Source organism: Pogona vitticeps, chromosome 1 (genome assembly GCF_051106095.1).
Source record: "Pogona vitticeps strain Pit_001003342236 chromosome 1, PviZW2.1, whole genome shotgun sequence".
NCBI classification, from domain to species: domain Eukaryota; kingdom Metazoa; phylum Chordata; class Lepidosauria; order Squamata; family Agamidae; genus Pogona; species Pogona vitticeps.
In genome coordinates, this window is record NC_135783.1 from 74733520 (window position 1) to 74877698 (window position 144179).

General features: G+C 40.1%; 1 protein-coding gene, 1 long non-coding RNA gene and 1 pseudogene across 4 annotated transcripts; 1 reads left to right on the top strand and 2 right to left on the bottom strand.

Annotated features, from left to right (window-relative positions):
- Nucleotides 1–8756: 8756 nt before the first annotated feature.
- TAB2 (TGF-beta activated kinase 1 (MAP3K7) binding protein 2) lies at nt 8757–86406 on the bottom strand. 3 transcript variants are annotated; one of them, XM_072995529.2, is made up of 7 exons: nt 86265–86406; nt 27100–27290; nt 22658–24158; nt 13004–13164; nt 12602–12695; nt 11312–11392; nt 8757–10855 (listed from the first exon to the last, which is right to left on the bottom strand). In XM_072995529.2, exons 2-7 carry the CDS (start codon nt 27199–27201, stop codon nt 10710–10712), a joined length of 2085 nt encoding a protein of 694 aa, XP_072851630.1. In that variant the 5' UTR covers nt 27202–27290; nt 86265–86406; the 3' UTR covers nt 8757–10709. The 3 variants fall into 3 exon arrangements, with proteins under 3 accessions (XP_072851630.1, XP_072851620.1, XP_072851624.1); XM_072995519.2 differs by having other exon boundaries at nt 8757–10858; XM_072995523.2 differs by lacking the exon at nt 86265–86406 and adding an exon at nt 27729–27749 and having other exon boundaries at nt 8757–10858.
- LOC140703456 (U1 spliceosomal RNA) lies at nt 62353–62503 on the top strand (annotated as a pseudogene).
- A 41337-nt stretch (nt 86407–127743) lies between the features above and the next one.
- On the bottom strand, nt 127744–143401 carry LOC140705966 (uncharacterized). Its single transcript, XR_012085621.2, has 3 exons — nt 133358–143401; nt 132311–132451; nt 127744–131224 (listed from the first exon to the last, which is right to left on the bottom strand). It is a non-coding gene; the product is annotated as an uncharacterized LOC140705966 (long non-coding RNA).
- Between the last annotated feature and the right edge of the window lie 778 nt (nt 143402–144179).

Below are 144179 nucleotides of genomic sequence, written 5' to 3' on the forward strand. Positions count from 1 at the left end.
CTAGGATAATAAAAAGGACTGAGATATTTTATCTAATCGTGTCAAGAATATAAAAAGAATTTGTCTGTTGCCAAAGAGGCAATAAAGACAAATAATCTGGAGAAAACTGCGGTCAAGGAGGCCAGGCCTCTGTTGTGGCTGGGTGAGAGCAATTGTCCACTAGTTGCACTTGAAACCAGGCCTACATCTCTCCCCCTGCCACCCTGAGGGTGTTTAGTCTGGCTTCTCTGCCCTGTGGATCATTGAAACATCATCATCCATCCTCTCTATCCTTTATCAGGGCCAGCAGGATTAATTCCCACAGGGGTCAACGGCCATGGCTATAGATTCAGATGTTTTTCCTCTTCACACACAGATAACTAAAAGTTATGCACAAAGTGACTTCTCAGACCTCTCCACCCTCTTTTGAGGCACTGAATCTAGGGGAATTGTATCTCTCTCTCTCTCTCTCTCTCTCTCTCTCACACACACACACACACACACACACACAGAGAGAGAGAGAGAGAGAGAGAGAGAGAGAGAGAGAGAGAGAAGTTCCCCAATGCTTTCCCAGAAATGGAGCTCACTATTAGCAGTTGTATCACTGCTTCCCCCCCCCCCCCAATTCTTTCTTGTTTGTTTTTCTCCTCCTCTGTGAGTGGTAGCAGCAGAGATTATTGACAACCTGCTTACAATTTTGAGTCCACCACAATGCCTCCTTTCCTAGCTTTATTTCAAACACTGGAGAGTGGTGGACAACACAAAAAGGTGGAGAAATTTATGGAAAATGACCTTCTATTTCTAAAAATGCAATCTCTTTATAGACCACTAAAAAAAAATCCTGCATGCTTTCACAGATCAGGACCACCCACTTCATTCTAGGGAGTGTAAGAAAAAGAAAAATGTCAGGAAATTTCATAAAAAAATGTCTTCTGAGCAGAAATTTGAGTGGCAACATTGCTTCTATTTGTTTCACTTTCAGCTTCTTTCGGGGGGGGGTGCTCCTTTCATTTTGATATTTTTCATACACTAGTTCTTTCATTTCATGGGGAAAGGCTTTTTTAGGTAATTTGCTTTTGTTTCCCCATTTCTGTTTTCTGTCACTCCAAAAGCCCTAAAGAACTCTTAAAAACTACTCCAAAAAGCAGAGGCAAGACAACAGAGAATCATTCTACTCCAAAAATAGGCAACAATATAACCTCCAACAGCCACCCAGTTATTGTATATTTTGATGGATCCTGGGGAGCGTTTTGTTTACATCTGCGGGGTTGTGTGGGCCAGAGGCATGGACGTTGAGTATGCCACATAACTTTTGGTATGCACACTGGAATAAACTCCATTCCCTGAATGACATAACCTAACAGAAGCAGACAAAACATACATTTTTAACAGAATAAGTACACAGTAAATGAACCAAATGACATTAAAATAAAAACTATTTAAACAAGGGAAGCATTCCATACACATAATGAGAAAACATTAGCAAAATTTAAAAGAAACCCACAACCTCACAGCCCTGTCTCCTAACTTCCAAGAAAAGCAAGCAAACAAAGACCAAAGATACAGTAGTACCTCTGTTTACAAAATTAATGCGTTCTACAGGACATTGTGTAAAGTGACAAACTTGTAAACCGAAATGCAGATTACCATAGGAACGGGGGCAGCGCTATAAACCTCCAGGCACAATGCATCCTGGGAAAACTTTCTTTATGAACTGAAAAAAACAAAGAAAAGTAAACAGAGGCATTATTTTCAATTGATTTCCATTTGTAAACTGAAAATTATGTTAACTGAGGCATTTGTAAACCAAGGAAATACTGTACAGTCAAAACCCTTGAACCAAAACTGCTAGAATATGGGGAGATTTCTCTCTCTGTACCACTTGGTCTCTTCTCTTCTCTTCCAACAGTAGACACCAGCAGGCAGGCCATGCTCAGGCAGCAAAAACAATCTAAGAAAGGAAAGGGCCACAAAAATCCCCAAAGAAATCAACGGTGGGGAAAACAAAACAAACAAAAAGAAAAATAATCCCAAGCAGGCATTCTGGTACAGGCTAACTGCGTGGCAGCACCCAAAATTATCCAATGAAATTGGGGTAAATCCCCTCCAAAAATAAAGGCAAAAAAGGCAAAAAAGGCAAAAAAGAAAGGAAGGAAGGAAGGAAGGAAGGAAGGAAGGAAGGAAGGAAGGAAGGAAGGAAGGAAGGAAGGAAGGAAGGAAGGAAGGAAGGATCCGAGATGGAGGGAACCAAGAGCAGGAGATAGCAATCCCAAGGAACAATTGCAGCAAAGAGCACTCACCATTGTGTTCTGACCAATCCAGGCTCTTTTAAAAATTCAGAATTCCTGCTCTTCCTTTTCGGGATGTTCTGACTGGCTGCTGACAACAGCCCTCATGATGCTCGTTTAGGCATCCTTCAGTCTCAAAAGACTATGGCAACGTGCTCTGTATGGAGGACTTGGAACAGCGTCTAGTGTGGCTGACAAGGCCAATTCGAGAGTGACAATCCCTTCCACACTGAAGACAAATTCAATCTGTACCCTGCCCAGCTCCCTGATTTTGCTGCTTTCGTGACTGCCTCTTTGCCTCAGCCTACTGGATAAGGGTCTCTTCAAATTGGGAGAGGCCGTGATGCACCACCTGCCTCCAGGCTAAACACTCAGATGTCAGGGTTTCTGTTGAGATCCATTCCTAAGGCCTTCAGATCCCGCTTGCAGATGTCCTTGTATCGCAGCTGTGGTCTCCCTCTGGGGCAATTTCCCTGCACTAATTCTCCATACGGGAGATCTTTTGGAATCCGACCATCAGCCATTCTCACAATATGCCCAAGCCAACGTAGACGTCGCTATTTCAGTAATGTATACATGCTAGAAATTCCAGCTCGTTCTAGAACTACTCTATTTTGAATTTTGTCCTGCCGGGTGATACCAAAAATGCATCGGAAACAATCCATATGGAACGTGTTCAGCTTCCTCTCCTGCTGTGCACAAAGGGTCCAGGACTCACTGCAGTACAGGAGTGTGCTCAGGACACAGGCTCTATAGACCTGGATCCTGGTATATGCCATCAGCTTCTTATTATGCCGTGCTCTTTTTGTGAGTCTAGAGAACATGGTAGCTGCTTTCCCAATGCGTTTATCCAGCTCGACATCTAGGGAAAGAGTGTCAGAGATTGTTGAGCCAAGGTACACAAAGTCATGAACAACCTCCAATTCTTGTGTGGAGATGGTAATAGAGGGAGGCGAGTCCACGGTAATAGAGGGTCCATGGTAATAGATGGTAATAGAGGGAGGTGAGTCTGCGCATGATGCTATTGGATGAAAAAATTATCAGTTGATTTGAGGCAATTCTCACCCACCCCCACACAACTATCATGAGGCTCTCTTGGGATTTTCATTGTTGGGAAGTTGCCAGGGGCTGCAGGAGAGGGAGGGGAGTTTTTAATTTCTGTAAACTGTCACCACCAATAAAATTATTCTTCTGGGAGCAAGTTTTAAAAATTAAAAGTGTCTCCTCCCCCATACTGCAACCATCAATGGCTTCCACACAATAAAAAGGATCTTAAGGGATTGTCAGAACCTTCAATGACGGTTGCAAGAAATGGCTGATAATGTCATCAGCCTTACACAGCGTGCTGGATTTCAGCCATTGTGTCTGAGGATGCCAAAGTGCACAAAGCACGACATCTATGGCATGCAATATAAAATCCTTTTCTTTTTAATGTGCTCATAATATAGGTCCTTTCCTGAATGCCCTGTACCAGGTGTGAGGAGAAGTAGGGTTATATCTGACTCTGAGAAAGAGGTGTAGGCTGCCACATCAAATGCATGTGACAAGCATCCAGAGCTTCCCAATTTTATTTATTGATTTATTTTTGGTGCCAATTCACAGAATCCAACCAGCCACCATGGTTAGAGTTCTGGTGGTTATGGTACAAAATGCAGTTCTCCTAAGCTATGCATGTCAGCTCTTGTTGTTGTTTAGTCGTGTCCGACTCTTTGTGACCCCATGGACCAGAGCACACCAGGCCCTCCTGTCTTCCATTGCCTCCCGGAGTTGCCTTCACACTTTCCCAACATCAGCGTCTTTTCCAGGGAGTCTTCTCTTCTCATGAGATGGCCAAAGTATTGGAGCCTCAGCTTCAGGATCTGTCCTTCCAGTGAGCACTCAGGCTTGATTTCCTTTAGAATGGATAGATTTGTTCTCCTTGCAGTCCAGGGGACTCTCAAGAGCCTCCTCCAGCACCACAATTCAAAAGCATCAATTCTTCGGTGGTCAGCTTTCTTTATGGTCCAGCTCTCACTTCCATACATCATGACAGGAAAAACCATAGCTTTGACTATTCGGACTTTTGTTGGCAAGGTGATGTCTCTGCTTTTTAAGATGCTGTCAAGGTTTGTCATCGCTTTCCTCCCAAGAAGCAGGCGTCTTTTAATTTTGTGGCTGCTGTCCCCATCTGCAGTGATCATGGAGCCCAAGAAAGTGAAATGTGTCACTGCCTCCATATCTTCCCCTTCTATTTGCCAGGAGTTGATGGGACCAGTGGCCATGATCTTAGTTTTTTTGATGTTGAGTTTCAGACCATTTTGCACTCTCCTCTTTCACCCTCATTACAAGGTTCCTTAATTCCTCCTCACTTTCTGCCATCAAAGTGGTATCATCTGCATATCAGAGGTTGTTGATATTTCTTCTGGCAATCTTAATTCCGCCTTGGGATTCCTCCAATCTGGTCTTTCACATGATGTATTCTGCATATAAGTTAAATAATCAAGGAGACAATATAAAGCCTTGTCATACTCCTTTCCCAATTTTGAACAAATCAGTGTTTCCATATCCAGTTCTAACTGTTGCTTTCTGTCCCACATATAGGTTTCTCAGGAGGTAGATAAGGTGATTAGGCACTCCCATTTCTTTAAGGACTTGCCATAGTTTGCTGTGGTCCACACAGTCAAAGGCTTTTGCATAGTCAATGAAGCAGATGTTTTTCTGGAACTCTCTGGCTTTCTCCGTAATCCAGCACATATTAGCAATTTGGTCCCTAGTTCCTCTGCCCCTTCAAAATCCAGCTTGTACTTCTGGCAGTTCTTGGTCCACATACTGCTGAAGCTCTAGCCCAACTCTAAAGGAGGTTATTGTTATGTATAGGTAAGCAGCCCAAACAGAAAATGGCTCTTGTGAGAATACCAGATTAACCACTAAGCAACGTGCAAAACACTTCTTAGTTGGTTTGTCTAATGTAAAAGTAGCAAGTCCTTACATAAGAGACTGCCTTCTACTGAGTCAAGACAGCTAGCCCATAGAGCCAAACGCTAGGCCTCATAGTGCAGTGGTTAAACTGCAGTACTGCAGCCAAAACCCTGCTCATAACCCAGGTTCAATCCCAAATTGCTGGATCAAGGTCCAGCTTGCTGGGGAGTCAATGTGTAGCCTGCAGAATTAAATTGTAAACTGCCCAGAGAGTGCTTAAACTCTATGAGACAGCATACAAGCAGCATGCTTTGCTTTATGAACCTAACTGGCAGCAGCTTTCCAGGATTTCAGTCAGAATTCTTTCTGTGGTATTCCCTGGTGGTCCCCCATCCATATACTAGTTAGGCAAGCCTGCTTAACTTCTGAAATCAGACAAGATCAATATTCTTGCAGTGGTTTGATTCTCTTCTCTCTAATCCACTCAATAACCTGACACTGATATATGAAAATACGAGTGTTGGATCTCTTAGGTTGTCTCGTTTCAGCATAGAACAATTTATATCAATACAGGCAGGGTGCAAAGGAGAAACATAGAGGATGCTTTGGGTTTTTTTGGGGGGGGGGTAATTGCACCCAACAAACATAACCTTACAACTTCTGCGACTCACCATTGTATTTTTGCACAGATGCTACCAAGGCCATAACCAAATATAGGGGCGCTCAAGTCTTAAAACTGCATTTCACATTCTGGATAATGATCAGAAGTAACACTGAGTGAGTGAAGACTGCATTTCTATAACACACTTAAGACTGCATTACTATAACACACTTAAACTGAAGCAAAATTCAAAGAATCCACTAAAAATTACTAATCAAAGTGAATATATGCAGCAGAACTGTATTACAAATCAACATCAAATAAAATTCTGATTCCAAATTCCAGAAATTCAACAACCTTTAAGATGTGAATAATCACATTCTGCAAATAAATATTGCAAAGCTCTGCCACAAATAGCCCAGCTAAATACATTTTGCATTCATAGAAACATAATTTGACATGAGATAAAGTGGTGTTACAGTATTTCCTGCCCAACTATGTCACGATACTTAGTATATGGCACAGCTATGGAATGCAAGGACGTCATTTTCTAGAGATTTTAATCTCAGCGCAGGAAAATCAAACAAAATTAACATTCCTCTAGCAACCATGACAAATGGGGATCCCTACATTGCTTGTGGAATGCCACTAGCCTGAAACCTCTCTAACATCTCTTACCTACAGTTCTCAGGTATCCATTGGCAGATATACATTTTATAAGTAGGCCGAGAACAACGTCTTTACGAAATAAACAGCCTCCCTTGTTGAGGCCCAATTGATGTGACCATTGGCTTCATGTCCACATCAAACTGGCACTTCACCTCAGCTTAGTATCCAGTTGACAAGACTGTAGAATTCAGTTATTTCTCTATAGTTATTTTTAAAAATTAAATCATGCTGGATATTTCAGTGAGTTAGGTATCTCTCTATAGAGAGTTGAAGAGTTCGTGAAGAGAGACAGCCTGTGTAGCCCCGGGCAAGCTGTACAGTCCCAGGTGCATCCAGAAGAAGGGAATGATAAACCACTTCCAAGTATTCTGTACTGGGAAAACCCTGAAAAGGGTCGCTGTAAGTCAGAATTGACGTGATGGCACACTATTATTATTATTATTATTATTATTATTATTATTATTATTATTATTATTATTATTATTATTATTATTATTATTATTATTATTATTATTATTATTATTATTATTATTATTATACATTCTGAACTGTTTGAAAAGGTTTTAAATTGCTTATTGTAACTTTTTCCAAGATCTTTCGAGACTGGGCAGGTTAGAAATATTCTAAGTAGAATAAATTCATATTCTGATGCCTGATTATAAAACCAGCCATTTGCCTCATTATCCGATACTGACAACCCCACAAGTGATTGATAGTTTGTTGCCACCAAGCTCATTTGTTCTGTATGCAACATCCATAGTATCCAATAATTTTGAAGGCTTGTAATTTGTTTAGGCTAACTTTATTAAACTTCATTTTTTTCCAAACCACTTCAGGTCTGAAAGGCCATTTTAATGGAAGTTCAGATTATTGTGTTATAGGCTACCAAGTCACTTCAGACTGAATACAAACCTATGAATTTGTGACATCCAAAAATCCTGTCATTAACAGCTCTGCTCAGGTATGGCAAATTAAATGTTCTGGATTCATTTATTTAGCCAAGCCATATACTACTACGTGTACTTATTTTTCTGCCTTTAACATTTCTCAGCATTACTGTATTTTCCGGTGTGTGGTTGTCTTCTCATGATGTGGCCTTGTAAGACTAAAACCCTGTGCTTTGGACAATCTTTGGAGTTTCTCCCAACTTAGATTTCATTATATAAAGAATAAAGCCAGCCACTATTCTTTGCATTTGGAGGTAGCAATGTTGTCTATTGATGGCTCTCATTCTAGAAAATAGTCATGTTACTATCGCACCAATGGCCGTACTAAAATATGTGTATGTAGAATAAGCTGCAACAGCAACACCAATGAAATCCTATTGATCCTTGACATCTGAAATAATGAAGCCATCAAGCTTTGTTAGAAGGTTGTTACTTCATTGTGGCAGAAGAAACAATTAGAGTTACAGAATGCTCCCCAAAGTCATCAATAATGACTGACTTCTCATAAGAACCAATGTATCAGGCAAGGAAAAGGGAGAGCCCAATAACCCCAATATTGTTTAGCGATTCTTTCTCAAATCTGCCTAAAGTGAGCATAGAGGTATTTTCCATCTGGGTCACAAACAATTTATATAATGATGGGAATTCAAGCTCCTATGTATAAATGATAAGAATGTATGATGCATTTATATTCTGCATGAAGGGCCACATGTGAACTCAACTCCTTTCATTATATCCTCAGACAGTGCTATTTCTAATAATTTGACAACCAAAGGAAGTGGCTCATTTATATTTTCACATCAATTTCAGCTAAGACAAAACTCAAATTGCTTGTTCCTCTGGACATACTGGATTGGGGCCAGAAACAAGCACATGTTGTCCTTATACCTAAGTATCAGGACACCTTGATATTACTAGCTTAAAAAGCAGCCAAGATTCACTAACAATGAAATTCGAAGAAGTATCTATTCATTTATTATGTTTAACCTGTAGTCTATAGATTCTAGCTGCTTGCCACGGAAGTAGCTCACCTGCAATTTTCACATCAGTCTTAGATAATATTAAAAAATCACATATTTTGTTCCCTCTTAAACAGGTGTTGCACACTGTAGAGAGCTACAATAGGAGGGGGAGGAGAAGGAAATCCCAATTCTGTTTATGCTGGATGTGGAAAAAAGCCATTGGATATAGAACCACATCATTTAATTTTGGCCCAGAATTATATATGCATGTCTCCTCTTACAAGCAAGTCTAAAGTCTACTTCAGAACTCACTATATTTACAAAATGCTGCAGCACAGACAATATCAGACATTTTATGTACCTCAATTAATATTTTGTTTGCATTTATAAGTTAAAAAGACACAAAACCAAATTTTACAATATTTTTTTAATTTTTATAAATAACTTATCTGTTACAAAGACAGTTTACCCAGCTAAATCACAAAACCATCAACTCAAGATATCCAAATTAGGTTTTATTAATAAAACAGGTAAAAATTGATTTGTCAATCTTCACATAGAACTGCAGATGAAGCTGAAAACAAAGCTTCTTTTTATTTTTATAAACACAATGCATTCAATGCAAGTACTTTGGATCTACTGACTTAATACTTGGGATGGTCCTTTACCTCCCATATTCTAAAAAGAATGTGAAACCTTTGAAAACAAAGGCCTTTGTGTATTCACATAGATCACTTGTAAAACTCCTGTTAAAAGTGTCCACTGGTAAGTATTTACAGTGGGTGACAGTTTACTTTGTCTCTTGCTACATTTTGCATGCAACCCTATACCCGCTCTCCTGGAAATGAGCCCCACTGAATGCATTGGGACTTACTTCTGAGTCAACATGTACAGGATTAGGTTGTTAATCCTGCTTTTCCCTCAGAGATACCTCATGATTTTTGTAGCACACAAGAGAACATATATATTCTAAAAATTACTAATGTTCTTGGTTTCTGTTAAATGTGTTCCTGATCATCTGAATGTTTTTCCTTAAAACAAACAAGGCCATGAAAATAAAGAGATGCTTGGTATTGCTTCAGTGTTCAAGTCTGCTTGGTTTCTCTCTTTCAGCCTGCACTTCAACTTGTCCTCATTATTGCTATTCTCCACCAAATCAAGTTTAGAACTTGGCTGCCAAAAATATTAAGTAGTATGGATGTTATTGCTACTGCTGCTGTTTTGTATATAGTATGTACTTCCCCAGTAATTACCTCTTAAAGAGTTTGCAAGATATCCAGCAAATGAAGCAAGCATATTCAGATGCTGATCTGCTGGTGGGTTGAACTTTTTAAAACTTCTCTTTCTTGTGCCAGACAAAATATTGCATCGTGTCACCCACAGTAAAAATCAGTGTACAGAGTGAACTATATGCATAAACTCCCAACATCTGCATTTTTACCATGCTGCATCTGCAGGTCTTCACAGATTATCAGCATTTATAAGAGCAATGTATAGAATAGGCAGTAGAGAGCTGTTTGATGCAATGTTTATCATTAATTATCTTCTTTTAAGGCACTGCTTTTCTCAGATCAAAAGCTTTTTTAAAGGGTCACAATCGTGCGTAATCACTTAAACAGAAAAAGAAAGTTAACAAAGACTATTACGCTATACATTAAGAAGTACAAGAAATAATAAAAGGTGAAGAAAAGTAAGTAATTTAAAGCAGGCTCTAGAGCTATGTACAGTAGGAAAAGCTTTGGGGCTATTTCACTGTGAATATTGTACAGACAAAGCATGCACTTTTCATTTTCAGACAGATGTACTGATTTGTATCTTCACAGAGAAGAGCTGTTTTCTGGGAAGACAAAGTGAAGAGTACCACTAATTTCTGAGGCTCTACTACAATCCACGGGACCTACATGGCAGCAAAGAGTTCTAACACACATTCAGGTTGTTCCTTTCCTTTTCCTCGGTGAATGTAGTGTTTCACTGAGACCTTTACAAATAACAATAAAAGCTATAATCAATCCAATTCCTTCCCCTGCCAAAATTCAGTAGTGACGTCTGTGGACAAAGGTGATTGGGGAACAGTCAAACATTGAACATGATGAGAGTTATTCTTACTGGGGTTCTAGTAATACTGTACATTATTCAGGCAGCTGGCAACCAAGTCTTTCAGGAGATTACCTTCCAGCTGAAGAATTTCAGCTGCCTGCAGCACAACACTGAGGTATTATCTCTGTAGCATGACATTTAACTTTAGTAATAAACCTTGTCACATGTTCAATTTTACAAAATCCTATGCATAAATGATTATTTATCCCAAGAAAATGACTCAATAGTCAAAAGCTGGATTTACAGAAGATAAGTGAGCCTCCCTGGCTCAGAAATGCCTGGGCATTTCACACTGTTCACAACGATTTAAGGCTGGGTGATTTAAAAAAGTACAAGCAGTACAACTCCATGGAGCTCCCTCATCTTCCTCTATATCTGGTACAGTCTTTGGTGTTTTGACAATGGACCTTTGATCTGCTGGGATGAAGAAAAACAATTATTAAAAATGAATCGCAGAAGACAGGGCATTCTGTAAATTCTCTCTTCTCTTTCCCTATAGCAAAATGAAAGTACTAAAGGCTGGAACTATGTTACAATTTGATTCTTTCCACCACTATATTTTTAAATATTTAATCCATCATTAAATAGCCAGAAAACAGCATTCTTCCTTATACATAAGCCTACATAATACCCTGTTATCTATACGTTAAAAATGGCTGGAAATTTAGTGATCCAGCACATGCAAAGGACAGTTTCCATAAATCTGTTTATGTAAACAATAGAAAGAAAATACAGTAAACAGATACAGTTTACATGCTACAGACTTGCACTAACTTTATGAATAACTGACAGTATGTACTACAGTAAATGGATTCAATGTTTTGATTCCAGATCCAAATGAATTTTGATAGAAAGTTATACTATTATTACCTTTGGGCTTTGGTGGCACAGGACCTAGAAATCCAATATTGTCATAAAAATTGTGAATGGCACTGGGATTAAAATGTGGTCCTGGGGGGGAAGGAAACACACAGCACAATAAAATGAAAAGTAAGTACAAAAAGGCAAATAAAGCTTAAGCACTGAAGGATCATATGATCTTCACTGAGAAACAATTCCTAGAGCCTTCTATTTTAAGGGAAAGGTCACCTAATGAGATCTGTTACAATCCAGCAAAAAGGTAAGCAAGCAATTTTTACATTTTTCACTAAACCTCAGATAAGTATAAAGAAATGCAGTGGTTTTCAAACCTCTCCCCAAAACATGGAACAAAATGAACTAAGCTTGTCATGTGCAACATTACAGATTCTGCTATAGTGCTGTAAAATAATAACAAGGCAAGGTTAGAACTGCTCAGAACACAGATTATGGACATAGCAACTAGTACCTATGATCCTGTCCAATTACATTTTCCCCCAAATCATGAGAGGTGACTAGTCAGTCATATTTAGTACTACACATGGCTTCGTATAGTATTAATCAATTCATGTCCCAGATGCTAAAATAATTTTTAAAAGTCTGTTTTTCCAATTACTTTATCATAAAGTCCCCATAAACCAATTAGTTTCTAGATTATGAGAAAAAGGAAACATTACAAAAGTCTTTCTGAGCTTCTAAGTTGCATTTAGAATATGGAAAGAACTGTATGTACCATACCTATACTGAATTCATGTCTTGCCCTCTGGAATGTGTACAGGACAGTAAAACTAAAAGACACACTCCTCATTTTGAAGCTGCTTCAATAGAAAGGGCGCGCAACACAAATTCCTTTTTGGTGGTCATCAAGCCACCTAGTATGAGGCAGTGAGCAAATATAACAGTCTCTAAGCATAGGTATTTTATCAAGCTATCTCTGTAAACATATTCCTAACATATGTGCTGATTTGGTGGTTAGTGTCACAGCACAGTTATAAACTATCACTATTTTTCTTAAAAGTTCTCTGCTTATTTGCTCCTTACGCGTAAGTAGACTAAATTACAAAACAACAGGCACAATGAAAATGAGGGAATGGACGGGCACTTTGTTTTTATTGTAATAGTTGTGTATGCTGCGAATGATAGAGATCACTTGCTGCCCAATGTACTCTGCACATGACCTAATGATGATGTGAATAACATGTTAAGAAATTAACCACTGCACACTAAATTCATAATTCCTAAACACCCTCAATGTTGTTTAGCTGAATGGTCAAAATATTATTCATACTAATAAAACTGTACCTCTTGCTTGAAAAAGATCAATCTCTTTTGTTAAGCAATCTATGTCTATCTGAAGTTGTCTGTTGCAACTTCTTAACTGTTGCATTTCTTCAAGCTGAAAAATATGGAAATGGTGTAATCAGGTTAACTGACTTCATATATGCAGAAACAAAACTTAGTAGTCCTATGGGGAAACAAAAGCTTTGGAGACAAATATTATCTTTTTTTAAATGTAATAAGAGAATATTAGCTGTATGACATAAGAACAAGTCAAATGAAATATGTTTGACAATATGAAAGATAAAATTTGGTCTTCCCTTCCAAACTGTGCAAGGCATATTCTATTTCATCATAACAAGTCTTTTCTGAAGTGAAGGTCTGGGTTTAATGACATATTTAAAGCCTCCAGAAATTTTGACTTACTGAAGGAATTTGGGAAGCAGAATTTGATCTTTTCAGCCGCCTTCGTGTTAGATTATTCTCCATTTCATTGACTTCTGTTTTTAGTTTATCCAGCTTTTTCTTTTGAATCTCAAGTTCTCGCTGAAGTCGTTCCATCCTAGCCTTCTGGTGTAATAGTAAAGCTGAAGAACATTAAGATACCACTTTAACTAGTTAGTTGTTCTCTTCCCAGTATATTCAACTAGAACAGTCTTCAGACAAACAATTCCATCAGAATTTCCCACTTTGCCCAATATGAAGATATTCAAAGAGTGCCCCTTGTGGCTTTAGTACACGTGTATAGTAATCAAGGTAACAGCCTCTAATTTCAAATGCTCATTGAAATCATCCCATCCTAGAATAACAGCAGCCAATTAATCAATTCCAAAGGTACAATGATTCACCCACATGCTTAAAATCCGCACGAAATTAGGACAGTTTCCACATTTGTCTCCTTTTCCTAGCACATAATCCTCATACCTCCCTAGTTCTCTTGACTATCTTCTCACAAATAGCTCACTTAATCCTTTTTCTCTAAGGCTTTCCCTCATCTCCCATCATCCCCTTTAAATTTTCACCCACCACTTCCCTATGCATTATGTGCAGATTTTCTCACTTGGCCTCCTACCCCTTAGCTGTAGTTATGATTCTCATCTTACTATTCCCGTCCAATTCCACCTGAGCTGCTATATCTGCCTCAAGGCTTGTGCAAAGCTTCCCTAGTCAAAGAGGCCTATGAAATCCTTACAAAGAGATACTGATTTGCAACATGGTTCCTCACTCTTTCCTGTCAACAATGAGACTGTTTGCCACAGCTGCATGTAACACTCTTGGTGCAACTGCAGGCAATAATGTGGCTTCCAACCTTCTATACACAGAAAACATTTTATTCTGTGATTCGTATCCTCTGGCAATATGGTCAGTAAGCTCCTTCAGGTGACAGAAACAAAACAATTCTTTTAAATAATAATTTAAACCAGTATTTGTTCAAAAATAACGTAAATAGCAATGAATTCTAAAACCTATCAATAGAAACTTTTGACCCACCGATATAGAAAAAACAAAATGCAATTATCTCAAATAAAAAATGATTACAAAAATATCACTTTTCAAGCATCTAAAATGAATTAGATTTTGAACTAATTTTTATTAGTATCTGTATGTGAGTTATCTTTTTTATACTTTGGTTTTTTTCAAGTTAACCAAGTTCTCACATCTACTATACTTTCTATGTTCAAATAGCAAGTATAATTAATATGGAAATGCCAAAAATTAAAATAAAATAGGCCATATATATCGACCAGAAGAAAAATGAGCATGCTTTCAATCTCTGTAATATGCAAACTGTTAATTGTGAACCAACTGACTCATAGAAATTAAGAGCTGATGGTTGTTCTGAGGCTATGGAGATCACTACCCAAGGATGACAAGGTTGGACCTTCCCTGTTGTTTTTCAGCTAACTGGCAAAAACCTTTTATTCTGATACATCTTTGGCAGCTGAATTACTTACTATAAAAGGAGCTTTAATTTAAGCAGATGCTTCACCCTATTCTTTCTTTACTGATTTGTTTTAATAGCTCTTTAAAGTTGCCTCACTTTTCTAATTCATATGTTTATTTTATTGTTAAGCACTTGGAGTCCTGTTAGAATAAATGATGGTCACAGAAAGGAGGTAAATAATAAAAATATTTAAAGAGTACATGACTGCCAAAAGAGTATGTAAAAAGTTGTGCTGAAAAAATAGGTACTGGAGTGGTCTCCCATAGTGGGACCGGAAATTTTAGGTGAGAAGTCTCTTTGTTGCAGACAGGGTGAATCTGATTTAAATCAATTTGATTTTAAAAAGTATTGATTTTTATCCATCCTGGTTCTGCAATAGCTACTCAAATTATTACTAGAATTTCATTTGCCTAGAACAGGAACTGGCAACATGTGGCCTAGGAATATTATTTAGGATCCTAGCATTGTTGGTCCCCTTCACTCTTCAAAATGTGGGGAGGGACCAATACAATGGCCACCTCCACAACATAAAATTAGCTCCTTTGGCCACACCCTTCCCCTTGGGATGGTAGGCCTCAAGCTGCCAGCAAATCTGAAAACTCATCCTCAACACATCTAAGATCAGACATGCTATTCTAAAAACTAATACTTCATATACTTGAAAGTATAAATGAATGCACATACATTATTCTATTTGAACACAGCCACAGAATCTGCCATATTGATTAACATGTGGATATGCCAGACACATCATAGGAATTTCATGTCTGCCACAGCAAATTACATCTGAGACATTAAATCAATGTCTGGGATTCCTTGAAATTTTATGGAAATACCTTACTGAAAAATCAGTAATGGCAGATAAACATTCTTGGAAGATAATTTGCCTGTGATTATCAGTCTTCCTTATGATGTGCTATTGCAAGACAGTGTTTAGTGTGTCTAAGCTAGCCATTCCCATTTTACTGTATATGAGCCAAGTAATGAGATCCAACAAGCATGACTAGCCCATCAAATTTCTAGGTAGAACCACAGTGCTGGGGGAAAAGAAACTATTCACCTTAGTGATTAAGAGTTAACTATTTGTAAAAGAGTCAATTCCTGAGACATGATATTCTAGAATTTAGAGGCAAAGTTTAAAATATATATATAAGGTTAATTCAAAAGTCTCTTATTTAATAATCAGGCAAACTTGATACAATGGAAAACTGAATTGTTTGATAATACACTAGAATAAAGAAAAACACATTCATTTCATACTTAGGCATTTCTTCAACAATAACAATACTGTCTTATTTTCTGTTGTGAACCACCCAGAGTGGTCTTGGTAGCCAGGTGGGCAGTAGAGAGATCAATAATAATAATAATAATAATAATAATAATAATAATAATAATAATAATAATAATAATAATAATAATAATAATAATAATAATAATGATGATGATGATGATGATGATGATGATGATGATGATGATGATGATAATGATAAAATCAAGTTTGCTGTACTCTCTGAACAAAACATGCACAAAACATTCAGAGTTTTTCTCCCCAATTTTTTTTTTAAAAAATCAAGCACAGTTTGCTCTGCAAAAGTTCTTTATAAAGCCAGATCAAATATACAGTGTAACTCATTATCTTGATATAAAATGAACCACTCTGCAGATCTACATCTCGGCCTTGCTACAGCTACCATACCTAAACTGAATTTATGCTAGTCATGAATGCTATGTCCGATAGATACATCTATGGGAGACTTCCCCACTGCTGAAGATGTTCAGGGATGAATCATGTTCTATTTACTGTACTTTATTTTGTTCTACTATTTCTTACATAAGTGTGTTACTTGCTGACATTCTGTGAGATACCACTTAGTCTTGATTCTGTTTGTACGGTAAGATCAAGTTCAGTACTTGCACTGACAGGAGAAGCCCCATCAGATGATTAAGGAACATTTTATTTTATTTCCCTCTCTGCACACCACTGCAACCAGAGGTTCTCCCTTGCATCCACACCACCAGAAGTTTGGCTCTGGAAGGATCTATGGCTTTCCAGAAGAAATACTGGGGGCATGCAGGGGTTATGTGTCAAATCAAAAATAAATCACCTTTATTAGACCCACCTTTTTGTTAGCACTATATTCAATAGGATCCTGGCATTTAAAATGCTTGTTTCATTATTAAACATGTTTATACTGATTTTATTTCAAATCACCTATACTCCCATTTGATGGACTTTATTGTAGATAAGGATAACCTGCTTTGAGAACATGCATTGTACAGTGTTATGTCTTCTCAATTCTACTGTAAGGCATAGTATTTAAGACTGTATCAAATGTATTATAAATGGGTACATTGTGGATTTATTGCAGAAAACCAAGAGCTTATTGGGTTTTGAGAAGCACTAAAGCAAATAAATAAAGATATAGACATCATAAAGTGCATAAAAAGCAGTAACCAAGGGCACTTTAGTAATGTAACAGGAAACATAAAGGAGAGATTTTCACAGTGATCATTCAAGGTAAACAAATGGAAAAAGTACAGGAAGAAGAAGCTAAAGAAGCTGGGAAACTGTTTGGATGCAACATAACATTGTTGTTTACTGCTGCCACACCTGAAGAAAAAAACAGCAATCATGATATCCAGAGCAAGAACAGGATAGGTGAAGTTTCCATCTCTTGGTTTTGTATTGCAAAAGGTGTAATTATTAAACAAAAGTCACGCTGAAATGGATTAACTGTTGCTGTTGTTTCTACGAATTTCTGAATTTTCCAGTAATACTTGTCTAGTGAAATACTAGTCAAGCCTCACACTTGTTTGTAATATTTACTGTCCATGATTTCCCTACAGAAATGTTGAGACAGATGTGTTAAGTGGGTGGAACAAAATCAATAGAATCTAGCTATCGTAACTTTTTCTGGCTTACGTTTTTGTGGCCTGCAGCACACTTTTTCAGGCCATGAGAGCTTACACTAAATAGAACTTGCTAGTCTTAAAAGTGCTTCAGGAGTCTTCACTTACACTATGGCAATCAGTGGAAGAATATGCAGGTGTTTTGTCACTGTGTGTTCTGTGCTGTCAAATCTGAACTGACGTATAGTGACCCTAATAGGGCTTTCAAGGTGAGATATTTAAGAAGTGGTTTTGCAAGTTCCACTCCCCCAGTGAGTTTCCATGGCCACCTGGGATTCAAACCCTGTCCTCCAGAATCGTAGTCTGTCACTCTATCCACTACACTGCACTGGGAATCTCTCTTTGCTGCTAAGCTTCCTTAATGCACTCAAAACCATCTACTTACTATTCTATATATCGAGGAATATTTATTTATTTATTTATTTATTTATTTATTTATTTAATTTATATCCCGCCTATCTAGTCGTGGTGGACTACTCTAGGCGGCCAACACTTAAAAATAATTTTTAGAGAAAATCTAGTTTCAAATATTTTGACCAAACTCTGGCAGGCAGTGGAAGACAGGAGGGCCTGGCGTGCTCTGGTCCATGGGGTCACGAAGAGTCGGACATGACTTAACAACTAAACAACAACAAGTTTCAAATATAAGCTGTGTGTTGTTTTTGATGGAAGTCCATACATCACACTGCATTTTTCTACAACAGTATACATCTGTTTCTTATTAGTATGTAAGCTGAGACACACTATATCAGCTAACATCAGTAAATGTGAAGATGTTTCTTAAGCCTCAATAAATAAAGGGACATTTGGTAGCTGTAACGCCTTATATTCAACACAAGGCACAGAATGCAAAAGCTGCCATCCATACTAGTGTTTCCTATCTGTCGATAACCCAGGTGTTCTTGCACTGTAACTCTCACAAGCCTTTACTGCTAGCTGTGCTGTTGCGGTCTCTCGGAGTTGCAGTTGAAGAACTCCTGGGGTACTCAAAGTTGGTAACCACTGGTATAGAAGAAATCCCTATTAAAACCATTCTGAGCTTTTGAGTGGTGGCATTATTGCAATTCATGTATTTCCTTTAAGTTTAAGAAACAACTATGACCAGTGTCTATACATGGCTAATCTTCTATCTTAATATTTGTTAAGCAATTTTCAGTTTTAATCTCTTAGTCAGAAAAGCTCTCAGACACTGGCATTATCAATTGTCCTACTTTTGGAAGAAAAAAATACAATATCATCAATTCCGAGAGGTATTACATTAGTCAAAGAAACATGTTAATATTCCAATGAAAGAGCAGTATCCTATTTTAGACAGGACAGGGTACTAAACAGATGTCCTGCTAGCACAAGAGATGACACTGGCAGGAACGTTTTGGAGAGACCTGACTTCAAAGATCAACTTGACTGCATTACTGGGAGTCATTTCAGCCTCAAACCCAATATGCAACAATAATAGCAACAGATGAAGATATGTGCAATAAATGACCAATTACATCTTGATACCAAAGGACAAATGTAACCAAACATACAAAGGGACAATATGCACATATCTTGCGTCTCTGAGACAGAAGAAGGGAAGTTCCAGATGTGTATCGATTACATCTTACAACATCTATGGCTGTGTAAGATAAGGCAATTTAAAGGGAGACATTATAGAAACTGTAGAACATGCATGGTGTGGAGAAGACTAGTAGGAAAACATATTTGTTTTTCTTAAATACTAGAACTGTAGTCAACCAATGAAAGTAAACAGTGGGAGATTCAAGACATATACAATTCACTGCCATATGACATAGTGCTGGCAACCAACCCAAATTATTTTAAAAGAGGACTGGATAAATCATAATGTATGGAACTGACAACAGCCACTAGTCACTCAGTGGTCTAGGATTCTGGTTGCGGAGCCAGGGGTTTCGGGTTCAATTCTTCACTGTGCCTCCTTGACAGTGACTGGCTTCAGTGACCAACAGGGCTCCTTATAGCTCTACAGTTCTGAGATACAGGTATTCTAAGAATACTCACTCCCTTACCAGCTGGAGACAATGTCATCTTCTACTTAGGGCAAGTTGCTGCTATTGTTGCAATTATTTCATACTTCAGGCTTCCTACAGGCAATTGGTTAGCAATATATGAATAACATACTGGACTGGATAGGCTTTCTGTCAATCTGGCACAGGTCTTCTCTCCAGTGGAAGTTGAAGACACACAAAAAAATCTTATTAATCTTAGCAAAAGTCCACAATCAGCCTGCTCCCTAATTCTCTTTTTCCTGAAACTTCATAAAAGCATATGTATATGGGATACATATAATACTAACAAGCTGTTCTTTGACAAAGTGGAAAGGAAAAACAAAACATATATTTAATAATCGACATTTAATTTAGTTCAGTTTTAAAAGTGTTAAATATAGTGAATTGAGTGCATCCTATTTAAAATGTGAGCTGCTGCTTTTGGAGGCTTCTAGAAATACAATTTATGAGCAGGGGTCTTAATGTCCCCCCCCTCCATGGGGTTATGGAAATCTAATAGGGCTGGAAGTAAGTAAAAAGCTTTGAGGGCCACATCTGACCCCAGTGTCATATTGCCGGCCCCTCGTACATACATACACACAACAGTCAATTCCAAAAACCTTTATTGTACCTAAATAGAGCTGCCATCTTCATGAGAGGAACATACAGGGTGCCGGTCACTCCTTGTAAACTGCTGCTTATTCTGGTGACCTTTGATTTCTTTTGGTGGAAGCAGTCAAGACAGAAACAAGACTCTGCCCAACTGATACATTTTATTTTGTTTACTCAAGATGTTTAGTTTGATTTCACTTTTCTTTTACTTCTCAGATGGTAAAATGTAAGATACAGGTGCAACAGTCTGCAGCTCTCTTTAGTATAGAGCATGGAGCTCCAAACTTTTCAGTGTGAGGACTACATCATATATTTTCCACTGAGAGCCAAAGGAACGTACGCAACCCCTCCCCCCGCCTGCATGGACATCCACATGGGTATCCGCCCACACACACGCACACCTGCCCACACGGACATCCACATGCTCACATGCACCCCATGTGCATGCACACGCACAGGCTGAAAGGAATGGGCCGCATAAAATGGCAAGGCGGGCTGGATGTAGCCCATGGGCCGTAGTTTGGAGACCCCTGGTATAGAGTGTATAGACAATTTTGCTTTACAGAACTAAGGCTTTTATATTTTACAATATTTTTTAAAAAAATACAACAAGTTTACAGTGGTGCCTCGCTAGACGATGATAATCCATTCCACTGAAATCGCTGTTTAGTGAAATCATTGTCTAGTGAAAAGCATTTCCCCATTGGAATGCATTGAAACCTGTTTAATGTGTTCCAATGGGGAAGAATCATAGTTGTCTAGCGAAGATCGGCCATAGGAAAGCCACTTTGCGAACCGCCGATCAGCTGTTTAAATCACTGTCTTGCAAAGCTTAGGTCCCGAAAACACCTCCGCGAGCGCGGAGGAAGCTGTCAAAATCATTGTCTAGTGAAAATCGGTTTGCGAAGCAGGGACCAAACATTGTCCAGTGAAATTCCCCCATAGGAATCACTGTTTTGCGAATTTCTATAGCGATCTCAAAAAGTCAATGTCTAGCGAAAAAAACTGTCATGCGGGGTAACTGTCTAGCGAGGCACCACTGTATATTTGATATGAAAATAAGAATGGAAATTATGTTAATTTCATAAATGTTTTTTTTCCTCCCAAGAGGGTATTTATTATTTCCCCATGGCCTAAAAATTTAAGAAAGTTTACATTTCTATTTGAGAGACCCTCTGGAATATGCTGCTAGCGGCTGAAAAGGATGTCAAATCAATGAAAACCATCTCCCTCAATGAAAAGAACTCCACTCTGGGAATGCTGCCTCTGGTAGAAAAAAAGTATACAATAGTTTTAACTTAAACATTTCAACTTTTCAGCTATGTTTTACACAAGTAAATGTATCTGTAAGTTTGGTTCATTACAAGCAACAGACTAATAAAATATGGCCGCAATATGTTAAGTCTCAGTTATTAATATGAGATATCAAACAGCCTTGTGATATTTTAATAGATTTGTATCAATCCTCTTCTGTCTTAGATTTTAACATGCATTCAAGTGTGCTATACTGATTTACAGCATTTAAGCCTCAGATAGACAACTGTGAAACTGTGATTAAAAATACTGAATGCATAAATTGGATGTGATAATAACTTGAGAGCTGGAAGGGACCTTATGGATCATCAAGTCCAGCCCCTGTCAAGGAGGGACAGTGGGGATTTTTTTTTTTTTTTTAAAAAGTATGGCAGTGAGTGCAATGGAAGTTTTGTGCAAATAACTGCTCCTTTACAACAAACAAAAATGCACACAGTTGCTGAGAAAGTCTGAAAACCAGATGTCAAGGACAGGCTATTTTTAAGAATAAGCTGACTTTACATAAATTCAGCTGTATGCCCAAACTACAATCTGATCTATTTGTATAAAACGGACTATGCCCACACCTAAATACCAAAAGAAAGTTCAATTTCTAGAAGATAACACATTTGGGTAAACCATTAAATCATCAAAGCCAATATCCAAGCAGGAATATAGAACAGAGATTAAATTCTCACTGTAGGTGCATATTCATATCAAGGAAGCTTCCAAGATGTATGAAATGAATTTGCAAATTTACACATCAGGCTGATATGTAAAGATAATTAACTTGGAAGTTAGATATGGACTCTGAGGGTTACTTTACGTGCTTATTTCATGCACTGAAGTCTTAACCATATTACTGCAATGTGATTAGAACAGCAAAATGTAATCTTATTGCACACCACTGTAAGACAAATATGAATTACCATACATCTTACAGTAATTACTATAAATAATAGTGTTCCATATGCTTTTTCCCCAACTGTACTATTAGTAAAGACATGCTAGTAAATTATTTATGTATCCCTAATGTGATACACATTGTGCTTAAAAGAGCACAGTGTATGGTAGTTATTCCACAACTATGAAGAATATCAACTGTGTAAATACTATTTGACACAGAACGTTTTTCAGTGTGCCAGTAAATAGGATACTAACTCTGCCTTTAATAGATTCGCTTTTAGCATTTCCTAAAAGCGGCCTTGAGAAAATTTGTGTTAAAATATATTTATAGCCTAGTAAATACATTCAAGAAATATATTAATGAAAACGTGGCAAACTTCTCTACAACTTACATAAAATTATTACCTTGTGTATAGGCAGCATCATCAGATCCCATGCTCAGTTTTCGTGTCTCACTAATCCTATCGACATGTGCTAAAACAGGGTCAGTAAGATGTTGGATACCTTCCGTTTCTGCAAAGTGATCAGGAAGGTTTAGAAGATTTGTAGGTTCAAAGGTTGGGGATACCACACCTGGTGAAACTGCAGGGGGTTTATTTGGAGAAACAGTAATTTTAAACGTGTATTTTGTGTTAGGCTGTGTAACCACAACTCGGGGAGAAGTGGCAGTGGTACTGTTGCCCACTGCTCTGCTTTTGGGAGGATGGTGGTGAATAAATGCAGGTCCCATGCTTACTTGACCAGACATATTCCTAGATGTGGCAGTAACTCCTGGATTGGTTGATATGAAGAGTGTAGGCTGACTCCGCCCAAGTTGTTCCTCTCCTGTAGAAGCATTGGCTGAAATGTAGACCTTAGGTTGACTTCGTGTGATAATTTCATCAGTATTTGGTGGGCTGGCAGCTATGTAAACAGTAGGCTGACTTCTACTTAAAGTCTGACTGTTGCCGGAAGAGGAATTTGAGGATGAACGGGGCCCAGTCGAACGTAGTTTTGATGAATTGTTTCTTTGTGGTGGTTCAAGTTTGATTTCAATTTGGTTTTTACAAGGTCCTGTTGAGATATTTTGAATATTGTATTGGCTCTGGGATGAAGAAGATTGTGAACTACCAGATGAATGTACTGTAGGTGCCTGAGGGGTTGTAGGAGAACTTATAGGCATATACACATGGGAGGTCTGATGGCCTTGCTGGTTTGGCTGTGTTGATTGTGATGAGGTATGTGGTGAAGAACTGGTTGTAGGAATATTTGTCCAAGGATTTGGATGTGAAGGCTGGTAATTTTGTTGAGAATGCGTAGGATTAAACTGAGACGTCCAGCCTGGATTTTGCTGACTCTGGCGAGCTGTACCACTTGGATTTGTGATGTAAGGTCTAATATAGATAGAATTGCCTTGCGGATTGTTTATTGGAGGTACACCATGTATGTGCAAAGATGTAGGGGTATTCCGACCAGGTTGAATATTTGGGGCTAAGGTTACCATGATAGGGTTGAATCTAGGTGTTTGTTGAGCCAAACCAGATGTTCCTTTGCTGCCCAAGTGAAATCCAAAATGCTGCCCTGGATTAGAAGTACTAACAGTATTAGATATGCCAAAAAATCCCTGTGGAACTTGGACTGGAGCAGTCTGTGGTTCCTGATGAAACAGTTCACTGTTGGACTGGCTGGTCTGAAGATGTCCATCACTAATGCTATGAGTCAAAGTCCTACTTCCATTCATTCTACTTCCTTCTCTTCCATGAAGAATCACATTTTGTGACTGCAAATCCAAATTAAGGGATGTCATGTGATTTCGCAAACTTTGAATCCCAGAATCATCTGAAAAACCAATGTCTCCTTCACCGTAGAGATATTTTGTGCTCTCCTTAGACAGAACTGCACAACAGGCATCCAAGTTATTATTGTTCTACAAGAAATGACAAAATAAAAATATTACTGGAAATCATACTGCTTTAACATATTTAAGTGGTCAGCAAAAACCTTGCCTTTCAAAAATGTGCCACTGTATGCAAATATGTAAAGGTGGAAGAAAAGCATGAAAGAAGAAAAAGCATACTATACAAAATCAGAAGCATTTTGTTATTTGGTTTAAAGCGACATTGGTTGTGTAAATGGATAAATGACTACGAAGTTAATGAATAATGAACACCCACATGTAACTAGTTATATAAACCTCTGTTTTACAAATTGATACTACTGCTGCTACAACGAGTAACATACAAATCATAAACAGTGAATATTAGTATTTGAAAAGCATGATTCAACAGCAAGGAGAGGTAAACAGGGAATGTGTGGAATGGGGAATATTGGAGAAAAGACAGGGACTGCCACAGCAAAGAATGAGGTAATGGAATATATTGTCAGAATGTGTACTAGAGTTTCACTAACTAGTCTCGGGTAGGTGCTGGTAAGCCTCTTTCATCATTGTATGATTAAGTTTGGCTTTAGCAAAACATGCCACAGGGCCCATGTACCAGAAGGACAATAACACCTATTCTTGAACAGAGTCGTTGGGTTCAAGAAGGGAGCACACAACAGGGAACTGTCAAAAGGAAACTGTCCTCACCAATCTTTTCCCAGCACTGAAGGAGAGACCGTTTTGCTGCTCGTAAGAACCTAACACTGGATTTGAAGATTATGCTCCCTCATTTTGCTTCCCTATGCCTTTTGACATAGAAGCAGCATACATTATCTGAGCTCCATTCCAAATCCTATTACACAATGGTTTGCTTTCTATTTTCCACAATAAAGCATATTTTAAAGTTGACAGATGAGAGATAAGTATCAGGTTCATGTCGGGATTTGATAACTAAGATTACATTCAGTGGCATTATTAACCTTGCTCTATTATTTTACATATTATTACAATGTAATATTATAAATGTAATACAGTGTGATAAGTTTTACTCAGCCATGGCATATTTTTGATTATGGTTAATGCAGATGTTTATCCAGGAATATACATTACTTTCAAAAACAAAATACTTTACATAGGAGGAGCAGCTCCAAGGCAGTTTTTGCCCCTCCCTTCTTTCCACTAGCCCCATTTGGGTGTCTGTATGTTTGGCAGCTCGAACGGCAGGGACTAGCCTTTTAAAGAGGTTGGTAGGAACCCCTTGTGCCGTTATTGACAGTTTGTATGCCCATAAATGTTCTGGGGAAGAAAACTGGCCCCCAGACCCCCCAAAAATTTGCCCATCCCAACTTTAAACTCAGTGGTCAAAATCCATTTGGTTAAAAGCCACATGCATAAGGCAGTTACATAGTCCCCCCCTTTCCTGCTCTCTCCTCTTCATGAAATGAGTAATCTGTATTATTTCATAAACAGTGCACAATTATGCATGTGAAGGTGAACCAGCCAGAAGAAAGAAAAAACTCTGTTTTCCTTATGCAATCAGTAGGTAAGTCTAGACAGACAGAATGAATCTCTCTCTCAGAGTTGAATATCTTCAATGGCAGAAGCTCTGTTTCAGAAGATATGAATTGGAGCCTTATACTACCTTTTAGCTGCCAATCGAAGTACTGTAACAGGTTTAAACCAGCTCATGGCCTTATGCAGTTTCAGACTAAGTACATTAAAAATTAGGACGTATTTTGAAATAAATCTCAGGCAACCAAAACCTGACACTAACACTTGAGATTATGGCTGAAATCCAGCAGTAAGTCACAAATAGAGTAAGCCCAACAAATCAATGGAATGCATAAAGGTGACTCACTGATTCACTGGACATACTACTAGATTTCATGTTACAAAACATTATTTATTTATTTATTTATTTATTTATTTATTTATTTATTTATTTACTTACTTACTTACTTACTTACTTACTTACTTACTTACTTACTTACAGTATTTCTGTCCCACCATTCTCCTTTGAAAGGACCCATAAATGACCATTACTAGTAATTTAAAATAGAAGACTAAAGTTCACATTAATAAGTCTTATTAACTCTACAATAAGACAATATCTATTTATAAACCATATAAGAAATTGATATAAATGTGCAAGGCTAGCTGAGGGCAAGCAATAAAGGAAACAGAATGCTGTAATAGTTCCTCATTATATTATATGAGAACAATGGCCCAAGTATTTCCATTTCCTTATTATAACCAGAAACTGAAGTAACAGAAGACATAGGAAAACTTCAGCACTGAAATGAAACCAGAGTTAAAAGATTAATGCTAAATGATATTTTACAAAGCCAATCTACACCTTTTGAAGTTTCAGGTTCACTAAAGTCCACTGCTTATATACCGCTCTATAGGGCTTAAAACAGTCTCTGGGTGGGTTTACAATTTGATTACCAAGGCTAGACATTGCCCCCCACAATTTACTGACCTCGGAAGGATGGAAGGCTGAGTCAATCACGAGCCTGCCACCTGAGCCTGTCAAAAGTGAACTCAGGTCATGAGCAGAGTCTTTACTGTAGTTTAACCACTTCACCATGAGCCTCATTGTCCAGTTAAACAAAAATAAAAAATAGTACCTTCTGGCCAATGGAAAGCCATTTGAAGTGGCATTTCAGATTGGCCAACTGGGAAGAGGGAGTTATGGAAGTGGTAAATGATTTTTATAAGGTCCTTCTGAATGAGAACATGTTTCTGAAAATCTGGGAAGCAAAACCAAACAAATCTGGGAAGCAAAACCAAACTATTCAAAAGGCTGTGCAACATAACAACAGTAAAACTAGTACTGCTAAAAGCAAAATTTAAAAAATGGCAATAGACATGCTGATATGGGAAAAATTACTCATGGACTATACATAAGTTAGTATGGACAACCTTTATAAGTAATTTTAAATATCTACATTAAATACCTACAAAACAGTAACAGCATAGCACTGACCTGTAACATGCATCTGGACACAACAACTTCAGGTACCTCAGGAAATTTTTGGCGCAGGTCATGCAAAACCTGAAAATCAATTTGGTGGCTTCCTTGGGCCATTCGTATGTTGCCTGGTCGGGACTTTTGTTCAATAGGCAGTTCCAGGCCTCAGTGCAAATTAACAATCATCTCTTCTGTCCCAGCATTTTCTGAAAGACAAAATAAAATATATATCTACTCTAAAAAAGCCATCACAATTTTTTGAAAGCCGCCATCTTGCTTTGTGACTTTTTCTTTTTAAGGGACAAAGCCACTGTAGCATGTATGTACAAACTATGGGCTGGAAGAATGCTGGTTCTATCTCTACTCAACACAAACATGACACAAAGTGCAACAGAGCCCATGAAGTTGCTGCCTGCAATGCAATTTTATACCAGTAGATTAGGTAGGCTGAGTTTTGTAATAGTTATGATAGACAAGTAATCCCTTTGCATCCTTTGGCAACAATCCAGAAACAGCATAGTATACTGTGTTTTCCCCCAGCCGTGCATTAGCAAGTTATTTCTTCTACGATTGCAAATATATTTTACATTTGTAAACCTAAAATCTGTACGAATTTGATTCCAAGAGAGAAAGTAAGTAATCACCTTCTTTTTTTCTTCCATTGACAAAAGACACCTTTTCCTTATTAGATGTATTTATAAATGTATGACACTTCAAAGGAAGGCAAGAAGAAAATAGGACACTAAAGACAAAAAAGCAAAAGGTTTATCAGAACTGGCTTTGTTCTTGATTTTTTTTTTGGCTGCTTTGGGTTCATTTCATTTTTAAATGCCTGTACATGGGAAGTGGCTGAAATCTGGAGAAACTGTTTAGAACTGTGCAGGTGACAACACTACAGACCTAGATTGCAAACACTGTTTGAGTCTAGTTGTAGATTCTTCATTAAAATACAACTTGGGGAGGGGGGCTAAAATGTCTTGTTTAGGTGTATCATGTTAAGAAAAAGAAAGTGTAGAAAGCATATCACCTTACAAACCACTGCATCATCTATCTACCTCTCCTTGAAGTTGGTTAGGATTTAAAAATTAACATGGAATTTTACTTTGCAAATTTTAAATCTTAAATTGCTAGAGTTTTTAAGTTATGCTTTCAGGCAAAAACAAAGCAAAATTATTCTAGTAAAGCAGAATTAAATTTTTAAAAATGAAATATATATATGCAGACAAACTAGAAACTACATTTGAGAACGCAGAAAGCCCTGAGAGATATATATTGACAAAATGGATGAAATCAAGAAATGATACCCCTTTGGCAACATAGCCTTTGAGCATGGACTTTTTTGTGCTAAAATGCTGATAGTATTCATCATTAGAATACTATGCCCTAAGCATATTTGGTTTAAGGCTTGTTTTGGCAGTCTGTCATTATTTGTGGTCACAGTGACCAATCAAGCCCAGGAAGAATGGAAAGAAACCATCCTCCTGAGTTCTCCAGCCACATGAAAGGAGGACATCTCTCTCTACCTTCAGGATGGACTTTTACGGAAGGTACAAAGAGTCCCTTACTGCTTCTGAAAAAGCCCATGTGTAGAGAGAAATCTCCCTTCCTTCTCCTCCAATTCTCTTCAGTTCACAAAGATCTCAGAAGAAAACTTTTTACTGGTACAACAGAATCATTCACAACACCAGACATAGATTATGCCAGTAGAGATTTAGACCCAGTCCCAGAGTACTGGACACAAATTGTTAGTATTACTGACAAATCAATTCCTCTTATGGGTTCCCTAGGCAACATTTTGTGGTGTTTTTGATCTTTCGAAGTTCAAGCAATAGATGGTGGAATTGGGAGTTTTTCCAATTTTGTCCCTATGGCTCCTACTTTCTGGAGACTAGCAAAACTTCTTCTTGCTGGCCATTTTATTCAACATATATATGGAATCTGGAGGTGCTGATCGACTTCTACTTCAACTTCCATCTGAGTCTGCTCCAAGGAAACTGTGCAAACCCTGAAACAATGTCTGAAACTGGTGAATAATTGGATGTGGCCTAATGAGCTGAAGTTCATTCCAGACAAAGACAGAACAGAGGGTTATAAATGGGAGAGTTGATCCTGGAAGAACGAGTGTGGATGGAGACACCCGTCTTCTAAAACAACCATATAAACAGTTTGATTATCCTCACATGATGGCTCTGCATAAAGTGCTTTGCCTATTTTCAGTTGGTGTTCCAGCTGCAGTGGAGAAAATCAACTCTTTCACTGTTAACAAGGCCATCACACAAGGTCATGTTTGTAATGTGCCTTAAAGGAATGGAAAGTAGACATTTGGAGAGTACTGAAAAGACTGAACAATAATCCAAACAAAAGGTCACTGTATGCAAGTATAACCCCTCACCAAATAGCATACCTACTGCTCCTGGCAGGGAAGACCAATCAGTGCATAATAAAAATAAAACATCAAAGGGGTAATCAGAGTGAATCCAATGAACTTTCTATTGCCTTCATATTGGCAAAACGAGAGGAATCAGTAAGAAGATGTAGGAATGCCCAAGTGATGGAACTCAATTATATCTGAATAGAGCAAATTAAACATTTCGAGCAAAACAAAAAGGAATGGCTTCTTCAACTTTGAATGAATGATATTAAACTGTCCAGACCCTAAGATTTAACCTATTCTCCCACCCCAACCCACACACAGAGCCCACCCACCCCCCAACCGGTCTGCGGTTCCAAAAAGTTTGGGGACCGCTGACTTAATAGAATCTGAAGTGAAGTAGGAAGATCACAGAATAATCACATAAAATGGGGCCACTTGGATACAGGACATATTTTCTGTGACTACTGAGCAATTAAATCAATGCAGCACTTATTTGCATGCAATTTATGCCTCATCAAGTGTTTAAAGAAAGATCTAGCAAATGGCTCAGATAATGCCACTGAAGTAGCCAATTTCTGGTAAAAAAAGAACCCAATTATCTTAACATTTGAATTTTACTATATTTCATATACATCCATATTTTTAAATTGTGCAACACAAGAAAGAAAGAAAGAAAGAAAGAAAGAAAGAAAGAAAGAAAGAAAGAAAGAAAGAAAGAAAGAAAATGGAAACATTCCACCATGGTATGGAATATGGCACCTAGAAGTGCCATTATACGACCATATTACATTAGCATCTTATTTCCCACACTGGTTTGTAACTGTTCTCAGGTGCAACTCAAAGTGCAAGTCTTTGTCTTTCCATGCCTAAGTTACCAGGAAAGCATGGGAACTTGTTTGTAAGAAGAATGAGCACAGTAGTAAGTTGAAGCCATCCAAAACGCTGATACCATCCAGAACATCCAAATTGTCTACATTATGCACAGGACTTGCCGTTCTCTAATTATGTAGACTGTCATACACACAAGCCCTTGTACTATGCAGCATGTATCTTGCATTTTCAGCAAGTAAAATTTTAAAGGGCACATCACTCATCCTAAAAAAGATAGTATTTCACTGGTGTACATTTCTGGGTTCCCCAAAGTTTGCAACTTTTTCCTTGGAAAAACTAACAATTTGTTTTTGGAAACAAATGAGGGAAAGTATGGATTTTTGTGGTTTGGATTTTTTTTAATTTCCAGTTTTTCCTCTTGGGCATTCATATTTCCTACCCACATACCCAACAAGGTCAACATATTTCAACAAAAACTGCTTTTTATATGCACATCTTTATTCTCTACTATAGAAAAAGTACTGTGTTGTATAAAATTGCTGTCAATCCATTGACAGAAAAACTGTTCCATTCAAAAAAAAAAGTCTTCCATCTGCAGGCCCCCTGGGTTGAAAGTGCTGCTGCTAAATGCAAGATCTATAAATGGAAAAACAACGGCCATCCAGGACTTGATCCTGGATGAGCAGGCCAATCTGACTTCCACCACAGAGGCTTTGCTGGATGAGGCTGGGGGTGTCACTCTCTCTCAGCTTTGCCCACCAGGGTTCTCTGTGCAGCAGCACAGACCTGGGAGGGCAGGGAGGTGAGGTTGCAGTGGTCTATCATTCTATTCCCCTCACCAAGCACCACATCCCCCAGTTTTCTGTTTTTGAATGTGTGTATTTGAAAGTGGGAGCCTGGGACAGAATAGTGATTCTGTTGGTGGACCACCTACCCTGCTGCTCAACAGTCTCCCTAAGCTAGCTGAGTTGGGCTTGGGGATGGTGTTGGGCATCTCCGAGGCTTGTTGTGCTGGGGACTTCAACATCCATGCCAAGACAGCTTTGTTATGAGTGGCTCAGAACTTTATGTCCTCCATGACGACAATGGGTCTGTCCCAAATGGCATTTGCTTCCACTCACACTGCAGGGCACACTGGTTTGATGTACTGGGGTAAACATTGGCAATCTGGGTGTGGAAGAAGTCTCTGTAGTTCTGTTGTCATGGACAGATCATCATCTGGTGGCGTACAGACTCATTGGAAATCAGAGCCTCTGCAGGGGATGGGGGACCAAATAAACCTGCTTAGTGCTGGTGCCCGAGGTGCCGTGTGTTTTCCACACCGGTGACTGCAACATCCACCATAAGGGCTGGCCATTCCACCTGTGGTGACAACTAGGCACAGTTTGGGAGTGGTCTGGGGTAGGGGGGAAATTCTGCTTTTTAATGTTTTATTGCTCTATTACTTTCTGATTTATCTTCTCTTCCTCCTATTCTATATCAATTTAATTTGCAAATTGTTTATTTATTTTTTGTTTTTTGATTAATTTTGTTTATTTTTATAATTGCATTATTTGTAATTTTGCTTAATCATTAGGTTTTTTCCTTTCTTCTTCCTGTTCTTTTTTTGACAGGAGTTGAAGGCTGCCCCCCCCAGCTGAGGACATCTAAATATTTGGGTGATTATGGGTAGAGGGAGATACGGCGTTGAGACAGTTGACGCTTGTTCCAGAAGAACGGTGGACAGATGTTTGAAGGCTATCTACTGTTCTGGCTCTGTGACCACCTGTCAAGCTTGAGGTAGCCAGCTCAGTCACCCCTCCACTCTAAAACTGGTATTGATGAATGCCAGCTCTATATTCAATTAAGTCCCAGCTTATCCAATATCTTATCCTGGAGGAGGATGCAGATCTGGCTTGTATAACTGAAACTTGGATGAGCAGTGACGGGGGCATTCCTTGCCTGCCCTCCTGGTTATGCTGTCCAACATCAGGGTAGACCGGAGGAGTAAGGTACAGTACGTGTGTGGCAATTGTTTATAGAAATACTCTTGAGGTTGTTAGGCTCTCTTCTGTGGCAATGCTGGGTCTGGAGGCTTTCATGTGTTGATTGGGGTCAGGGATGGTATTGGGATCTTGCTGGCATACCATGCTGCCAGTGAAACAGCCATTTCCTTACTGGAGCTGGTGGACTTCGTCTTTGTGGCTCTGTTGGGATCCCTGACAGGTCTCAAAGTCAACCTAGAGAATTGTTCATCGCAATTCAGTGAATAAGTTGTAACAGGATCAGGATTTAGAGAGCAACGTGTTACAAAGGAGCACAGCTGGGTTAATTGAGGCAGCTGTGTGACAACCAATTTGATTGGAGAAACTAAGAATAAAACTAGCCAAGCTTACAGAGACAAACTGTTGGGTAGTTTGGGTAGTTGGGTAGTTGAGTAGTTTGGGTTGGTTGTTGTGTTGCTGGTGATCGTGTTGCTGTATATTCTGCATCGTTGGATGAAGACTTGCCATATTGCAAGGAGAAGATCCTGGAGAAGACTATCTCTGTGGTGAGAGGAGAAGACTTCGTGGATGCAGGACTCTTTACATTGGTAACAATCTTTGGTTACTGAAAACTGTAATTTACCATTGCTAACTGAAGAACTACTGTGAATGACCAGGACTGTATAAAGACCAAGAGAAGCTGTATTTACCCCTGTATATATGGACTTTAATGTAAATAATATTTTCAACACCACAACAGTGTCTGTTTGGCTTAATCTCTGGGCAGTTCACTTCACCATTACGCCCCTGGCGTAGTCTGGTAACGCAGCACCTCTGTCAATTGGTTATGGGCCCAGACAGCGCACCAGACTGCATCCAGGTATAAATTTAAGAAGTTATTGAAGAAATTGCTGAACAGAGAGAGCCAAGTAGTGTGGGCTACAGTCTGTGGTAAAAATGGCCAACGAAATGTCTATGGCTGGACTGTGCATAAAAAAGTTGAATGGGGAAAATTATGCAACTTGGCAGCAGAAGGTTCAGTTGCTATTGCAAAAGGAAGCATTATGGGACATTGTAGAAAATCCCCCAGCAGTCCTAGATGAAGAAAAAAGAGCACTAAATGCAAAAGCTCTGGCTATTATTGGGTTAACTCTAGAAGACCGTCTTCTTATCCACCTGAGAGGCCAAAACTCAGCAAAGAAGGCATGGGAGGATTTAAGGAGACTCTTCGTAAGAGATAACGTTGGAAGCCAGATTCAAATTACCAGAAAACTTTTCCGAACTAGACTGCAAGCTGGAGGGTGTATGCTTCAACATTTAGAGGCAATGAAGTCAATGTTGATGGACTTACGAGAAAAGAACATCACATTTACAGAAATACAAGAAGCATTTATTATCCTGTCTTCATTAGATGAGTCATATGATCAGCTGGTGACCAATTTAGAAATTCTTCCTCAAGCAGAGCTAACAGTAATTAATATAACGAGCAAACTGTTGGAAGAGGAACAAAAGAGAAAAGATAACAAACAGCTCCGAGACTCCAAACTCACTAATCAACGTGATAAGCTGAAAGAAAGTGAGGAGGAGGGGGACACAGCTGCAAGCATTCATTCTGGAAAACGCTGTTTTTCCTGTGGCTCAAGAAAACATCTGATGAAAGACTGTAAATTTAAGAAAGGAAAAGAAAAACAAACCAGACGCAAGAGAGAAACACTAAGCCTGACTGAGGAAATTTATAACTCTGAACAGGGTGAAGAGTGGATTGTCGACTCAGGAGCAACTGCCAGCATGTGTAAGAGCAAACAGCTAATATTTAACTACCAACCTGTATCCAACCAACAAGTATGCTTAGCAAATGGTGTTAGTGCTAAGGTACTGGGAAAAGGTAAAGTGAAATTACCTTATATTGCTAGACCAATAGATGTTTTACATGTTCCAAATTTGAAGCATAATTTACTTTCTGTGAGTTCATTAGCAAAGAATGGGTTTGTTAGCACTTTCTATGAGAGTAAATGTATAATAACTAGCAAGAGCAATGAAAAATTGAATTGCTATGCTAGAAATAATTTATATAGACTAAACTGTACTAAGGCTAACAATGTCTATGAAAACAAATGTATACACAAAGATTGTATTCATTTATGGCATCAAAGGCTAGGACATGCAAACTACAAAACATTGAGAAAAACAATTGAAAACTCAGTAGGAGTTAATTTAAAGCAATGCAATGAATATGTGAATTGTCAAGCTTGCCAATTAGCCAAAAGTAAGAAAGCTCCTATAATGAAACATAGTGATGTACAAGTGAAAAATATATTAGATTTGGTGTCAGTTGATGTAATTGGACCCAAAAGTGCATCATTAGGAGGAGCCAGATACATTCTCTCTATCCAAGACCAAAAGTCCAGGTTTGGATACTGCTATCTCATGAAGGATAAAAGTGCTGTACATGTAGAGTTTGAAAAATGGCTCAAATTTGTAGAGCGCAAAACAGGGAAAAAGGTTAAAGTGGTACAAACTGACAATGGAACAGAGTTTACCAATGCCAAATTTCAAGCAATATTAAAGAAAAATGGTATTACTCACAGGAGAGCCGCTCCCTATACACCTACTCAGAATGCCTTTATTGAAAGAAGGGGCCAAACTCTGCAGAATATGGCTGAGGCAATGATTAGGGGGAGTAATCTATCAGAGAAATATTGGGGGGAAGCTACACTTTGTGCGAATTTTTATATTAATATTCTTTGGCACAGTGGAATAAACAACATACCCTATACAGTTTGGACTGGGAGAAAACCAAATTTAAATTTTTTACATGTATTTGGATCTCCTGCATGGGTTCACATCCCAAAAGAAATAAGGAGAAAGGGAGAGAAGAAAGCCAGGTTGATGTATTTCCTTGGATACCAACAAAATAGGAGAGCATTTAGATTTGGGTTGCCAAATACCAACAAACTTGTGATAAGTAGCAGTGCTTCATTTAATGAGCACAGTAACTGGGACAAAATATGTAAACCCCCAGAAACAATAATTAAATTGCATGAAAGGAATGAAAGTAGTGAAGATAGTGCAGAGGAAAGTGACTCTCAACCAGAGCAAGAAATTAAAAGAGAGGTAGAACCTGAGGAAATGCAAACTGATAAAGAAATTCCATCCAACTCAGAAAGGAGGGAAACTCTAGAGGAGGACAGAGAATTACCTAGGAGGTCTAGCAGAGAGAGAAAAACTCCTGACAGGTACAAGCCTGAGACCTATTACTGTCTCAATGTGGCTGAACCAGAGACATATAATGACATATGTAATATGCCTGAGAAGGAACAAATAAAATGGAAAGAGGCAATGGAGAAGGAGTTAAATTCATTAAAACAACTGAAAGTTTATGAGGAGGTGAAACTGCCTGAAAAATCAAAAGTAATTGGTTCCAGATGGGTATTTAAAAGGAAGGTGGATGCCGATGGTAATGTGAGGTATAGAGCAAGGTTAGTGGCAAAAGGATATGCACAAACTTCAAACGACTATGATCAAGTTTTTGCACCGGCTCTAAGACCAGAGACATTGAGATTTGCTTTAACCTATGCAGCCAAGCATAATCTCATGACCAGGCATGTTGATATAGAAACAGCCTATTTATATGCTGACCTGAAACACATAATTTATATGGAAATTCCACCAGGAATTGAAAGTGAAGGTAAATGCTGGATATTGAAAAAAAGTCTATATGGTCTCAGACAAAGTGGCCATGAATGGAACCAACATTTAACTAAAACTTTAAAAGATAATGGTTTTGTGCAAGGAAAGGCTGACCCTTGTTTATTCATAAATAAGAGAACACAAGCTATAATATTAGTATTTGTGGATGATCTAGCCATATTTACCAAAGATAAGAAAGAGGCTGAAGAAATAATCCAAATGTTAAAGAAACATTACAAATTGAGAGATTTAGGAGAAATAAGTAACTACTTAGGAGTAGAAATAGAAAGAAGTAAGAAAGGATTTAAAATAGCCCAAAAGAGCAAAATATTAAAACTCCTAAAACAGTATAAGATGGAGGATTGTAAAGGTGCAGCAACTCCAATGAACATAGAGTTTGAGAAAGAAGACATGAATGGCCCAGAATGTGATATTGATGTATATAGGTCACTGGTAGGCAGCTTACTATATTTGAGTAGATGGTCAAGGCCAGACATCTCTGTAGCTGTAAATCTGCTATCAAGGAATGTGAGCAAGCCGAATGAAAGGCACATGCAATCAGCAAAAAGAGTACTTAGGTATTTAAAAGAGGCACAAAATAAAAAGCTAAATTTAGAACCAGTGGGAGAACTGACTATTACTGCTTATGCCGATGCTAATTATGGTAGTGATTTAACAACCAGAAGATCAACATCAGGCATGACTGTACATTTGGGAGAAAGTTTAATAAGCTGGAAGACAGCTAGACAGAAATTTATATCGTTGTCTTCTGCCGAATCTGAGTATGCAGCATTATCTGAATTGTGTACAGATCTAGTTTTCTACAAACAATTGGCACAAGATCTGGGATTGAATATAAAATCACAAATAAAGATTTTTGAAGATAATTAAGCTGTCATACAAATGGCAAACTCACCAAATGTAAGAAGCAGATCCAAACACACAGATATCAGGTACCAAAATGTAAAGCAAAGCATAGAGAATGGGTTAATTGAACTGGTATACTGTGGAACAGAAAATAATAAAGCTGATTGTTTAACAAAAGTATTGGGGCCAACTAAACATAACAAAGCATGTGAAATGTTGGGAATGATATAATGTATATAAATGTGAATGTAAAAAGAACTCTGTATATGTTCAAAGCAATGTACAATGTATGTAACAGAATTGCTATAAACAATTGGAGGAGATTGACAGGTCTCAAAGTCAACCTAGAGAATTGTTCATCGCAATTCAGTGAATAAGTTGTAACAGGATCAGGATTTAGAGAGCAACGTGTTACAAAGGAGCACAGCTGGGTTAATTGAGGCAGCTGTGTGACAACCAATTTGATTGGAGAAACTAAGAATAAAACTAGCCAAGCTTACAGAGACAAACTGTTGGGTAGTTTGGGTAGTTGGGTAGTTGAGTAGTTTGGGTTGGTTGTTGTGTTGCTGGTGATCATGTTGCTGTATATTCTGCATCGTTGGATGAAGACTTGCCATATTGCAAGGAGAAGATCCTGGAGAAGACTATCTCTGTGGTGAGAGGAGAAGACTTCGTGGATGCAGGACTCTTTACATTGGTAACAATCTTTGGTTACTGAAAACTGTAATTTACCATTGCTAACTGAAGAACTACTGTGAATGACCAGGACTGTATAAAGACCAAGAGAAGCTGTATTTACCCCTGTATATATGGACTTTAATGTAAATAATATTTTCAACACCACAACAGTGTCTGTTTGGCTTAATCTCTGGGCAGTTCACTTCACCATTACGCCCCTGGCGTAGTCTGGTAACGCAGCACCTCTGTCAATCCCCAAGGCTACTGGTGGTGTTGGGTGATTTCAACATCCATGCGGAGGTGAAGGCTGCCAAACTGGCTCTCGAGTTCTTGGAAACCATGGCTTCCTTGGACATGTCCCAAAATGTTAATGGCCCCACCCACATGGGCATCACATGCTAGACCTGGTGTTCTCCACTAAGCAGAGAGAATGTGGCCTGATGGTGACTAATCTTGTGTCAGTCCCCTTGTCATGGTTGGACCATCACCTAATAAAAGGCAACCTCACAATGGCTCTCCCTCCCCGCGAGGAGCAGGGACCTATTTTAATAGTCCGTCCTCAAAGGCTACTTGATCCTATAAGATTCCAGAATTCCATGCGAGGGATTCTGATTGATCTGGCTGGTGTTCCTGTCGAGGCTCTGGTTGACGGCTGGTTCGCCACCGCCACCATGGCTGTGGACATGATTGCTCCTAAACGCCCACTCTGGTGCAGAGCTCGATCAGCGCCTTGGTTTGACCAACAGCTGCGAGCTATGAAGCGAAACAGGAGAAGGCTGGGGAGCATTTGGAGGTGGAATCCAATGGAAAATAATCTAAAAGCTGCCAGGATCACATGTAACCTTTACCTTGTCAACGTAAACTATTCCCACCTGTATTCATACAATCATTTAGTAGATGGCTTGCTTGCTTGCTTGCTACAAAATGCATTTTAATTGTGGATCATCCTCCATGCAGTCAATTTGATCTATAGCTGCATGTTCTATTAATCTCTTCTGACATGTTAGAATCAGGAACACACTCCAGGAGATTAAGAATGCATCTCCTAGAGAATTCTTGCCTTTATTCATCCATAAACAATACATTTTGCATTTCCTCTTGTTGTGAGAAGTGAACATGTCTACTTCTGGTACTCCCCATCTATTTATAAATATTGCATAGTTATTGAGATAACTCCCACTTGTGTGTCTGTGTTCAAGTTCTGCTGATTGCTGTCTCTAGTGACATGAATTTCTACTGGAAAAATGTGTTTCAGAATACACTATTCCCACAGAAGTATTGATAGGTAGAGAAGATTCATAATTTGGTTCCTCATTTGCTTAGACAGAATATGCCTGTTGTATTGTCCATTGCTATTTCAACAATTTCCCCAGTTATGCTTTCGAATTCTAACTTTTTTTTAAATATTGCCAGAAGTTCTAGAAAACTGATGTGATTTTCCTTCTCCTGAGATGTCTTGAGCACATGCACATCTCCCTTTAGGCAATGTGCTCCCCATCCACTTCTCATTGTCATAATATGATTTTGTATATTCTTTCTTCAGGTAGATAAGTTCTTGCTGTAATCGAATTAAGAACAGCACCTATATATTGAATTATTTGTAGTTGATGAGATTTCCTTACATTTACCTTCAATTGAAGATCTGACAGAATTTTAAAAGTTCACATTGTCTGCAAGTGTTCTGACTGTCAGAAGTAACCAATTGTATACTCTCCTATGTTTTTTTTAGTTATGGCACTGATTCGTTTTATATCATTTTGCTCACACATACATGAAATTTGGTGACTTGGCATTCCCAAAGAATAATGCTGCTGAGTTTCAGATATACAGGGAGTTTTTAAGTCATCAATCCCAAAACCTTATCTGGGGAAAAACAGCTATAACATTTTGTTCTTTCATATACAGTGGTGCCTCGCTTAACGAGTGCACCGTTTAACGAAAAATCCGTATAGCGATCCCTTTTTGGGGATCGCTATACGGATCAGCCCCAATCGCCGCACTCGCTTTGCGACGATTGGGGCTCCGGCGGCCATTTTGGAGCCGCCGATCAGCTGATCGGCGGTTCCAAAATGGCCGCCGGAGCGAAAACATCGCTGGAGGGGGTAAGTTTACACACTTATTGGAACGCATTAAACTAAGTTTAATGCGTTCCAATAGGTTTTCCTGCCCCGCACAGTGATGTTTTCGTATAGCGAAGGTTAATCCGGAACGGATTAACCTCGCTATACGGGGCACCACTGTACATGCATGATGGTTAGATATGTGCTACCTGACTCCAAGGGAATCAAGATGGATAGTACCAGTGGTTATGGCACTATAAATCACTAAATTTTGCTTTGATACAGTATACGTTTGGGAATATGGTCCAATATTTTCATTGGACTGAAATTAAAAAAAACTATACAGAAAAATTAGGGGCCAAATGTAGGAGGCACAGAGAGGAAGCAACACTACTTAATGAAACTACAATTAACAAAATACTAAAACCAACAATCACTTACTCAAATAAAAAATGAAGAGTAAGGATGGATGAGCAGGGCTTGAAAAATTTTAGAATATCTCACCAGTCAGTCAAAAATTTCACCAGTCAATATGACTGGACTATATATAGCCTTACAATTTATTGGAATTGGGAATCACTGATTTATACCCTCAGACTTTGGCTGCTTTATTACCTGCATGCCTGTGGGCTCATGAAGCTTGCATTTTGAATGCCTTTCTTTTGAATGACTCCAGCAAAAATAAAACTGAAAGCAAAAGTGCCCAGCCTCTTAAGGAGCCACGGTTCCCTCCCACCCCAGGGGGTGTCCTCGTTCAGTTGAAATTGGGAGCAAGGAATCTCCATATTCTTTAGTATGGGACTACTCTACATTCTCCTACAGAGCTGTATCTCTATGTACCACTCGAACTCTCTCCTTGCAAGAAGAGGACAGTTTTCCTTTTGCAATGGGAGGGGGGAGGACTGCAGGATTAGAGAGAGACAGTTGGAAGGGAAGGAGGCAGGCAGAGAGTGAGCTGTGACTCGTTGAGCAGCATTTTTCACTTGTCACAGACAAGTGGACAAGTGCATTTTTCAAGCCCTGAGGATGAGACTGAATTGGAAAGAGGTTAGGAGAGACTAATGTCTGGATACTTTCAAGATGAAGGAAAAGCCTAAGTAGCAGTTAACACAAAATTGCCATCAGACTCCAATAAGTCTTTTTGCAAAACATTCATTCTGTTAAAACAGAATGAGGAAAAGTGTCGAAGAATACATCCCCACTGCCCAAGGAGTGCTGAGATTTTAATCCAACAATGGGAACTACAACTGTCAAACAGAAAAATCCAGCTGCCCTCCCTACCCCCCCCGCAAGTATTTTCCTTATATGATACTGCTTAGCAACATTTTGGAGATAACACCATCTTTCTTTTATGGTCTGAAGTGATTTGGAGTGATCTAGACTGATATGATTTGAGTCTAAATCTCGAATGGTCCAAGCTGGCCTGAATACAGTTTGAAATTGGGCTAAACTGGTTGCACGGCTCTATTAGATACTCCAAAGTTTCCAAATGTACATTACAATACCAAATCAAAGACCTAGAATTACTATAAAATTTTTGTTCACTTAGAAAGAACTAGTCTTAATTCAGGTCTGGGACTGACATTTTGAATTATTTACTTCCCTATTTTCAGTGAACAAGATGGCTATATTCCTTTCCTGAATTGTCAACAGTCAAAACAAGGAGAGATTTCAGAAATTAGCTTCATACTGCCCATGTACTCTGTGGGATGTGAAATAAGAATCTAACACGGGGGAAACTGCTTCTGTCCTATATTAGCCAGTTTGCACCAACACTGAAAAAACTTATTTTTAAAAATGGTAAGCTCTTTTTTACAGCAACTGTTTCTCATTTTCTGTCACAGTACCTGACTTTTACTTAGGAATAAATAGCCACTGTTGAAGCAAGGAATAAGCTGCTCACTAAATGCACCAGATTTTTTGCAGGAAAAGCTAGAGAATATGGAAAATGTTAATGGTTTTAAAAACTGAAGATTCAGAGCCTTGTGGCTTAACAAGATATGGCCTGCACTACCGCTTACAGAGGCTTTGAAAGAACATTTTAGTCAGCTTCACAAAATACTCAAAGAAGGTAAAATCATGAAATCACTGCAAGATCTGGCTTCAATAGAGAAATCACGGCAAGATCTGGCTTCAATAGAGTACAAAGAGAAAGATTCAGATCAACTTGGACTTAGTGCTGGAGACATTATGGAAGAGACAAAACTATAATCATTCACTTTGCTACTGAGGAAGAAACAAATTTCCTATTGCTAGAGCTATCCATTCAAACTACTGGTAAACAGTAACAAAAAACCTTTGTAGCTCATATTGTACAAGAAACAGAAAAATTTAGTGAAGTAGTAGATCTGCCACATTCAAAGACAGATGATGAAAAGGAAGGACAAGATTAAGACAGCCTGTCTGCATGAAGCAGATGAGAAACCATATCAAGCAAAAGTAAAATAACTAAATTACAGTGGAGGCAACCACCAAAGCTCAAAGACCTAATAAGGCATTATCATCACTTTGAAGATCCGCCACCCAAAGTTACAGTAAGTGCCACAAGAGATTGCATCTAAAATTAGATGATACTGACTACATCATTCAGTGCATATTCAGAAGCAAAAGAAAGCATAATTGAATCTTTCAGTCATGTTTGGCAAATTCTAGTTACTTAATTTTATTTATGCCTCAAAAACAAATCAGTACTTTATGCAAAAGATACCAAAGAAACTGTGGCAGTATGTGGCAGAATGCCCACATCACTCCTGTCCATCATATGGAGCTCATGTGCAGGAGCCTATGATAGGACAGGAGAGGCAGAGTTAGAGTGACAGACAGCTAGAGGAATTGAGGGAGTTAAGAGAGAGATTGGAAAGTTGGAGTGTTAAAAAGAATAGGAAAGAGTTATAAGGAATAGTGAATAGATAGTCAAAGAGTATTGTTGAAGTGGTTATTGTGAATAAGTATACGCAAGCAAACGTGTAATCAAACCCAAGTACAGTGGTGCCTCGCTTGACGATGTTAATTCGTTCCAGCGAAATCGCTGTAGAGCGAAAAGTCGTCAAGCGAAATAGAAAAGCCCATTGAAATGCATTGAAAACCGTTCAGTGCCTTTCAATGGGCTGAATACCTGCTCGTCCAGCGAAGATCCTCCATACGGCAGCCATTTTCGGGTGCCTGTTAAGCGAAAAATGCCTCCTAAAAACAGCGGGGAGCCATTTTGAGCAGCCGGTGGCGACCATTTTGAAAATCCGACGATCAGCTGTTTTGATCATTGTAATGCGAAGAATCAGTTCCCAAAGTAGGGAACCGATCATCGCAAAGCGAAAAATTCCATTAAAACATAGTGTTGCAATCGCAATTGTGATCGCAAAAACATCGTCGTGAAGCGGATTCATCATTATATGGGGTAATTGTTAAGCGGGGCACGACTGTACTTTAATGAGAGATCTTAAACAGAAATAAAAGAACATCTGTGATTTACATCTGTGATTTACTAAATAAAAGATCAATAAACCTGTTGTATTGGCAGCACACGTCTGAGATACATATATTTGCTACTGTGCGGACTAGATCCACTGGTGGCAGCGTAAAAAGAGTAAACGCATCCAGAAGGTGGACCTGAGTGTTTGGGGAGACCAAACAGGGGACACTGAATCAACGTGACAAAAACCCAACATCAGTGAGTCAACTCCTCTGTAAGTTACACTGATTCAATGTGCCTAGTCTTATTGCAACTGCTAATACTGCAATACTGAAACTGGCAAGGGGGTAAATGAGTGGATAGAAAAAAAACCTATACATGTATTTTTCTCCTAACAGTAGAATATAATATACGTACAAAACTAACATTTATCAAACATGGCTGAAAGGTCCAATCACATCTTCTACTTCTGAATACAAAATTCATGTATCCTCCTGATACAAGATGTTACAAGGTTTCAAATTGTTTTAAACAGAACTGAACTTGTGTCTTTGTTCATAAGGTTTGCTTGAGCTTTTGCAGAAACAGAAGTCCTGTGATTCCTTTGCAAGGCACTTGGCCTTTGCTCTGGAAAGATCTCTAAAGGGAATGTATTCCACAGTCCGGGTGCAGCCACCACACATTATTTTCCACCTCTGTCATATGAGCTTCGTACAAAGAACATATAGGTCAAAATCACCAACATCATTAATTGTGGCATCTGAGGAGACACAGTGGGAGAAGGAGGTGTTTTAGACAGATAGGCAAGAATCCTATTTGTGATCAAATAACGTGCCGGAACTAATTGTGGGTAAATGACAATATGTTAGACTCTATCTTGGTTACATGGCTGATCATGTGCCCAGCTGTTCTATGTTCCATGACATCTCATCAATTAATCACACTTAACTGTGGTATGTTATACAAACATGACACAAACATCAGTAGAATTCCAGCTAGTGTCCCCAGTTAGTGTTCTGCAGTGTGACAGGCTGAAGATCATTCTGAAAAACATGTTTCTGAAAACCTACCTCTAGCAAAAATAGTGAAACTGAACTGGGCTTCAGACAGATAAGCTTCAGAAATGCAGGTATGAGAAGGTTGCTAGCTCTGAATCTGAAAGGAAGAGTCAAGGAAGTCCTACCTGGTATCGTATCTGACAAAGTCAAAATGTTACTATTACCTGAAATAATGAAAGCTGCATCTGCTGTGATATTACACAAAGACACAATCAGCACAATTCTAGTTAGCAACTCACTCCAGTCAGATTTTCATGGAAGTGAATCTCTGGAAGAAACTGCACTAATAGACCAAGCCAAACTCTGTATCTGACAACTGTGTAAGGCATCCTAGAGATGTTTATCTGCCATGAAGTTTTTAATATCATTTGTTATGGAGCATCATGCCATTATTTCTTAATTCAAAAAACAAAACAACAACAACAAACCACTGATTAGCACTGATAGCACTTATTTGTGCCAAAGTAAGAGAATCATTTAACCACAAATAGGTAGGGAAAACACTGGTTTAATGCAAAAACAAACAAACAAAAACCCAAAAACTATGATGATTGGTGCAATACCCTTAACTTATGCATTCATTTGGAGTTTTAAACTTCTACCACAAGTAACCTCTCTGCTTTAGCTCTAGAGAGAAAAAATCTGATTACCTGTGCATACTCTTGTACACATAAAGACTTCCTTTCCCCAAATACTGATTAAATGGACTTAACTAGTAAAGATTATGCAAATGTGTATATGAAGAAACTGAAAAAGGGGTATATCAATGTGCTCATGTTTTGAATAAGGAGGGAGGAGGTGGATCTACAGTGGTGCCTTGACTTACAAATGTCCCAACCTACGAACATTTTCAGTTACGAACAGCTCAGTTCGCAAAATTTTGCTTTGACTTGCGAATGGAGCTTTCACTTACGAAGGAAAAAAACCCGTGGGGAATGCGGGAAATTTGAACTTTCCGTTACCTGTTGGCCAGCAAAGAGGCTGCTTGTCTGCTACCTCGCTCACCCCAGCGGTTAGAGAGTGTAGATACGGAGAGAGACTTCTGACTACCTACTGCCTGGTACTCTACTGTACAGACTGTATTTTTTTTTTTTTTTGCTTTTTTATATTTGGATTTTTAACTTTCTTTTTTAAAACAGAGAGATTGCATGTTCTGGGTGAGTACACTGTATTTACTGTACAGGGGTTTTGCAGTTTGGGGTTGAACTAGGTGGCTGGGGGAGGCGTTTCTGTGCTGCTGTTGGTTTTAAAATCAGAAAACTGTTTGCAAACGTCTGTCTGTCTGTAGGCCTTTAAAATGCATTTTAATCTTTTGGTTTTAAAATCAGAAAACTGTTTGCAAAGGTCTGTCTGGCTGTTGGCCTCTAAAATGCATTTTAGTCTTTTGGTTTTAAAATCAGAAAATTGTTTGCAAAGGTCTGGCTGGCTGGCTGTTGGCCTCTAAAATGCATTTTAGTCTTTAGGTTTTAAAATCAGAAAACTTTTTGCAAAGGTCTGTCTGGCTGTTGGGCTCAAGTGACCTCTCTTTTGTTTCAAAAGGTGTTGGTGAGTTGGTTTAAAAGGTGCTTGGTTTGGTTTAAAATGTGTTTTGTTTAAAAGTTGCTTGGTTTAAAATGTGTGGGTTTAGCATGTGTGGGTTTAAAATGTGTTTTAGACTCCAAACTCTCTCTCTCCCCCCCCTTGTCTTCTCTCTCTGCCTTCTCTCTTTTTGTGCTTAAAAGCACAAACCTTTGTCTGAGGGATCTGTGTGCCCCAGTGATGACCTTCTTTCTTTCTTTTCTCTTTTCCCCATTGTTCCCTCCCTCCCTCCCTCCTTTCCTGCCCTTTTAAACCTAAGTTCATCTTATAAAAGAAGAAAAATTCTCCCCTAATGGTAGAGGACGGATTAAACAGTTTTGCATTAGTTCCTATGGAAACGAATGCTTCGACTTACAAACCGTGCCTCGACATAAGAACAAAAACAGCCAGAACGGATTAATTGGGTTTCAATGCATTCCTATGGGAAATGCTGATTTGACTTACGAACGTTTTGACTTATGAAGATCTTCTGGGACTGATTAGGTTCGTAAGTCAAGGCACCACTGTATTATCTGAATTTCCTTGGTTTCAACCATAATTTTTTAAGCTGAAAGAATTTCCCATTATTTTAGGTATTTCTCAGTTTTTTGAAATATAGGAATACACACCCATCAATTTTGGGAAAAGAAATCTCCCTTCACCAAGCAACTAATGGTAAGAGAAGCCACTATATAAAGTTTTAAAAATGCAATGATTCAATAGCTACATAACACTCTAGTCTTAACTATGCAAAGCAGGCCAACATCTCCCAACCAGTTCTACCTGGAATTTTGAACGAACTATACTCACTCAAGGGAGAAGAACTTGTTATTTAAGCCTGTCTCACAGGTTCTGCACAATACAAAGAGTTACTCCTCAATTTGTTCCTCAAAGAGTGTTAGTGTATTGCTCAAAATTTCTCCCTCAGAAGCATTTCAGAACCAGTTACCATTAATTCCACAAATGCTAGTCCCATTCAACAGGGAAGATGCCATAATTTTAACCTCATAATGGCCATTATACATTGCCCACTTGTGTAAAAGGCCCAAGTTATAAAAGCTTAATCATGTGATAAATCTGAAAAGAAAATGAAATTTAATTATTCTGAAACATAGTATTAAAACATTTTTGTCATTTGATCTCTATGATCAGCAACCATGAAAGAAAGTAGTTTCAATTTATAAGAAAATCAAGGGCAACAAATTAAATACTTTTAAAAGAACCAATCCAAATTTACCAAGTAGTTTGTGAGCTTTTGAATTCCACAGAATTCTTTTTCAGACAGAGAAGTGGTAGAGAAAGAAGTATTTCTGGTATGAAGCCATGAAAGAAATCTTTTTTGAGCAAGTAATCTGCATTCTTACTACCAACCAGCCTCCAAGCTACGCAATATTGAGGCAGTCTCAGAAGTTTCATTTCCTATTCCCTTTTGCATTTGAAGTAAATTTCTTTCCAATGAGGAATGAAAACTGCTATTCTTTCCATAAAATAAGTCACTACCATGTTGGAAATGGTTACATTAAATGAGGTGGTATAGTTACTTCCTTATGTGGAAAGAAATTTATTTAAAACATTTAAAATACTGTGGTTTTCTTTATCCAACAAAGCTCTGGGAGCCTGCTGAAAAAGATCTGGAATAAAACTAGCAAATGAATAAGTTTAAATGTCTACACATAGAAGACATCTGCACTTGAAATCAACAGACTTTCAGGAAAAGATTTCATGCACAAAACTAGCCTGTTCTTCCAAACAAGCATAACCTTCAAGTTGAAGATTCTAGTCCAGTTCTGCTAGGGAAAGCCACATATATAAGACAATCACGCAAGTGGTTTTCTCCTTTCACCTGCCACCCTTTGTACAGGCAAGTGTGTGACTAGGTGTGCTGCTTTACCCCACTAGTAGATGAGGGCACTGCAAGGGACAGCTTCCTGACAGGGTAAATCTGGTTGTGTGAGTGATTATTTGCAACTGCATAGAGGCAAGAGATTACTAGCCTCCTTTTTATGAGATGGAAAACTCAACAGTGTAGGAAGAACTATAAAAGGGGGCTGAATAATTCACCTCCTCTCTATAAAGCAGAGTGCTATATCAAAGCTAAAAGATTTGGATTCTATTGAGAAAGCTGCAATCTCAGGGGGAGACCTGGCATGTCACAATCTACTGCTGCTTGGAACTGAAGCAACCAAAATGATCATGAATATACAGATTTTCCAGAAAGGCAGAATCAAGTACAGAAGGACCACAGCATTGGCAGGGAATAAGTTCCATGCTCCCCTATAGATGCCAAAAAATATGGATATAGAAACCCTAAAATAAATAAATAAATAAATAAATAAATAAATAAATAAATAAATAAATAAATAAATAAATAAATAAATAAATAAATAAATAAATAAATAAATAAATAAATAAATAAATAAATGTTGTCTATAATGGAAAGTATCTTTTGTTGAGCTGGACTGGTGCTTCTCTTCAAATGCAAATGTACTGAGGTAAATGTATGGTTTCCAAAGCAATGATAAATGTTTGTCCATGACAAACATTTCAAAAACATTTACAGTATTTTTGAAATGTTTGTCACGGTGGACAAAGCTTTAGAAAAAAGTAAGATTTGTGCCAAGCATTTCAACTCAAAAAGAAAAGAAAACAAAAATGCCTAACATATGTGACTACACTGTTGGAAACATGATACCAATCATACAGGTGTAATCCAAATCCATCAAAGCATGAAATGCTGAAAACCTAAAAATATCCTCCAAAATTCACTGATACAATCTAGTCCAATACAGGATCACTACTTCTATGGCTAGAGACTCACATCACAAGCAAATTCTTTTTGTTACCTTTTGGTGTACACACAAGGAATAAAGAGTACACCGACTACTACAGATTACAGTAGAAACCCCTTATCCAAAGGCTCAGTATCCACTGATGCAGCAGAATAGCAGACAGCAGCCAAGAAATCAGAAGCAGACTGAGACTTGGAAGGGCAACAATGAACGAATTAGAAAAGATCATCAAGTGTAAGGATATATCACTGGAGACCAAGGCCAAGATGACCCACACTATTCTATTCCCAATCTATCCCCTAAACAGGTGTGAAAGCTGGACAGTAAAGAAAGCTGACATCGAAAAAAATTTGTTTGAAATATGATGCTGGAGGGAAACTTTGCAGATATCCTGGACTGCCAGAAAGATGAGTGGGCATATCAAGCCTGAACTATCTCTGGGGGGTAAAATGACAAACTGAGACTTTCATACTTTGGGCACATAATGAAAATGCAGAATTCTATGGAAAAGACAATGTTGCTGGGTATGGTAAAAATAATATGTAAGAAATTACAACTAAATACTGGCTTTTGAGTTTATCAGAAGTCTCCTAGACATCTCTAAGAGATAAACTAGATGATAAACTAGATCAGTCTTCTATCTTGCCCAACATCAGTCCACTAAAGTGCCTTCAAGATGTACACAATGTGGAAGCAATAACCCTTCTCCTGTCTGATACCTGTTAACAATGAGGTCCCTCTGATGCTTTGGAAGCTCTCTGCGGACCATGGCTTCTGCTATAGGATGTGACTAAGAAAATGTCAGGAAAGACCTACTAGCACAGCTGATCTTTATTTGCGATTCCTCAGAGGCACTTTAAATGATGGCAGGGGTGTACTGACTCCTTAACATTAGTTTGAATGCAATTGTTTACTACTGAACACAGCTACATCCCCAGTTATAACAGGGTGTGCACACAGATACAACCATATTATTTCAGTTTTTTATTTTTACTTCCCTCCACCTAAAAGATTTCAGTTTGTTGTTCAATTGAGTTGTACAGTTCATAGGTCTCATCAAAGGTGGAAAAAGTTCTGAAATGATTTCATTTTTTTTACATCACAGATACTTGACATTTTAATACGGGTGTGTAAACTTTTTATATCCACTGTAGTTAGAAATAAAATTTAGGATTAGTAGATTCATAGATTATTACATTATAAATCAACAGGAAACTACAGTATTAGATTAGGTTTAGGCCCCTCTGGAATATATCAGGCAGGGGAATAAAACTTTGTTACATATAAACAGATACTGTACATTACTAAATTTCGTCTGTATGTGTGTGTAACGGGTAGCCATGACCTCACCTGTCCGTCACAGCTGGGCAGTGAATCATCAGCCAATGGTGTGACGGAGGGTGGAACTGAAGGGGACCAGCTGGTATAAAAAGGGGGGTGGAAGAGTGTGTGAGGAAGATTGAGTGAGTGAGAGAGTGAGATCTGGAGAGATCTGGTGTGAGAGAGAAAGAGGCCTGCGTGCCTGAGTGTCAGTGAGGGAAGGTCTATGTGGTTGATTTAAAATAAGAAAGTGATTTACAAAGTGATTATCTTTTTGTGATTCTCATATTTTATTTTTGTAATCAATAAACCAAGTTTTATTTTTGAAAGAAACCCTTGTCCTTTTTATTTAAAGGAAAGGTTGGTGGCAGCAAGAGTGTTTAGTGGCGTGGTGGGCATTCTGAGAGGCCTGAGTAGGAGGTGACCTCAGAGTGGCTCAGCCACGTTACAGTGTGTGTGATTTTCACTGGAAGGATTTGTGCTCTGCTGTAGCAGAATCAGATACTGTTCTTCTTTGGGTAGAGTATGCAGATAGTATCAAATGCAGGAGTGGTAGAAGAAGAGAGGAAAAACATCACCTACAACTGCTACTGAGGCTGACAGACATTGTCTCATTGGTGGTACTGAAGTCTCCCAGATTATTGCTTCTGGGGTACTTCAACATTCAAGCTGAAGTAGCTGCCGCTAGGTTCCTTGAGATGTCCATGGGCCTTTCATGAATTGTAACTGGTTCCAAACATGTGGTAGTCCATACTCTTGAGCTGATGTTTGTCTCTCTTCAGACTGTGATCTGAAGGTGAGAGATTTATTCTCTTCACCGTGGCATGGTCAGATCATTATCTCCTGATATTCGGTCTTACACTAGTGGCCTCTGTCTGGGGTGAAACATGACTAATTAGGATGGTCTGCCCACAAGGCTACTGAATCCAACTGGTTTCCAGGAGCTGTAGGGTTTTTTTCCTGCTGACCTGGTGGACACTCCTGTTGAAGCTCATCTTACCAGTTTGTATAATCTTGCATTCCACATGACTGACATGATTGCACCTGAACACCCTTTCTGTTGCAGAACTTATCCTTCTCCATGGTTTACAGATGAACTTCAAGCAATGAAACAAGTGAGGAAAAGGTTGGAGAGCAGATAGAATAAAGCCTTCTTGGATGGCAACCTAAAACTTATTGTAATTCCATAAAAGCAGCTACGAAGGTTTATTATCTCAATTTAATTCTGCCAATTAACAGGCAGAACACCATCAAATACTGTAGCTTAGAGCCTTCTTAACTCTGGACAGACATGTGTGTTCCACCCAGATATATCTACATGTAATTGGCTAGCAGCCCATTTTAGATTGAAGATCGAAGGGCTCTAATGGGACCTTGACACCTCTTGCTCCGTGGTTCAAATCAGGACATCCAACAAACCATTTTGTAAGCTTATTTGGAATCAGTTCCAACTTGACACTGGTAAGATGCCTGCACATTGCAAAGCTACCACTTCTCTGGTAGATCCTCGCCCATCATGGCTGCTAAAATCTGCCAGGAATTTACCTATAAAATGGGCCAATTTATTCCTCTGGGAAGGCTATATGTCTTCCTGTTTGAAGGCAACTGTTGCATGGCCCATTCTGAAAAAGACCAACTTGCCAACAGACTACAGTATATGAACAATTTTAGACTCATTGCTAATATTCCTTTTATGAACAGGTTGATCACAAAGGGGGTGGCAGACCAGTTGCAGTGTTCTTGGATTATACATATTTCAACCAGGATTCAGGCCATGCCACGAGACTGAATCAGAACTGGTTGCTCTGCAAAATGAGCTCTTGAGGGTATCTGTCAGGGTGAGCATAACTCTGTTGGGTTCCACTCCTGCCTTCATGGCCACATCTAGAAAGCTCAGCTGGGGGAGGCTGTATCATCCCTAGACCCTCTGTTATTACACTGGCATATTTTTTTGGTAAAAAATAGACCCTGTCATCCTTTCTCCAACACTGGAGGCATTTAAGAAAAGCTTAGATAATAACCTGGCAAATATGCTTTGCTTGTATTCCTGCACTGAGTAGGGGGTTGGATTTGATGGCCTTGTAGGCCCCTTCCAACTTCACTTTTATACGATTCTATGATTCTCCCCTGAAGGGCCTGTTTCTCATCCATACACATACACACTAACTTTACATCCTGCTCCAAGAGATCAAGGAAGAAATTATTTGACAAGGGCTACCAACACATACCAGGTGACCCCCCCCCCCGAACACTTCACAATCCTCTTGGGGATCACATCCACCAGACTGGGAAACACTGTCTTAGTTGCTTGCATGCTTTGTCCATTACATAAACTTCTCCAAGTAGTGTTTTCACTAGTTACGTGCTCTGCAACCCAGCTGCCTTGTTCAGCACTGACGTTAGGAAACAGCAGTAGGCAGCATTACAGGCTGTGTTTGTCTTTGCCAAGGAGGTGGCAGAGAAGACTCTGGTTCAAAAGGGGACAAGAATAAACCTCAAACATGTTCCAATGACATCTTTGTGCAATCTAGTCAGGGCAAGGGTCCAAAAATATAGTGAAGAAGGTACTCCCCTACCCAAGAGCCAATGTACCAGAGAAGGACAAGGATGCCATGAGCCCTTGGACTGACACTGTCAGCTTGGGCAGTAGCAGTGCTATCACTTTTTTGGTTGGGAAAAAATTATAAGGAATATTGCCTTCCAGATCCATATGATCCAGCTCCATCATATTCAATGAAAAGAAGCCCCCATTCCCAGCAAATCTCTCTTGTGCAAATCAGTGTTGTGATTGGTGGGAATTCTCCTTCAAGTACGTACACATCTGACGTAAGGGAGAAGGAGACTGAGGGGACTCGAGGAGGGTTACTCTTTCACAAACATGTGACACCAAAATCATTCCTGCCCTTTCAGCTGCACTTGCCCCTACCAGTTGTTGGAACTAATAGTGATGACAGAGTAGCAGTCCCTATTAGGAACATGCAGTAACAAACTGGAGCTCCAAAGAAGTCAATAATCTGGAAGCATTTTTAACAGTGTACAACAGATGGTTACACAGCTGAATGTACATGCACTGTAAGGAAGTGCTCAACCATGAGCAGGACCGTAGGCCGCCTCTCCAATAATACATGCCCAGCCACCTGAAGACTCAGCACAGGGTACTGATGTTGGCAAATGAAGTGGGTATTGCAGGAGCAAATGGATTCCTTATTGTAAAGGGCAAGAGTCATCAGAGGGCAGAGATAGAGCCACCAAGCCAGGGAAGCTAGGAGGTAGATGGGCAAATAACAAGAGGTGGGAGACAGCAAATACCAGACCCACATCTCAAGAAGAAATTCTAGGCTACCCTGGAGAAGCATGGAGGGATCAAAAAAAGGCCTTATGCAAACATGAAAGTGCAAGGATTACTTGTTGCATAAAAGAGATGACAGCCCTGGATGACTAGCCATTCTCTCTGGAAGCAAACACTGGTTTCGATAGGTTTCTGGTAGAACTGATAATCCATCACCACCATACTAAATGATCCTTAGTTGCAAGGCAGTGCCAGATTTATACTGAGGTATCAGGCAACTGATACAGCAATTGGCCAGGGCACAGGTGCTACCTTTTACAAATGGCATCTACAGTGGCCAGGGTGCAAAACTTTCTTGGCAGAATACTGGTGGGTGATGTAGGCATTAGGTATAGGGCAAAACACAAGAGCCCTGTTGAATGTAGCTATGATGTGGAGCAGCCACACAACTCATGACATTCTAGAGCAGTGGTGTCGAACTGTGGCCCTCCAGATGTTCTTGGCCTTCAACTCCCAGAAATCCTGGCCAGCAGAGGTGGTGGTGAAGGCTTCTGGGAGTTGAAGTCCAAGAACATCTGGAGGGCCATAGTTCGACACCACTGTTCTAGAGCAGTGGTCCCCAACCTTTTTAATGCCAGGGACCGGTTTTGTTGAAGACCATTCTTCCAAGGACCGGCGTCAGTGAAGGGGGGGCGTGGGGTGTCATCCGTGCAGTGGGTACCACTACTACGGGGATATTTTTTTAACCTAAGATGACTTAAGCAACTTTTAAACAAAACACATTTTGAACCAAACTAAGCACCTTTTAAACCCACCCACCAACACCTTGGGAATGATAACCTCTGCTGTAGAGGGAGAATACCGGTATGTTTTTCCCCAGTATAAGATGTTCCTCTTCTCAAAGTTTTTAAACCATTTGTCCCACAGCAAGAGTCTTCCAGAAAAAGTGCCTACACATTTCCAATCTGAAGGATCAAAATTCAAGTTTATTTTCTACAGTCTTTTACATACACAGTGGAAGTGAAGAACAGATTTAAGGAACTAGACTTGGTGGACAGAGTACATGAAGAATATGGATGGAGGCTCGTAACATTGTACAGGAGGCAGCAACAAAAACCATCCCAAAGAAACGGAAATGCAAGAAAGCAAAATGGCTGTCCAACAAGGCCTTACAAATAGCAGAGAAGAGAAGGGAAACAAAATGCAAAGGAGATAGGGAAAGTTACAGAAAATTGAACACAGACTTCCAAAGAATAGCAAGGAGATACAAGAGGGCCTTCTTAAAAGAACAGTACAAAGAAATAGAGGAAAACAATAGAAAAGGAAAAACCAGAGATCTGTTCAGGAAAATTGGAGATATTAAAGGAATATTTTGTGCAAAGATGGACAAAAATGGTAGGGACCTTACATAAGCAGAAGACATCAAGAAGAGGTGGCAAGAATACACAGAGGAATTATATCAAAAAGATCTGGATGTCCCGGACAACTCTGATAGTGTGGTTGCTGACCCTGAGTCAGACATCCTGGAGAGTGAAGTCAAGTGGGCCTTAGAAAGGATGGCTAAGAACAACGGCAGTGGAGGTGATGCCATTTGAGATGAACTATTTAAAATCTTAAAAAACGACACTATTAAGGTGCTACACTCAATATGTCAGCAAGTTTGGAAAACTCAGCAGTGGCCAGAGGATTGGAAAAGATCAGTCTACATCCCAATCCCAAAGAAGGCAAGTGCCAAAGAAAGCTCCAACTACCAGACAACTGCACTCATTTCACACACTAGCAAGGTTATGCTCAAAATCCTACAAGGCAGGCTTCAGCAGTATGTGGACCAAAAACTCCCAGAAGTACAAGCTGGATTTTGAAGGGGCAGAGGAACTAGAGACCAAATTGCTAACATGCGCTGGATTATGGAGAAAGCCAGAGAGTTCCAGAAAAACATCTACTTCTCCTTCATTGATTACGCAAAAGACTTTGACTGTGTGGACCACAGCAAACTATGGCAAGTTCTTAAAGAAATGGGAGTGCCTGACCACCTTATCTATCTCCTGAGAAACCTATATGTAGGACAGGAAGCAACAGTTAGAACTGGATATGGAACAACTGATTGGTTCAAAAATGGGAAAGGAGTACGACAAGGCTTATATTGTCTCCCTGCTTATTTAACTTCTATGCAGAATACATCATGCAAAAGGCCGGACTGGAGGAATCCCAAGCCAGAATTAAGATTAAATGTAATGAGAAGAAATGGACATACTGGAAGAAATATCAACCTCAGATATGCAGATGATACCACTCTGATGGCAGAAAGTGAGGAGGAATTAAAGAACCTCTTAATGAGAGTGAAAGAGGAGAGCACAAAAAATGGTCTGAAGCTCAACATTAAAAAAAAACTTAAGATCATAGCCACTGATCCTATTATCACCTGGCAAAGAGAAGGGGAAGATAAGGAGGCAGTGACAGAGTTTACTTTCTTGGGCTCTATGAGCACTGCAGATTGTGACAGCAGCCACGAAATTAAAAGACGCCTGCTTCCTGGGAAGAAATCGATGATAAACCTAGACAGCATCTTAAAAAGCAGAGACATCACCTTTCTGACAAAGGTCCGCATAGTCAAAGCTATGGTTTTTCCTGTAGCGATGTATGGAAGTGAGAGCTGGACCATAAAGAAGGCTGACCCCCGAAGAATTGATGCTTTTGAACTGTGGTGCCCTGACTGCAAGGAGAACAAACCTATCCATTTTGAAAGAAATCAACCCTGAGTGCTCACTGGAAGGACAGATCCCGAAGCTAAGGCTTCAATACTTCGGTCATCTTGTGAGAAGAGAAGACCCCCTGGAAAAGACTCTGATGTTGGGAAAGTGTGAAGGCAAGAGGAGAAGGGGACGACAGAGGACAAGATGGTTGGACAGTGTCATTGAAGCTACCAACATGAATTTGACCCAACTCCGGGAGGCAGTGGAAGACAGGAGGGCCTTGTGTGCTCTGGTTTATGGGGTCACAAAGAGTCAGACACAACTAAACGAATAAACAACAACAAAGAGGAACTTTGTTGGATGTCAAGTACTATGTAGCTGATTGCTAAATTTAGATACATAAGATTCTAAAACGCCTTTTTAAAACAGAACTCAATGTTTGCCTCTCCATTCCAGTTTTTTCCCCCAAAACATACATTAAGAACACAATGTTGGCATCAGTACAAGAATACAAAAGGAGGATGAGAAATTTCTCAAGGTTATTGTCCAGGACGCCCCCTATGCACATACATAACAGCACTAGCTGTGTAATCTGTCAGCTTCAGCAAAAGAACAACACACACAAAAACAAAAAACCCTATCTCTTTGATACTCATACATTGCTTAATTATAAGTACTACCTGGGACAGATCAGTCTCATGGAAAAGAATACTGGGGAGAAGGGGCGATTCATTACCTTCTGTATTCCCTTGAGAAGGCTTGGGAAGGCACTGAAGACAAGGGATTAAATTTCATTTTATGGCTACCAAAACAAGAAAAAGAAAAAAAAACACTAGGGAGTTCCAAGCAGCTATAATGGAGGGAATAGCACAGAGACATATGGGGAACCAGACTAGTTTACAACCTCCAAGGCCCCACTCTCCCCCAACTCAGCTGTAAGGATCACTCAGGTATTCATATAAGATAACCCCCAACACACGAGGCAAATATATACAAATGTACATATACAAATGCATATGTATACACACAGGTAGACAGAGAAACAGACAGACAGCTACTTTGTAGGTAGGTAGGTAGGCAGGTAGACAGACAGACATGCATAGACTTTCCAACTTTTAAGAAAGGATGTGGTTTGAAGACAACAAAACCAACCATTTCAGCAGAAGGAAACACACTTGCTGAACACCCCCATCTCAATTTTGATCACTATGGTAACAGAAAAGGTTCCTGAACCCCCCCCCCCAATACCTTCAGTTCCTTCCATTTGATCAAGAGGAACCCACAATCCAGAATCCCTTTCCTAGTTCTTTTAGTCTTAAAAAAAATCTTAGCAGGCAAGTGAGGGGAGAAGCGAGGAATGTTGAAGGGGAACTAGCACAGTAAATCCTCCAAAGTAAAGAAGTACTTCTCTCTCTCTTTCTCTTTTGCCTAGTAAGGGGGAAATAAGGCAGAAGGAAATGAAGAGTGGGAAGAGTGGGGGGGGTGCCTGCAAGAAAGGAAAAAAGGGGAGGAAGTCAAGAGGAAGAAGGAGAAAAGGCAGGAAAGGGAGAGGGGGAGACACAGATGAGGGAAAGAAGCAGAACGTGCAAAAATGAAAGTGAAAGGAGGAGAAGGGCGGCAGGGCAAGGCACGGAGAGACCGGGAGAAGCCCCGAGGAGAGGCTGAAAAGGCCCCAGGAAGCTTTTACTCCTAGGTAAACCCCCACCAATTTCCCCCACGGAAGCTGCGACCTCCAGCTGGGCCTGCCTGGGGAGGCTATGTTGCCCCCGGCAGCCCTAATGAGCCTTGCCCAGACAGAGTGAAGGGAGGCAAATAAGGCAGAAGAAAATGAAGAGGGGGAAGAGTGGGGGTGGGAGATGCCTGCAAAAAAGGAAAAACTGGCGGAGGTCAAGGGTAAGAAGGAGAAAAGGCAGGAAAGGGAGAGGGGGAGACAGACGAGGGGGGAAAAAGCAGAAGGTGCAAATATGGAAGTGGAAGGGTGGTGGGGCAAGGCGCAGAGAGGCAGGGTGAAACCCCAACAAGAGGCTGAAAAGGCCCCAGGAGCCTTTTACTTCAAAGTAAATCCCACCGATTTCCCCCCTCACGGAAGCTGCGACCTTCCAGCCAGCGGGCCCTGCGTGGGGAGGCCATCGCGCAGGCAGCCCTAACAAGCCTTGCCTGGGTGGTGCTAAGGGAGGCTGAATGGCTTCCTCTCCTCACGAAGAAGCCCCGGCTGGTTCGGGTCTCGCTCCTGGGCCCGTGGGCAAAGCCTCCCGACCCAACCTGCTGAGGAGACCATGGGACCAGCAAGAGGCTTGCGCTGTGGCCCTGCCCGCCTGCTTGCCTGCCCTCCCTCATCTACCCACCGACCAACCGGGCGGCCCTCATACTTAGAACAAGAAGCTCATGGCGGCGGCGGCAGAGAAGGAGGCAGCACGAACCCAACAGAAATGGTCTCAGCTTGGCCCCGTGAAGGGGTGAGGGAGCGCTTACGCCGGTGCTGGCACGTGTGTGCCTGGGCAAAGCAGCTGTGGGGAGGGGAGGGCATGCGGGGGGGGGAGAGGCCTCTCTTCACGGCCCGGTCTGGCTCAGACCACGGACCGGTGGTGGGTCGCGGACCGGGGGTTGATGACCTCTGTTCTAGAGGCTCTGACAGACATGCTGCAGTAGTGGAGCCTATCTATAGAAAGGCCACATGGTGGCAGCACTTCAGACTGGAAAGGTGAAATGGGTGGCGTGTATGCCCCACGCTCTCAACCTAGTAGGCACTGGAAACTTCCATTGGTGTGGCTAAGAAGAGAAGAGTGGGACATTATGGACCATGTGGTTTATGTCATCTGAAGCTTTGAAAGTGCAAAACAGGTTCTTAGTGAGAAGACTGCTATCCTTAGCCAGGTGATCCCAATATTTCAGGGTTTGGTTGGCATAACAAGGGGACAGTATAGATGGATATGGGATTCCATAAAACTGAACAATATTATTCTGGTCTGAAGTGGTGGCCCTGGCAAGCAAGCTAAAGGACCTGCTCCATTATAGGTTTGCCTTCTTGGGGAAATACAAGCTAGTAAACCTCTTGGGTCAGTAAGGGGGGGGTAATGCTAGCCAACTTTGTATCTCATGTAGCAGCTGCTGCTAGTGGAAAAGGTCTAGCTAGCACTGAGGGATTACAGAGAACAGAAAGAAACTAGCAATGTTCACAGCACCCCAAACAGTTGCACCAGTACAGTGGTGCCTCGTATAACGAGTACACCGTTGAACGATGAAACCGCATTGCGATGCGGATTTCCCCATCGCTAATGTGAGGGCATGCTTGCATTACGATGGGGGAACAGCTGTTCAGCGGTTCCAAAATGGCCGCCAGAACACAAAAAATGGGTGCCGGTACACCCAAGATGGCCACCGGGACTCTCAAAATGGCCGCCGGTACAACCAAGATGGCCGCCAGAACACAAAAAATGGCCTCCGGTACACCCAAGATGGCTGCCGGAACAAGGGAAAACATCAGAGAACGGTGAGTTTTGGGCCCATTTGGAATGCATTAAACTTTGTTTAATGAGTTCCAATGGGTTTTTTGGATCCATTTTACGATGTTTTCCCATAGCGAAGGTTAATCCGGAACGGATTAACCTCGCTATGCGGGGCACCACTGTATTTGAATTCTAGAGTCCAAGTCCTTCACCCCTGCAACAACAGGGCAAGCTTTCTGGGACACTCTCTTGATAAGTAAGGTATTGTCTTGTTCTCCAGGGACACCATCCCAGAGAAAGAACAAGGCAGAGGTATATATGGAAGAGCCCTGCAAGCCAAAAGAGACTGATCTCTCATCTTGCCAGGCTGAGAAAGAGTTTCTTTGGGGAGGCCTGGCCAAGTTGGCAGTGGGAGTGCCGTCTTGCCCACTAACTAGTGTGCCCAGTGAGAGAGTGTTGTCTCAGGCAGAGGACACTCTCAGTTCACATCACTCGCATCTAGAACTTAGATCTATAGAAAAACTTCTTTTCCTTAAGGTCAATCTACCATTGCTGGACAAAGGGAAATGTTTTTGCCTCTTTTTGTTTTTATAAAGTGAAAAATACTGATACTGCAGTATTTACACTAACTGTAATGGAGTTCTGGATATTTGGAAATTTTGAATTTTTAAAAATTATAATTTGTGAATTTAAACCTTGTCACTAGTGCACATCCCTACAGTGAACGTTACAGCTAGACTATGGCTGAATTCTTGGTCCTTAGAGTAGTAAACTGCATCAGAGTAGGTCCACTGAATCAGTGAGGATTTGTTGGGTAAATTCTCTGTAAGTTCCACTGATTCAAACTGAGCCACTGTAGCTGAAACTTACTAAGGTAAAGTAAGTCACAAGTAGTGGCCCCATTTGAATCAATGGAACATATGGAGCAGCTGACTAACCAAATCATCAATGATTCAATGGGCCTACTCTCATGCAACTTATTGCACTAAGCTAAAGAATTTCAACCAATGTCTACAAGATTAGTTGAAATCTTCTATAGGGTTTCGCACACACTCAGAGATTTACAAAGTGGAACAAACTAGCAATTCTCTTTCCAGAACTCAAGTTGATTCTTTAGCAAAACATACTCTTCCATATGTTTATTAAAAATGAAATTATGCTTTCCATCAATTTATCTGGAACAGAATTGAAGCTAATTAGCTTGAACCTTCCTGGACTTTCCTCCCCTAAAAGAGGGAAAGGTAAAAGTATTAACATGTATTTTCTAGAGAAAAGACAAACACAAAGAGTTTGTCCAGTTTTTGTGCAATTTCTACATCCTTCCTTAGCACTTCAATGTGCCTGCTCTGTTTCTTACTCCCAATGCATTTAAATAACTTAAATAACTTCATAGCCTTAATATTTTTAGCATTATGTTCTTCAATTTTTTTATTTTGTTTGCATCATATATTTTTAACTTGTATTTCTTTTCCAGATATTACCGTATTTTTGTATTTTTTGCTCCATAAGACGCACCGGACCTTAAGACGCACTTAATTTTTAGAGGAGGAACACAGGGAAAATATATTCTGAACCAAATACTGTAGTGTAATAAAATATTTAATAAACTATAAGAGAATAACATTTGAACCATGTAAAGTGAACAGCAGTCAACAGTGGCATTAATATAGACCATTATCAGCCAGTGATAAGACCTATACCACTCTACCTATATTTTACATTTCCTTTCATCCACCTCCTCCCCATGCTTATAGAAATGTCTCAATGACAGATGAGATTGTTGTGCAACTCTGCCCAGCTACAGCTCAAGCCTATATTAAGTTAGAAATGGTTTGTATGATTTGGCACTGCATTGAGAGGTCCCTTTTAGTTGTGTGGAGGATAAATAGTGGAATTAAACTATTTAACAGCTGGTTTTCCTTATTTACTTTAGGTTATGCAAAAGAACAGCAACACAAAGCTTAACCCGATCCCATTCACCAGCAGGAGCACATGCTCAGCATAAGACCAAATCTCCATTTTCTGACATAATTGAACATTTATAGCAGGCAAGGCACAATAGGTTAGGCCATACAAAGCCATGAACAATGTTCTTGACGAGCCAAAAAAACTGAATACAAACTATAGTAGCTGAAATCAGGAAGCAGGTACTGTAATCCAGTTAGAAGTCACGAGGAACAGTTAGTTTCCTTGCTGCAACACCCTTTGAAAATACATTCTCTATTAGATGCCCAGAACTAGTTGAAAAGTTTGCAAGTTGAATCCAAATTTCCCATAGAAATGCATTGAAAATTAATGCATTTTTATGGGGGGGGGAAGGTCAGAAACTTTAAAAAACTTAAAAGAAAGTCAATTACCAGGTACTGTAGACTGAGCCTTGCTCTTCACAGTGCCTTGGTAGACCCCAGAACGGCCAAAAAAGAGCCCCAAACAGCCAAAAGCCAGCAGGCACCCGGCAGACGGCAGCCATTTTGTGCTCTTCTTCACTCCCGCTCCTGCTCCTTCCCCCTCCCCTCTCCCCATCTAACAGCTGATCAGCGCTGGTCTGAAAGGCTTTGCAGGAAGCTTTTAAAGCAAGTGCCCCTATGCACATTTCTACACAAGCAGGTTTCAGCTCAAACGGAGCACCTTTTCACCCAAGCAGTTTAACGCAAAACAAGCAGCTTTTAAAGCAAGTACCCCTATGCACGTTTCTACACAAGCAGGTTTCAGCTCAAACGGAGCACCTTTTCACCCAAGCACAGTTTAACCCAAAACAAGCAGCTTTTAAAGCAAATACCCCTATGCACGTCTCTACACAAGCAGGTTTCAGCTCAAACGGAGCACCTTTTCACTCAAGCACAGTTTAACCCAAAACAAGCAGCTTTTAAACTACATTTTACATTTTAAAACGACAATACCAGGCCGTCCCAGGTCTCTCTCCCAGAAATCTAACTGCTTGGACTAGCAAGGAAGCAGACAAGCAGCCGCTTCACTAACTGAAAGTTTGAATTTCCCCACTTTCCCTGCCTTCCCCGCACATTAGGTATGCTAATATCTGTGCACTGGAGGATTGTGGGAGGAACATTCCAGCCCCTGATGGGGGTCCTGTGGGGCACCCCAAAACACTGAGTAGGTCTCTTGGTCTCTTTCGGGACTGGGGCTGTGCAGCCGTGCTCTGATCAGGAGGTGCAGCTGGGGGGGGTCACCATGCCTTTGGGGGATAGGGCACAGAAAGGGGAAGAATTTTCAGGGGCCACTCCAACTCATACCTGGCAGGGGAGATACCATTATTGTAAAAGTGCTTTTCCCAGGGTAAGGCTCATCTATTGCACTCTGGATGTGCTGACCCCTGTGATTTCCCCAAATGTGGGAAAATCAACTGCCTAAGTGGGGGACTGTGTGGTTTCCCCTGGTCTTTCTAGAATTACTCTTTTCCCTTTGGTCCTTGCTGTTTTCATTGCCTGCTGCCATAGGCCTGTTAGCCTTGCTTGTTTTCCAGGTGGGCTGCAAGAAGCAGATCCTGGAAACTCAGCAGTGCAGAATGGTGAGGTCCAAACAGCAAGCAGTCTTTGGTGCCAGTTCAGAGGCCTCCCAGCATGGCAGTGGGAGGCTTCTGGGTGGTGGTGGCTGAACCCTTTTTTACTGTATAAGTAAAAAGACGGACATACTCCCCCCCCACTTTTTTGGGGGGGAAAGTGCATCTTATGGAGCAAAAATACGGTATATTCCTTGTTTCAAGTCCCACTTGGATAACTTCATCTTCCAAAGGAATCCTTGTTTTTTCTTGCTTCCTTGATTTTCCTTATTCACCAAGTGCTTGGGATGTATCCTGACTCCTTTATTTTGTGGTACACACCCTAACTGATATTCTGTTTAGAACATCTTTAATCATCTTTAAATATGGTGTTTTGGCCCTTTGAACTTCCTTTTTCACTAGTTCCTCACCGACAAAGTTCCCTCTTTTGAAACACAATATTATTGCAATGAACTTTCTTTACAATGATGCACTTATAACTGCTGGATAACTCAGTAGTTTAGGTCTCTGGCTGCAGAGTCAGAGGCTGGGAGTGCAATTCCCCATTGCGCCTCCTTGACAAGGGCTGGACTCAATGATCCACAGGCTCTCTTCCAGCTCTGCAGTTCTAAGATTATATGTGTGATGAATTTCGTAAGAACACAGTTATTCTTCCTAACTAATTCAAACTCACTTCCACGTCACTCCACTGTAGACCACACATAAGCTAGCATCCTGTATTACCCTCTCTCTTACTGGCAAAAACACAGTCAGTTATGGAACCTACACATTTCAGTTCTTTGGCTATCCAGCAGAAAATAGTTGAAGTTGAAATGCAAATTGGAAGAAGAGAGGTATGCTTGGCGGGGGGACCAGAGGTGAAAATGGCAAAAAGGGAGAAAAAGAGAGCAGAGTTGAAGGAGAGATGAGAGGAAATTGAAGGGGAGAAAACAATGGCAATTAGAGGGGAACACAGCAACTAAAAAGGGAGGAATTATGTGCTAATTTTGAAGCAATTTTAAGGCATAGTTCTTCCTGGAATGAAATACTTACTTTAACTTTGTGCCTACAGAGAAAACACAATTCAACTTAGAAAAAACCTCACTTTCTGTCCACTGTCAGGGATCCAATTAGTTCATAAATGTAGTTATCTTTTGTATCCTCTGGTGCTCAAGAAGCTTCCAAATGCACTGTCAGATCTTGTCTATAATTTTGAGAATTCCTGGAGAACAAGTAAGATCCATAAAGAGGGAGGCAAAGATTGTTACCATCTTCAAAAAGGAGGAAAATGAGGATCCAGACAACAGCAAACTACCACATTTTTCCATGTATAAGACTATATTTTTGTCTAAAATCTTTAGAATAAAAATTGAGGGTAGTCTTATACAGTGGTGCCTCACTTAATGATGTTAATTGGTTCCAAAAAAAATATCGCTATGGGAAAACATCGCTAAGCGAAACACCATTTCCCATAGGAATGCACTGAAAACCGGATAATCCGTTCCAATGGGAACGGATTACTGTCCTTAAGCGAAAATCGCCATAGGAAACATCGCTAAGCGAAACAATGTTTCCCCCACTGGAATGCATTGAAGCCTATTCCGTTTTCAGGTCCGTTTTCAGGTCTGTTTTCACTATTTTAAAAGTGTCTTAAAATGTTCAAAAACTGTTTTAAATGCTTGGAATCGTTAGTGCACCTTGTAAAACCTTTGCAAACTTAATTTGGCTTTATTCTGACTCTTCGTTAATTTTTGGTGAATTTCTCCCCCCCCCACTGGAATGCATTGAACTGTAGGTTTGACAGCTGTGAAAAGGATCTAGGGTGTTAGTAGGCCACAAACTAAACTTGAGTCAACACAATGATACACTGGCAACATAAATTAATGCAATGCTAGGGCATATTACCCCTTCATGGATTGCTACCTTGTCATGGCGAAAGGGCTTGAGTAATTCAGAGAAGCTATGGGCTATGCCGTGCAGGGACACCCAACGGACAGGTCATAGTGTAAAGTTCTGACTAAACGCAATCCACCCAGAGCAGGAACTGGCAAGCCACTCCAGTATCTTTGCCAAGAAAACCCCAAGAACAGAAACAAAAGGCTAAAAGATATGACGCTGGAAGATGAGCCCCTCAGGTCGGAAGGCATCCAACATGCTACTGAGGAAGAGTGGAGGACAAGTACAAGTAGCTCCAGTGCTAATGAAGTGGTTGGGCCAAAGCCGAAAGGACGCTCAGCTGTGGACATGCCTGGAAGTGAAAGGAAAGTACAATGCTGTAAAGAAAAATACTGCATAGGAACATGGAACGTAAGATCTTGGTAAGCTGGATGTGGTCAAACAGGAGATGGCAAGAATAAACATCGACATCCTGGGTGTCAGTAAACTAAAATGGACGGGAACGGGCGAATTCAATTCAGACGATTATCATACCTACTATTGTGGGCAAGAATCCCATAGAAGAAATGGAGTACCCCTCACAGTCAACAAAAGAGTGGAAAAGCTGTACTGGGACATACAGTGGACCCTCTACTTAAGGAATTAATCCGTATTGGAATGGTGGCTGCAAGTTGAAAAGTCTGTAAGTCGAATCTCCATTGACCTACAATGCACTGAAACCCGATTAATCCCATAACCAGTGGTTTTTATTCTATTTTTATTCCATTTTGGTTTTTTTCTGGTCTGTAAGTCGATTCTCTGGCTGCAAGTCGAATCTAAATTTTGCAGCCAGAGAAGTCTGTAACTCGAAAAGTCTGTAAGTCGAGCCGTCTGTAAGTCGAGGGTCCACTGTAATCTCAAAAATGATAGAATGATTTCAATACAAACCCAAGGCAGTAATCCAAGTTTATGCACCAACCACCGATGCTGAAGAGACTGAAACTGACCAATTCTATCAAGACTTACAACACATTCTAGAACTGACACCAAAGTAAAATGTTCTTCTCATCCTAGGGGATTGGAATGCTAAAGTAGGGAGTCAAGAGATAAAAGGAACCACGGGGAAGTTTGGCCTTGGAGTTCAAAACGAAGCACGGCTAAAGGCTAATAGAGTTTTGTCAAAAGAACAAGCTGGTCATCACAAACAGTCTTTTCCAACAACACAAGAGGACATTACCAGATGGCCAATACTGAAATCAGATTGATTATATTCTTTGCAGCCAAAGATGGAGAAGCTCTATACAGTCAGCAGAAACAAGACCTGGAGCTGATTGTGGCTCTGATCATCAGCTTCTTATAGCAAAATTCTAGGTTAAACTGAAGAAAGTAGGAAAAACCACTGGGCTAGTCAGGTATACAGTGGTGCCTCGCATAACGAGCGCCCCGTAGAGCGATTAAATCGCTTAACGAGGGGCTCTGGGCCATTGCTGGAGCATTCGCTCAGCGATGGCCCCTATGGAGGTTTTTCGCATTGCGATATTCGCTAAGCAATTCGCTTAGCGAATATTGCATAACGAAGCGGGGGAGAACAGCTGATCGGCGGTTCCAAAATGGCCGCCGGAAGGTCCCCGCCGCATTTTCGCGCCCTGCCCTCGCTTACCGAGGGCGCGAAAATGGCGGCACTATGGAAGAACTTCGCACAATGGTGAGTTTTCAAGCCATAGGAACGCATTGAACGAAGTTCAATGCGTTTCTATGGCTTTTTTATTTCCGCACAGCGATGTTTCCCATAGCGAGGGTTAATCCGGAATGGATTAACCTCGCTATGCGAGGCACCACTGTAATCTAAACCAAATTCCTTATGAATACACAGTGAAAGTGAAGAACAGATTTAAGGAACTAGATTTGGTGGACAGAGCGCCTGAAGAACTATGGATGGAGCCCCAGCAACAAAAACCATCCCAAAGAAAAGGAAATATAAGAAAGCAAAGTGGCTGTCCAACGAGGCCTTAGAAATAGTAGAGAAGAGAAGGGAAACAAAATGCAAGGGAGATAGGGGAAGGTACAGAAAACTGAATGCTGACTTCCAAAGAATAGCAAGGAGAGACAAGAGGGACTTCTTAAATGAACAGTGCAAAGAAATAGAGGAAAATAATAGAAAGGGGAAACCAGAGATCTGTTCAGGAAAATTGGAGATATTACAAGAAAATTTTGTGCAAAGATGGACGTGATAAAGGACAAAAATGGCAGGGACCTCACAGAAGCAGAAGACATCAAGAAGAGGTTGCAAAAATACACAAAGGAATTATACCAGAAAGATCTGGATGTCCCGGACAAACCAGATAGTGTGGTTGCTGACTTTGAGCCAGACATCCTAGAGCAGTGATGTCTAAACTTTTTGAGCCCGAGTGCCCAAACAGTGAGACAAATCCAAATTATTTCTTTCGAAGTGTCAACACTGCAATTAAATCTGAATACTGAAATGTTAGTTTGAGAGCAACACATGCAGCACCCAGACAACCCAGATAGTGTGGCTGCTGACCCTGAGCCAGACATCCTGGAGAGTGAAGTCGAGTGGGCCTTAGAAAGCATGGCTAACAACAAGGCCAGTGAGGTGACGGCATTCCAGTGGAACTATTTAAAATCTTAAAAGATGACACTGTTAAGGTGCTACATTCAATATGCCAGCAAGCTTGGAAAACTTAACAGTGGCCAGAGCACTGGAAAAGATCAGTCTGCATCCCAATCCCAAAGAAGGGCAGTGCCAAAGAATGCTCCAACTACCGTACAATTGCACTCGTTTCACACGCTAGGTTTCACACGCTAGCAAGGTTATGCCAAAAATCCTCCAAGGTAGGCTTCAGCAGTATGTGGATTGAGAACTGCCAGAAGTACAAGTCCTGCAGCGCTCTGATCCCTTTTCCCCTATACTTGCTTAGCCCCACTTAGATTTCTTAATTTTGGGTTAGAAAAGTGGGGAAGCGTCTTATACATGGTGGCGTCTTATACATGGAAAAATACAGTACATTCCAATCCCCAAGAAAAGAGATACCAAGGAGAGTCGTTAAGGACCACTATTTCCCATATAAGCAAAGTGATGCTCAAGGTGTTGCAACAAAGGCCTTTACCTTATATGGAGCACGGAATGCCTGATTTTTGCATTGGATTCCAAAAAGGAAGAGACACTCAAAATTATATTGCAATATGCACTTGCTAACGGAGCACACCAAAGAATTTCAGGAGAAGATCCATCTATACAGATTACAGCAAAGCCTTTGACTGTGTGGTTCCTGAGAAACTGTGAGCTGTTCTGAAAGAATTGGGTGTGCCTCCCTACTTGAGTGTCCTCATGTGTAACCTAGTGGTGCCTTGACTTACGAACTTAATCCGTATTGAAACAGTGGCCGTAAGTCAAAACGTTCGTAAGTAAAAGCACCATTTCCCATAGGAATGCATTGAAAACCGATTAATCCGTTCCGGCTGAAGAAAAAAAATACAAAAAAACCCCACTCCAAGTCCCACGCTGGGACTGCAATAATAATAATAATAATAATAATAATAATAATAATAATAATAATAATAATAATAATAATAATAATAATAATAACAACAACAACAACAACAACAACAACAACAAACCAAAAATAAACATTGCAGCAAGTCCAACACAGAAATGTAACCCACTAGCCCAAACCTACCCTCCAAAACCCACCCAGAACAACTTTTTAAAAAGGAAAAAGCAGCACCTTACCAGTCTGAAGCCTCTGCGGAGGCTTCCCAGGCTTCCAAAGCACTGGCACCCGGCAACTTCTCCTTCCTCCTCCTGCGCCGCTGCCACACGCCCCATCCATGGAGCCCCTCTGACCCGCGCGCCCCATCCAGGGCCTTTGGCGGCCCTTACTCCTTGGCAGACCCACTCTTTCTGCGGCACTTACTCCGAAGTAGACGCGCACCAAGGATGGGCAGGGAGCACACCGGCTTCCCGTGCCTGGCAGCGATCCGGACCCACCCTGCCTCTCCTTCCTCCTCCTGTTCGGCAGAAGTAAAAAAGTTCCCTGACCCCCTGCTCTAACCATTGGGGCGAAAGAGCTACAAAGAAGCAGCCTCTTTGCCACCAACAGTTTGAATTTCCCGCCTTTTCCCCCTGCCTTTTTCCGTTCGTAAGTCAAAGCTCTGGCCGCAGGTCAAAGCAAAATTTTGCGGCTGGAGCTGTTCGCAAGTCAAATTGTTTGTAGGTACAGTGGTGCCTCGCAAGACAAATTTAATTCATTCTGCGGTTAATGTTGTCTTGCGAAAAATTCATCTTGTGAAACGCGTTTTCCCATAGGAATCAGATTAATGCGTTCCTATGGGCAAAAAAAGTCAGAACAAAGTCAAGTTTGGTTTACAAATGGTTTATTAAGTGCTCTTTAAAGCCATACATATTGTGCAGATGATTTTAAAAAATTTCAATAGAAAAACTTTAACTTTTAAAACGTCATAGAAAAACATTTTAAAATCAGCAAACATGAGGTAGGAACAAAAAACGGAAAACATTCTTCCTGCAAAGCACGGCCATAGGAACATTTGTCTTGCGACTTATCAACCCCAATTGCCAAAACCATTTGACTTGTGAGTTTTTGTCCTGCGAGGCATTTGTCTTGCGAGGCACCACTGTATGGGTGTTTGTAAGTCGAGGCACCACCGTATTGTGGACAAGGAACTACTATTAGGCCAGAATATGGAGAGCTCTAACCAACAAAGCTAAGGTGGGAAATGTATCTGCATTAAGCTAACCTGTTTTGTAATTTTCAGGATTCTAAATTCAATACATCTGAAAGTTCTCCCACTCCCCATCCTCTCACCACTATTTGTCTCAGTTCTTCACATTTCCCTTCTTGAAAGTGTCAGTTCAAACACCAGCATATGCCCTACATCTTCTGTGCTGAAGTCAATGATTCATTCAGTTCCCTGGATTCTCCTTACACTTCCCTTAGCACGTCAACACCTTTGTCATGCAATGGCGCAAATCTATGCCCAGCTTAGAGTCCTTTCCCAATGTACTTTAATGATGTATTTGGTTCCTTAATCTTTTTAGGAATAAACTACACTTTCCCCTTCCCTTATTATTTATTTAGATTTCTATGATACATTTTGTTCTCTTCTTTTTCTGAAGAAAAGGCTTCTATTTTCTAAAGAAAGTCAGTTTTCTTTAAGAAATTCCTAGATGTTGCTTATTTACAAACATGTTGGTACCCCCTTAAATTCGGTGATACTTTTACAGATTTACAGTGTAGATTCTAGCTGAGGAAGAAAAAAAATCAGGAATAGGCCACATGGTCATGGAAACAATACAAATGCAGAAGCAGATGAGACCTCTAATTGACCATTAAGAATGTAAAACAAACAAACAAAAACAAACAAAAAAGAAATAGCAATGATAAATCATCTTCTTCAAGACTGTGCATCAAGTTCTTGGAAACTTGTGTACTGTTTTTAATTTCTCAAATTCACATGTCTTATGGTGTAGAGGCTAGGTAAGAATTTTAGATAGAAATAGCTGAAGCATGCATGTTGGTTTCTTCAGCTAGCAATTTGGAACTTATAGCCGATCTCTTAAAACACAGTATAGTCACAGGCCGAGTTTCTGTTGTTTTAAGTTAGCAAGCCGCCAGCATTCACAGAATATTTACACTAATCACTTTTCCTTCCAACCTCCTTTTTTATCAGTCCCCTTATTAGAGGCATTTAATCTTAAATCAAATGTGACTGTGTTGGATTTTTTGGAAACTGTTCACTTACACTGCTATCTAATTCATATTGAAGGTAACTGAAGTCAGTTATTACTACAACATTTTCTGCATTGACACTGATTTCCCTTCCCAACAAGACTGCTGAGTACTTCAGCCAGATGCAGAATTGGAAGCCCCCAAACCAATTTATTTTGAAGACACTGTATCATCACCTACAATGATTATACGGAAGAGTGGTGATCCTTTTGAGGTCTGTAATTTGAAACCCTCTTTTATGTACATACTGATACATTCACCGTCCTTCTCTGACTGTCCTACAAAGTCTGTATCTCACATTCACTGCACAAATTAACTGCATCCCATTGGGTCTCTGATTTCCTCCAGTACATCTGTCAAGATCACTATATTTATGCTCTCCATTAAATCCAAGCTCTCCAAGCTCTTTATTTTAGTTTCTTTGCATTAGCAAGAAAAGCATAAAACACAGTGTTCCTCTCAAAATGTCTTTGGTGTATACATTTCCTTCATGGTGCTATGGCTATTCCGACTATCTAAATTCAAATTATTTCCACTTTGCCCCTTCTTGAGCATTTCACATTTTACTCCTATGGATGACTCATACAAAATTGAATGGTCCTGTTGGCTTTCTGTAAAACAGTGGTCCCCAACCTTGGGCCTCCAGATGTTCTTGGACTTCAACTCCCAGAAATCCTGGCCAGCAAAGGTGGTGGTGAAGGTTTCTGGGGGTTGTAGTCCAAGAACATCTGGAGGCCCAAGGTTGGGGACCACTGCTCTAAAAGGTAAGTTTTAAGCTGCTCTACCTCCTCTTTCACGTCAAAAACCAGTAGTATGAGTCCATTCCAGTTCATGTAGTTCCCATCCCTTTTGTGCAATCTTGTCCCAACAAGTTCCTCAATAAGTATACATCTAAACCCTTCCTCCAGATACCACAATCTATTCTATTTCTACTTCCCTGTCTAGGCCAGCTTAGTATATGGAACAGCCTCCCCCATTCCTCCCCCGCCCAAAAACTTTGGAGGTCCTGGTCTTCATCTTCTTAGATAATCTGAACTTGTCTTCACAGAACTACATCTCATGTCACTGGCACTAATATATGATGAACATAAATCAGCTCTCCTCAGAGTTATCTATTTGACTTTCTACAAAGTGCACAGCATTTTTATCCTTTGAAAAAAGCAAGCCAAGTCACTGTGCTCTGTACACACTTATCAGCTGAATATTTCTAATGATTCACTCTCTCACTACCAAGAACCCTCCATCACAGAGGCATACTCCCTGCACAAGGGATATCTTAATGAATCTTCTTCCTCTTCATACGAGTGATGTTGTCCTTCCATGAGACACTTGCTTATCTCTTTATCAGGATGATGTCAGTGATGATGAATCACAGAATCTGTTCTATGGGAGGTCTATAAATTTCTTTAAGAATTGGGTATCCTTATCAAGTTCTGTCCATCTTATTCTTTGTGACAGCAACGGAGCTGATAATCTGCAAATGATGACTTCCTCAAGGGCATGACCCATCCACCTTTCATTACTCTTAGCTCTGCAGTCAAGTTACCTTGGCCTCAAAGTAAAGAACTTACCCCCTAAAGCCAGAAGCTCCTTAAACCAAGCAACAAGAAAAGATAAATTGTTCCATATGCATTATAATTCCCACAGCCCTACTTGTCTTCTACCTTCATAGCTGTTCTTCTTTATTAGATCTGTTTGCCTATGTTTTTATTAACATGGAAGTGATGGGAGAGAGACTGCTTTGGGTCTTCATCCTATTGCTAAACTTACACAAGTATTTAATTCACCCTTCTGCTTAACTTATCAACTTGGTACTTTTGTCACTGGAGCTCAGACGCTTCATTGACTGAGATTTTCCTTGCCACTCATACAGCGGTGTTTGATTGTGCTTCCTTCAGTATTTAAACCAGGAAACTAAACATAGAGCCATTCTGAATTTGGGAACTGAGTAAAATGCCCATCTCTGATAGGCCCATACTCTCTTTTTAGCACACAGGTTCGTAACTTGGGATTGTTCTTATACCTAACATAATTACTGAGATTTCCTTGTATAGTAGCACTCAAATACCTGTTTAGATTTGGATTGCCAAGTATACTAGACAAGAGCACATTCCATCTATCTCAACACATCTGTAGTGGCTACAAAGTAATGCTCCTTTTTAGCATGACAAATATGACAAATAACTTATAGTGAGGTAAACATGTTAAATTTGTGTTTATGAAGTCAATAAAAGAAAGTCTAGCTTTCTCAAATGTTTTTTCCTGGATGCTGACTTTGAAATTCAAAGCTCTAGATCTCAGTCTTAAATACCTTACAATGCTTCTTCTCCTGCTGTTCCAGGGCCCAAAGATACAATAGCAAGATCATGCTCTAGATTTCTTTCTGCAGAGAAGTAAGGTAGTTATGTGAGCTTACTATCAGGCACAAGGCTTAAATTGTCTTCGTCTGCTTTGAAAAGTATGCATCCTTAATCTCTTATTTTAAATAGATTAACAAACTTCAGTTAAATTGGCTGTCTGGGATTCAGTATATGTCTCATTCTTAAAGTCAGTATTAGTTGCACTGATTTTCCATTCTATGTGAAGCCTGATTCAGAAAGTTACATGCTCAGTTCTCAGAGCAGGTATTCTTCGACCCACTGCTAAAGCCAAGACAACAAGTCTTGCTACCAACTTAAAGGAAGAAAGTGTACAATTTTATTAAACTCACTTTCTACAGATTTCTTATCTGCCATCAAGCTAGCCTTCTGTGGAAACTACTACACCAGAAGAATTGTCACAATTAAGACATTAGAATCACACTCAAGGTCTTGAGGAAAGCCTAGAGTTTCAGGGTGGATCACTCCTTACACTATGCAGGAGACCTGTCCCTTAAAATGTCACCTGTAGTTCTCCTAGCTTTGGCCAAGGGGGGGATATGCATGCTTCCAAGGTACAAGCTGCTCCGCACCCAATGGCAAGGCAGCCATAATCTGAATTCCTATTCAGGTATCTGAAAGAATGGAAGGGTGGAATGGGAATGCACATGTAAGCCATATCTGTACTTCCCACCCAGAAGGCAGACCTGCACAAGTTCATTGTAAATGTCTGCAGATGCACTTGTAAGGACATTTAGCTGAATATGCTTGCAACACTCCCAAGACCAAAAGCTCTGACTTATCAGGGTATATGTTCCCAGCACCCATTTAGCCCTTCATGCTTTCCAGTATTTAATTATTTAATTTAATTTATTTAAAATATTTTATCTTGCCTTTCTCCTTAAAAAGGACCCAAGGCAGCTTACATCCTTGAAATATAATATTTAAAGCTGAAAACAATGAGTATACAATGGTAGTTTACATAATTAAAAGATAATATTTAAACAATTACTATAAAGTATCCAAAGACAATATGAAAGCTAAAACAATAAGTATGCAAATACTAAAAATGAACAAACAAATACAACTCTGACATATGGCAAACAAAAGTAGTACTAAAGACCCAGTCAGAGCAATAATGCATACAATCCATCTAAAAGTCACTCATGTAGGCAGTTACTCGTAGGCAGTCATTGAGGGAAAACTTGCCTGAAGAGAATAGTTTATATCTGAAAAACACTTGAGAATACATAAGGAATAGGACAAAGAAGCCTATTTCTTTGTTGAAGGATGCAAGTTATAGATGGGGACATCTACTGAGATGTTAAATTAATTTATCCAAGCCTGTTTGTAAGCTTCTATGAAGAGCTAAATGGCAGAAGGGCAGGATATAAAACTATCATCACAGTGGCTAAAATCCTGTTGTTTTTTACTCAGGCTAAAGGCAAATGACATAACATTCACTGGATTCCAAATAACAATTAAACAGTCCATGTTAGGACTCTCGAGCATGCACCAAGCCAGTGGGTGCACATACCTAAGAATCACAGCAGAGACGCTTTAACTGTCATCTGGAAGTGAGTGAATGTTATGTCATTTTCTGTAATTCCACAGTAAGATTTCAGCCAGCATGTGCTATTGATTTAACAATGATTTTTATATTATCAGAATAAATAATAAATAAATATTGATTAATTTAACTCACAACATTTAAGACAAGTACGTGGACCGAGAACTCCCAGAAGTACAAGCTGGATTTCGAAGGGGCAGAGGAAATAGAGACCAAATTGCTAACATTCACTGGATTATGGAGAAAGCCAGAGAGTTCCAGAAAAACATCTATTTCTGCTTCACTGACTACGGCAGTGGTTCTTAACCTTTGTTACTCGGATGTTTTTGAACTGCAACTCCCAGAAAACCCAGCCAGCACAGTTGGTGGTGAAGGCTTCTGGGAGTTGCAGTCCAAAACTCCTGAGTAACCCAAGGTTAAGAACCAGTGGACTACGCAAAAGCCTTTGACTGTGTGGGCCACAGCAAACTATGGCAAGTCCTTAAAGAAATGGGAGTGCTTAACCACCTTATCTATCTCCTGAGAAATCTATATGTAGGACAGGAAGCAACAGTTAGAACTGGATATGGAACAACTATTTGGTTCAAGATTGGGAAAGGAGTATGAAAGGCTGTATATTGTCCCCCTGCATATGTAACTTATATGCAGAATACATCATGTGGAAGGCTGGACTGGACGAATCCCAAGCCGGAAATAAGACTGCTGGAAGAAATATCAACAGCCTCAGATATGCAGATGATACCACTCTGATGGCAGAAAGTGAGGAGGAATTAAAGAACCTCTTAATGAGTGTGAAAGAGGAGAATGCAAAAAGTGGTTAGAAGCTCAACATCAATAAAACTAAGATCATGGCCACTGGTCCCATCACCTTCTGGCAAACAGAAGGGGAAGATATGGAGGCAGTGACAGATTTTACCTTCTTGGGCTCCATGATCACTGCAGATGGGGTCAGCAGCCACAAAATTAAAAGACACCTGCTTCTTGGGAGGAAAGTGATGACAAACCTCGACAGCATCTTAAAAAGCAGAGACATCACCTTGCGGACAAAGGTCCGCATAGTCAGAGCTATGGTTTTTCCTGTTGTGATGTATGGAAGTGAAAGCTGGACCATAAAGAAGGCTGACCGCCCAAGAATTGATGCTTTTGAATTGTGGTGCTTGATGAGACTCTTGAGAGTCCCCTGGACTGCAAGGAGAACCTATCCATTCTGAAGGAAATCAACCCTTAGTGCTCACTGGAAGGATAGATCCTGAAACTGAGGCTCCAATACTTTGGCCATCTAATGAGAAGAGAAGACTCCCTGGAAAAGACCCTGATGTTGGGAAAGTGTGATGGCAAGAGAAGGGGACGACAGAGGACGAGATGGCTGGACAGTGTCATCGAAGTGACCAACATGAATCTGACCCAACTCCGAGAGGCAGTGGAAGACAGGAGGGCCTGGCGTGCTCTGGTCCATGGGGTCACAAAGAGTCAAACACCACTTAACGACTAAACAACAACAACAAATTTAAGATAACTGTGAGATAAAGTGTGACAACTGGGAATTTTTCTTATTTTGGGAAAATAAATATTAAGTCAGTTATTATAAACATATTCCATGCTTTCACAAAGGTGCTCAGTTTGCAATTTTAGTCACACAACAACTTTATTTGATTTTTGGGGGAAGAGTAAGTCTTCTGCATAGATCTACATAGTACAGTGACACTTCAACATTGATATCCCACATGCATTTGCTGTTATGCAAGAGGTCTTAAGATTCGGATAGAGTAAAGGTTTTAAACAAAGTTTTAATCCCTTCAAACTTCACAGAATCTATGTCTGAATTTGGCAGAAGAATAGCAAATGCAATCTCACGACAAGGTCCAGAATGGTGCTGGATGCAGGTTAAGGAACAGATAATTCCTTGAAGTTGGAAAGAAACCAGATGTTCAAGCACCTTCTCTTCCCCCATTCCCTTTGCTAGGTATATTGTAAGCAGACTTGTATCTGGTTGAGTAATCCCTATTAGAATTTTAATGTTATTTTATTTTTAAGTGAAGCAGTAGCAAATGCAAATTCATGGTTGTCTAGCACTCCACCATTTGTCAAAAGTTAAGCAGAATGAATTAGTTAGTACTAAAACTTAATATATTGCAGTTGGTTTATTTCTAATTAGAATTGATATGGAATCGATTTACAAAACGGCCACCTGCATAGCCTAAAGCACACATTATGCCTCAGAACGGTGTATGGAATGAAAATGATCTATGCAAACAGGACAAGAAGATCCCCAATAAAAAACAGGAATTTAAAGTATCTAAAAAGCAGCTCCTATCTAAGAAAAAAAAGAGCAGTTAGGTCTGCAAACCCTGTCATAGCAAGCTGGTGACAACTCTGACAAAGAAAGTTTGAGGTGGCAAGGTAACAGATTTCAACTCATCATGAGAAAGGCAGTCTCCTGATGAAAGGCAGTCTACAAATGATAAAGAAAGAAAGAAGGAAAGAGGGGAAGAAAGAAAGAAAGATAAACTGTTCTCCCACCAATAACTGCTATACTAACATATTCGCTACACTGTGTCTTCCATAGAAAAACTATACTAAAGAGCATTACTACCAGTGTCCCTTCCACCACAATAACTTGTGATGGTGAAAACCCGCAAAGGAGAATAGAATGATTTATGTCTTACAGTAGAAATATTAAAACCCACACTTGACAGAAAACAAAAACCCCTCTGAAAATGGCTGAATTCCATTCTGTCCTTCAGTTCCACATTTCATCCCAAGAACATTATTTTCTTTCAAAAAAGAGAGTATAACATTTTGTGAGGAAATTAAAGAAGACCTTTGCCATGTGACACTGGTAGTAAACCACTGCATACTTCATAATCCAAAATTAAATGCAGTAGTATTATTAGGAAGCATGTCTCCCTGCACACAGTTATGAAGCACTATTCCTCTGCACCTAGTTATACAAGCTTACACTTCAACAAAATATCTCTCATATTTTGAAATAAAAGGGACATTTGGTGTCTTTTAACTGAAGTCCAGTTGTTTAAGATTCTCATATTTCCAGCAATCTAATTGTGTATCTAGCTAGATACAGCACTAATGTTTACAAATATTATGCACATGTTGGATACTGTGCCCTATCCCACAGATCTCACTTTATGCCTCTTGCATTTATTTACTTATATACATTCTGATGCCTACAAATCCCACCTGTGGTACTGGCTCCTACTCTTGCTTAATTATCATACTTTCCTTCTGCCTTGCTGCTGCCCGTGGCTCTTCCTGTCTGTGCACAGGAAATGCCAGGCAGAACTTACATACTGTATTTGTTGAGAAATCAAGCTATACAAAGTGGCAATCATTCTCTTCCAAAACACACAGGAGATGTTCACCATCCATTCACTATCAGAATATTATTTGCCTTTTTTCAGACACTGAACTGGATTCTGGAAATTGTGGCATTTTATAAGACCTGGACACTCCAGACAGATAAACAGAAACATATTTGCACATGTATTTCCAAGCATGATATACAACTGTCTGTATCTTCCTGCATTTTTTTCACCATGAATGTCTGTGTCTGGATCAAGTTCTGTCTTATCCACCTCCAATACTAAGACTCTGCATTTCCAAAGGTTTCAGTAATGTGTTTTTAGACAAACATTTTGCCTTTTCATCTAAATTTTGCAAAATGGCTGCAACGTGAACAAAAAAGGAATCATGCATGTTGGTACTTACTCCTTCTTTCAGACTGTCAATGTGCTAATGATGACTAATGCATGGGTCAGAGGCTATTTATTTAAAAAAAGGTCTGTGCACTTATAAGCCTGCACATAATTTGCAGGGCTGCCTTATGCAATAAGATTTTCATTCAAATTTCAGTTCTAAGAGCATAAAGCTAGAAATTACAACCCAATTTCCAAGTAAACATGCACAGAAAATAGTATTTCACCTACAGTAAATATTTTCTTCAGCCAGATTAACACAAAGTTGTGGAACAAATAAATACAGTAAAAAAATAAAAACAGAAGAATACTTAGTAAAACTAACATTACATATTTTAATATAATTAAACTAATAATGCAGTCACAACCAGTAATGTATGCATACACCCATTATTACAGAAACTGTAATTTAATGAATTAATCTACATAAGCAGCTGAATGTGCTAAATGCAAGTAAGTGTTTAATATGAAAGTCAGAACTTGAGTTCTTCTGTCACTGACAGTTTTGTAACAATGCCAAATTCTGCAGCTCCAAAACAGAAGTTTTACTCACATCAGCTTTTAATCACAACAACAGAAGTACTGTTCTAAAACACTTATTTCCTTCAGAAAAAGTAGACTAAATTCCACACATGCTCTTTCCAGGACTGAGTACATTTTAAATTGCTTATCACAGAAGAAAATGAAATTTAATCTGCATCTGTGCTCAGAATGAAATGGGAAGTTTTCTATATTCCTATTGAAATTGGCCATGTATAGCTGTTTTACAAGAGTTAAATGTTGTCTGTTTCTAAGACACAGCGATTTTCCTTGTATTGTATTTGACTCTATTGTTTGTAAAATGCTTAAATCCTGCAAGAAATATAGTTTCCTCATACTTTCTTCAGGTTTCCTCAAATTTTATACATCTACAGCAACAAAATATTTTCTAGAAATATATGACACTGTTTTATTAAGTACAAACTATTACATACATAGTTGCAAGTGTATTATACTCTTCACATCAGTTATACTGAACATTTTACCTGCAGGTAAACAATGCACAAGTTCTGATTACACAACAGTTAGAACTAACTCGCAGAGCAATGGTCTTAAGTATATGTACAGTACTTAGAAAGAGACTCTGCTTCTGAACATTTTGAAGTCACGGGGGACTTTCTCTCCAATTTGTCCAGAAACAAAATGGAAATTATGGAAAATATATTATTTTGACGGAAATAATCTTGATTCTACTGTGAGCTTAAAAAACAACAACAACCCTGAACAAAACACTAAATGAAAGCAAACACCAATCCATATGCAATAAAGGCCCCACTGTAAATATGGCAGCACAGCCTAGGGACAGAAATGCATCTTGTAGCTGAGTGTTGAATATATCTAAAGTATAAAGAAAAGTTATCACTCTAGTTGTCTAAACCAGTGGTTCTTAACCTGGGCGATAATGCCCCCCAGGGGGTGATTTCATTTTTCAGGGGGGCGGTAGAACGAAAAGGGGCGGCGTGGGGGCGCTGGAGCAGAAGGGGGGCGGTAGGGGGCGCTGGAGCAAGCCAAACCTGTGAAGATGGGCTGCGGCCTTTTTACAATGTGCATGAATATATATTTTCCTCCTATCTTAATTTAGTTTCAGAGTTTTTGTCTTGAAATCTTTAGTTCCTGCATTTTATGCCCTTTTTATATTTCTTTTTGAGTCTTAAAATTCGCTTGCAACTAAATCATTAAATGTTACTTTTTGGGGGCATTTCATTTTCTTGGAATTGAATTTTGTTTTCAGGGGTCATTGGATTTAAGTGTCTTAAATAAACAAATAAACAAATAAACAAATAAACAAACAAACAAACAAACAAACAAATAAATAAGATATAATCAGAAATAAGAGGGGGGCGATGATAACTTCCTCAATGGCTCAAGGGGGTGTTTCTTTCAAAAAGGTTAAGAACCACTGGTCTAAACTGTCTCACATAAAATTTTTCATGCCACATTGTTTCTGGTATTTTGACTAAGTAAATCTTTGTCATAAAAAGCTTTACTCATTCCATAGTTTTTTTCTATATTTTGGTTTTTTTTTCACTAGAAAAACTGAAAATTAGCCTCTGAGGGGGAAAAAGATGAGGAAAAAAAATGATATTCCTCCTGAATATCTTTGGGGAGAGGGCTTCCTATATCTAGATTCAATTCAATGAAATCTATTTTAAAAGGACAACTTGCGTATGTCTAAAACAAATCACTGCACTACATGTGATATTTTGAAGCAATGATCAAAACCTTAGTTTGTATGAAACAAAATTAACTATGTCAATTCATAAGGAAAATTCCACAACTCATGGTCAATAATCACATTTATTAAAAGATTGCCATCTAATACTGGGTTATCCATTTCATTCCAGATATAGTACCAACAAAAGCTCTATTTTAATGAATTTCTGACTATAAATCAATGCTTCTCAGAAGAAGGTAGATAAAGACATTTCTTTTGTCTGCAATGAAACCACAGCAAGTAATAGTGTGATCTTAGACTCTTTTACAATTAAACTACTAAAGTCATAATTATTAGAAGAAAAATAATTTCACTGGAAATAACTTATGCCAACCCTGGAATAAACAACTTCTTAATGTGGCTATTTAAATATATGCACTCTGAGAATATCCAAAGAAAACACTCCAACACTGCACCACTGCAATTGTTTTAGTTGTATTTTCTGTAAAAACTGCAGTGACATATTTAACACTGTTGGTCTGTTCATTTTGAACCTTCCATCATTGTTCAGGTTAAGAAACTCTCCTGGACCTAGCATGGTGATTCATTTCTTTCTTATCCACATAGTTCCTCATGAAAGAATATACATCTACCAGCAAAGAGGAACCCTTCACCCTGCGGATGGACAGAATACAAGTCCTTACAGTTTTGGCCAACACAACCAATGACAAATGATAAAGGCAGCTGTAAAAGCAGCTGTAGCTCAGTGCAAAAACAGCTGACTGACTGGCTCAATAAGTTGGGTCTCTGGCTGAAGAGCTAGAAACCAGAAGTTCAATTCCCCACTAAGCCTCCCAGGAGAAGAGCCAGCTAGTGTAGCCTTGGGCGAGCTGTACAACCCCAGAGCATTACTCACAAGGGAATGGCAAACCACTTCTGAGTAGTCTGTATCTACAAAGCCCTGGAAAGTTCACAGGAAGTTGCAATTGACTTGGCAGTACAAAACTAGTATTATTATTATTAGTCCAAGAACATCTAGAAAGCCGAAGGTCCACCACTCCTGATTTATGCATCCTCTATTACGAACTCTATCAATTTAATGTTTCCCTTTATTGTCACAAAATGCAAACTAGATTTTAAAAACCTCTTTCGGTGACCAGAATTTAGATAAACTGGACGTAAACTACACAAGCAATGAGTCATTAAAATAGAACCCATTATGAATGACAATTTCTCATGCAATCAGGATGGATAAAAATCAATGATTTTTAAAAAAAAAATCTATTTGATTTAAATTACAATTTAAATTTTTTTATTTAAATCAACAAAAATAATCCAATTTCATTTATTTAAATTGTGATTCATTTATTTAAATTGTGATTTAAATCAAATAGATTTTTTTAAAAATCAAATCCACCTTGCATGTGATGCTCTACTATAGACTTATGCAGAAAGAGGAATGTGGAGAAATTCCCAGTAAGATGGTCTCCAAATGCCGTAAACAGTTATAATTAGGTAGAACAAATCTGTACAGTAGTTCTCCAATTCGAGTAGTTGTGGGGAGGGGGACACATTATATCTTCAACATACAAGATATTTCAGATTAATACAGTAGGCAAAACAGCTAATGCTATTGATTCTACTGAGGTCTTCTTAAAGAATTCTAATGAACATCTACCTAAGTTTTAATATTAGTTATAAGAAATATCAGTTGTGGTTATAGTGTTACAATGTATTATGCTACACTTTCTCCATAGAACACAGAGTAGCTAGGTAGCTTTTTCACACAACATTTTCCTCCATCAAAAGAAAATGAAAAAATTTCTGTGGTCCTTGTGCAAGATCTAAGAACAAAAGTGAATAACACTTCTATTAGACGATCAAAATCTCAGAAACAGTCCAGTTTTTGAGTCCTGAAGGATTCTTGGTCCAATAAAGTTATTATACATCCTTGGGTTTGGGTTCGCCTTCCTGAACACATCTTGATTCAGGAAACATGTAAAAATGCAAGTGTCAGACCATTCCCACATTTGAAATAACACATACAATTGCAAACCTGTATATAATAATTACATGGTGTCAAGTCATTTCTGACTTACTGCAATCCTTTCCAGGCTTTTCTAGGTATAAAGTACTCAGAGGTGGTTTACTATCCCCTTCTTCTGCGGGTGCTCTGGGACCATGCAGCTTGCCCAAGACCACACAGGTTGGCTGTTCTCCTGAGAGGTGTAGTGGGGAATCAAACGCTTTGACATCTGGCTCAGCAGGCAGGTGCTCCAGATCACTGATACTGTATATCCAGTCAGCTACTAAGTCTAAATACTTTCAGTAAAAGAAACTGTCACCCCATGCTTCAGGTACAATAATGTGTATGTATGCTCATGTATAAAAATGACATGTACAAGGCTTCCCTGCACATTGACAGAATATGTTTAAGAATTGTTACACCAAGTCGTTTGTTCAGCCTATGGGCTCTTTAAATTTGAGCTCTGAATGACTTGTCAAAATCCTGTTGGTGATTTACGTGTGTGCAAGTAAATTCTTAACTCACTGAAGAGAACTGCTGCTAACTAACAAGAGCCAACCACTTTACAAGGTGTGCCTCCAACTGAACAATGGACACATACCTGAAAATGTGACTAGTACCTTGTTTGTAACTGGCAATTTGTAATTTAACACGTACATACATAAATCACCAACAGCATTCTGGCCATATGTTTCTAGCTTTTACAACTGGCAAGACATGTTTTAATACATGTTAGCTGAAAAGGAAGATGAAAAACAAACAAGACAAGAGAATTCACTGCTTTAAAGAAAACAAACTTTCCTCTACCTTCCACTCCTGCCCATTTCTGACTTATGGTAAGCCTTTTCAGAGTTTTCCAGATAGAGAACATCCAGGAGTGGTTTACTAGTCTCTTCTTCAGGGGCACTCTGGGCTCAAGGTCACACAGGCTTCACTCTACTTGTGGAGGCACAGTGGGGAACTGAACTTCCAATGTAAAGCTACCGCAAATATGAGTGCTCACAAGATTAGATAAGCATTGGTGAAATGTAATCAAGCTAAAGGAAACCCCAAGGCTTGCAGAACTAAATAAAAAGAAGGAAACCTATTTAGGAAGCAAAACAAGAGTAAAACAAAAACCCAACAAAACCCAATTAGGACTAAGTGTGCCAGGTGAGTATCAAAGGTTGGGCAGGAATAAAACACACGAAGACAGGAAATGAAATTTAGTATCATTATTGAGTCCATGGGTAGCTAAGAGGTTAATCTCAGAACTTGAGCATTCCACACTGCAGAGTTCTGTTGCAGGTCTCATTTGCTACTACTATTATGAAGCAACACATTAAGATATGATTTATGATATTTTCTATACTTCACACTATAGTCAAAGGCCTAAAATTGAAAAAGTTATTACGTCTATAAAGGAAAAGTTTTACCAGTAGCACTTTTAAAAAGTAAAATTAGATGATGCGCATTATATTCTTAGTTTACTTTTGGTATTTGCATAATATTACCAATATTGGCTGAGGACCATACAAAAACTCTAAACATTGCCTTGAAGTGTATTAAGATAAGGAGTTTTACACGAAGTCTGCAGCACTCAGCATTTCTCTTTTAAAACAGTTCCCCTAAAAATGACTTCAAAACATTTCCCTAGTTTAAAAAAACAACAATATTCACATTTTGTCAAACAAACGTCAACTGCAGTACTAAAGCTCTATGTAACCTGTACTAAACTCAAGTAAGTGATATCTTAACTATGATTTGTGAATATTAATTACTGAGTTGCTTTCAGCAACTGCTGAGTTTTTCCAAAAAACACACTTGATCTAGCTGTTAGGTTCTAGTACATGATAAAAGAAGCAAACCAGCTGTTCCTACAAGTAGAATTCACTTTTAGTTAACTAAAACATAACAAGGAACAAGGAAATTTATTCCATCTAAAAATACTGTATAGAAATTAATCTAATTTACACAACTGTAGCAAAGGATTTTACCCCTAAACTGGGTAAAGACACAATGGAACATTTCATATCACGGATCTAATAAGTAAATTCCCACCAAAATAAACACCATTATTCTAACTAACTGTTCTGAGACTTAACACAGGGAGAAGATTTTCCAGTATTTCTGATTCCAAATGTTAAAAGTATTCAGAATACTGTGTTAAGATGAAACGCTTAACCCAATTATGGTGAAGTAAGCCCCAATGAAGTCAATTAGGCTTACTTCTAAGTAGATACATACAGGATTGTACTCTTCAACTATAAAGATTGGTAACATTCATGCATCTTTATATGTATAAAAGCTAACTACTTTATGTTATGCAGGACAAATGCTTCCTATTGCTTCTGCAGGAGCTCCTGGTAGTTTTTGATATTATGGAATTGACCTCTTTCTAAATTTTCAGGCTAGGATGCAGCTAGAAAACTGCTTCATACTAGCCACAGTCTTTTCTGATGGGATAAGTTCCAAGTGGTGGTATGAGGGAGGGAAATTACTAGCCAGGTCTGTAAAAAAAAAGGTATTCAGGGTTCCATTCTGCTCTCAATGATAAGATGGTGGAAGAAGTCATTCAAAGGTATGGCATCAGCAATGTGCAGATGACAGTATGTCTCCCCCTTTCACATGAGTTCAGAGAACAGTGAAAGTTCTTCACCACCATCTGGATGCAGCAAAAGATTGGACAGGGAAAGCAAGAAAATTACCAATCAGCAGAAAAGATGATCTGAGAATAGGAGTACAGTTTTGAAAAGGTTGCACTCCTCTTGAAGGACTAAACTCACAATCTGGGAGTGCTTTGCTCCTGGCTGCTGATATGTGGCCAGAAATGCTTAACTTAAGTTCCTGGGGAGAACTGATCTGGTTACTGTCCTATGTAACTTACTTCAAAACTAGATCACTGCTACATACCTTTTATAGGGCCACCCTCAAACACCCTTCAACTTGTGAGGAATTCTGCAGTATAAATGTTTAATTGAGACAAATATTAAAGTGTATGCAACTTGCTAGTCGCACTTTGGCTAATTTGATTCCCAGATTGAATCACCAGCCTAATGTAATACTTATTACGTTTAAATCCAGAAGTGAGTAAGGGTCTTTAAAGGACCCACAATTCCCTAGATAATCATGCCCAGATCAGAGATCCTGCTCACTATCCAAATAGTGATTAAAATAAAGTTGGTGGATATCAAATTTAAAGAATTCTCCAAGGTGGTATGCCAGCAGTGGCATTCACCACTTCAAGAAACTGAGCCCACTTGTTAACCTTCCAACATTTGATAAGAATGATTCAGTGTTGTAGGGCTTTTAAACTACAAATGAACTGCTTTCTGTTGTGTTGTACGGATCTTTTATCTTTTACTGTTTCTGATTATTGATCATTGTTTTAATCGAGGTGGTGTTAGCCACCTTCAGGATTCCTTAAGTAGAACAGAAACTGTAGAATAAAACATTTCAACGTAACCAACCAGAAGTGTCTAAATACAGCCAATTCAAACATTTTTGGAACTCAGAGGAAACTGCCCATTGCAGGAGGAAAAATGAGGTGAAACACAGGCTCCCATGCACAGATGAAAAGAAAAATTGAGTCAAGAAAATTACTCAGTTGTTGTGAGGTTGTGTACAGCAAGTAAATCCAGTGTTAACAGAGGTTGCCAAACGCGGGGTACCAAGATATCTGGACTACAACTCCCAGAAGCCCCACTGCTGGCTGTTCTGGCTAATACCTTAGGAGCTGAGAGTCAAGACATCTGCGGCCCCAAGCCAAGGAGGAACCAGGGCATGCAAGGAGTCAGAAGAACTCTAGATGAACGAGGCTGAAGTCCCGACTCCTCCGCAAAGGGTTCAGGCGACCCTACACCAGCCTTGCTCTCTCCGCCTCAGTTCCTCACCTGTAAAAGGAGACCACCCCTGCTTTGCCTCAGACTCGTTCCCCAGTAGTAGTAGCAAGGCATTCTGGAGACTGAGGACCGCCGCGAAGGGGGACGTTTGGAGTCGTCCCTCACTTCTAACCCTCTGATCTCCAGCTGCCTTTCCTCCCCCGGGTGGGAAAGAAGGCCGAAGTGGGCCCTGACAGGGGAGGGGGGCTGCCTCTTTTTCAGGCCTCTGGGCCGAGTGCCTTGCAGAAAAAAGAAGCAAGCCAGCGACAGGCCCGCCTCGGCGGGGTTAGCCTTACCCTTCTTTGGCACAGACCCCTCCTCCGTCTCCGGCCGCCGCCGCCGCCACCTCCTCCAACCGGCAAGGCGGACACTTCCGAGCCACTCCGGAGCCGCCGCCGCCGCCGCCTCCTCCCACCGCCACCGGGGGAGGGAAGAAGGGGGCTTCCGTATTGGTGGTGGTGGTGGTAGTTCAGCTGCTCTTGTGGAGGACAGAGCGGAAGGGACGGCTCCGGGAGGTGGTTGGGTGTCTTGCAGGCGCCGCTCCCGAGCTCGCTTGGAACCGTTCCGGCTTCCCAGTCTCTCCCGTCCCTCCTCCTCCTCCCCCCTCCTCCTCCTCCTCTTCTTCTTCTTCTCCACCTTCTTCTCCTCTCGCTGCGCGTCTCAGCCAGCCAAGTCCAAAATCAAAATAGTGTCACACAATATGGCGGCCACTCCAGTTGGCAAGCCTCGCGAGATCTTGCCCCGAGTGCTAACGGGATAGCACTGGAGGAGGAGGAGGAGAAGGAGGAGGTCCCCGGGAAATGAAAAAAGAGGCGGGCGGGAGGGAGGAATCTCCTCGGTTGCCTAGGTGACGCGGCGGGTATTGCTGAGCGGAGCAGGGGTCAGTTTGACAGCAGTGTGGCCTCTCGGAGCAGCCACCCCCCAGCGCCAGCCTCGAGGCAGCAGCCACAGCAACCCGCTCCTTCAGCATTGTCCCTCCGCCCACGTCCTTGCAGGGAGCTGAGCAGAAGTGCCAGAGCAAAAGAAGCGGGCTGGAGGGAGTTTTTTTCTTTTTTTTTTTTTTCCGCCGTGCACCGTCAGCCTCTCCCTCAAGTTCTCTCCTTTGGCGCGGTTTCTCCTCCAGGCTAACATTGTACATACTTGACCCTCGAGTAATTGAGTTTTAATTGAAAACCTGGAGTTTCGGAGTGCATTCTTTATAATACTTTTTTTAAAAAAAAAGATTTGCATGCTGTCCGTCAAGAGCACTTGCTTCATTCACATTGTGCAAGTGTGAACCAACTTAAAGAAGGAGGAGGCGATTCCCAGGCTCTTCCGTTAAGCACCTCAAAGTTTTAAGACCGAAACGGAAAGAGGCAAATTTCAACGTCGAAATTCAGAACAGTGATCACCTTCATTGTTTGTAAAACAAACAAACAAACATATACTGTACAACGGAATACCCCATACATCTTTTTAAACTACCTTCTCTGTGAACCGACAGGAAATAGAATTAATATCAATTAATAAGTAACCTACCTTTGGAGTAAACATTGCTTTTGACGTCCTTGGCCTTACCCATGGTGTGGTTTTTGTTTCTCATTGACCCCATTTTGTCTATAAACCTATCGGCCCACCAATGCTGTCATTGTTATTGGAAAAAATGACACCATATAGCTAGATGTAGAAGGCATGCATTTGGGAGCAGCTATGGGGAATTGCATTCATGCACATAACTACACATTTAAGTTCCGTATTACATCCTAAGTAAGAATTTTAAAAGCAATCACAAATAGATGGAAGTGACAGAACATCCATCAGATCCAAAACCTAACAAGCTCATGCTGTCTAGGGCAGAAGCTGGGACACCTGGTTTTTTTTGTAAATCTTATCTTATTTTGCAATTTCTGTTCCACTGAAATCAAGGGAGGGCAGATTACTGTAAGCAGAAATGTCATTAGCAATGGGCCCATGCAACATTTCCGTTGGTGTAACTGGGACCTTTCCATCAAACTTGACCTCCCCAACAGAGCTTCTCTTTGACCAGGGATATGCATCTTTATGCTCTCTTAATCTCTTCCAGCCTGGCAATTTGGATGTTAAGATTGCACTGGAAGTTTAGCTACCAATCTTTAATGGAACTACCAGCCTCGCACATATCCATGTTTATTCTGAAATAATTCTCTGTGGGACTAAGGCTGCATCTACAAAGTCAAATACTGCAAGATTTGCTGCAGGTATAAAAAGCATGAATTTGCATTTTTAAAAATCTGATCACATGATGCACAAGCTAATTTGAATCAATCTGCCCCTTTTTGCTCCCTGTGTGGATGTTTTTTTTCTTTTCTCGCTGAGGGCTTCTACTTTTTTCAAGCCAAAATGATTCAAACAAATTGCTGTGTGATCACATTCTCAAAAAAAAAAATGTGTGGCTGTGGGTGGTATTCTGGTGATGTATTAAGCTGGTTGTGATGTTTTGGATAGTGGGAACATCCACACCTTGTGATTTTTTCCCTAGCCACATTGAAGTAGTTTTTAATTTTTTTAAAAAACTACTAAGTTTAGCACTAGATCATCTTATCACTATATTGCTATACTATTTTAGTTCTATATTATATAGAAATTGTCTGTACAGACAAAACAAAGATAAAATTTATATGAAATAAAAAGAGCTGTGATGAACTATAATAGAACACTATGTTTCTGTGGTGTATATGTATGTGTTTATATGTTGGAGACAGCTTTGGAAAACTACTTTTTCCTAGAACCATGCAACACTTTGAATAGTCCACCAGCTTTACATGAATCTTGAAAGAAGAGCCAGAGATTTGCAGAGGGCAGGATTAAAGGGAGGGGACTGCAGCATGGATCAACCTGCATCAAATTGACAGTGTGGACACTGGCGTCAAAATAATCTGCAGTATCCATGTGATCACCTAATTTGAACAGAAGCATAAAATAGGCTGTGAATCGAGACACAGCTGGATTCACCAGTGTAGTTGCAGCCTTCCTCCCAAGTGTACTTAACCACCTTGTGAAGGAGCAGTAGACCCAAAGGGGAAAGAACAGAGAGAGCTGTCCCCTCAGCTAGAGACATCTGAGCGGGAGAGAGATATAGAAGGAGAGAAGACAATAGAAAGGGATGAGTTGAATGTGTAGGAAGGGAAAAGAAGGGAATCAAGGGGAAAGAGGGGAAGACTGAAATCTGTCTAGTGGAAGAGAGAGAGGGAGAAGGGGTTGTTGTTCTTTAGTCGTTAAGTCGTGTCTGACTCTTCATGACCCCATGGACCAGAGCATGCCAGGCTCTCCTGTCCTCCATGCTTATCTCATGTTGCTATTTCAGTTACTTGTGCAGCAATATTTATGTATATATTTATTTTCTGATAGTATTTATAGGCTTCATATCCAATAAAATACATAGAGTCTGAAAATTGATACATAAATTGCCAGGACATCGCTTCAGAACTGTAGGTTTAGACAAAGCCATGGGGGTTTAATGCAGTCCAATAAAATTAAATAAATCATATTGCTTAAAATACTGTGACAGCCGGGATTAGTGTCCATGTCATAATTAGTCCTGATCAGTGTCTGCGAGCCTGTCCAGACAGGGGAATTTAGAGTAGTCTAGTTTGCAAGAAAGAAAGCAGACCGCCAAAGAATTGATGCCTTTGAATTGTGGTGCTGGAGGAGGCTCTTGAGAGTCCCCTGGACTGCAAGGAGAACAAACCTATCAGTTCTAAAGGAAATCAACCCTGAGTGCTCACTGGAAGGACAGATCCTGAAGCTGAGGCTCCAGTACTTTGGCCATCTCATGAGAAGAAAAGAGTCCTTGGAAAAAACCCTGATGTTAGGAAGATGTGATGGCAAGAGGAGAAGGGGACGACCGAGGATGAGATGGCTGGACAGTGTCTGTGAAGCAACCAACATGAACCTGACACAACTCCGGGAGGCAGTAGAAGACAGAAGGGCCTGGCGTGCTCTGGTCCATGGGGTCACGAAGAGTCGGACACGACTAAACGACTAAACACACACACAGTTTGCAAGTAAAAGGTTCTTATCTTCAGTGCGATCTCTCTCTTGAGTGGTCCTTCCATTCACGCTGGAGATTATTCTCCAGCAAGAAGGGTCAACAGAAGTCTTTGTATTACTGGTTTACTCATAAGGTGGAGACATGGAAGGGAGGTAAACCCCTCTTTTCCTATCTTTCTCCTCAGCCGGAGCTCTGCTGGGGCTGGGTTGCCTTGTGGGGGTGGAACCCATGGAGGAAAACAGGAAGTGGCCATCAGAACTGTACAAGACAGGGAAAGATATGGAGGGGTAGCAGCTGCAGAATAATGCAAGCTTTTTCCCACTTCAAAGAATTTGGGTTATCTTGGCATCAAGTCCCCTTCATTAAAAATATTCCTGCTTAATGCTGTATCAGTGACTCGTATAACAAGAAACATCAAGGACCCTGAATGAGTGTGCTGACCTGGCCTGTAGTACAGAAACTTAGCTGGATGAATCTGGGGGTGCTAATCTCTGGTCTGCCTGGCTGGGTTCTTCATACAGCAGCAGGCAAGACCTGGGGAGCGTGAAGGTAGAGTTGCAATGGTCTTTCATGACTCTATTCCCCTCGCTAGGTACCATATCTCACAGATTGTCAAGTGTGAGTGTGTTTACTTGAAGATGGGTGTCCAGGACAGAAAAAGGGTTCTGCTGATGCACCATTTACCCTACTTCACAACAATTTCTCATCTTCAGCTAACTCACCTGGTCTCTGGTCTCGGGGGTAGCATTAGAATCATCTCAGCTTGTTGACCCAGGACACATCAACATCCATACTATGGTTGCTTTGTCAGGAACAGCTCAAGACTTCATATCCTCCATTATGGCCATAGGCTTGTCCCAAGGAAATGGCTTAAGTATCCCCTCACATAGAATGGAGCCAAATTTGCCCCTGGTTGACTGAGGAGGTGGCAATGGTGAAAAAACTGGAACAGAAACTAGTCAATGGAGAAATCTTGGAGTCAGTCTGGCTAGAATCCACTAGAAAGCTTTTTTGGATGGCAATGGAAGTTATTAAGTTCTTGTTTTCTTTCACCATTGCATCTGAAAAGTCATCCAACAGAGCTGTTTTCACTGGTCAAGAGCCTACTACACCATGATTCACAAGAAGAGAATGTGGCCTGCCCACATTCATCAGCCCCTTATGAAGCATCTGTTTAACACTTTGCAGATAAAATTGCTCAGATCACTTCTGACTAGATGTGGGAGCTTCGTATTCATATCTTTCGGGATACAAATACAAAGTGCAACACAGCAGGTGCCACAGAGGTTTTTTCCCTCCCCCCAGAACCATCTCGGTCCACTCACTGGGCTTCACGTGGCATGTGCAGCCACTGTCATTAACATTGTGCCAATTGCAGAAGTAGCCTGGCCAGGACTTCCCCCCCCATTCTGCTGACCACTCCAGTGAGGAGGCGGGATAACGAGTCTCCCCACTCAGCTGCTGAGCAGTCAGAAATGCAGGAAGGCAGGGAAGCACCAGCTGGGCTACTTCTGCGATTGGTGCAATGACCACAGCCATGCACACCATGTGAAGCCCAATGAGTGGTCCGGGATGGTTCTTGGGGGAGAATCCAAGGAATCAGCCAACCGTTGTGGTGACATTCATATTTGTCTCCCTAGGTAAATACAAATACAAATATCCCATCTCTACTTCTGACTTGAACACTGTAGTTTATATAAGCCCTGTGTATGTAACTTTGGCCTCTGGTTGTCCTGTACTAATTTGTCAACATTTGAAATTTTGTATAAATAAAGTCTTAAAATAATGTAGGGGGTATGGAAATGTGAGATGGGATCTTAAAATGGAGGTTTGAACAGCAATGCGATGCATGCCCATCAGAGATTACTTTAGGGCAAATAGCTAGTTTTACTAGAGTAGCAAAATACATGTAAATAACTATGGACTCCACAGGACCAACAAAATAGGATTGCAGTGAGCTGTTAGTTTGGAAGCTAGCTGTTTGTTTGATTTTTGTTGTGGTGAAATAAATATATCATCTGCTCTTGCATTTATATTAATATAATAGGGTTTGCAAACCTGGTGGAACTGATAGAGAATTGATGTTGTTCTCTGCTAGAGCAATGCCCATAGAAAAGAATCGTATCCTGCTTTAGAGGCAGAATTAGACTTTGTATCAAAATTTTCTGTAGCACAGGCCAATTCCATTGGAATATCCATTGTACAGGTATCTGCAATTGTGGCTGCCAGCTAAGTGTGCAAATATGTACTTGTTTATCTTAATGAATCAAAACACTGAGATAAGTATAAATATACACAGTGAATCTATGAGCAAGAAGTGACCAGCAGCAGCGGGTGTCATGATCAGAAGCTAGTGACACAAACAGGTGTCTCTGTTGGTGGATTTTCTTCCATGGATCCAAACTGGCAAGTGGCAACAGCTTGGATGAGAAAACCTAATATTTTTCATGTGTGTCTGGATTTGCTAAAAGCTATAACTGATTACTCAAAGCTATAATGCTTAAAGTTATAACCATTCCGAAACTGTAATCTTTATTATAGAATTGTATTCTCTGCTTTTTGTGCTCTCTGATTATGCCTCTTAAAGCTATAGGCTCTTTGATTTTTAGAAGATAATTAAAACATTCTCCTTGGTACTTTCTACTGTACAATTATGCCAATGCATTTTTGAAAATATTATTGAAACCTGACTTAAGTAGATTGCTTGGAATTAAGATTTGCCTTTCTATACTTGGGTGTATTTCCTATTTGCAACTTTTTGTTGCAGATTTTTTGAAATTCTAGTAAAATTATCTATACAGCAGAAATACAGAAATCTACAGAGGAGAATATCTACAAGTTCCTCAGAGTCCATCTCTTTCTCATTACAGTAACTGAAAAAGTCTCAATAACTCATTTTGAGACATTTGTAGAAGAAATAATAAAAATATTATTTACTTACAGTCACCTGAAGTTACAGACTTGTGTATACTGCTTTCTTTAATGCATGCATACTAGCAACCAGCTGAAAAGATCAAGTGACCAAAGAGAAGGATCAAACACTCATCAGGGAGGCAGGATTCTCTTTAAATTCCAAAAGCTGGAAGGAACTACTAGTGCTGGATAGATAGAAGGAAAGCAGGAGGAAAGTGAGCCATCCTCACTGATAGAATCGTCTAAAGAGGAAAAGGGAAGCAGTGAGAGTGGAATAGCAGAGGTGAAAGACATCTTAAAGGATAAAATGAAGGGAAAGATAGAAGCATGCCTGGTGGAAGAGGGGGGGAAGGAAAGGGGGAGGAGCTAAAGATGTCGGTATGGGAGGAGAGTATCAAGGAGAGAGGAGATTCCTTAGCCGGTTCGAGGATTAGATGTGGATGTTAATTACGAAATAATGCGTGGACTCTTGAGAGACTTCCCAAACCTAAAGATTTGGGGACTGCTCCCAGGTCCAGAGCCAAAGAAAGAGAGGGAGTCTGTACTGTATATGAGACCCAAGAATGGATGGTGATCATTTTTCCTCAGGGACAAGGTGGAGACAAGTCCTACAACAAGCCACAGAAGGAAGGGGATTGGGCACAGCACCCGTGCTGTGGCACTATTTGTGCGGTGAGGAGTGCCCCTTTGCGGAGTCCAATGGATCACGAGTGTTTTGGCCCTGCACCCCTGTGAGCTACCCCGATTTCCAGAGGGAGTTAACCTCATCTAGTTATGAACCTTTACCCACTCTATCATGTTTTGATCCTGTGGAATTAGTTGTGGAAGAGGTGAAAGTTAATAAAACCCAAGTTATGAACGCTACAGACAAGTCTCCGTCATTATTTCCTGCCAAAATTGAGGAACTACCAACACATTCAAATGAACCCAATCACAGTCCTTCTCAGTCATTCAAACTACAGATAGCATCTGAACTTGTAGATAAAGCACCAACACTTTCCACAAGTGTAAACATTTTAGATGAGTTTAATGTAATTTAAGCATTTGTACTTAGTTTTTTTTCACAGCTGTAAGATTGATTGCTATATAACTGAAGTAAACATATCTGTAACTTCTCAAAAGTTACATGATTAGATGTTTTCAATCCGTTTTATTTCATGCAAATAGATCCCTGTCCTTCCTGACTCATAGCAGCAGCTTTGACTTGGACACTGCACTTGATGCAGTTCCTATGAATGTAACTTTGGTCTCTGCTGGTCCTGTACAAATCAATAGCTCTTCCTGACTCATAGAAGCAACAATAATCCAAATGGAGTTATGTTGTTTTGGAATTATTACAATGTATTCTATGTACACCTGCCTTTGGAAAGTGTTTGGGAACGTCATCAGCTCTCGGATGTTAGACTACTGCCAGGAGCTGGTTATAGGCAGAATAGAAACTCCTTGTTACAAAAGCTTCACAGGACATGGGCCTGTTTCTGGGTTCAGTTCACAGTACGAACTTTCATCTCTAAAGCCCCAAACAACTGGGGTCCAGCCTATTTAAATTATCCTATGTCCCCCTTATGAGTCTCCCTGGTTGTTAAGGTCTTTCTGTCCCAGTGTTTTACAGGCACACATAGTGGGATAGCTGGAGAGTTGTTCCAGTGCCTTGCTCTCCTACTGTGGAACCCCCATCCACAGGAAATCAAACTGGTCCCCTCTTGCTCTTCGTCCACTGGCAGGCTATTTATTCATAAGTGACTCGTTGCTAAGGAAGGGATATTAATGGGGTGAGATGAGCTTCTTAAAGTGCTTTTAAAGTTCACTTTTAAATTGTTATAAACTGCTTTAATTGAGTAGTTTTAATTTGTAGTGTATCTAAATGTCTTTTATATTGTAATACATTTATTTTAAATGGTCAGTATTTTTTTAAAAAATGTCCTAATAGCTGCCTCAGGTACCTTTGTTAATAGAAAGGCGGAGGATTAAATGTGCTGGATGCAACAAAGCTACTAAGCACTTCAGGCCAAGTTTGCCTTATGATTCTTCAAATGTAGCTTGAAACTAGGGAAACATTCCAAGATTTTGTGATTCTACATTATATGCTGCTGCTGGACAGTCAAACATTGACTTACCACAGTCAATTCCTGGGTGACCTGAAGTAGCCCTTTGAATCTCTGTTAACATGACTAGGAGAAAAGCACAGATATGAACAAAAAAATTACAACTATCATATTGTGCTTTTTCTTCAGAGGAAGAGATTAAATGCAGAGTTTGTGTGTTGTTATTTTTCAATGAGAAATAAAACCAGCGCAATCTGGCTGCCCTTATTTTGAGTATTTAGGCCACTGTTTATATACTGCCATTTGTTTATTCATCTACTATATCTATCGGATTGGAAGTATCATCTTGTTAAAGGCTTATGGTGATTTCTTAATTGCTTAGGAATGGCTAACATTATCTTTCAGTGGTTTCCAATCTGAATGTAGCAAAGCCATTTCCCTTTCAAATAATAATTATTACTCCTCCAAAGTGACCTCCTAAATAGAAATTATTCTTAGTTATACAGTGGGGTCTTGACTTGAGAACTTAATCCGTATTGGAAGGCGGTTCTCAAGTCAAAAAGTCTGTAAGTCAAGTCTCCATTGACCTACAGTGCACTGAAAACCGATTAATCCCGTAACAGGCCGTTTTTGTTCCACTTTGGTTTTTTTCTGGTCTGTAAGTCAAATCTCAGTCTGCAAGTCAAACCTAAATTTTGCGGCCAGAGAAGTCTGTAACTCAAAAAGTCTGTAAGTCAAGCCGTCTGTAAGTCAAGGTTCCACTGTATTTCATATCATATAGCATCATATAGAAGGTTTATGAATGTCATTTCAGTGGCCAGTTAAGAGACTTGGAAGTTTTAATAAGGTGAATAAATGTAAACTTGTAAGATTAAATTTTAGCAGTTCTGATACTGTTGAATGAAAGCTAAAAAAGCTCCTTTTTTGGATTAGGATATTAGGATATTAGGCATCCTTCTGTCTCGAAAGATTATGGTAACGTGCTCTGTATGGAGAACTTGGAACAGCATCTAGTGTGGCTGAGGATGCCAATTCGAGAGTTACATTCCCTTCCAGACTGAAGATAAATACAATCTGTCTCCTGTCCAGCTCCCTGATATTGCTGCTTTCGTGACTGTCTCTTTGCCTCAGCCTGCTGGACAAGGGTCTCTTCAAATTGGGAGAGGCTGTAATGCAACAGCTGCCTCCAGGCTGAACACTCAGGTGTCAGAGTTTCCCATCTGTTGAGGTCCATTCCTAAGGCCTTCAGATCCCGCTTGCAGATATCTTTGTATCGCAGCTGCGGTCTCCCTCTGGGGCAATTTTCCTGCACTAATTCTCCATACAGGAGATCCTTTGGAATCCTACCATCAGCCATTCTCACGACATGCCCAAGTCAACATAGACATCTCTGTTTCAGTAATGTATACATGCTAAAAATTCCAGCTCATTCTGGGACTACTCTATTTGGAACTTTGTCCTGCCAGGTGATACAAAAAATGTGTTGGAGACAATACATATGGAAGGTGTTCAGCTTCCTCTCCTGCCGTGCACAAAGGGTCCAGGACTCACTGCAGTATAGGTGTGTGCTCAGGACACAAGCTCTATAGACCTGGATCTTGGTACTGTATATGCCGTCAGGTTCTTATTGAGCCATCCTCTCTTTGTGAGTCTAGAGAACATGGTAGCTGCTTTGTCAATGTATTTATCCAGCTCAACATTTAGAGAGATAGTGCCAGAGATCGTTAAGCCAAGGTACACAAAGTCATGAACAACCTCCAATTCTTGCGTGGAGATGGCAATAGAGGGAGATGAGTCCCTGAAGAAAACCATTACTTGTGTTTTCTTCAGGCTGATTGTCAGTCCAAAGTCTTGGCAGGCCTTGCTAAAACGATTCATGTGTTGGTGGAGGTCTTCAGCAGAGTGGGCAACAATTGCTGCATCATCAGCGAAGAGAAGTCCCGCATGCATTTCAGTTGGACTTGGTCTTTGCTCTAAATCTAGAAAGATTAAAAAGCTTTCCATCTGGTCCGGAGATAGACACCTTCTGTTGCAGTTCCAAAGGTGTGCTTCAGCATGACAGCAAAAAGGATCCCAAACAGGGTCAGCCTGTTTCACTCCGCTTCAAATGTCAAAGGGATTTGATGTTGAGCCATCAAAAACTACAGTGCCCTTCATTTCCTCATAAAAGGACCTGATGATGTTAAGGAGTTGAGGTGGACATCCAATCTTGGGAAGTATTTTAAAAAGGCTGTCCCTGCTAACCAAATCAAAGGCCTTTGTGAGATCTTTGAAGACCACAAAGAGTGGCTATCGTTCCGTACATTTCTCCTGCAACTGTCAGAGGGAGAATACCATGTCAGTGGTGGATCTATTAGTTCAAAATCCACACTGTGATTCTAGATAGACTCTGTCTGCAAGCACCTGGAGTCTCTTCAGCAGAACACGGGTAAGCAACTTCCCTACAGTGCTGAGAACAGAGATGCCATGGTAGTTATTGCAATCGCCCCTGTCTCCTTTGTTCTTATACAATGTGATGAGGTTTGCATCCTTCATGTCCTGTGGTACTCCACCTTCCATCCAGCAGAGACAAAAGATTTCATACAGCTTGGTGGTGATGATCTCTTTACAGCACTTCAGCACTTCAACAGGGATGTTATCCTTTCCAGGTGCCTTGCCGGAGGCGAGGGAATCCAAGGCCGCTTTTATTTCTGCTAAAGTTGGTTCGCTGTCCAACTCTTCCAAGACAGGTAGGCACTCGATGTTATGTAATGCCTCTTCGGTTACTGCATTCTCTTTGGAATATATCTCAGAGTAGTGCTGCAGCCAGCATCCCATCTGCTGTGCTCGGTCCTGGATGATCACGCTTGTAGCAGACTTCAAGGGAGCAGATTTCTTTTGTATTGGACCTAAAGCCTGCTTGATATCATCATACATTCCCTTGATGTTACCTGTGTCCGCTGCTATCTGTATCTGAGAGCAGAGCTGAAGCCAATAATCATTAGAACATCTATGAGCAAGTCAAAGAGCCTGCAAGTTGTACTCACTGGGACAGGCTTTGTATGCTGCTAGAGCTCTCCTCTTATCCTCAATGGCTGGCATCAACTCCTCCAAGTGGGCTTCGAACCAGTCAGCTATCTTTTTGGTCTTCTTGCCAAATGTGGACAGGGCAATGTTATCAACAGTGTTCTTGAAATGTTCCCATTGTTCAGGTGCATTTGCATCAGCCGGGGCTGGAAGGGTTTCCTCAAGCGCTCGGGCAAATTCCTCCACTTTTCTTGGATTGAGAGTCTTGCTGATTTCAATATGTGGTCTTCCTTCCTTTTTCGTGTGATACAATCTCTTTGTTCGTAGTTTTACTCTACTACACACCAGGGAGTGATCAGTATCACAATCAGAACTGTGGTAGCTGCGTGTGATCGTAATACTAGGAAGGCTAGATTGTCTAGTGAGGATCAAATCAAGCTGATGCCAATGCTTGGATCTTGAATGTCTTCAGAAAACTCTGTGTTGAAGCTCTGTATTAAAGAATGTGTTGCTGACACAAAGACCATAATAACAGCAAAACTCCAGCAAGCGTTGGCCATTTTTGTTCATCTTTCAAATGCCAAAATGGCCTAGACAAGTGGGCCAAGAACTGCAATCAGCACCAACTCTAGTGTTAAAGTCTCCAAGAATGAACAGTGCCTCTCTTTCAGGGACATTTTTGATAGTAGCTGCCAGATCATCGTAAAATTTGTCTTTCCTTCTGTAGTGGATGACAGTGTTGGTGCATATGCACTAATGAGAGGGACCGGTCCCGGTGATGAGTGGAGCTGCAGAGACAGGATTCTTTCACTCCCCACAGTAGGTGGAACAATGGATCTCAGAAGAGTATTTCTGACTGCAAAGCCAACACCATATTCCCTGGTCTCATTCAATGGTTTTCCCTGCCAGAAGAATGAGAAGTTTTTTTCTTTGACAGATCCCACATGTGGCAATCTCATTTCTTGCAGGGCAACAATGTCCATCTGCAGTCTACTCAGTTCCACGTCAATGACAGCTGTCTTGTGCACATCGTCTTGTGCAGGTCATCAGAAAAGCCGTAGTCAGAAAAGCCAGGGGTCATTGTCCAGGTGCCCACCTTTAGGGCAGAAGTTTTCTTATGATTGTTGCATGGTGTAGGGTTATCAATCTGCTTGTCGGCTTTCACCCTAAACCCCACTCACCCTGTCAGGTTAACAGATCGTGGCGAGGTAGTACCTTTCTGGCTGGGGGCTGCCCAGCTTAAGGCAGGCAATAGCTACCTAGTGAGGTGCAATGACCTCTCCCACCATCAGAAGTAGCCCCTGCGTCATGCTCTACGTCAATTGAGCAAAGACTTATAACCGGTAACTGCTATTTCCCGTGTTGTTTCGACGTTGTATGCAAAGCTGGAGTGTCCTTTCCAGAGCACGAAGCCTGGATAAAATAATATGGAGGATAGGCTGTTACCCAACCAGCAAATCCCCCCTCTCCACATCGCTTAGACAGTCCAGTGGAAAGGAAAGAGCCAATACAACTGGGGTGTTTTTTTTGGGGGGGGGGATTATAATTCCCAGAATCCTCCAGGCAACAAGGTCCCTGGGTCCTAAATAAGCGGTTGGCCAGATGCCTACTGAAGTTTGCATAAGGTTTCTGTAACTTGCTGTGGCTAATTGTGGCCACATGAGGAGGTGGCCAGTTGCATAACTCATCACTTCATCTCTTACTTGACTGCACAAGTGGGACATGCCCCAGCATTTGGTCAGTTAGCCAGAACCAACTGGGGCAGTTTATTCAAACCTTATGTGAACAATAGGGATCTTGTGTTCACAACAGGTTAAACTCTGGTGGCAGACAGACCATTGCATGACTAAACATTAAGCTGATAATGTACTGTACTTATTGTCTAACACAAGACAGTTTTTACTAAAGGGGAGTGTATAACATTTCAAGAGAAATATGGAGATATTTGATGCAACTTGGATCCAACATCAACAGCACAAATTTTGTAAATACTTGTTATCTTTCAGTTCATTTTCTGGTTACAGGGCACATCAACTAAGAAGTGGTGAGAGAGCCCTGTGGGATTGTCCTAAGGCAGACTCATAGCAAGAGAAGCAAATGGCTCAGATACTAAATACTTAGACATGTTTTCCAAATATTTTCCCCCTCTTTCATAACTTACTTTAACAACAGTCAGGGAAAAAATAATTAAATATTTTCAGCAGAATAGCACAAATAAAATAGAACATTAACTCACTGGCATAGAACTACTGTTTATAGCTGAATGTCTAGAAAGAGGAATGGAAGAATTTAATTTTGGAATCTATCAAGTTACACATTATTTTTAGAATTTAAAACAGTGTTTTGACCCAAATACAGTAAAAAATATCTTATTTGAATTAGGATGTACTTTGCAAAGTGCCATTATGACTAGACACTATAAACTAGAATTAGCATAGAATTTCAGGGAGAAGAGTCTGTAATATGGAAGGGTAATTTTCTCTCATCTCAGATTAGCAAAGTGCTATAAATATCACATATCCTTTTGACAAGAACCAAAGAGCTAGACTTTCAGAAATATTCCATGTTCTTTGATAACTTATGATAATATAGAATGATTTATCAGCCACGCTGATAAATTACCAATTGTATTCCCTTTTTACCAGAAATGAGAGGAGACTGAATTTGTATTTGCCATTCAATTCAAAAAGTGAATACAATATGTACAGTAGCATCATCAGAAGTATTTCATATGTCTTCATCCATTATTTGGCTATTGTTATCTGTATTGTTATTTGTTTTTCAATGTATGTATGTGTCATTAATTTAATTTTGATATCACAGGTTGAAAACTACACAAATAAGGTCCACAAAGCAAAAAAGGGAAGGAAATAAAAACAGTCAAGAGAAGAGCTTGAAGGCCGTTCCGCTCCTGGTTATGGGCAAACATTTTCACCTGGGAATTGTGTGCAGTTTAGTTGTTGCCCTGTGTGGTGTAGCTGGTTGTGGGAAGTGGGAACAGCAACATCTGATTAAATTTCATCTCTAGTCTGCTAAAACAGCATTTTAAAAGGCATGGTCCCAGTTTTGCAGGCCATGAAAGTGTCAGTGGATGAAAAGAAACGCCTTGTTCATCTTTCACAATCCCATTGCAGAAATTGGGGAAGTTACTTTTTTGCAGTACAACTCAATGAAACTTCCTGGGACATTCACTGTGTGACAGTCTATTAAAGTAAATTTCCTGTCTCTGTTCTTCTGGAGCCTCTGAAGCTGAGAAAAGATCCCTATTCACCCCAAACCAGTTGGTGAATCAGTTGTATGACTTTCTGGATCACCAGGGAGCCTAAAAATAAAGGACTGGAAAAAAGCTGATTTCTGCAGCAATATCCAGGGGGAACTGATTGCTTTTGCCACCAAGATGGAATTTGTGCATTTTTGTATGGTTTGCTTTTAAGAGAAGGGGGGTGTTTGTATATGTGCATGAGTGCACGTGCATGTGTGGAACTGAAGTCAGGCTGGATTCCCTACATAAGGGAAATCAATGGAAAATTTGTTGTTGTTTAGTCATTTAGTCATGTCCGACTCTTTGTGACCCCATGGACCAGAGCACGCCAGGCTCTCCTGTCTTCCACTGCCTCCCAGAGTTGGGTCAAATTCATGTTGGTAGCTTCGATGACACTGTCCAACCATCTCCTCCTCTCTCGTCCCCTTCTCCTCTTGCCTTCATACTTTCCTAACATCAGGGTGTTTTCCAGGGAGTCTTCTCATGAGATGGCCAAAGTATTGAAGCCTCAGCTTCAGAATCTGTCCTTCCAGTGAGCACTCAGGCTTGAATTCCTTTACAGTGGGGTCTTGACTTGAGAACTTAATCCGTATTGGAAGGCGGTTCTCAAGTCAAAAAGTTCTCAGGTCAAATCTGCATTTCCCATAGGAATGCATTGAAAATCATTTGATCCGTATCTGCTCTTTTCCGTCCATAGAAACTAATGGGAAGCTGCTATTCTGCCTTCGACCACTAGAGGGGGATATTTTGTTTCTCTTTTTTTCTTAGGTCAAGAAAGGTTCAGGGAAGGCAGGGAAAATACAGTCCAGGCAGTCTGAAGACTGTCTCCCAATCCACTCTCTAAAACGCTGGGAGGAGTGAGGAAGCAGACAGGCACCCTTTTCACTGGCCAACAGTTAACTGAAAGTTCACATTTTGAACTTTCCCTGCCTCCCACATGGTTTTTTTTTCAGTTCTTAACTCAAATCTAAGTATGTAAGTCAAGTCAATATTTTCCTATGAGAGTGGTTCTTCAGTCAAAATGTTCTTAACTCGAGCCGTTCTTAAGTCAAGACCCCACTGTATAATGGATAGGTTTGTTCTCCTTGCAGCCCAGGGGACTCTCAAGAGCCTCCTCCAACACCACAATTCAAAAGCATCAATTGTGTATTCCAGGGACTGAATCTGATTCTGAAACAGGTTCAGGCCATGGTGGTATTGCTAAGTGTAGTAACCAATTATTGTACTGAATGATGAGCCCCCAGTCTTGCACAATAATACAGGAATAAAGTATACTTCCTTTTTGCCATGCAACATTCCTGCCCATAGTGCATGAAATGTATCTTCATTCATTATTCTGCCTGCTTGACTCATTTAGGTTTGCTCCACTTGCAACCATTATAACAAGAACTAAACACATTTAAATCCCTGTGTTCACATACAAATTATGTTAGAACAAAATCATATTGGTTTTCCTTTGATTTTTGCTGGGGGTGGTGATGGTGAAGGCTGGGCTTCTGCCAAAGGACACTTTTACATATCTGGCAGCAAACAGACTACTTGGAGCCAAGCAATGTGCAGCCTTAACTAATTTCAGCATTCACTTAGGCTAAATTATTTATGACACTCCGCATATAGGCACTGGCTTTACACTCACACGCACATACATATATCTTAATGCTTTAATACTAATTCTCATCTTACTATTGACTAGCACCATCGCTGAGACTTAAACCAATGTGTGATATATACGCAAAGATCCAAACAGAGAATTCTGCCATTTTCAAAGCTAGTAAATCATATTCATTAGGGCTGAGAAAGCGTCACATGTTCATGCAAGCAGCTGAAACAACACTGCAGACATTTCCTACAAGGACAGGCAGTCACTCATATCAAAAAAACTCAACTGTATAATAACAACATCATGAAGATTTAAAAGACAGAGATTTCAGAATCAGTATAATTATACACATGAAATACTTTAATCTGACGATTCAGAGCAATAAAACAGAGATTTTCATGGTTTCTCTTTCCTTGGGGATCATTACAGTAGTATGACAGTGCTGAAAACATTTTGAATCAAAATTCGCTTGTAAATTGTAACGATTTGGCACCTACTTGTAAACAAACATCATCTTAGAGCCCTGCTTCTCCCTTCTTCAACAGAAAGCACAAGATCAGTAATAAATTCATATTTTAGGGTTCATGTTCAAGGCTATCATAGGTAGTGATAGGCATCGGTGTCTAATGTGCCCCTGTAAGAGACTGTCTTCTTCCCCATCCTCCTCCAAATGACTGGTGAAATGTTATTGGGCTCCAACTCCTCTTAACCCAATCCAGTCTGACCAATTGTCAGGGATAACGAGAGTTGTAATTCAACAATATCTAATCAGACACATATCCTTTCATTTATAAGGAACGAAACTTTATTGTTTTCTTATCATTTGAAACCTCTTTCCTGCAACTTAGTATTCACAACAGCCATAAGCTCAGCTTTAACAAGAAGAAGAAGAAGAAGAAGTTTCTAATCATTTCTAACTTCCCACCATCACCATTTTTGTCACCCTCTGTATTTCCTCAAGGTGGCACCTATCTAAACATTCAACTAAGCTTTCAGAAGGCTGTGGAAAAGAGAAAGGAACTGGTACTTGGTCTAGACCACTGGTTCTTAACCTTTGTTACTCAGATGTTTTTGGACTGCAACTCCCAGAAGCCTTCACCATCAGCTCTGCTGGCTGGGGTTTCTGGGAGTTGCAGTTCAAAAACACCTGAGTAACAAAGGTTAGGAACCACTGGTCTAGACGGCCATAGACTCACAAACTGATAAAATAACAGAACCATAGCTCCCCAAGAGTCATGGAATCCAGACCCTCTGCCAAGGCAGAAAAGGAACTAAGAGACATCAGAACCTGGGGGAAAATATTCTTTTCTTGGACTAAAGCTCTCATGCTCCCTCAGCCACTATTAGTTATTATTGGTTAGCTGGTTGCTATTCAGTGTCCAGGCAACTAAAAAAGGAGCAAGCATTCTCAATCTGCCTTATTTAGCAATGTTGTATTATTCCTTTTTGAAGAACTAATTCAACAAACACCTATCTTGGGAGCATGCTATGGCTCATGGAACTGCTTGCTCAGATCTATAATCTATTAAATCAAATGCGCCTTAACCTCTAATATTTGGTGCTGAGTTACATTGTTAGATTATTGTTCCCAGGATCCCCCAATCAACACGGCTGGTGACGTTTCTGGCTGACGGATTCAGGATGGTGTCATCCAAAGAGGAAACTTCCAAATTTTGCTATTAATCTCATTTACTACTACAGGATGGATCATAGCAATGAAACAAAACTGTAGTGTAGCTGATTAGGGTAGTGTATAGGTTGGCACTACCTTGTGTGTGTGCGTGTGTGCAGCTTAACATTGACAAGAAAAGTTAAGCTGGGATATTTTACAATAATATAACAAAATGTATTATCTGAAATGACACCTTGATTTCTGCAGCTTGCCTTCAATTTCCATTGAATTTCACCAGCAAATCAGAAGAAAGTATATTACTTGGTTGGGAGGTGGGAGAGAGAATTCTCATGGATCTGTAGAGAGCTTTTTGCCCTCAGAAACACTGTATATGTACACCAGCAGTGTACATAATTGCTTGATGTGGTCCTCCTCTCCATGCCCATTTTAGGTGCATTTACACCTCTGTAAAATCAATAGGGCTGAGTGGTTGACTCAGGACCACCAAGTAAAATTTATGACTAATCTGAAAGATGAACTTGGATTTTCTTGTTCCAAGTGCAATACCATTACACTATATAGGCTTTCTCAGATAAGTAGTGGCTCAGATAAGTAGATATAAACTATCTAGAAAACCCTAGAAAGGGATGCCTAAAAGTGGAATCAACTTGGTGGCATATAATTTTATAAACAATGCCAAGGCTGACTTGTAGAAAAACTTTGCAATAATTAATGTACTCAACTTGCACAACATGAAAAATCTGTATGAATTTGAATAATATGCAAACTTGTGGTTTATTTTTGAGCTGTAGGTAAGAGAGCATGGAATACGAGCCCTAACAGGAAGGGTGTCATCCCCTACAAGCTGTGGGGCACATTTTGCTGCTTAGCTAGTTGCCAACAAATTGTTTGTCTGTTTTCCTGGCTGCAGACTGCAATATTACTTGATTATTTGGGTTCCACTGGATTCTTGGTGCATTACTCAGGCTCCTCTCATGTTCCTTTGTAAACGCACATGGCCCAAAAGCAAGTGATGTCACAAGGGCCCACAGCTGTAATATCAGGGAGGACCACCCCTAGTCTCAGGTTTTGGCACTGGCATCTCAGAGATTGATACATGGCCAGTTTCATAATCAAGGGGGTCTCACTATCTCCAACTGTGCTGTCTGCCATATTGTACATACTAGTCTTGCTTCCTTTTAGGCTCTATAAAGGATGTGACTCCCAGGAAGCACAACGGCAGCGTCCTTTTTTGTATGTTAATCAAAAGCAAGGCCTGAGATGGCCATGCAGCCTCAGAGAAATACTTGGTTTGTCAAACTGAAATGTAGCTAACTGTAAAGTATCTGTAGGTGTGTGTCTGTGGGCTGGAACTCCCAGGATTCTGTTTGGGAAATTCCAGGAGAATTCAGGGAGTTGAAATAAAAATAACCCCAGCAACTCACAAATGGCACATTCTTAACTGTAAGTGCCTATGCTGACTGAAGAATTCAAGGAATTACAGTCTAAATAAGTAAGTACTCTGTTCCCCCCAAAATAAGACCTATCCTGAAAATAAGCCCGAGTATGATTTTTCAGAATGTTCATAATATAAGCCCTACCCCAAAAATAAGCCCTAGTTAAGTGAAACCCCACCCTCCACCAGGGACTCATTGTGCAGCAATTGGGATTGAGTCCATCTCATCCGCGTGGGCCAGCGGGATCCATACTTCCCCGTCCCCATACCGCCTCAACAAACAAATGCATTCCTGAAGTGAGACAGAAACTGTCTGGTCCTGTGGCGGAAGGGGTTTGAGGCCAGTTCGTATTGGGGCCCTTAACGTCAGCATCACCACTGCTGCTGCCATTCCCCCTTCTCTTGAGGGGGGTCACAAAAAATTTAGGCCAGAATTCAGGGTTTGGAGAGATATGATGATGTTCTAGAAGATGAAATGGCTGTATTTTAATAAATGTAGACTGATGTACATGAAAAAATGAAACATCCCCTGAAAATAAGCCCTAATGCATTCTTTGGAGCAAAAATTAATATAAGGCCCTGTCTTATTTTCAGGGAAACACAGTAAGTAAGTAAGTAAGTAAGTAAGTAAGTAAGTAAGTAAGTAAGTAAGTAAGTAAGTAAGTAAGTAAGTAAGTAAGTAAGTAAGTAAGTAAGTAAGTGAGTGAGTGAGTGAGTGAGTGAGTGAGTGAGTGAGTGAGTGAGAATAAACAAACAAACAAACAAATAAAATTTACACGTGGTTGTTGTGGGTTTTTCGGGCTCTTTGGCCGTGTTCTGAAGGTTGTTCTTCCTAATGTTTCACCGGTGTGACTGGCATCTTCAGAGGACAGGAGTCAAAGCTCCGTGCTCTGGTGCAGTTTGTTTGGATAGATGAGTATTTATAGCGGTGAGATCAGTTTTTGTCCTTTTCAGGAGATGGGTGATTGTGGTGATCAGCGTGTTTTTTGTTGTGGGTGTATTGAAATTGCTGGTCATTGGGCAGTGTTGGAAAACCTTCAGAACATGGCCAAAGAGCCCAAAAACCCACAACAACTATCAGATCCCAGCCGTGAAAGCCTTTAAGAATACAAAATTTACACACTCTACAAATCCAGTTCTCCTGGTGAAAAATGCAACTGCCTGTACAGTTTCCATTGCAGGGTAAAAATATCCCTACACAAACAAGTGCAATGAAGTGTAATTTCAACCCTATTAAAGATAGGAGATTCTGCTTTGAAATCTTCCACACTCCCTGTCGTTACACATTACAAAGGCACCTAAGGGTCTAAGAAATCCTTATCTTGTTTGCTGTGTTTTCCCAAAGGCAAAAAGATCTGGAAGAAACAAGAAGGGCAGATGCAGACCTTAGAAAAATACTTTTAGGACTGCAACTCCCAGAATCTTACTCATCCAGGGTGGTAGCCGAGCTACCGAGACTGGCGGCCACAGAGACTGGCAAAACATTAGGAAGAACAACCTTCAGAACACGGCCAAAGAGCCTGAAAAACCCACAACAACCATCTGTTCAAGAGATCTGTTTTGGATCTCCTGTTACAAAAAAGCCGATTTAAAATAAAACTTCTCCTTCATCACTGTACTGAGAATATTGTTGTGCACAATGCTTTATTTGGCCACATATATGTTATCTTTTATTTTAACATATTTAAAGAGCACCTCTTTAATACATTATTTATCACACTATTCCATGCAAACATGAGCAAAGCAGCTATGATAAAACAAATCCCACAGGAATGGTAACACAACTTCTCTGCTCATTATCTACAAATCCCATTAAAAAGTATTCCAAACAAGCCACAGGCGACCCACAAATCATTAAGAATTGCCATGGAGAGGATAAGAGCCTCCCCGCTTCCTCTAAATCATGGTCAAGTCAAAAGATAAAAGGTTCAAACGGCAACTAAAGTGATTTTGCCTGGATGTTAGGAAGAGCTTCTGAATGACCAAGAAGGCTGAGCAGTGGAACAGGTTGCCTAATGGAAGGGCCAAGCAATAGTTTTGGTCCTGGTGCAGCTGGCAGTGATGGGCGATGAACTGGGGCCAAATAAAGTCAGTTGGCATGGCCAGGGCTGGCACGTGCTGTCTCTCACACACATGCTGTCTCACTACTCAGAATCACAGCCCTTTTGCGCTAAGATTACCACATCTCAGTGTGGTGCTTAGGTCTCAACAAACTCCAATGCTTCTCTGGGTCCCCAGAAGGTGAGAAGAGATAAATCATAGGGCAAGCATTACTGTTCTTGTAGCTACAACAGACTAACACAACTACATCTTGCATATTAAGCACTTCTAGGTTTCTTTCTCAAGGTAAAAGAGCTCCCTGCATCTTGCAGATAGGAATTCACAATTTTGCGGTTTTCCACACAAAGGATTTAGATTCAGTAGAGGTCTTCAGGATATATCAGTCGGTGTCTGTGAAGAAATTTAGAGGAACATGGAACATGAAATCCATTTAGAACCTTAGAGGCTTCTTTGTGAGTGCCTGGGAAAGCTGGCTAAAAAGGCAAGGGCCAGTAACAAAGGGAAAGGTAACACCTCCAATTGATCTGCTGCCTGAGAGGACATGAAAGCAAAGGGATCCAACACCTCCACCTAATCTCTTGTCATTAAAAACCAGTCCGCTTCCTTCCCTGGAGTCATGGAGAGTGGATTACAGCTGTGTGAAAGGAAAAGGGGAAGAACATGCCTTTGTTTTGGTAAACATGAAAGTGGATTAAGACATTGGGTTGTTTAATTTATAAAAAGGATTCTAAAATCTGCTTAGATGACTGTCATATTTGAAGGAAGGGGCTGTGTTCAATGGCTTAGCTTGGCCTGGTTGATTCAGATTCCTGTATTTAGCAAGAAGTTGGACTCAATGGCCTTATATGCCCCTTGCAACTCAATTATTCTGTGATTCTAACTGCTGTCTGTGACGCCCGAAAAGATACAGTTTGTGCATGCAGGAACTACACTGACCCCACACTAAAGTGTATCAGGTAGATAAGTTTAGTCTTTGTTGTTTTCTAGTATAAACTGCTTTAGACTATCTTTGTATTTTGCTCCAAGTAATTTTGAAAACGTTTTGTAATTTTGTGGCACTTTTGGTGTTTTTACCATCCCTCTCCCCCACTTTCAGATCCTTTTAGTAAAACACACATATGTCTTCAGCTAACTACTAAAAACTGGTCTTGCCTTGACCAGCTGCCATGGCTTCAGTGTTTGTGTGGGTGTGGTTCCAGCTCTCTACCTTGCAAGACTGGAGTGTGTTCCACGTGCCTAGCCTTGTGGATTTTGGGACTAAGTCTGGAGTGTGTGGGACTGGTATGGTTCCAGTCAGGCTTCATAGTCTGCTTTGTAACAAGATGTTCCCTGGGCAGCATCACCCAGGGACAAGAAGTGGCCATAGAGAGTGTGCCTTAACCAGGTAACCCTCACAGTGTTAATTGACAACACATTATGTAACAATATAACACTGCCATTTCCTTTTTCTTCTGTTGTGTTTTCAAATGGCTTTTTATCTGTTTTAATTTAGCACTTGTTTTAATTTAATTGTGTTTTACTATAACATAAGAGTCCTCCAGACGCAGCATTTGTTCCATTTTAAGGACTGAGTTCTGCATCAGTCTTATCAGAAGTTTCCTCATGTATATCAGGAGTTTTGCCATTGGCACTTTCTCTGTGCAGTGATATCTCACTCTCGCCTGATGTTTTTGTCAGGTTAGAGCTATACCATCACACTACACAGGAAAATGTTCCAGCATTGCAGTACAGAAATCTGGGGCAGTGAAGGTACCCTTTAAGGAGGAAGGTGCTGGGTGGAAGAAGTAAAGGGGACAGAGGGAGGGTGAAAGGCAAGGGAAGGGGATCAGAACCTGGGAGCTGCATTTGGACGTGGCAATGATATAGCATGTTGACCAGCATGATGAAGAGTGAGCAAAAAGCAGTGAAGCAAAGCATGATACATGAAATTTCTGGGAGACCCCTTATTTAACTTCATTTGTAATTGACATCATGAGCCACCTTAGGCCCTGCATGAGGAGAAAGGTAGGGTGAATAAGATACTTGTCTATTGTGGCTTTTAAAATCAGGAAAGGAAATGACCGTGGAATGGGCTGCTCACCACATTAATGTGTCGCCATGGGAGGGTCATTTACCTTCACTCTAAAGGAAACCATTATAAAGCCCATTGCAAAGAAATCCAATTTCACAACAGATGATCTTAACAACTATAGGCTCGTTGCCAACATTCCATTCCTGGGCAAGTTGATTAAGAAGGTGCTGGCTGACCAGCTGCAGGCATTCTTGGAGAAAATGGATAGTCTATATCAGTAGTTCCCAACCTTGGGTCCCCAGATGTTCTTGGATTACAACTCCCAGAAATCTTGGCCAACACAGCTAGTGGTGAAGGTCTCTGGGAGTTTTTGTTTAATAACATCTGGGGACCCAAGGTTGGGAACCACTGGACTAGATCCATTTCAGTCATGGTTCAGGCTGAGCCATGGGACTGAAATGGCATCGTTCACTCAGCAAGATGATTTCCTGTGGGAGGGAGGCAGGGGAAGTGTAACCCTGTTGGTCTTTGTGGATTTTTCTGCAATCTTTGATACTGTTGACAATTAGTATTCTGGGATGGCTTCTGTTCTTCAATGGTTCCAGTCCTTTCTCAATCTCAGATGGTACAGTTTGGGAAAGGCATTGTCTACTCCTCAGGACCTCCATTATGAGGTCCCACAGGAATTGGCCATCTCCCCAATGATTTTTAATATTTACATGAAGCTGATGGGAGAAGTAATATGGAGATTCATAGTTCATTGTCAATACATAGATGACATATAGTTCTATCTCTCCTTCTCTTTATCTGCAGATGATGCTGTGCATCTGCTTGAGCGCTGCCTGGCATTGATAATGGACTGGATGAAGACTAACAAAGTGTAACTGAATTCAGATAAGATGGAGCTTCTTCTGCTGGGAGGAGCATCAGACCAGAGGGATATTTACCTGGTCTCAATGGGTTACATTCAGGAGGTCCAAAATGCAGTAGCATGACTGATTACAGGTACCAACAGATATGAACACATGTCCCCCATCTTGGCACACTTTTATTGGCTCCCTGTTAGTTTCCTTGCTCAATTTAAGGTGCTCCAGAATACTACAATTGATATAACTCTCAAATGCTCAGCTGTTCTAAGTTTTACAAACATAGGCCCAGCAATCTATAGCTGAAGAAAGGACAAATGTAGGAAAGACTGAACTAGATTATCTCACTTTGGACATACCATAAGAATACGATGGACTTCAGATTTACTAGGAAGAGTTATATGTAGTGAGAGGAGAGGAAAACCAAATATGAAATGGATTGACTAATTAAAGACACCATGACCTTTCATTTACAAGATGCGTGCAGAAGAAAATGCCAGGATCTTTTACAGGCCACGCATTCAGAAGGTAATAAAAAACTTTGGTACATTACAAAAATGATAATTAATATTACAAAGTGACAAAATTTCTCATTTGGACTGCCAATGCCTTCTCTAATCAGGTAGCTGAAGTTCATTTGAACTAGACTGATCTTCAGTAATGGCTACCTGTCAGTGTCTTCAGCCTGGAATATCATAAAAACTGTTAAAATCGAGACTCTTTATTTATATAAATGCTGCTGCTCTCCTGAAGTAGAAAGAATAGCAAAACCAAAAACATAACAAATTGTTTTCTTTTTAAGGATATGGCTATTGTAACACTGAAAATTTGGGGGTATTAAAATATAAATTTAGGATTTAGAATAAATCTGTGTCTCATCGGAATTAACTAAGTGAAAAGATCACCTTTCCAGAGCTTAACGAATACAGCATGCAAGGCCTCACTTTTAACTGCACTATGCAATGGAGCTCACTCATAAAATGTTCAGTTGTATATTGTCCTGTATTCCTCTGAACTATCAGCACTGTCATCAGGCCAAGTTTGGTCTTTGAACTCTTTCAAACCTCCTTGGCCATATACACTGTATATCGAACTCACTAGTAACATCAAAGAGTGTTGTGCATGTTTATTTGCCCTGTAAAAAAACATGCTGAAAAATAAATTTGTTGGGTTTTTCTCTTACTTCAAAACAGCAGAGTGCTGAAAGTATTACAATATATTTTTTCCATCACATATTAACATCCTGACCTTAAAAAAAAACTAATTGCAAGCAGAAATACACTGTATTTGGTTTCATTTACTCAACCTACTGGACATGTGTCAAGGTTACTGCTGCAGAATGTGGCACTGTTCATATGCCGTTCACTCATTATTTAAATGATGTTTACTGTACTTTTTGCTTGGAAAAAAAATCCTAGCCCCGTTGCAGCACACAAGGCAAAAAGATGGGGAGGGAAGATGAAAACAGGCAAACTAAGGAACCTGCTATTAAAGTCATACAGTTTTCATAATAATCAGCTTGAATGGAAATAGTTGAAGAAAGAGAAGTAAAATCAAGCCACTCTCTCCAATGGAGCTTGTGGAGATGGTCCTACTTCTCATCCTTCTCCCAGAGGAACAGGTGCTTCTAGATTTTCTTATACCAATCTAGGAGGCAATCTCATGTAGCCCAGGTTGAGGAGTGTGATGATGAAAAGGTTCCTAATTAGTCCAGAAATTCCAGCTGTCTAGGACCAGAAATGCATCACATGAGAGAGTATCAGCATTAGATTACTTTTTAAAATTCTTCTGCTATGTAATGCAAGTATATAATGAGCCCAACAGTACAATGTTTCAGTATGTATTTACGGGTATGTAGTCCTCATGATACATTACCATAAAGAACAGAATCTTAATTGATAAAATATTGTGTACATATGTGTCTGGGACCTACATACTGATAAATGATATACTGTATAATGAACTACGGGTGGAATCATATGGGCTTTTAGCTCAGTGTTTGGATTGTGGGAATGGGTTGGTTTGCTTGTTTTGACAGCAGTCACACAAAATAATTGCTGGGGTGAACCAAATCATCCACAGAGTGTTCATACATGCACCTTTCTGGCATTCATCAGGACTTCTACATTTTTGGTGCAGGTAGGATCAAACTAGTTTGGTCAATTTCGAGTGCATGTGTTCACTGGAAATGAAGCAGAACCTTTTCTCTAATTTGCCAGTATTGTGAATGGCTTAATAAGATAACCACTTCAGGATATTGGCAAATTAATCACTTCATTGACTCTGTGGAGGGGCCAGGGAAGTGGGGGAAAAGTTTTAAGTGTGTATTGGGCCAGTGAATAGCTGCTGCACCACTTAAAAAAAAAAGACAAATGGAAAGCTTCCTCCAAGAAGTGTTTGTTTCTTTTAAAAAAAGAAGTCTGATTGGAAGCCTGCCCAATTTGACTGCTTTGTGTTTTATTGCTTGAGGCCTGTATGCCATTTGGATGCAAGGATCATTCAAAGTGACATACTGTATTGGACCTCTTAGTCACCTTATTTATTCAGATCAAACCCATTCCTTTCAGACCACACAGATAAGCCCTAGGTTCATGGCCAATTGATGACAATACTTTCAGGAAATGTAAATCACTTCTGACAGTTCTATTAGTGAATCACTTTTATTCTTGCTTCTTTATAACATTATTATACTTAATATTATTGTGAGGCAGACCTGGTTTATTTGTTAAGTAGTGACTATGGCAGGATAAGGCAAATGTCTGGAACGAGAACTGAAATAAATTTCCCTGAATACCATCCACTGGGATAAAAAAAACAAATATTTTAGACAGATGGCAATATGTTGTCAGCTATTCAAATAATCAGAAAATATAGGAATAAATCTGCTATTGTTCTAAGTTATGGCAATCCTAATAAAGGTTTTCAAGGTATGTGAGATGTTCAAGGGGTGCTTTGCTATTGCCACCATCCATGAGTTTTCATGGTCAACTGGGAATTTGAATCCAGGTCTCCTGAGTTTGGCACTCTATCCACTACATCACAATGGCTGTCAAAACTACATCTTTGAATAACCAATTAGTTTCAGTAATCAGAGATCAAAAATTAAATCTGGAAGGTAAATGGAGATTTTCCCCATGGGAAAAACATAGTATCAATAAACATGGGCTTATATAGTGAGGAATGTCTGATTTATTACACAGGAAGCAATTAGGGTCAAAATTGCGTACTTGGGCAATAGCACAATCTCAGTATTTTCAGGTAAAATACCTTGTTTTTCAAGAGCTAGGAATGCAAGGGCAGTGAAATGTATATCATTGTAAAAATACGAGTGCCTCTGTGGAATAATCATAGCTGTATGTGAACTTTTGCACAAACGTTTGTGGAACAGTGCTAGAGGCTATTTTCCTTCCATTTGGATCTAAACCACTATAAAATTCACAACTGCCTTGCAAACCTTTAAAGTTAAAGTAGAGGTTGCCATTATTTTAAATAAAGAATGAAATTACTGCATCTTCAATATGTATGTTGACCCTGTGAAATGGAGATTAGCAGGAGAAAACATGCCTTATAGTTTTTCCCTAGGAACTGCTGTACAGATGCTCCATAATTAAGTTGTTCTCTAACTCCTACATGTGTTTTAAGGTACTCTGGAGCCATGCAATCACTTGCCAAGTTCTTAAGGCACTAATGCTTCACGGCACTCCCAAGGAAGATGCCAGAGGCTGATGGAATGTTCTGAAGTTCCTATTTCAGCCCATACGAATTTTTCAGATGCTTCCAACTACAGATTAAGGTTGCCAGCATTCATTTGTGTACACTATATGGAATACAAACCATTGACTGAATTGAAAATTTCAGATCTTTCTGGTCCTGGAGGTGAAATATAGAATAAGAATGCATAACTCTCAAAGCTCCCAAATACAACCGACTTGTATTTGATTGTTTGCTTGACTTAGAAAACTGAAATTACAATGATAGTAAAAACAAAACAATACTACAAAGCTTCAGGTTTACTAGAAAAGAGTTGATGGGATGTTGACGTTCTTAAAACATTTAAGATAGCTAAACAGAATAAATGTAGTTTTTAATTAATTACATTAGGAATGGGTGAGTCACACACCATTAAGCTGTTAGTAAGGTTCATAACATCCCATCACAATGTATAGGTACCTGCTTGCTCTGTATCTGTGCTGAATCTTGGCAAGGGAGATTTTGGGAACTCTAGTTAAACAAAGTAATACTAACAAGCTGTAATCTCAAAAAATGGTAGAGGCTTTGCATGCAGGAAGATCCTGGTGATGTCTTTCCAGAAAAGTATGAGAAAATGTCTATCTTAAGCCCAGAAAGCTACTGCCTATCAGTAAGAGTTGACAGCGTCACACAAGGTGAACCAATGATCTGTCAGTGGCTAAAATCCCATTAGTTACATCTATCAGCACAACTCTATCAGCATAAATCTCAGTTGTGATTTGACACAAGTTAAGAAGTCAGTGCGGACTTCTGCTACTGAGCACTTAGTTGTGACTCAATGTGCAACATCAGATGCCTACGCCGACTTCTTAAATTGTAGTAATTCATCACTGAGATTTACACTGATCATCTTATGCCAGCATAAAAATATATTAAGATTTTGGTCAATGTATGGGAGCTTCCTATGTTTCTGTGTACGTTGCTTATTTGTCAACTATCCAAAGAACTAGGCCTGGCTCTGCCCAAGCTTCTTGCTTCTGCCCTCCTGCTAGCTGGGCATTTTCTTTCTGAATAAGAAACTAGGGGAGCTAGGCTTGGCTAAGCCTCAAAACTTTACAATTGAGGCCTTTCTCCCACGTTAACCATATTTATGTGTTTGTAAGGTGTCTCTGGAGAATTAGTGCAGGGATATCTGCAAGCGTGATTGGAAGAACTTAGGAACGGGCCTCAACAGACGGGAAACCTTGACATCTGAGCTTTTGGCCTGGAGGCAGGCGGCACAGCATGGCCTCTCCCAATTTGAAGAGGTACTTATCCAGCAGGCTGAGGCAAAGAGGCAGTCCCGAAAGCAGCAAAATCAGGGAGCTGGACAGGGGACAGATTGTATTTGTCTCCAGTGTGGAAGGGATGGACACTCTCGAATTGGCCTTCTCAGCCACACTAGACGCTGTTCCAAGACCTCTATTCAGAGCACATTACCATAGTCTCTCGAGACTGAAGGATGCCTACTGAAGGTGTCTCTGGCAGGTAGAATTCCCAGAATGGAGAATTATGGCATTTGTAGGCCAAGAAATCAGAAAATCTCCTCCCTACAAATAACATTTTGCAGATGGATGGTAGAGATATTTGATAAAGAAAGAAAGGGAAAAAGAGATGATGGTTTTCGTCATATTATACACCAATTTTGTAATACTTAGAAATTTAACTAAGGGATGAGCACCAGCAAAGCAAACATACACAATTTCTATATAATTATATAGCCAGGAAGAGTACTATTTCAGAACCTGATGGATTTTGTATATGTGTGTGCAAAATCCATTTGGAGTCTCTCCCGCAGGATGTTTGCCCTCATTTGTAGTCTTTTTGCCACAGCCCAGATCTGCTCCTAGATGGTCTCCCAACAATCTGAAACACATTTTGGGAAGAGGATGCGGATTCCTCCTGTCTGCAACTCAGCTGAAAAACATCAGTGGACTCAGCCTTTGTACTCTTTTGTTCACTTGCCCTGCAAGTTGGGTTTAGGGATGCACCCTGAAATCACCACAAATCCTCTCTTCAGCAACATGGTTAGATGAAGACACTAAGTAATGAAGAGCCCCACATATCGCCATCCCACTGAATGCATTCTACATTGGCTTTGTGTGTGTTAAAATGTCAGTTTTCTATGACAAGGCAGATTTTATGCCATGACTTTTGAGAGAGTGTGTCAAAATGTCCTATTTTCAAACATCTATTTTCAGATGTTGCTCAGCTTCCTGCACTGTGAGTTAGCTTTCCAGCTATTGTAGAAGTAGTACCCTAACCATGTTGATATTGCTATATGTATATTGGAGCTCAGGCTGACTTGATAGCTCAGTGGTTTGGGTATGTAAGAGGCTGGGAGTTCAATTCTCCACTGTGCCTCCTGGGAGAAAAGCCAGCTTCTGTAGCCAGAGGCAAAGACCACAGTCCCCAGGAAAAGGAAAGGTAAACCACTTCAGAATTTTCTCTACCCAGAAAACCCAACTTGATGGCATGCAATTATTACTATTATATTATTATTATATCAGAGCTGTGGGGGAGGGAATAGTGTTTTTGACTGCAGTTCCTCGAATTTTCCAGCTGCCATGACCACCGTCCTGACTGGAAGATTCTGAGGAGTAAAATCCAAAAAGTACCGCTACACTTGAAGAACTCCAGTTGGTATTACTTTATAGGATAACCAAGGTCACTAACATTTATTTTAGGCAACTTTTTAAAGATCAGGACATATATTGTGATCCCCACTTTTCACTGTACCAAGAATAATGACAGATTTAACAGCAATATTATGTCATTTGACTCAGGGCTTGTCCAGACGAGTGAAAAGGAGCACATTGTTTCACTGTGCCTATACTTGGTGTTAATGCAAATTTGAAGAAATGTCTACTTCCCAAATGCACAACTAAAATTTTAATTTTATGCCGGGGTGTGCTGGTGCTCCTATCCCCATGGGTGAGTGCCAAGAGCAACATTGCCTTATGACACCACCATACTCTCCTCCTCATTTATGTCCCCTGCCTGTTTTTCTAGCCTGCTTCCCACCTTTTCAATTATCCTTCTTATATGCCCCCTGTGTCTCTCATTCCTACTTTTCTTTTTTTTTAAAAAAGCATCAAATGCTGAAGTTAGGAATTCAAGGAATGCATCAAGTCTTTAAAAATATTATCACCAGAATTAGTCTACCATTAATTCTTCTCAAACAGCCACGCTGAGGCATCAAAAGCTTCTTGGGTGGGAAGGTCTCAGGGTTACCATGAATTTCTAACTAACAACAACAACAAAATCCAGCAAAGAGACTTTTTTAAAAAACATGGTATGAAAGATAGCAGTTGTCTCAAGGAGATCCTGAGCGGGAAGCATCCACTGTCAAGGTAACCAGAAAGACACACAAGCAAATTATGTGTAATTGGTACTAGCAAGAAGATGGTGTGGATATCAGAGAAAATAATGAGACCATCCATTCAGGAGCCAGTTCTTACGGGGGACAAATGCCAGTGCAAATGACTCCTCAGGAGAAAGTTGACACTTAGGTAGAGCGATGACTAAAGTATATTTAGGAATTGTTGTTGTTTAGTTGTTAAGTCATGCCTGACTCTTCATGACCCCATGGACCAGAGCACGCCAGGCCCTCCTGTCTTCCACTGCCTCCCGGAGTTTGGTCAGATTCATGTTGGTAGCTTCAATGACACTGTCCAACCATCTCATCCTCTATCGTTCCCTTCTCCTCCTGCCTTCACACTTTCCCAACATTATTTCAAAGGTCTACAAGAAAATAGCTATCTGACACATGTCTACTGAAAAATGAGCTAATGAATTCAATTAGACTTATGCTTGGGTAATTTGATATATAATTACAGCTGATAGTTGGTTGACTAGTTAGTTCATTTCTTATATTCTCTGTTTACCTTTTTTTTTTTTAAATTAAATGGAAGGTGTGGAGAATTTGTGGGTCTCCAAATGTTACTGGTCTGCAGCAGCAGCCATTATTTAGTTTATTATTTATTTACTGTCTTTTTATTCTAATTTTCTTCCAAAAAGGAACCTGAGGCAGCTTATACATGACTGGAAGAACAGACACAACTAAGAACACAATAAAGTACAGTATTAAAATATAATTAACGGTATAATAATATTAAAAAGGCACTCAATAAAATAGTTAAAAATCCAGATTTTGAGTTTATATGTTATATGTTTTTGTTTATGTTATAGTTATAGAAAATTTTTTAAAAATTAAATCCAGTTTAAAACACACCATAAAACAGTAAAATGTACTACGGCCCTCTCCCATTAAAACAGATTTCTCACCTGGGCAGTCCATTTTCAAAAACCTGCTGAAGATGAAGGTTTTTGCTGCCAGCTGAAAGTCAATAGGCAAATACTACCCTGATTGGAGCAGCCTGCAATCTGACCTCTGAGCAGTCATGTTTCTCCTCCCTATCTCCAATATACAGAAATCCATCCCCTCCCCCCAAATATATAATACATATACCCTGTTTCCCCAAAAATAAGACAGGGTACTATATTAATTTTTGCTCCAAAAAACACATTAGGGCTTATTTTCAGGGGATGTTTTATTTTTGTCATGTACAACCATCTACATTTATTGAAATACAGTCATGCTATCTTCTTCTGGTTGCTGCAAAATGGTGGAGGACAGGGTTTCACTTAACTAGGGCTTATTTGTGGAATAGGACTTATATTACGAGCATCCTGAAAAATCATACTAGGGTTTATTTTCAGGTTAGGTCTTATTTTAGGGGAAACAGGGTTTGTGATAGAGGCCAAGTTTAAAGAGCTTGTAATTCTGAAAAGGAACTCCTGCCTCATCATCAGACGGACACAGAAAGGGCTTTTACATTGGGTTTGTTTACTTTAATTTCCTTACGAGAGCCTATGGAGCAGCTTTGCCTATAAATAAAGTGCATTAAAATAAATACTGTTGGGAAGCTGAACCATTCACTCATATGAAAAGACAGGTCAGAATTCTGTCCGTCCGTCCGTCCGTCCGTCCGTCCGTCCGTCCGTCCGTCCGTCTATCTATCTATCTATCTATCTATCTATCTATCTATCTATCTATCTATCTATCTATCTATCTATCTATCTGATTAAAATACACGGAATAATTAAAAACATGTAAAACATTAAAAATTATTATTGACCTAACAACAGCATTCAGGGACTCAATCATGATTATTAAGAGTCATGATTTATCATCCAGACTCCATCTGTGTTCTACTTTACATGTATGATCTGCACTAGAAATTAGCTGAAATTCAAGAGATTTGTTTGCTTGTCTGTTTAAATAAATTTACTTTCATTGGCAGACTTTTAAAAACCCTTAAGATACCTTCCCAACACTTCATAGCAATGTGATGCTTAATACTATCAACTATTGTTTGTCAGCCCTCACTGGGCAATCTTGTCTTACGTATCTAAGATGGACTTGAGTTTACAAGCCTGCAAAGTGCTTGTGATCTGTCAGTGAATATACCGTACTTGAATGTGATGAGCTGATACACACCCATAGTGACAAAGCACATGTACCTACTGTGCTTGAACTTTTAAAATATTATTGCTAATGTATTCTCAGCCGGGATCCAATGGTTGTTGTAGGTTTTCTGGGCTATTTCGCCTTCTGGGGACCAGAACTCAGAGTTCCAACGCCTGTCCTCTGAAGATGCCAGCCAAAGAGACTGGCAAAACGTTAGGAAGAAAAACCTTCAGAACATGGCCAAAGAGCCGAAAAAACCTACAACAACCATATTATTGCTAACATGTTTCTAAATTGCCTCAGATCTGATGGTACGAAACGAGGTTACAGTCCCAAATAAATCACATACATGAGAAGAGCTTCTTATCATATACTATCATGTCTTCCAGCACCACGTTTCTCTGTCTTATTCTATGCATATTTCCTTAGAAGCTCCATTTAACAGGACTCTTCCTTGCATACAACTTACTTCCTTGAGCATGATTACAGTCATACTTGTAAGTCAGTGGTTCCCAACCTTGGTGTTCTTGGATTGCAATCCCCAGAAGCCTTCACAACAAGCTGTGATGGCCAAGGTTTCTGGGAACTGCAGTCCAAGAATACCAGGTTTTACCCAAGGTTAGGAACCACTGTTCTAAGTAATCACACAGTGCAGAGAACTAGAAGTACAAATGGATATTTGTGTTTAATATTTCTTTGTGCTTAATGGGTACTTGCAACCAGTGAACCAAAGACCTAGCAACAAAACTAATCAGATTTTTTTTTTGGATGTAAGGTGAATATAATGTCCTTCCTTTATATAATGTACCATTTCTTCTGTTTGATATCTATTTTTCTATGTTTGTTCATATTGAATTTGATTGAAGCAAAGCTGAGGAATTATGGCCTTCCAGATGTTTAACTCCCACAAAGTATGGCCAGTGGTCAGGGATGGCACTGGCAGTCAGACAGCTGTACTCCAAAATATTGCTTCTCTGAATGATGGGAGCTATGCTCCAGTGACATCAGAGTACCACAAAAGTACACTCCTGTCTTCATTATGGACCTGGTCTGTTGTTGTGTGCTGTCCAGTCGCATCTGACTTGCGGTGATCCTAAAAATGAATAATCTCCAAAATGTCCTGTTAACTCAGTTAAAATAAATCAAAGAAGAGCCTGCTGTTCTGAGAGGATTAAACACACTCGCAGAGAACAACTCCAGGACCCTGTGGGCTTAATAAAATAAGTGTGTGGAAAGCACCACCACCAGCAACTTTAACCTCAATGTCCTTCACTCTTTCCTTTAAGAGGGAAGCACTGTAGCTTTTATACAAGCTCTCCCCTAGCAGACTGGCAGTTTTGATTTTCCTTCCTTGTGCCATATTAAACATCAAATATTTTCTTGAACCTCTCGCAAGAATATAAATAGATGTTCAGTTTGTGTAAGACCAGCTAGCAGCGGTAGTGCAGAAAGTCCATTATTTGAAATTTAGAAGGAAAAAAAAAACCAAAGCAAAAATAGCTAGAAGGATTTTACCACAGAGGAATTGGAATCTGACAGTTTTCGCCAATCAAAACTCCAAATGTTGACATTAGTAAAAGGCTTGCATATCCTCTTCTGCAACATGCTTATATCTCCAGTAAATGTGAGTCTAACGCAAATAGGTCCATTCATAAAAATAAAATTCATGCAGCCTGCTGGTGTTACGTAGAAAAAATGGCTTCTTTGACAGTGGACAATAAGTACTACCCAATCATTTATTTTTTAAAATAAAACACCCACAAGTAATTAATTTTATGACAATCAAATTTGTTCTCTCTCACACACACACACATTTTCAAGAGACAATGTGAAATGGAACATGAAGTACAGGGATAAAGTGTGAGATATGGACAGGAGTTTCCCTTTCAGATTTTATATATACGAGAAAACCTCACACTTCCTCCACTGTGCTTTGAGTGGCATTCCATAAAGAGATTTGTGGAGTGGATGGAAGACAGGCTATGTGATCATCCATTCTTGTAGCAGGCAAAGTGTCCCAGTCTCTGATTTGGAGATTCAGAATGTTCAAATCTACACTGAGGTCACCAGAAAGGTACAAAGCAAAAGTTCAAGTATATCCTTTGCTCTGCATTTGTTTCCTTAAAAAGGATTTTGCATTATTGAATTAGTATAGAAAATAATTGTGGTTTAACCATTATGTTAGCAAATCTGATAAAATCTGTATGAAAGAAAACCCACACAATCTAATTTGTTACCAAGAGGGAAGTACTTTCTGTTAATGTCACCGTATCAGATTTTTGGGAGAAGGACAGAAAGGAAATGTTGGCAGAATAGCAATCTTGTTTTAAATGATCTTTGCATGTTCAGCCCAGTACTATGGTTCATAGCGAAGAGGATAATTGCATTCAGCTGTTAATTGATACATGTTTCTGAATGCACGGCAGATATTGAATAAGTTACTTTTTATCTACAGTTTTCAGAATTCTACCCCGTCCTCCTATTATGAATTCTGTTTTCAAACTGGCAATTCAACCATTATAGATCTAATACTTTATTGATACTTGCAAAGGGAGTCATACCAAGAACATATGACTACATAGTGAAACAAGTGCAAGATTATCTTCTACTCCATAGTGCACATCTGAATGAACTACGTGTTTCATTTTCAGCAGTACAATAACCCCGAGATGCTTCATATCCAGAGACTGGTTATAATAGGTGGGGAATTAGATAAATGCATATTATGTATCTTGAAGAAGAATGCTACACATCTTTAAGATCCAAATCACATGTGTGGTTTGCCGCATTTAAACTAACTATATCTTTAAATTCTCAAGGAATAGAAAGGCATATTGTCTTGATAACCCTCAAGGGTTTCTAATCTGTTATTACCAGTACTTCACAACTCTGACGAGAGTGACAGAATTTACATGCTAAGAATAACTTTTTCTCTCCCTTTTAGGTCAAAAGGAATTCTTAAGAGATTTGAACTTCCTTTGGGCAGCTGAAAATCAAGGAAGAGAAAGGAGCCCTGGATCAGTGTGAAATAAGCAAATAGTAAACTCTGTTGAGGATGCCAATCAGATTAATGTAATCCCTTTCATGTCAAGGAATAGCAAGGTTCTGAACCGGTTTGAGGAAAGCAGATAAGTGCAGATAAGATCAGAACGTTCTGGCATTTAGTCAAAACAGGCAAGAGGCAGCTGAGCTAAAGAATGTGCTCTGCCTAACAAAAGCTCCCTGCAAGCTAAACAGTCTAGGAACCACATCTTCACCCACAGCAAACTTCATGGGTGGTTCAGGGTACCAGCAGCACTCAGGAGGAAAGGCCTATTCTGTACCACTTTCTCACTCAGCAATCTTCTCAGAACAGCTCTACTTAAACTGATTGGGCAAAAGAGTATGTAGGGACTAGTGCCCTACTCAAAGAGCATATTGCCAACTCTCTGAGGGATTCTGAGGTTTGTCCCCCCCCCAAAAAATCAATTTCCAATAGTCTAAATGTTCACAAATACCACTTCAGGACACTGAGTGCTTGTGAATGTAACTTGGACTTCTATGGTGTAATTTGTCAAGGTAGCTAATGTCACTGACATTTTAAAAGTTGAACAGCCACTTTTGAAACCTATAATGAAAATATACACATTTGTTTATGTATGCGGTGTGTGTAAGAGGTTTACTATTGTTTATAAAGTGTGCTGCTTATATACTGCCGCATAGTGATCAAAGCACTCTTGGGGCAGCTTACAATTTAATTATGCAAGCTACACATTGCCACTCTGCAGCAATTTTCTGATTTTGGATGAATGGAAGGCTGAGTCAACCGTGAGCCAGTGACCTGGGATTGAACCCAGGTTGTGAGCAGAATTTTGCCTGCAGTATTGCAGTTTAACCACTGCACCATGTGGGTCTGAAATTTAGAGTTCCAGAACAATGCAGAATTGCTGTCACCCCATGAAAGTGATTTAACCCCTACTTATAACCTATTAAACTTATATTAAACCTAATGATGAAAACCAGCTTGGACACTGTTTAGATACAGCCTTACTAATCATCTAACAAGATTGGCCCAAGACATTTTGCTGCCTGATGCTAAGGACAAGCTATCACACTGGTAGTCCATGTACAGAAATGGGCAAGATGAGCAGCAGAATCCTGCTTTAGTGGCTGCCTCTGTTGTCACAGGATAGGTTAACAAATACAGGGTAAGTTGTTTGGTGCAGATACAGAAGATAATTTTGTTAGATTTGACAGGCTTGATGACAGCAGCCATGTTACACCTCACTTTAACATTCCACACATTTATGAAGCTTGTGGGGCTTTTCAAAGAAATAAAATGCTCAGAAAACAATGCATCCATCTAAAAAATATGAACAATTAAAAAAGAGTATGGCTGAGAAAATATACGTCAACATAGTTCAATTGATTGGAAAATGTGTACATCAGGTAAAAATGGCAAAATAATGTATCTAATTAGGAAAAAATCTATATGAAAAAATATAAATTTCAACGTGAGAAGAAAAAATTAAAAAGAAACATTATAACCTAATCCAAATTAATGTTAGGATGAGAATGCAGGTTTGTTTAGGAGAAGTAAAACAAAATTGAGAATTAGCAATTTTCTTTTTTCTAGTTTGACCAGATGTACTTGTGTCGTTTAATATCTCATTGAAAGTTCCTGCATCCTAAAGATATGCATATGCTGGCAGAAGTAACCTCATTATGTTGCCTAATGGTAGAGCCAGCCCTGCTTCCAAAAGAGAGGCTCATGGTGTATCACTAAAAGTGGTTTCTTTGGCAATCTGCTTTTGATAACCTTGTGGGAGATGCCATAAACAATCTATGTTCTCGCTCAGAAAGAGAGAGATTGAGAGATATATGCCACTCACTACCCACATTAGTTTATATGGTAAGATGTGCTACTGATCCTTTTCCTGGCTATTATCCCACTCCTTTATTGCTGTTTATTATTGTGAGGTGTATATAACAGGATTTACAACCTTGTAGTTGTGTCAGTATCTCAAGGGGTGACTACACTGGTTATTTAACCTTCAGTTTGCATCAGATTTGACACAGATGAATTGAAATTAAAGTCCAGTAACTGCATGAGATAAAGCTCAATGGGGGGAAGCCCATTTTCTTTTGAGTGGAAAATTATCTTTTTGTTTGATTGTTTGAGCCAGTTGAGGTGGTTTAAATGTGGTCTAGTCAGGCTGACATTGCTTTTGTGTTTTCTGTTTAGTGTAATTTCCTGATCCAACGTAAAGGGGCGCTCGTGGAGGTGTCTGTTCCCCTCTATCGAGTGTTCCATCTCCCCGAACTAGTTATTTGGAAAAAAAAAAGTTTAAACTCAGCATGGAAACACATTATTGATGGGCAATTAGGAAAACAATTTTTAAAAAGAAAGATGTAGAAATTGCCACTTAGCACCTTAAGGCAGCTTCTGCTGTTGGAGATCCGTGCAAACTGAGCTCTCTGCCTCTGCTGACCCCTTCAGATTGTCATCTGAAGAGCTACAGAGATCTTATGTTGGGAAACGTGGTTTTCATCTCTGCAAATCACAGCAGATTAAACTGTACTGTATTTTCTCCTCTGCGCAGTTGGACCCATAGTGAAATAATTAACCCAGTGTGTGGCAGCTGTGAAAAAAGCAAAATCTGCACTAGGAATTAGTAGGAAAGGATGCAAAATTAAAACTGTAATTGTCATAATTCTGTGTTGACATAACTGTCCATATTATGATTCCACCTGTGATAAATCATGCAGCTACTGTTATATATGTACTGTGGTGTTACGATCTTCAGGAGAAGCCTGCCTCTTAGTTTTACCACCTTCACAGGTGTGTTTGGTGGGCAATCAGGAGAGGGCCTTCTCTGCTGCTGCTCCCAGACTTTGGAACTCCCTCCCACAGGAAGCTTGACCTCTCTGGTAATAAGATGATACCAAACTTGGCAGTGCTACTCACCTGTGACTTCGGTGGCAGCATTCTTTCCTGCTCCTGCTTCCTGGGCTGCTTTTCCCCGATGATGCTGGGGATTGAAGCTGGAATGTGCTACAGAAAAAACATGTTTTCTGCCACTGAAGGACATTTCCGCTGCCAAAACTGCTGCACTGAGAAGAAAGAATCAAACTAGCCTTCCCTGTCATGCACGGCTTCTCTCTACACAGAGAGCTGTTGTGTGTGGAGGAGATTCATTTATGAATCTCCTCCACACACATATTTGAAGAGCAGGCCGAGTTTACAGTCCAGGAAACGTTTTAGCACTGGCTTTTGTTGAAGATATAATTTGACTCTTTAAAAGGCAATAGCCTGGAAATGCAACCTTCAAATTAAGTAGCATTTCAGGAATTGGCCCTATTGGCTATATGCCTGTGTTACAGCTGAGGGAGAGTGTTGCTCAGGGACTCTTCATCCTTGTCTTGCTGTTGCCCTCTGGATTATCTAACCAAGCTAGCTGAGGGATTCTCCTCTGTGCAAGCTAGAGTGATAGTAGTGAGGAGACTGAGGACCCTACATTTGCTTTGTCCTCAGCACCATCAGGAGGAAAAGTATTGCCCATGCCCTACACTTAGTCAATAACACTCAGAGGGAGGAGGAGAACGGTAGTGTTGGAGGCATCTCCCAGCTCTTTTCTTCTTCCTCTTCCTCTTCCTCTTCCTCTTCTTCCTCTTCTTCCTCTTCTTCTTCTTCTAATTACCACCTGCCCATCTGCCTAGTGTAGCTATTTCATATTTACTAGTTAAGGCATTCATGAGGCATTGTGAGGAGGGCTTACAGAAATATATATATATATAGTCTTAGTTCCTTCAGGGCCCAGGTGACATTTTCTTTTGGTCACCCATCTCCCATCCTTATCACACCACAAGACATTACAGCCTGAGAACTCTTGGAGCCAGGCATTCGTTACGCAGCCAATTGAGAAATGGCCAAGTTATGAAGGCAGCAATTAGAAGAACGGAGGCCATTAACAATTACAAAAATGAGGCTGGCAGCCAGCAGACAGCTTTGGCAATGGTGGATGTGTGAGTTGGTGGTTATACCACCTCAACCTGGCTAATGGCAGAGCTGCCTTTGATTGTCTCTATGTTCTAGATCAGTGGTTCCCAAGCTTGGGTAACCCAGGTGTTCTTGGACTACAACTCCCAGAAACCTCAGCCAGCACAGCTGGTGGTGAAGGCTTGTGAGAGGTGCAGTGCAAGAATATCTGGGTTATCCATGGTTGGGAAACACTACTCTAGTATAGATGGCGGCTTTTGCATTCTGTGCCATGTGCTGAATACAAGCAGGTGTTACAGCTCGCAAATGTCCCTGTATTTATTGAGACTTTTTAAAAAAATCTTCACATTTACTGATGATAGTTGATATAGTCTGTCAGCTTGAGGTTACATACTAATAAGAAACAGATGCATACTGTAGTAGAAAAGTGAAGTGTGATGTATGAATTTGCTCATCTAGGTTCCCAAGCTTCAGAAACCCCAGTGTTCTTGGACTACAACTCCTAAAAACCTTGGCCAGCATAGCTGGTGGTGAAGGCTTCTGGGAATTACAGTCCAAGAACGCCTGGGTTACCCAAGCTTGGGAACCACTGCTCTAGATGATAGTGGGTTAGGGCCTTAAAAAAGGGAAAGCAAATAGGCAACAACATCAGCAACAGAGGAGAAGTGCAAACACTGCTAACTGATGAGCCCTCTTGAGTGCATCTTTTCCTGGGCCCTCCACTTTATCACTACAAGACATTATAGCTGGAAATCTTCATTCACATGTTTTAATAACTAATACAAAAATTCATGCAATACATACCATATACACAGAATGATAAAAAGTAAACAGATTCTGCTGTAATACTTATCCAATCACAAATAAAACTTCAATTGCTTACATTTTCTTTTCCAAAGAAAACTGGTACTTTTCTCAAAAAAAAAAAAAAAGAATTATGCCATACCATTGTATGGAGAGAGTCAAGTGCTAGATTGTACAAGTATGTGCCTATGTACTTACGTATGTATTTTTGAAAAAGAAGTGCGGTCAAGCAGATGATCAACAGTTTTTTGTGAAAATAAGGCTGAAAGAGGGAGGTGTTCTTTTATTAGTTTGGGAAACGCAGAATTCTGTGGCATGTTCTCTTTGAGGTGTCCTCCCATACTTGGGATTGCTGCTACTGAACTAAATTGCACTAACACTGCCCTATTAGTAGCTACAGATGCACCCACCTGCTTAAAGCATACTTTTAAAGAGTAGTGGTTCTCCAGCAACTAGATGTTGTTGGACTACAACTCTCAGAAGCTCTGACCATTGGCTGTGCTCACTAGGGCTTCTGAAAGTTGTAGTCCAAACACATCTGGGCCTGAAGCTTGAGAACAATGTGGTAAGTCAGCTTACAGAAGGTTCTCATTCATATGGCTAGATGGAAGTGTGTAGAAACACAGATATATGTGTGGGTTTTAGGGGAAACCCACCACTGTAGTAGCATCCTGGGTGTTCCTAAAAGGCATGTATAGACTCACACCGATCAGAATGTTCACTGTTATTCTGACCATGTTCTCTCACACAGTAGATTTGAATGTGTTTGTTTGCCACCACATGGCCACATCATCACGTGATTGTGCAGTGATGAGAAGTCACAAAACACCCCATAGCAGAAGTGGACACCTGTAGCCTTCCAGATGTTGTTGGGCTGCAATTTTCTGTCAGTGCCAAACAGCATGGGAAGTGATTGGGAAGAAATGGAATGTATTGTTTGCTTGTTGATTAAAAGCACATATTTTCTGAGTATTGTTCTGCTCATCAGGGTTTCCAAGATATGCACAATAAATGGAAACATTATTTTAAAACAGTTTGGAAATTATTTTAAAGGTTAATTTTAAAACATGTTTTGAGGATCAAAGACCATATGGAATAATATGGTTTTGGCTGTCCTTGGAAACTTTAAGAGGGAGGAGAGCTCTCCCAATTTCCTTTGGTAGGCAGTTCTTTCATCAGGAAAGGGAATACTTTTCATTTTTCATTTATCCAACAACCTAGACCCCAACATAAGCTACAGGTCCACAGGTTTCCAATTTTCTGCTCCTTTTCATTAACCCAAATCCAGCTTTTGTCACAGGTAGGAATTTATTCACATAGATATGAGATATTAGAAGACATCATTGGATGATAAAGGCAGTAAACCATGGATGTTATTGTCTATTGAAGAGGAGGCTGTGGAGTGCGTGAACAAAAATAATTTACTGTTTACTGTTGAGAATAAATTGTGGTCCGTCTCTATCAAGGATGAGGCCACCATGCTCCCATGAAGCCTCACCATTAGCTACACAGATTAGGACTGATGGAAGTCACACTCCAATAAAATTTGGATCACCATAAGTTCCTTGCTCCTGACCAAGATCATGGAAAAGCTACCTCTGGACTGCAGTGCAGAATCTTACAGCTATCTTTACCCTGATCCAAAGGCAAACATCAGCCAAAAAAAATTATGTAATTTTATGATTTTATATATTTTTATACTGTTTTGTTTTATTTTGTAAGCCGCCCCGAGTAGACATGGTCTAGAGGGGCGGGGTAAAAATCAAATAAATAAATAAATAAATAAATAAATAAATAAATAAATAAATAAATAAATAAATAAATAAAAAGTGTTCCAGTTTTTCCTCAGACGCCAGCTCCCATCAGTCTTGACCACCCTGACCAATGGACACAGTAGATACTAGAAGCCCTGGTCTATGACTGTCCACATGTCCCACAACCTATGCTCTGACCACAGACAGAAGTTAGGTACTTTGAAAAACTATATTTTCTCACATGCTCCAGCCAGCACGAAGACTGGATATACCGAGAAGGTATTACGAGTGTTGTATTCTAAAAAAGTATTTTCCCTCACCCACCGCTGCCCATGTCAACACATACAATACTGATTCTTCATAAACTTAGACCAAACATCTCAGTTGTTGTTGAATGGGCAAAGAAACATTTTGTACTGCACAATCCCCCCCCCCCTATTTCCACTTGTCCCAACCCCCACCTCTCTTTTAAGCCTCAGGTTAAAATCCTGGTTTATGTCTCTGTTTTTCTTTTGACAGACCCTGCTCTACAAACTGCCCAGAATTTAGAAGCTCCTCCCAGTGCGACTTAGAAAACATGAAAAAGAGCTTGATGGAGAAATATTTTTTTCAAAAAGGTGGGGGGGAAGGGAAAGAATGAAGAAAGTGAAGGAAGGGAGGTTTTTGTACAATAGAGCTGTGTGCAAAGCGCTTTTCCTTAATTATTCAATAGATATTAGCTACCACTACCCAGATCTGTGTGTATGTGTAGATGTGTGTGTGTGTGTGTGTGTGTGTGTTTAGTTCTCCTAAATGCCTTAAGTGCTTCCCTACAATAGAGAACTTGCAACATTAATTAAAATATAATAGAGTATTTGAAGACACAAATTAAATTGCTATTCCAGCTGGTCTTCTGCAGACATCTTACTAATAAAATAGCAATTTTATTCAGAAGGAGCTACTTCAGAGAACTATGGTCTATTTTTTCTTCTTCTTTGTGGCAGAGGATAGCTATTTTCCATCACACAACTCCCCAAATATGTTCTTTGACAGCATTTTGTGGTCATTTGTTACTACATGGCTATTAATGCTGCCAGAACTTAGTTCGGATTTTCTGTATATTTAGCTCAAAACATTAGCACACAGTAGTGAAGCTAGCTCCAAGTTTTTGTGGCCCATAAATGAGGGACATCTGCTGGGGAGCTTCTCTATCAGAGTCCAAAAAAAGTTTCTTTATCAACCCAGGATCTCCCAGTCACTTAAGTATTTTCCATTGCAACAGCAACACTTCTGTGTGAGGGGCTGGAAGTGGACTCAGACAAAAGGCAAGGAAGTCTGATGCTACTTTGGAATGGGTGGTGAGTACCTGCAGTGTGGCAGTGCAGTTGTTATGACAACCAGTAGATATCTCTTTGTAGCTGCTGAGTGAAGTACTGTTGGAGGTGACTGGTGCTCCTCAGCTCAAATGGAAGAATAGGCATGCTTTTGCATGGGAAGGAGCAGAGAGACAGAGAAGACAGAAGGGCAGGTTCCTTGACTGCCCTTCAACTGCTCTGACCTTCCTTCGGCTTAGCCTAATATTGTGAGAGTTACTGATGTCACTTCCTTCTCGTATTTTTCTCTTGGCCCTTTGTGGGAGAGGACAGAAGAAACATCTGGCCTTTCTTCTTGAGAGTTGAGCCATGTGACGTGGCTCCCTGCAGAGTTAGAATTAGGAGCCCTGTTATCCTTTTGGTCTCTTAACCTTTTGCTCTAACAGCAGCCTTCTAACTTTCCTCAAACAAGAACTGTGGATGTGACTCTTTTAAGGAGAATTCCTATGTCTGAGAAAGACTTGTCCGCAAAAGCTCAAATTAAAATATAGCAGTTGATTATATTTCAAGTTGCCACACTGTTTTTGTCTACGTTATTTTTTTTTCTTTTTCTTTTGGTTTTGGCCTGCTATTTCAGGGAGAAGTGTACTGTGCAGACAATCCCAAATTTCAGGGGCTGAATCCACAAGTTGCCTTAGCTTTTACTGGGTGGGCAACATGTTAACCTCTAGCTGTTGCTGAAGTGCAACTCTATCTTCCTTCTGTCACAGATGATGGCAGTTGCAATTGAACAACTTCTGGAAATGGACAAACCCTGAAAGCGGACAACGTATACCACACCAAGGCGTATGTTGCACATCACCTCTTTTCTCATGATTCATGGAGGAGGAAGTCCATTCTAGGCCTAGCATCAGCAGCTGGGTCCAGACATTAAGGGCTGAGGAGCATGTGCCTGATCTTGCAAAAGCTGAAGTAAGGCAGATTTCTCTTGCTGGAGTACTGGGCCAGTAAGTACAGTGTAACATGCACAGGTTGCCACTGTAAAACCATATGCGCCGCTGAGCAGTGATCTGATTGACCAGATAGCAGCCTTTCCCTCTTAAGCATTATGAACTAAAAGACACTGCAGAGTTCTCTATGTAGCCAGCAGTTAAAGTGGTGGTGGGGGAGAGAGACTGTAGGATAATGAAGGGCAGAAAGTATGCTACTGGCACTACCTTTGAAAACTGCCATTACATCTTCATGATAAGATCATACCCTTATGCAGCCAGGGAAATGAGCCAAATAGAGGCTGACACTGACTGTCATATATCAGAACTAAGTATAACTACACCTCCACAAGCTAACAAAATGCATGAACATTTAAATATAGAATCCCAAGAGAGAAAAACAGACTAGACAGAATACATAAATTTTCTTCCTAAGAATGACAGACAGAATTCAGACAGGAAATTGAGCAAATGTACATACCAGGTTAGGAATGGCTGTTTTCCTTGCACTGCTGGTTCCCAAATGGAGTTTGGGTCTTGCAAAATGACAGCTTCTCCATTTTATATGCTGCACCATTAAGCATGAGGCTATAAAATGACTTATTTTCCTAACTTTAATTGCCTGCAAATATATCAAACATAATATAGATGGGCATGAATTAAAAATGAATAACCAAATTTGTTCAAATATAGCTAATTTGTCAATTCTTATTTGTACAAATTAACAAACAGCCAGCAGTGAGGGATGAATCATGAATCAATTATTTCCCCCCTCAAGCACCTAGAGTCTTCAAAATGACAGAGAAGCTTCCCATGTCTGGAAGGAACTTTCCCGAGGGGGGGGGGGCTTGTGAGTGTATACCTCAGATGTCCAAAGCCCAAACTTTACCAAACTTGCAGGGCTTTTAGAGGGGAATCAGGAGAGGCTTCCCTGTGAATCTGGTGTCCCTAGGTGCTTGGGGAACCATTTTATAGGAATTTAAAGAAAAAAAATGAATTGACAAATTGATTCATCGATTCATCAGAAAAAAAATCATAAATTCATAATTCATTGACCCTGACGAGTAATGAATCACCATTTTTCTGATTCGTGCCCATTTCTAGAACAGAATGGTAAAGAGAACAGGAGAGTAAACATATTCTCGGCTCTCTCCTTACAAGTGAGTAAAAAAGAGTGCCCCATTTGTATAGCTGTGGCTCTTAGCCTACTGCATGAGAACTAAATACTTCATGCTGACAATGCCATGTCCATCACATCCTGATGGACATTTCCTTCTGTAAGACCAAAGACACTATGAGACCACAATGCGTAATGTTTGGTCAATCAGATAAGACTCTACCTCTTTACTTAGTTACTATATAAATATCTTTGCTCGATCCTTGCTTTTTTATCTCATTAAATTAGAGTAGGCCAATGTGGTTGTATTTTCTTCATAACAGAGCTTGGAGAAGTTACTTTCTGGGATTGTAACTCTCACAATCTTCGAGAATGGCTAGGAAATTTTAGTAAGCAGAAAGTTTACTTTACTCTGGTAAAGCTGCTGAAGTTTTGTATCATCCATGAACATTCTTGTTAAGATAGCTCCAATCTCTTCCCCATATTCAACATTCCTTAAAGCTGCTGAAAACTGTAAATACAGTAGAACTTGGAGCCACTATCAGTCCCAAATTCCACAGATAGTTCAGACTCAGTCTGGATTTTCTCTTCCCATTAATCTTTCTTTCTTTCTTTCTTTCTTTCTTTCTTTCTTTCTTTCTTTCTTTCTTTCTTTCTTTCTTTCTTTCTTTCTTTCTTTCTTTCTTTCTTTCTTTCTTTCTTCTGCAGGGACAGAAGATACACATTAAATTACTAATGGCAGAAAGCAAAAGGGATGAATAAGGCAAATCAGAGGCCCCTCCTTTGCTATGAGTTAACCTGATGCTGTAAACAGAAGAACTCATTCTTTTAAACCACAGACTCAGAACAGAAGATTACAGTGAATAGGTTAGGAAGTTTATTTCTTTGGTTTTGACTCGGCAAACATTTGTGCCTTATCTTTATCCCTTTACAAATAAAGCTGAAAACCATATTCTCTTATAGCACATTGATCCCAATCTGAATTTATTTTATATTCTATGTTCCTTCATGCACCCACTCCCCTTTATTTATTTTTTAGTATCTGGGTTCCATTGTCTTTATTATGATACAGGAAGACCACAGAATTAAATTGTAATTCCAGATATAATTTACTTCACATATCTTGCCTTCTAGAACAAAGAAGGGTAACTCCAAGGTCCCTGCACCACATTTGGAAATTCTTTCTGCTTTGTCACTGAAGAGGAACAGTAGATACCATTGGTTTTTGAGGGCCTCAAGACATCATATGGAGAAACAAGTTGTAAGTCTATCCTTATAATGTAGCTAGAAATCCTAACCGCCTGAGTTTTTAAGGAATATGCAAAAGGTTCCGAAATAATGTTGTGCTATCCATTATTCTTTCCTAGCATATAAACAGAAGTATGAAGTGGTTGTTGAGCTGCAGACTGCATTTAACATCCAAATAAACCTGTATATGAATGTGTCTTCCATATAAAAGAATTTGTAATAATATCTGCATCATAAAGCAAACTACAAAAAGGAGCAACCAGCTTCTCCAGCATAGAACTTTCCTTCATTGCTGGTTTATGAAATATACATACTGCTAAATAATTAAGAGTGTTTATGAAAATGAGTTTAGCACTGTGGTTAGGCTGTTGGACAAGGATGCTGGGAACCTGGGTTCAAATCTCTACTTGATCATGAAATGTGTTGGGTGAACTTAGCCCAGCCATCCTTTCTTAGCCTGGCTCACTTTATATGGTTGTGGTGAGGATGAAGCAGGGAGGAAGACAGCTATGTGTGTGACCTTGAGCTTACTGGAGCTGAAGTGACATATAAAAATACATAAATAGTATTTTTATTTGATTTATATCCTGGTCTATCTTTCTTCCAAAACTGAATCTTTAGGCGATTCACATGATTAACTAAAAATATACGAACATTAAAAAGTATACTGCTGAAAAAGAAATGTGTATCACTTTATTAAACACAGTTGAATTAAAAGCAATTTAAATATGAGTAAATAAAATTGTACAAAATCCATTAATTCAAAGCCTTATCCTAAGCAAACAGTGAGGGGATGACTACAATGGTCATTTACCCCAACATTTGTCTCAGATTGGCACTGATGAACTTAAACTGAAGCCTGATGACTACATGATGTAAAGCCAAATAGAGGGAAGCCCATTGTGGATTTTATTTTAACCCCTACAGGGATGTCAGTTCCCCTCATGTCAGTTCTCCTCAGAGCCCCTTCTCTTCAATCCTCAATCCATTTCTTTCGTTATTTTTTTAAAGGTTTCACCTCAGGGCTGGAACATTCACTAGACCACTTAGGAGATCAATTTAAGGGAGAGGTTGAAATTGTTAACCAGCATTATCAGCCCCTTGTTAAAACACCTCATGTTCTTGGAAATTCACATAAACTGAGCCTCTGCCCTTGCTGACTCCTGCAAATTGTCATCTGGATGGCTGTAGCAAATTGACCAGGGAAACCCAATTTCCAGGGGCGCAAGACACAGCAAATCAACTCTCATTTTTCCTGCCACATAGTCACATCCTCAGTAGACGAAATCCCACCTGAATAAAAAGCACACATCATAGAGCAACAGGGAATTGATCAGGTTAACCTGCCCTGGCAGGGATCCATGGTCACTGACGACAATGTTTCAGATGTTCAGTTACAGTTAATCACTACTGACAGAATCAGTCTTCATGACTTCGTAGTTCTTTTGAAAAGTAATCTGCATCAATGGAAATAATCACCAGTTTCTGCAGGAATTATATGAACCTTTCTTTAAAATGTATTATGGATTTATCTAGCCATAAAATGGAGCAGGGACTGCCTGTCATCTTGGGGGCTAACAATCTTGGGGGGAACTGTGTTGCTAGAACCGTCTTCATCAATGGAAGGAAAAAGGAGTAGCCAAACTGAGCTTTATTATTTTCTTCATATTGATATTCCCTATGCTAACCTATCACCAAAAGGAAACTTGAAAGTCTTGTTATCACCCCATTCACTTTCCAGAACAAGGAGGACCCATCAAGTTCTCTGGTACCTCAGCAGCTGTTACTGTGCTGCTATGGGAAAATGAGACTCCTGGAGTCTCCCTTGAATCCCATCCACTTCACTACTGGGAGCACTAGAAATCTTCTTTTTTTGCACCTAGGAAACGTGAAATATACACCCGTGTTCTTCATCCTTCTTTCCACCCTAGCTTCCCACATGTACCACTGTTAGGGCCAAGACAAGCATTGGATATAGTACAAAAGACAAACCATGCTTGATGTAAACTGGGACTTTTTCTCCAAATAAGCCCATGTATGCAAATCCTAAAATAACATTACATTTGCACCAGAATGAGTAGATATGAAAAACACAGGCTAGACTGGAGATCTTCTCCAGGGATCTTTGTGGTCTCTGCTGTGCCTGTTTCTGTGACCATGAACTAAAAACGTGTGCAGTTGTGCAAGCTCTCTGCACTGGACTTGTTACTCTACTGACATTCCCCCATCTTTGTTCATGCAGACACTATGCTCTTCCTTCAGTCTCACACACTCCAATAAATAAGCACAATCAATCGGATTGTGTGTATTGGCTCCCATTCTGCTTTGTATCTGGGACGTGGTGGCGCTGCGGGTTAAACCGCAGAAGCCTGTGCTGCAGGGTCAGAAGACCAGCAGTTGTAAGATCGAATCCACGCAACGGAGTGATCTCCCATCGCTTGTCCCAGCGCCCGCCAATCTAGCGGTTTGAAACCATGCAAATGTGAGTAAATCAATAGGGACCACCTCGGTGGGAAGGTAACAGCGTTCCGTGTCTAAGTCGCACTGGCCATGTGACCACGGAAGATTGTCTTCAGACAAAACACTGGCTCTATGGCTTGGAAACGGGGATGAGCACTGCCCCCTAGAGTCGAACACGACTGGACAAAACATTGTCAAGGGGAACCTTTACCTTTACCTCCTTTGTATCACACAACTGTTTTTCTTCATTAGAGACAGCAGTATGGGTTTCTATAGAAATTATTTTATTAAAATCTGGAATTTTCCCCTACACATTTGAGTTTAGGAAGGAATTGCTAATTAGACTGTAATATTCTCTGTTTTACCTTTTTATATTTGCTGGTCTTTTATAGGAGCCAGGACACTCTAGAAACATATGGAAGTAATACCTGACAGGGGAGATGTTTGGAGAGCAGTAATCCATACTCATATTGGAGGATTATCTGCAAGACTGAACGAGCAGATATCTTAGGAGCCCAAAGAGCTAACAGTGTTCCAGGCTAAGAGTTTTGATGCCAACTCAATTTTTAAAAAAAGACTCCCCTCCTTCTGTAAACTAACAACCTGCAAACTCCATATTTGATTTCCAGGAAATACTGTACATTCCACATGGCTAGGTAGCAGAACAAGCTTGAACGGTTCCTTACCAAAGCCAGCTGCCCACTGATTCCATGTTGAATTAGTCTTGTGCATCCACATGTCTCACTTAAAATAATGCAAAATTTCAAAGAAAAACTGGAGTTTGATGTCTGGAGTAACCTAATATTCTTCACATAACTCAGCTATAGACAATGTAATTACCACCATGCATGTACCACAGGCCTCTGTGTCTAGCTGAGAAGGGTGAACCTCAATGGATAAACCTCTTCTCTTTCCTTAGTTGCTGCTAGGAGAGCTTTGCCTGTAAGTTCGGGCTGCATTAGTGAATCCCCTCAAAATGTAGTTGTTCCCACCAACTGTATTGTATCCTTCACCAGAAGCTGCCATTGAGAATACTTCAGTGTGTTTGGGTTGCCTGATGGGGCTGTTGACAATCTTATGTTATCACTTGAAAATCAAAGAGGAATTAGCTATTGCCAGCTGGAAGCACAGCTTTTGCGAACAGAAAACTTCAACAAACTGATAGGACTTCCTCTTGTCATCACCCTACCTCCCCATCCCTGCACCTTTCTGTAGTTAGCCACAACAATCTTAAATCACTGCAGGTGTAGAAAGCAGCTGGAAGGGATTTACCTGGTAATCCATAAAGAATGCAGCATTGTGGCAGTTATTCCTGCATTTATTCTCCCCTGTTGCCACAAAAGAGCCAAAGGTTGAAAAGTCACAGGGTTGAGTGGTTGATCGTATCATTACTGGTGGTACCCACCTTCATACCAAAAATGACTTTAGGCATTCCAGCATTGAGGGTGATTCGTGAACAAACTGCCAGTCCACATTGCATTTTGGTTCAGGGTAAAAGGGGCTTCTGGCAGTGATGACAATGACATTGTGGTTGCTGTCGAATCAATCAACCATGTTTATTTAAGATTTGTTTTTTGGGCAGATAATGCATTAATGGACGCTCAGCTGAGAGAGGAAAAGGGAGGATGTGTGAGTTTAGACCTCACTTAGCTGAGGATAAAACTATATTCCATGGACCCGAGTAGCACTTGGGTAGAGTATTACAAATCAAGAAACATTTGACTATTATTACATTCAAACATTTGTCATCAAAGAGAGGGAATCTAGATTGGAAGAAGGGGAAAACAGCAACTGGTCATGCCTTTTGTGGTCATGTGACTTGTCCTTTAGGGAGCTCAACAGTTTTAGAGTCATTCAACCAAGACAGCCTTGTCAGGCCTTAAACCTGGGAGGGAAGTGAAAGTGAGCTGGATGAAATGCTTCAAATAAACATATGTTCATAAGAACAGTTCATAAGATAGCTTCTGTGTATAAAGCTTCTGGAGGGACAAGCAAATAAATATAAACAAACATAAGTTTTTTATAACAGTAGCTGAAAAATAAACCAAGACCACTTGCTGTTTTGGTGGAGGCAGGTGCAGACTAAATAAGGTTGTTTGGAGGTGTGATGTGCCATTTGGTGGCACATCAGACCTCAAATGTCCCTATTTGGTCCAGTTCCCTTTGATATTGTGAAGTGGCTCAATAAGTGAACCACTTCAAGATATTGGCAAATGGAACACTTCCTCTGCTCCTTAGCAGCGGCACAGGGAAAGTGAAATAACCATTTAAAAAAAGGCTCGGTCAACTATCACTAAGGCAATGCATCACTTAAAAAGAAAAGAAAAATATTTTCTTTCATTTCTCTGAAGGGCCAGCCAAGAAACTGCCCACATCTGCATCCTTAGATTAAGCTGCGAGCAGTTTCCTGACTGATCCTTTAAGATAAATCAAAGAAAATTTTATTTCTTTTTTAAAAGTGATGCAGCACATCAGTGATACAGCATTTGAATCTTTTTTTTTAAATCACTTCTCCTGCCCTCCACCAAGTTCAATTTGTCAATATCCTGAAATGGGTGTTAAGTGGCTATTATTAAGCCACTTCACAATATTGGAAATTCAGAATGAGAGAAGCCTTGACAATCAGGAAGGCTTGCTTTTGATTTGTTTCCAGCAATCACACTTGCTGGGAGCAGACTAAAGCAGAGTGATCCTATCCACACCAAAAAAAGTTTGGCCTCCACTATGGGGATGGTTTGGTTCACCCCAGTGATTGATGATGTTATGTGAATGCTAGGAAAAAGAGCAAACCAAACCATCCCCATAGCAAAGCAAACAGTGGGGGAAAAGCCTATCTGATCAAGTTCTAAGAAATCTGGGCTGTATGAAACTTGCACACTGCCTTGAATTAAAAGCAGGGTTTTTAAAACAATCTGTCCACAGAATATATCGTGTTCTCTGCACAAACTAAATTGGTACTTTAAAAATGCAAGCACCCAAGGGCAGTTCCCTGATAAATGAAACTGCACACATTATAAACCATGAGTTTCATCATCTGCTTTGAGGGCTTTCCTTCCAGAGATGGTGCCTACAGTAAGTGTATTTCCAAAATAATTGTAAAGGCATCTTGCCATTAAAAAGAATCTTTTTTTTTCCAAACATTTTTTCAGTTGAGTCAGCCAGCAGTCTGAACTTTACTATGAAGGGGTTTTACACATTCTTTTCTAGTTTCCCTGGCTGTGTCTCTTTAAAAATAAACTGTAGTGTAACATTACATACATACTCATCAAGACACTTTTTCCATTCTTGCCTCTTCCAGTAAAATACATTGTTCCTATGATTTTTTTTTCAGAAACAATTAATCCCTGCTGATTTGTTTTGTCTGCTCCCCTTTCTCAGGATTTTCCCAGCTCCTACCTCTTTCCTTTAAATTTAAAACACAGATACACACTCTTCTCTCCTGACTTGAGTTGGGCAAAAACATGGACAATAATTGTAGTCATTAACTTACATACAATGCTTGATGAAGCATAGTAATGCTCAAACAATCCTTTTGTGGCTGAGAAAGAACACAGTGGGAAATTTAAATAAGCAGAGTGTATTTTAAACCTTTGTTGCTCCAGCCCAGAACCTACAGGAAAGGTCAAGCTAGAAATTTAAAGAAACCAAATTTAAGTGGCACAACTATCTGTCACAGCAACTCAAAATGAGTCATATTAAATGTCTATAGCACTGTCATAATCAAAGCCTTCTGAGTAGCTATAAAGACACATCATGACTGATTATTTCAGAATTTTTGCACCAAGAATGGATAGATCTGTCACATGGGTTTCTATGGGTTTGTTCCACCTGCAAATCTGTTCCAAGCTGGTTCCATGCAGATTTGGGATCTCTTTCATTAAAGTGTGTTTGTGCACTTCACAGAAATTCATAGCATCCCACTCCCCACGTTACAAACATGTTTTTTTTTCACAGAACGGATTGCATACCTGGAAATTGATGCTTTTCTATGTTCTATCAACGAGGGATAGCTCAGGCAGAACCAAAACAAAAACCCAGATCCAATGGATTTCTCAAACCTCCAATTCTGAAGTACGTTTTCAGTTATTGTTGTGATCAGGGCTCCCTCTAGCGTATGCAGAAGCACACAGAGATTTAAAATTGAGATGCAGTTTCCCATAACAAAAAGGCAACATCCAGCAGATTTTTGACATGAGTTAATGTACTTAATATGCACCTTGCCCAACTAGGCCTTTTACCCACTCTGTAATTATCTCTCTTCTCAGACCAGAGGGGTCCCTTGGCCAGCAGGACAAGCTACAGGGCAGCAACTCTGAGTTAGGATGGATTAAAGGAGGTCCTGATCACAACAAATGGGGGGGGGGGTATGCATGCGCTGGGGAATAAAGAAACAGAAGCCAGAAAAACTGAGCACCACAGCTTTGCTTAATTTTCTTGGTTGCTGTCCTTCTTCATTGTGATTGTGGCTAACTTCTACCAAATGTCAGATTGCCAGCAGGAGTTGACTAGAAAAAAGGAAGAGCATGACAGGAGTCCATCCATCATTTTTGCTCTCCCTCATCTGGATTTAAAAGTTGAAGGCAACAGGAAAAGAGGAAGGCCAAATATGAGATGGGCTGACTCTCTAAAGGAAGCGACAGGCTTGAATTTACAAGAGCTGAGCAGGACAGTTGAGGACAGGACATTTTGGAGATTGCTCATTTATAACAACAAAATTTTAAAACCTCCAAGGCCTGCATTGAGACTCGTTCTTAAAATTAAGACTGCATACTGAATAAAAAAGTAGCCATTTGATCCGTCCATATAAAATAAAGTATGAGTTGGAACTGTACCTTTCTTGGGGCAGAGAACAGAGGTGAAGAAAAGCAACTTTCCTTCCATTAGCAAAATTTAATTTGAGGTGGTTTGCTCGGTAAAATGAAAAAGAAGTCATTGCAACCAAATTGTGTAATATTACTCTGCTGCTGGAGGGAATTGTTAACAAGGAAAAATATTTTGAAGTGCAGGAGGAGTTCACATTGATCAGATTCTCTGGAAACAGTGCTCTGTACAAGGAACCAGAAATAATGTAGTTTCATTTTGTATTTCTAATATACACTCCCAACGCTGAACAAAAAGCTCTGAGAAGTCTGACAGTTGACTGAAAATATTTGGTCGAACACGAGCTTCTACTGTGCTGAACGTCGTGTCTGTTCCATTCAGTTTTGGAGGTAAAATGTTAATAGAAAAAGGCAAAATAAAAATGAAGCAGGAATTGTGCTGAAACCAATGGTTATTCTCTAACAATTAAAGCTTTTGTGACCTACATTATGGATTATTTTCCCCCTCTAAACAGGATGCTGGAACACCATGGGGGTAATATAAACAGACACTTCTCCTGAACTCTTGGAAGGAATTTTCATAGAGTGAAATTTCAGGCTCTTAAAGTCTGAGTTGATTGCCTTCTAAGGTGGGAATGGGCATATACAGAGGAGTCTTTCTTCTGGAAAAAGTGAATGAGCAAGATGACTTTATGGATCTTGACATGATTTTAAAAGCACAGGGATGCCAGAATTTCACCAGTCATAGCAAACATACAGAGGGAAATGCAAAATGACATTGGAAGAAAAACAAACAAACGTGGACTTACATAACATAACAGTGAAACCAATAGAAGGCTGTAGATTGAAGAGAGTGGGCATTATATGGCCTTTATGTCACACACCTGGGATGCACCATCTGCCTGAATGCCAAAAGAGGCAACAGGCAAATTGATATTCCAGGGTTTGTGTTGTGGTCTTACAGCCCTTAATAGGACTTTTGTTTTTGAAGCGGATGTTCTGGGAATCAGGAAGGAGCCAGTTGTACTGATGCAACCTAGTTTGCCTCCCACACTCCACAAATTGCAGGACTTCTGTGCTTTCTGGCTCCCATGATCAGTGATGGAGTTTGGTGCTTTCGGACTGTGGATTTAGTGGTTTTATACCATTCTCCCTTTTAGGGAGGATACAACTTCATATGGAAAACATTATGTTAACATTTCTCTACCCTGTCCCCTACCAAACTAACAACAACATACCTTGTACTGAAGGTCAAACATAGTCAATGCTCTGTTGTTATGTGCAGTGAAGTTAGCCTTGATTTATAACAACACCATTAATGAGCAATCTCCAAAATGTCCTATTCTCAACAGTCCGGTTGAGTTCTTGCAAAATTGAAGCCTTAATCCTGGCCCACCACCTGGCCCACGGGTGGTGGGCCAGGATCCAGAGCAGCTGGTGCTGGTGGTGGATCCAGATTGGGGTCTCGAGGCACCTCTGTGCCCCCTTCTGCTGCCACTCCCATTTTTTCTCTCTCTCTCTCTCTTCAGTTTGGACACTCAGGCCGAAAAAGGTTTGTCACCACTGGTCTAGGTTATGTGCAAAGCTCTCCTCAAGCACCACATTTCAAACAAATTATTATTTTCCTGTCAGTTCTCTGAACTGTCCAGCTTTCACACTCATGCATGGTGATTGGAAATATAATATGTGGAGAATCTTGGTCTTGGTCTCCAGTGACACATCTTTACACTTGATGATCATAGTTCATTCATTGCTGCCTTTCTGAGTCTCAATTGGTATGAGACGGCCCTCCTTCCAGTAAGCGAGCCTGCTAGTCACCCAATTGTGTGCATTCACAGAGGCCACGAAGAAGAAAGACAGGTTACTTACCTGTAACCATGGTTCTTCAAGTGGACCTCTGTGAATTCACACATCCCACCCAGCCTCTCCACTATCCATCACTGACTATGTCTCTGCTAAGCACAGGCTATTGTGCCAGATAAATGGAATTGAAGGCTGAGGCGGGTGGAGCATGTGCGATAGGAGCAACTCTAAACTTTGTTACTTTTCTATAAAAGCTCTAGAAGATTCTGAGAAGACCAGTGCAGGCACTGTCAAAACCCAATTGTATGCATTCACAGAGGCCATGAAGAAGAACCTTAACTTTTCTAATTGTCTTCAGTAAGTGTGTGGACTAACTCAGGTACAACGCAGCAAGATTGGATCATTTGATGATATCATTGCCATGGTTTTTTTAAATGGAGTTTTAATTTTTAACAAATATTCTAGTATGTTACTATTTCATTTAAATTGAATTCAGATGTTTAAAAATAATGATTATGTTCTAAGTTGTAAGTTGCCCCAGCACCAGAGAAAATAAAGCAACCTTAACATGTAATCAAGGGTCCTACAGTCAAGGCTTCTGTCTTTATAATGGGCAGCAGGGCAAATCATGGTTCAGGAAGGTGGGGAGAAAAGCTATGGAGGCAGATCTCAAAATGTAACAGAAGTCTAAACCAACTTGCCCACCTGAAGCTTCTGTATTTTTGAGTACCTTGGCACTTGTTAACCTTGTTAGCCATTTGAATTCTCTGTTCCTCACACTTGGTTCTTCCCCTTTCCAGTTGGCAGGAATTGTGCCTTCTTGACTGTGGCTCCTACCTTATGGAATGGGCTCCCAGAGTAAGTTCACCAGGCCTCCTCCCTCCCTCCTATCATTTAAGAGG

Coding starts and splice junctions, on each gene's coding strand:
- TAB2 (XM_072995519.2), bottom strand. CDS start 27,201: ATGGCCCAAGGAAGCCACCAAATTGATTTTCAGGTTTTGCATGACCTG. Junction 12,696..13,003: donor CTGCTTCCCAAATTCCTTCA/GTAAGTCAAAAT, acceptor CATATTTTTCAG/CTTGAAGAAATGCAACAGTT. Junction 10,859..11,311: donor TGTGCCACCAAAGCCCAAAG/GTAATAATAGTA, acceptor TCTTCATCCCAG/CAGATCAAAGGTCCATTGTC.